The 143,865-nt window shown below is 46.1% G+C and overlaps 2 protein-coding genes and 1 pseudogene across 3 annotated transcripts; 1 reads left to right on the top strand and 2 right to left on the bottom strand.

Annotated features, from left to right (window-relative positions):
- Positions 1 to 9,003, bottom strand: part of LOC134492173 (zinc finger protein 721-like) — a 26,064-nt pseudogene extending 17,061 nt beyond the window's left edge.
- A 41,732-nt stretch (positions 9,004 to 50,735) lies between these two features.
- On the top strand, positions 50,736 to 112,407 carry LOC134492053 (pregnancy zone protein-like). The gene is made up of 36 exons (XM_063296170.1): positions 50,736 to 50,909; positions 53,902 to 54,085; positions 55,630 to 55,795; positions 57,638 to 57,690; positions 58,318 to 58,338; positions 62,232 to 62,400; positions 63,627 to 63,711; positions 65,225 to 65,348; positions 67,331 to 67,445; positions 67,949 to 68,058; positions 68,343 to 68,504; positions 69,583 to 69,807; positions 70,466 to 70,529; positions 72,442 to 72,578; positions 73,412 to 73,561; positions 75,214 to 75,387; positions 76,773 to 76,845; positions 83,897 to 84,044; positions 86,072 to 86,312; positions 86,913 to 87,039; positions 87,890 to 88,011; positions 89,616 to 89,667; positions 91,070 to 91,153; positions 92,261 to 92,437; positions 93,979 to 94,063; positions 96,749 to 96,905; positions 97,519 to 97,593; positions 99,306 to 99,471; positions 101,319 to 101,545; positions 103,446 to 103,664; positions 105,055 to 105,182; positions 107,417 to 107,507; positions 108,200 to 108,268; positions 109,336 to 109,435; positions 109,656 to 109,697; positions 112,085 to 112,407. Exons 1-36 carry the CDS (start codon positions 50,821 to 50,823, stop codon positions 112,102 to 112,104), a joined length of 4,431 nt encoding a protein of 1,476 aa, XP_063152240.1. The 5' UTR covers positions 50,736 to 50,820; the 3' UTR covers positions 112,105 to 112,407.
- Positions 112,408 to 114,777: 2,370 nt separating this feature from the next.
- On the bottom strand, positions 114,778 to 119,864 carry LOC134492114 (zinc finger protein OZF-like). 2 transcript variants are annotated; one of them, XM_063296277.1, is made up of 3 exons: positions 119,815 to 119,864; positions 118,339 to 118,579; positions 114,778 to 117,460 (listed from the first exon to the last, which is right to left on the bottom strand). In XM_063296277.1, exons 2-3 carry the CDS (start codon positions 118,460 to 118,462, stop codon positions 115,992 to 115,994), a joined length of 1,593 nt encoding a protein of 530 aa, XP_063152347.1. In that variant the 5' UTR covers positions 118,463 to 118,579; positions 119,815 to 119,864; the 3' UTR covers positions 114,778 to 115,991. The 2 variants fall into 2 exon arrangements, with proteins under 2 accessions (XP_063152347.1, XP_063152346.1); XM_063296276.1 differs by lacking the exon at positions 119,815 to 119,864 and having other exon boundaries at positions 118,339 to 118,666.
- Positions 119,865 to 143,865: the final 24,001 nt, after the last annotated feature.

Genomic DNA, 143,865 nt, shown 5'->3' with positions numbered 1-143,865 from the left:
GGATCGGGTATTAAATCAACCAGAGGCGGAATCTGTCATGTCATCCAAAAGATCCACACCCGAACCAATCCCCGGGTCAAGACAACCATCTCCGGCGTCGGAGACCAGGAAAACCAGCCGACCTTCGGTGACGTGGGGAGAACCACTGACCGGACATGTAAGTCTTCCCCCTTCCAAGGGTGGGCACCGTGAGCTGCATGTGAAGTTTAATGGGCACCCTCAGCAGCTGTCTTTTTTCATGACTAATGGGGGAACATACATGGAAGAGTTTGGGGACACATTTCCCACGGAATATTCCAAGATGAATTTAGTAGGGGCCAGGCTGAAGGGGCCAGCAGCAGACTGGCTGGTGCAATTGCACGATGCAGTGGCCCCGTAACTCCACAGTTTAGATGACTTCATGAGAGCCTCGAGAGAACACTTTGAAGACCCACTGGCGAAGCTACAGGCCAAAACAGCTCTCCAGCAACTCAGACAAGGGTCCAAAGCTGTGTCTGAATACGCTATGGAATGTAAAGCTTTGGTGGGGAAAGTCACTGGTTGGTCAGAGTCTACCAAGGTGGATTACTTGAAAGGCGGGCTGCAACTAGAGCTACTACGCTGGGCATTGGGACGAGGAGACCCTGGCACGGTGAGAGGATGGATCTGCTTAGCAGGAGAGGTGGAGAACACTCAATTCCAAATCAGACGACAGGTACAAGCTCAAGTGATAGGGAAGAACATCGGAGCTCCAGCCAAGTTGCAGGCAGTGGCAAGAAAGCCAAGCCAACCATGGGAGGAGGAACGGGAGCGCTGAGTTACAAAGGGACTATGTTTTAAATGTGGGAAAGACAGACATCGAGCCTCAGAGTGCCCTCGGGTGGGACCGGCCACCACTGCAAAGCCCAGGACTAAGGCAGTGAGATCCCCACTCGACAAGCACAAGAGCAGTGCAGCTAGTGCCACTGCCCGCAAAGAGGAGTCCACCCTGTTTTGGGAGGATTCCGAGGGACTCTGAAGATGAAAAACCCCAGCTGGTGGGAGACGAGGCACGCCTGCTCTGAAACGCGCTGACAGGCAGGCGTTGGCTGGTGGGCGCGAGGACCCACTGGTAAGCGATGGTTGTCCAACGTTGTTGGTGGGAGCCCAATTAAGGATTTAAGAACCGCAAGGCTGACCTAATGGCCATGTTAGATTTGGGGAGCACAAGATGCTTACTTCACCCCGCTGTAGTAAAGGGACTAGACCTAAGTGTGAGGAAGCTAAAGCAACCCATTGTCTTCACACAATTGGATGGATCAGAAGCCCACGGGGGGCCAGTGGAATATTACACTGTGGATACACATGTGGATAGGCAGCCATACAGAGACTGCAATTTATTGTGGCACCTGTCACTAATTATGCCATGAGTTTAGGGTTGCCATGATTACGGAGCCAAAAACCCCATGTAGATTGGGAAGTGGGGACCTTGAAATTTGAAGGTGGATTTTATCTGGGTTTACCCTGAGACACTCTGGCTACAAAAAGCAAATCCGCAGGCATCATGGTCAACAAGAGAGCCTCTCCTCCCACCAACCCCAATCCATTAATTCCAAATCAATACAAAGAATTTGCAGATGTTTTTGATGAAAGGGAGTCAGACCAATTACCCCCCGCCAGAAAGACGGACTGTGCAATCGAAATTGATCCGAACGCCAAACTCCCAAAACCCAAAAGGTAAGCAATGACTGAAAAGGAAAAGGAATTCCTTAGAGAGTTCATTGATAAAAACCTAGCAAGGGGTTTCATTGAGCCTGCCAATTCGCCAATGGTGGCACCGGTCCTGTTTCGCGCCCAAAGGACGGCTCCTTAAGGTTATGTACAGATTACATAGGGTTAAATGCTATTTCCACTACAAACCAATACCCTCTCCCATTAATGAAGGACATGCTGGCGCACCTTTCTAAGGGAAGGATTTTTACCACCGCCAAACTGCTCCACCACGCCTCCAAGCCACCAGACCACTCAAGGCCCACCATCCAACGCCCCTGGGGGTTGCACTGCCAAGGCTCACCACGCCACTGAGATCCCTGAGTCTGCTGTGCCACTGCTGTGCCGACATGCAGCCAAACACTCGGGACTCACCACGCCACCGGAGTTCGCCCAGGCCCGCCACCCTCTGCTACTCTATCCAGGGGGCTCCATCCAGCACCGGCCCAAAAGGTAGAAGGGCTGGGGACCCCAAAAGTCTTCTTCCAGGGCCCTAGCTAGCAGTGAGACGAGGGAGAGGGTAAAAGAAAACCAGGAGTCTCCCCTTAGAGCAACAGCGGTGTCTGCTCTCGGTTGCCACCTTGGTCTTTTTCTCCTTATTGCTCCTCCTGAAGCCCTTTCCACATTCCATGAATTTATGTGGCTTCCCCCGTGTTGGATCTTTTTATGGCAAGTTGACTACTCTGAATAAAGATCTTTGTCCTGGCCAACTAGACTAGACACAGAAGAGGTGCAATAAAGTTCTTTATTTACAGTTTGTTAAACACACTAACTCAAAGGCAATAAGGAATAGGGTATTTCTCAAGTCAGTAAGGTGGCAGGCAAGGCAAAGCAGGGCTGGACTGGGAAGCTGGAAATCGCACAGCAGCAGGACAAGACAAGCAAGGCTGAACTGGAAGGCTGGAATCAGAGAGCAGCAAGGCAAGGTGAAAACAGGCTGGACTGGAAGGCTAGAATCACCAAGTAGCAAGCCAAGACTTTGAGGCGAGGTTGAGCTCGATAGCAAGGCAAGGATCTGAGGCAAGGCTGAGCTTGGTAATAAGGCAGGGCTCTGAAGAAAGACTGGACTCAGAAGCAAGGCAAGACTGAGGCAGGGTGGACCTCGGTAGCAAGACAAGGCTCTGAGGCAAACAGCGGTGCGGCAGCAGGGCAGGCAGCAGAGGCAGGAGGCTCAGAGTCAGCGGACAAGGTAAGGAGGTTGGCTGAGGAGGTGCATTCCGAGAACAAGGCAGGGAGAAGAGAACGGTTGTCTCCCACAACTGGCTCTTGCTTCTGTTGCTCTTTATATCTCTGGCTTTCCCACCTTTTTCACGCAGGAGCCAACCGCTTCTCTCGCTGCTCAGCCCGCTTTTCCAGCCTCCTTTGTTGCACATCGATAAGGGGCAGAGAATCTGCCTCCTGTCTGTCTTCAATCAGTGGCTCTGGAACTTGCTGCTCAAGGCTTTCTCTTGCTTTTTCTGCAATTAGCTGATCCTCCTCCAACTCAGCCTCCATCCTGACAGTCTTTCCACACTCCATGCATTTATATGGTTTCTCCCGTGTGACTCCTCTTATGCCCCTTAAGGGATACATTGTCACGGAAGCCCTTTCCACACTCCATGCATTTATATGGCTTCTCCCCTGTGTGGATCCTTTTATGGCAAGTATGTTGACTGCTCTGAATAAAGGTCTTTCCACACTCCATGCATTTATACGGCTTCTCCCCTGTATGGATCCTTTTATGGCAAGTAAGTTGACATCTCCGACTAAAGGTCTTTCCACATTCCATGCATTTATATGGCTTCTCCCCTGTGTGGATCCTCTTATGTCCCTTAAGGGATGCATTGTCACGGAAGCTCTTTCCACACTCGATGCATTTATATGGCTTCTCCCCTGTGTGGATCCTCTTATGTCCCTTAAGGGATGCATTGTCACGAAAGCTCTTTCCACACTCGATGCATTTATATGGTTTCTCACCTGTGTGGATCCTATTATGGTAAATTAGTTGACTACTCCGACTAAAGGTCTTTCCACATTCCATGCATTTATATGGCTTCTCCCCTGTGTGGATCCTTTTATGTCCCTTAAGGGATGCATTGCCACAGAAGCCCCTTCCACACTCTATGCATTTATATGGCTTCTCCCCTGTGTGGATCCTTTTATGGTAAGTAAGTTGACTGCTCCGAATAAAGGTCTTTCCACACTCCATGCATTTATATGGCTTCTCCCCTGTGTGGATCCTTTTATGTACAGTAAGTGACCCATTTTCACCAAAGCTCTTTCCACACTCGATGCATTTATATGGCTTCTCCCCAGTGTGGATCCTATTATGGTAAGTAAGTTGACAATTCCAAATAAAGGTCTTTCCACACTCCATGCATTTATGTGGCTTCTCCCCTGTGTGGATCCTTTTATGTTCCTTAAGGGATGTATTGTCACGGAAACCCTTTCCACACTCTGTGCATTTATGTGGCTTCTCCCCTGTGTGGATCCTTTTATGGCGAATAAGTTGACTACTGCCAAAAAAGGTCTTTCCACACTCCATGCATTTATATGGCTTCTCCCCTGTGTGGATCCTTTTATGTCCCTGAAGGGATGCATTGTCATGGAACCCCTTTCCACACTCCATGCATTTATGTGGCTTCTCCCCTGTGTGGATCCTTTTATGGCGAGTAAGTTTACTACTCCGAATAAAGGTCTTTCCACACTCCATGCATTTATAAGGCTTCTCCCCTGTATGGATCCTTTTATGTACAGTAAGTGACCCATTTTCAACAAAGCTCTTTCCACACTGCATGCATTTATATGGCTTCTCCCCTGTGTGGATCCTTTTATGGGAAGTAAGTTTACTACTCTGAGTAAAGGTCTTTCCACACTCCATGCATTTATATGGCTTCTCCCCTGTGTGGATCCTTTTATGAGATGTAAGGGAGCCATTTTCACAAGAAAGAGGGAAAGTCCTATTATGATTTTTTCCTTTCTCTTGACATATATAATCTTCTCCTTGGGCTTGGGTTAGATAGTCTTCATTTACATCCAGGTTGCCTTTGAATGGTTGTACACTTTTCCCAATACATTTTCTCTTCCTTTTTCCTTGTTGGGCAAGAAACTCTTGCATCTGATCATTGATGGTAGATAAGCTTTCCTTATTACAATTATTTGACTGGTTTCTCTCATGCCTTCCTACTTCCATTTGAACTGCAGGCTTCTCCAATCTGTCTCTATGCCTGATCATTTGGGATGGCTCACCTGAGTTTTTATTCTCCTGCCCGTTATTACCTTCAAAGGAAAAGAGATATGAAAATAATAGCAAGGTGAGGGAAAAAGATCAAACTGTAGGCGGTCATTTCCTTCTGAAATTTTGCCAAACTCTACTATAGGTCAGTTTTGCTTGCTCACAGTGGCATGGTATAGAAATCATAATTTCTATATTTGTGAGCCATAAAAGCTTTGCAAACATCTAAAGCATCCTGTTTGTTTATAATTATCCTTATTTATTCAAATCTCATCCAGAGTCAGCTCTGGGTTAAGGAAGAATCAGAGGAAACATCCAAGGAGGAATTAGAGAAAACCTAACATTTATTGGAGGGCCACCAATTACAACAGAGACCTGGGAGAGCTAAATCCATTTTGAAAATCGTCCTTTTCTTCCTACCCAAACTACCTGCATCAATGACAATCCTGCACAGGACTTACAGGGAAGCATCTGGGCCCAAAAACTGAAATCAGTGTGATGGAGTTTAACCTCTCCTCAAGCCAAGGAGTTAGCTTGTCACAGATATATTTAAACAGAAATGGAAAAAATCACCAGATGAGAAATGGCACAGGATGCATCTAAGCAGAGAGCCACTAACCTAGGATGCTACCTAGTTGGAGACAGATATTTTGAGTAAGAAATAGCTGAGGGCATCTAACTACCAAATGTCTTCCCAAACTCTCTGGTTGGAGAGTAGCAAACCCTTACCCAGAGAGGCCACGTTCCTACAATTTTCCAGTGTGACTTCCCAATGCAGCGCTTTTTGGTGAGGATCCAGCTGAGACCACTCCTCCTCGGAGAAACACACAGCCACCTCCTCGAAGGACACAAGACCCTCCTGAAGAAGGAAAAAGAGAACACAAGAGGGCCAGGAAGCTTTGCAAGATCTGTCCTGCTATTGTCCACAAACCCCCAAAGCAAAAATATGCACTACGTTAAATGGCTATGCTTAGTAGCGTTCCAAGGTTTAGGTGAGACAATGGAAGAGCCAAAAGCTTTGGACCAAAGAGGTATTTCAGGCAGGTTTCATCAACTTGATTGATTCTGCAGGACTTTCAGCGCCATTCAGGGAACGCAACTCCAGTTTCCTTCTGGATCGATCCATCAATCGATCCATTCATCCATCATCAAAAGAGTCCCAGCGTCTGGAGAGAATCAACTGGCAGGTGGGCCTTGGAAACCCCACCTGTCAGTGACTCCAATCCTTCCTGTGTTGGCATAAAGAAATTGGGGGGAGGATGACTCTTTTTAGCATTTCAGCAAATGGCTTCCACCAAATCCAGAAAGCCATTTCAGCAAAAGGAGCAATCCTGTCCGTGCTCAACCCCTGCATGAAAGTGCTGGGAGTGTTCAGCCAGGGACTTTTCTGAGCTACCACCAATATAGAGAGAGAGACAGTTTCTGCTTCTCCTCAGATTGCAAGGAAGCTTCTAGAAGTCTGAGCCGTTGGCTGAACGGGAGATAAGAAGGCAGAGGAAATTTCCCGGGAAGGGCATTTCTCAGCCTTTGGCCTCCAAATCCAGGCACAAATCAGAGGATTAGAAACTACTTTGCAAGCCAAACGAGCCACCATTCTGTGCTCTTTCAGAACAATTTTTACTTAGAGACTATTCTATCTGGCCACCTTCACTGGATTTTAGTACTGTGCCTTATCTTTTAATCCAATGAGCTTATTTCTCTTATCACTGGTATCACTGAAAACAAGGGGGAGTAAACTAGCACAAGGAGAGTTAAGTACTGGTCGTTAAAAAGAGATTTCCTAATAAGAATCTCAATTGAATCTTCGGTGTTGCTAAGGAAAACGAAACAAACCCAGCCAAAACAAGAGGGAAAAATGGAAAGACAGGGTGCTACGTATACCAGCTTGACTTCCTGAAGGAAAGAGAGAATACAAATCTAATAAACAAATTTCTTGCTCTTACTTGAGTTGGAGGTTCAACCAGTGTTTTAGCTCCACCATAAGGAGGAGTGACCTTCATTCTGATTTTCTTCCCTGTGAGGGAGACAAAATTTTAAAATGCATAATTAACTAAATAAAAGGAAGTATTCTACAGAAGAGAATACGAAGAGAAGATGAGACAGCTGGGATCTCGCTGGGGAATGGGAGGACCTTCTATTACCTCCTGAGGTGTCCAGATTTGGATCTTCCTGAGAGAAACTCCTGGAAAACAGCTCCTGAGGTGGATTTGATGGATTCCTCCTTCCCTCACCATCTCTCATCTCCACAGCGAAGGACTTGAAATGATAGGCAGGAGAAAAGAAGAAGAATTAATGGACGTCACACAACATGAAGTGGAATCTTGCTCTCTGAAGACAACTTGGAAGCCCCAATGTCCATCGGTGAGGCTAGAAAGTAAGAAAGGAGCGGCTGTCCCAAATCTATCTTCTAGAACGGATAACGGAACAAGGTCCTATAAGAGTGAGTGAAACATCTCCACGTATTATGAACGCCAGAGAACTCTGCTAGGGAGGGGTTAGGAATTCAAACCCATCGTTTATTCCGTTCAAACCCTTCGGGGCTTCCAAGATGAAGGTCTCTCACCTGCAGCTCGACTTGCTCCTTCTGCTCCTCCATCTGGCTCAGGAGGAAGCCTTCCACCAGGGCCACCCCCTGGCAGCTGCTCTCTGCTCCACACTCCCGCACCCAGCTCTCCATCTGCAGGGGCAGCAGGGCCAGGAACTGCTCCAGAACAACCCGGTCCAGCATCTGCGCTTTGGTGTGCTTTTCCGGTCTCAACCATCGACTGCAAAAGGAGTGGAGTCGGCTGCAGAGTCCTCGGGGACCCTCAGCCTCCAGATATCGGAAGCTCCTGAAGTCCCAGGGCCGAACTTCTGAACAGATGGTTTCCTCCTCCAGGATCCCCTGACCGGTTCTGGCCCAGATCTCCCCACAGCTCCCAGGCCGAACAGCAGAAGGGCCTTTTCCACTTCCCTCACTTGCTGAGGCTTGTGTCTCCATTCTTCCTCTCTCCTGTAGCACAACTCCAGGTGGGTCCAAGGAATCCTGTGGATCTCCAAACGCCTCTTCATTCACATTCAGAGGACGGTTCCTGTGGCCGCAGGAATGGCCGCAGCAGGCCATTCAGCACTCTTTGCCCAAGAGATAATTTGGCCTGTAAGCAAGGATGTTCACTTTATCAGAAAGAGAAAAGAAAATAAATGCCAAGAATTAGGAAGTGGTAGATTTAACCACAGAACAACACTCATCCCCAAGAAAGCAATTTTTTTTCCTGAGCTGGTATAGGATCGCAGTGGCATGAGCAGAGAGTTCAGACCCAAACAGGTTAACAAGCCACGAAAGCTCAGTGCACAGAAAATGAAAGGCCAACCAAACGACCTGGCTTAGGATGTTCCAGTTCCCTTTCTCCAGGGCTTGCTTTTGAGGAGCCAAGGCACGCTACTACACCCAGGCAGGTTCACACAACATGCCCTGAGCCCAGACAGCTCCACAAGCCGCAGGAGCTGAGTTCACATAAGACACAGGGCTTGAAAGAAGGTAGCGCAGAACGCCGTCCTGGTCACTCACCCTCCTAAGACATGGTGAATGAACTGCGGAGGATCCCACCCTCTTTTACTCCCATCCACCACATGGTCAGAAGGGAGGCACAATCTTTTGCACCCCCTTCCTTGCAAAGCTTTTCCCCTTTCCTGCTTGCGATTTGCAGTGCAAACTCTCCCCCTCCCCCCACTCACGGGCTTTCCCAGGAAAAGGGGCGTGAAGAGCTCCCCCAGATCCCCTCCTCCTTCCGGGGGATCCTGGATTTGTTCCTGGGGGCAACGCGGCTGGTCTGGAGCTCCGCTTTCCCCCCCCTCCCGCCTGTTACGTGCATGGCAAGGGCGGCAGTGGACCATGGGATCCGGGCTCTCCCACTCCCAGGACTCAGATGATTGAACTCGGATGAGGACTCGGCACGTGTCCCTTCCTTCCCCAGCGCGGGAACCCTCCGCCTCCCTTTGCACGGGAAGAGGCCCCCGACTCACCCAGGGCCACGGCCGAATCTCTTCCCTGCGAGCCCTTCCTGCAGCCTTTTCAACCTCCTGCGGACCTCGAAGGGTTAACGAGGGAGAGCGCAGCGTTCCTAGAGGGGCAAGACTTAGCGATGACACTCCCCTTCCGTCCTCCTCTGGAAAGCCCCCGGTGGCACTCGCCCCCCGGTGGCCCAATGCGGCAGCGCACGGTGCTCCCTTCTCTGTGCAGAGGGAGCCCCCTGGTGGCTGCTGCGTGCAAGGCAGGTGCTGATGCACAGAGGGGAGAAAGCGTGCATTTTCCAGGGCGGGGCCAGGAGGAAGGGGGCTGTCTGCCTGCCGCCCCCGCCGCCCCCCCCACCGCCGAGCAGGAAACCTGCTCAATCCAGTTGCTTTCGTCTCCAGCGTTCCGTTTTTACGAAAGTGTCTGGAGACGGTCGCATCCCTGCACAGAGGGAGCAGAGGCAGTGAAGGCACAGACAGGAAATGGAATTTAGCATTTTTCTAAACCATCCTGTCTGGATTCTACGTCCCATCAAAGACGGGCTTTCCAGATTCTGGTATTATACCCCACAAGAATAGGGTAGCGCTCCAATGGGCTCTGCGGGATCCGATTCCTGAGCTGGCTTGCCTGAAAGGGCTGTTGCGCTGCAACTGCAGTTTATTTTTTTATTACTTTTTAATATATTATTTTTATAAATAACTCAAGGCGGGGAACATAGCTACTACTCCTTCCTCCTCCTATTTTCCCACAACAACAACCCTGCGAGTGGGTTGGGCTGAGAGGGAGTGGCTGGCCCAAGGTCACCCAGCCGGCTTTCGTGCCCAAGGCGGGACGGGAACTCACAGGCTCCTGGTTCCTAGCCCACTGCCTTAACCACTAGACCAAGTGGCTCTATGTTTGTTTTTATAATTTCCCTCCTTGGCAATCCATTCCCGGCCAGCCTGGATACAGTGTGCAAATTACATTGGTTGCGCTTTTGGTGATTGATGGAGAGAGCAGGATTGGGGCAGTGCAACCCTCCTTGATCTCTCAGTGGCTCTCAGTCCCACTGACCGTGGCCGCCTTCTGCAACACCTCTGAGGGAATGCGCTGTATTGCAGTGGCTCTCCTCCTGCTTGAGGTAGTGATGGCGGAAGAGAGATTTGTCCAGAGACGTCTATTCTGTCCGTGCTGGAAGGATCTCCCCACTCACACCTCCTTTTTCAGATCTGTGTGGAGCTGCTGGGGGAGGACATCTGAGGGCCTAGAGTCTGGTATCCTCAATGTGCTGACGAGACCCAGTTATTTTTTCCCATCCCCAGGCCAAACAGGTGATGTGGTGCTGCTGGCCTCGAGGCTGTCAGAGTCTGGATGGGAAGGAACAGAGTGAATCTCTGCAAGATGGAGTTGTTTTGGGTTTGTATCCCTTGCGATTCCAGGGAACTTCCATCTTTGACTTTGAACAGAGATGTACCGATGAATGACCCACAATTCATTGGGTCATGGGAAAATAGGAAATTGGAGGAAAATAGGAAATAGTACATGGGAAAATAAAAAACAGGAGGGGGAAGGATCATTAGGTATGTTCACTGCCTTGAGTTATTTGTAAAAATAATATTATTTTAAAAAAGTTATTTATGAAAATAATAAGACGGGACATAAGGACAACAAAGGTCCGCATAGTTAAAGCAATGGTATTCCCCGTAGTAACATATGGCTGCGAGAGCTGGACCATAAGGAAGGCTGAGCAAAGGAAGATCGATGCTTTGGAACTGTGGTGCTGGAGGAAAATTCTGAGAGTGCCTTGGACTGCAAGAAGATCAAACCAGTCCATCCTCCAGGAAATAAAGCCAGACTGCTCACTTGAGGGAACGATATTCAAGGCAAAACTGAAATACTTTGGCCACATAATGAGAAAACAGGACACCCTGGAGAAGATGCTGATGCTGGGGAGAGTGGAAGGCAAAAGGAAGAGGGGCCGACCAAGGGCAAGGTGGATGGATGATATTCTGGAGGTGATGGACTTGTCCCTGGGGGAGCTGGGGGTGTTGACGACCGACAGGAAGCTCTGGTGGGGCTGATCCATGAAGTCACGAAGAGCCGACTAAACGAATAAACAACAATAAATAAGGCGGGATAGAAAATAAATAAATAAATAAATAGATTTGGGGTTTCTCCTAGTCTCGCTTGGAGGCCCTGCTTATGGTCACTCTTAACGTAATCACAACAATGCAGTTCTCAATATAAGACAGGTTGCGGGAAGGAGGAGGAAGAAGTCCTTCAGAAGTGGCTCCTCTGCCTTTGGAGATGTAAGCTAAAGAAAACTGGGAGCAATATTAAAGGACACAGCAGGGCAAAGAACCATTTTGAAGGCAAGAAAAATGCCAAGCTGCAGAAAGCCTTTGTTCTTTTAAAACTTGGTTGGAGCTGGAGTGAGCTTCTCAACATAATTGCAACCTTCAGCCTCTTATATTTGTTTGGTTATTGTTTAAGGAAATTCTAGCTCCTCCAAGGACTATCTTGTAATCTCCTTGATCCTCTCCATCCACTTTCTCTCTTGCCTTCCCCTTTAGCTCCTTCCTTCATCCAGGCTGGACATAATCCTGTTTTTCTAGTTTATCAGTTATTCCCTTCACTTTCTGCAGAATGTGAATGTGAATGTCACAGAAAACGTTTGTGCGGTGCTTAGGAAAGGACATTTGGGAAAATGTGTGAACTCATCTCTTGCAAGCTTGAAAAATATGGGAATTCCTGTGCTCTTTTAAGTTCGGTGGCTAGTGAGTAAGTGGCTAGGTGCCTGCGGTCTCTCAATCAATCAATCAATCTTTATTTACAGCCAAAAGGCCCAAGTAGCGAGTTACAAATACAATCTAAAATTCGATATTAAGTATAACAATTTAACAAACAAAGTATTTCATAAATAATATATAATTGTCAGGCTCAGCCCAAGAACAGTGACGGGGCAGTCCATTCAAACGCCAGTGCTTTATTTGCTCACACCGTATAGACAGAATCTTGCCAGACTAAAGCTACTCTGCCTCACCTCAGGGGAAATAACCTGGGAGACTCTGGGGCGGGGCGATCCGGAGCCTCTTCCTTTTCCCACCATTGCCTCCCGGACTGTGCTTCCGCTTATCTCCTCCACCTCTTTGGAATGTGCTCCCTCCCTCCTGAGAACCAGCGGCACCGCCAAAATCCACCATATCACACCCCCTTCAGAGACACATTCCATAACAATAATGTACCTAAAACCCCAACTCATTGATTTATTATTAAAAACCTTTTTTTTATTGGGATAGTTAAAACTTTGGCTGTTACCTCTGTAAATTTGGGATTTTCCTCTGCAAGTAAATTTTTAACATACTCATAAGTATTTCTTTCTGGTTTTGATTTTAAAATAGGCCAGATAACTTCCTGTTGAAGAATCTTACAAAATTCACAGTACAATAAAATATGATCCACAATTTCAAGATCAATACCATTACAGTAGCAAAATCATTGAGAGACGGGGATATTTTTAAAAACTACCATAAAGCATATTTGATGGCAACACATTTAATCTAGCTTTTGAAAAGTCTATTCCGTATTTACTTACACACACACAGACGCACGCACACACTTAATCTGTTCAATCGTGCCTTGACAAGTCCCTGCAGTTTTCTTGGCAAGGTTTTTCAGGCGTGGTTTGCCATTGCCTGCTTCCTAGGGCTGAGAGAAAGTGACTGGCCCAAAGTCACCCAGCCAGCTTTTATGCCTAAGGTGGGACTAGAACTCACAATCTTCCAGTTTCTAGCCTGATGCCTTAACCACTAAATCAAACTGGCTCTCTATTTAATTTAATTTAATGTGTTTAATATTAAATATATATATATATATATATATATATATATATATAAATAATATTATAAATTTCATTTATGTATTAAATATTTTAGGTATTTAGATATAAACTATTCAGATATTTAGGGAGCTCAAGAGTATATCCGTAACTGACTCCAAAAGTTACAGATGAACGTGAAAGTTTGGCTTTAGCAGTCATGGGGGCTCAGGCTCGGAGTTACCTCAGAAGTTTACCTCAGAAGTTACCTCAGTAAAGTTTGCAACTGCCTCCCTGGTGTCCTGCATGTGGTTTGGGCTGAGACGGGACATTAGTGTCAGGACGGAGGCTGAGGCAGATCAGCCGATTGCCGAAAAAGCGAGAGAGAGCCTTGAGCAGCAAGATCCGGAGCCACCGATTGAAGACAGACAGGAGGCAGATTCACCGCCACCTATCGGTGTGCGAGAAAGGAGGCTGGAAAGGCGGGCTGAGCAGCGAGAGAGGCGATTGGCTCCTGTGTGAAAAAGGCGGGAAAGCCGGAGGTATAAAGAGCACCAGAAGCCAGAGCCTTCCGCCAGAGGGGATTGAGGCTCGGGGCCTTGCTGCCGCACCAAATCTTCCCTCAGAGCCTTGCTTGCCACCATGCGTTTGTGAGTTATGAACCACTTAACCTTTCCGCTATCTCTTTTGTTGTTGTTTATTCGTTTAGTCACTTCCGACTCTTCATGACTTCATGGACCAGCCCATGCCAGAGCTTCCTGTCGGTCGTCAACACCCCAAGCTCCCCCAGGGACGAGTCTGTCACCTCTAGAATATCATCCATCCATCTTGCCCTTGGTTTCCTGGAGGATGGACTGGTGTGATCTTCTTGCAGTCCAAGGCACTCTCAGAATTTTCCTCCAACACCACAGTTCCAAGGCATCGATCTTCCTTCTCTCAGCCTTCCTTATGGTCCAGCTCTCGCAGCCATATGTTACTACGGGGAACACCATTGCTTTAACTATGCGGGCCTTTGTTGTCAGTGTGATGTCTCTGCTCTTAACTATTTTATCGAGATTGGTCATTGCTCTTCTCCCAAGGATTAAGCGCCTTCTGATTTCCTGAATGCAGTCAGCATCTGCAGTAATCTTCGCACCTAGAAATACAAAGTCTTTCACTGCTTCTACATTTTCTCCCTCTATTTGCCAGTTATCAATCAAGCGGGTTGCCATAATCTTGTTTTTTTTGAGGTTTAGCTGCAAGCCAGCTTTTGCACTTTCTTCTTTCACCTTCATTATAAGGCTCCTCAGTTCCTCTTCACTTTCAGCCATCAAAGTGGTATCATCTGCATATCTGAGATTGTTAATGTTAATATTTCTTCCAGCGATTTTAACTCCAGCCTTGGATTCGAATGAACAACAACAAAATGTTTAATTAATAACAAGAGATTAACTTTTATGTGCTTTTATATCTGTGTTGGAGAAGGCCAGAAGCCAGTTTTATGTTTTTCTATCTATTCTTGCGCTGTTTTAGTTTTTCTTGCTTCTTTTTAGACTTGTATGCTATCTGTTCTATATTCGGTATTTTGTGTTTTAATTATATCTTGAAAATTGATAAAGCTTTACAAAAAAAAACGGAAATAGAAATCTCGGACTAAGGGAGCAGTGAAAGCCTTGGAAATTAACTTCCAAAGGGTTTGGAATCTGTGTGTTGAGAAGCATTTGGCAATAATGTCCAGGAATCTCTCTGTTTTCCATTTCTTGTGCTGTATTAGTATATTATATATTTTCTTCAATTCATAGTATCTTAAAGGGAGCTGTTGTACATTAGGCTCTCTGTATGCTAAATATAAAGCTCTTAATTTTTTCTTAACAGAGGCACATTCTGCATCAAACCAGCTGGAAGTAATACTCAGCTGGGTATTTCTTTGATGTAATGCTCTGGATACTGAAGATTTACTGATTAAATTTGTTAGACTATTAAAAGAAGTTCTTTTTTTCTGTAAAATTTGCATCTTTTATTATTCATGATCTACAATCACCAGGCTCTTAACTGTTAATTTATTTTATCTTAGTGTATGTTTTTATCAGGTTCCTAACTGCATTTATGTTGGTTTAAGTTTAATTTTCTATTCTTACTGTTTTAGTTTCATTTAGTTTAGTGTAGTTTAACTTTTCTATTTTACTGTTGCACGTATCTTGATTATCAGATAGAGAGGTGGGGTATGACTCCAATAATAAATACAATATTTTAAATGTCCAGAAATATAGCAAAAGTTTGTGCCATCATTTGCTGGTTATCAGAATTCAAAGTTTCCCCTTTGGTAAAGATCTGTGTCCCTTTTTAAGTTTTAAGTTCCAGGTTATATGCCAACTGTTTTATTTGATCCATTTATTTGCTTTTTTCAATATTCTTTACAAAGGTCTTTTGACCCAAACTATAAACTGAATTAAACATTGGAGCCTTTTTCATGTGGCAGTGAAAGAGGAAAAGGGTAAGACTATAATTTCAAATACTATCATTTTAATGATATTAATTTAATAATATTAATTTAATAATAATATTAATTTCAAATAATAGTTCAAATAATATAAATTTGCCTAAGTGGTTGTAAATTACAGACAAACAAACAAACAAACACATATACGTACACATAGGTATACATACGCGCTTAAGACGCTCTCTCTGCCTTTTGGTTTCCCTCTTTTATCTTCTATTTTTTGTACTTTCTATTTGTATAATGATTTTATAGCCTTTATCTGTAAGCTGCCCACAGTCACTTTCATAGCGATATGGGAGGTGTATAAATTTAATAAATAATTGTCTTTATTGAGACATACATATATATGCATGCACGTGTATATACTGTATGTACTCCTTGGGAGGGAGATGGGTGGTGATCAGATTTGATCAATCGATCGATCGATCAATCAGTACTGTATGTACGAGTGTATGGTATGAGTATGTGACTGTGGGTTGTGTGTGTGAGTGTGTGTGTGTGTGTGTATGTTCGCCGCCTTGAGTTATTTATAAAAATAATAAAGGTGGGATAGAAAATAAAGAAATTTGTGAACTTTTGCATGCAGACAAGGCTAGGTTGCTGGTCAAGAACCCAAATGATCTGCAGCTCATGTTAGCCAATGTGAATTAGGCCTTATTCACACATTGTACTAAGTTGTAACAGAATCTGTTTGCTTTTGACTGAGCACAGCAGGAACAGTTTGTGAAGCCAAACATGACTTGCACTGTGCATAAACCCTCTTGTGCTGAGACTCTTGCAATTTATGCCCCTTTGGCCAATCACCTGTAGCACAACCACCCCAGGAAAGGGGATTTCCATAACTGGGGACAGACCAGGAAGCATCGTCGGTCTGTATTTCTGTGTTGCAAACCAGGAAAAGGGAACATCAGCCAGATCAGCCTTTCTACACCGCTGACCTTGACCTCTGGGGCAGGAGTGCCAGTTCTGTGTCACATTAATCCTTTGCTGAGGACAACTCCAGACTTAACAGATTTCTGGGCCCCTTGAATCTCTGGGGTCTGTCTGACCTGGAGAATCAAAGAACCAGACCAAAATGGGTAGAGCAGCATTTATTGTCTTAGCACAGAGAAAATGGTATTCCCAGAGGGAAGACAAAGAAAGAAGGAAATACAGTGTAAATATGAAGTACAGTGAACAAAAACCATCAATCAGAAGTTATTGCACCACTTGAGCTGACTCCAGACTTCTAACAATCTCTGCCCGCAAAGAAAACATTTCTCAAGGCCTCTTATCACATCCTTTGGCTTTCTTCTTACCACCTCTCACACCCTTTCCCACAATAGCATCCTCAACCTTCTCCACTTATTTTTCTCTTAAACAACTTACATCTGCCAAATACCAGGGTCAAGCACAGCAGCATCATGGCAGCTGTCTTGCTCTTTTCTTCCGTACTTCCCTTACACCTTCGTTAGTCTTCCCTACCCACGAGCCCTTCGCCTTCCCTAAATCTGAGCCTGCCGCGGCTGAAATTGCCCTGATCAGAACCTTGCTGGATTGCAGTGGCATAGAAACCCTAGAGATAAATAAGCAAATAAATAACATTGTAGATGACAGCACAGGGGAGTAAAAAGCCACCTTGGGAAGCAACATTCAGTATTCTACGGTCACTTATTAGAATGATCGCAATGTCTTTTTTCCCCCCTCTTCTTGCAGTATTCCAGGCTTCAAGCAACATCTCATGGTCTGTATCAATAGCCTTTCATGTATTAAGTGACAGGGTAAGTCCCTGAAAGTGATAAGTTGGTTTTGGCTCTTAGCGATCACATAGATAGATCTTCTCCAAGAAAGTCCCTGAAAGTGGTTTGTCTCTTACTGTTTTCCAGCCACCACTTCGTTCCACTTTATGACTTTTCCAACAATTGATGACAGCTTTTCCCATCACCTCCACCATCTTAAATTATCCTGAAACGTAGTCTCTTCTACTGAGTTTCTTCCATTTATTCTGATGGGTTCTCTTTCTAATCTTTACCTTCATCATTTATTTCTCCCATACCTAGAAGAAAAAGGTCAGGGTACAGTAAATCAAGTCTTAAATGTTGAAGTGATATAACCTTTCTGTCAGCACTAGTTCATTCAAGCATTCACACAATGACAGTCAGGAGACCAAGATCCTTTAACTGTTTAATGAAGCAAAATGAATAGGACAGAAGTAAAGCTGCGAATGGAGAGTTCCCGCTAAAACCTACATTTAAAACTACATTCCCTTGACTGGTTCCCCTTCCCACAAAAGTATGCCACCCCCCTTCCCATCCAGGTGGTGTTTCACCAACTGGCCTTGATGTCTGCCATCATAAATGTGTAGCCATAATAATACAATTCACACTCCAACTTCACACCCCCTCCCACACGGCGACAGGGAGTCTGGTCCATTGATAAGGAAATGATGGAAGATGCTCCGATAAGGAGTTCTGTGAACCCTTTGATCGGAGGGATCTGACACTTTCTAACAACCAAAAATAGACTATAAAAGAAATTAGGACATAAAAATAGTCTTGATGAGATTTCCTAAGTATCTCAACCTTATTTAACTACTTGCTGTTCTCATTCTGTGTATTTTCATTCCCCTTAATCCTTAATCATTATGATCAGTAATCATAGATATTATGGAAATAGAAGTTCTAACAATGATTTGTTGCAAACTCCACAAGGACTGGGTTCCCTGGACACACAAAACCCTAAACTATGGTTTACAAATCACAACATCTGAGTCAAAAACCAAAGTATGACTTAATGGGATGGGGGGACACAGTCCTTGAGACAAGCGGTCCCTTCAGTGTAATTCTAATCATTGAAAGACTTTAAACATTGTGTGTATTGTCTTCTGGGAGTCAGACAATCTCCAAATCTAATAATAAAAAATGAAATGAAATGAAATGAAATGAAATGAAACATCCTTGAAATGTTAGGTAGGTAGGTACAGGTAGTCCTTACTTAATGATCACAATTGGGACCGGAATTTCAGTTGCTAAGTGAAGTGGTCATTAAGCAAATCCTACCTGATTTTACGACCTTTTTTGCAGTGGTCATTAAGTGTATCTCTGCGGGTGTTAAGCAAACCATGTGGTTGTTAAGCGAATCACATGGTTCCTCATTGATTCTGCTTGCCAGAAGCCAGCTGGGAAGGTCAAAAATGGCATTCATATGACCATGGGATGCTGTGACGGTCATAAATGCAAACCAGTTGCCAAGTGCACAAATTGTGGTCATGTGACCGTGGAGATGTTGCAACTGTCATAAGTGTGAGTACCGGTTGTAAGTTGGTTTTTCCAGCACCGCTGTAAGTCTGAACCATCACTAAACGAATGGTTAAGTGAGGACTACCTGTATATTTTTTCCATAGTTGGGAATGCAAAAGCTCAAAGTTCTGAAAAAGTCTTGAAATAGTCTCAAAGTTCAAAAAAAAATCTCAATATCTTCAAGTCCCCCCTATACAACTCCATCTCAAGAGCAACATTCCCAAAAGCAAAAATCTGATTCCCAGCCTATGCTAAGTTCCCTATCCATTGCACTTCCTGCTGGTGACTGCCCACATTCTCAACCACTTTTTAGGAGTGGAAAAACATGGAGAAATTTTTCCCTTCTCTTTCAGGATTTTGTCCCTGGTGGACACAATCACCACCAAAGGCAAGAGTCCCCAGTACAACAATGACATAAGCTTATTGAATCAAAGCTTGAACACAATTATCCCTTTAATACATTTCTTAGTTCCAGCACACATCGTCAGAGGTACAGACTGCTGATCAACATGATCTTCCCAACTAATGAAAGCAGACAGGTTATCTCAATCAGTAATCAGAGAGTTCCCCAAACTGGTTCTGTAGCTCTTTGATCCCAGATAGATCTGCCGTGTGGAAAAGATCATGACAGAAGTAGCAGGCAAAACGCAACAGATCAAATAGCAAACTATAGAATGGAGAAACTTCCCACGCATATTCTTACACTTCTGACACTTCTCAGAGAGCAGCTTTTCAACTCCTATTTCACAAGCTAAAAGCATTGGACTCCAATCAGCTGAATTTCATCAATCTTGCCCGGAATATTGTTACAATTTAAAAGACAATTTGAGGATGGCTCTAACTGTCCTTCGGCAGATCTTAATCATAGAACAGTGTTTCTCAACCATGGCAACTTGAAGATGTGTGGACTTCAACTCCCAGAATTCATCTCTTCATTGCAACTTCTAGTCTTGCGCACATCGTTGCTTTAGTCCACCTTAGCCCACTGCTGTGCATGCTGTTTCCATGCACCTGTGCATTTGGATGGACTGCATGTACTTAATTAGACTAAGTATTCAGCATATAGTTCATTAGCCTCATTATCTATCATGATGATTAGAAAAGGTCATTTGCTGGATAAGTAAAGGTTTCCCTTGACATGAAGTCCAGTCGTGTCCGACTCTAGGGGGCGGTGCTCATCTCCGTTTCAAAGCCAAAGAGCCGGCATTTGTCCGTAGGCACTTCCTCCGTGGTCATGTGGCCGGCATGACTACACGGAACACCGTTACCTGCCTGCCGAAGCGGCACCTCTTAATCTGCTCACATTGTCATGTTTTTGAACTGCTAGGTTGGCAGGAGCTGGGACTAGCAACGGGAGCTCACCCCGTCACACAGATTCGAACCGCCGACCTTCCGATCGGCAAGCTCAGCAGCTCAGCGGTTTAACCCGCAGCGCCACCGCGTCCCTTGCATTTGCTGGATAAGCCTGCAAAAAAAAAAACCAATAATCACATTCCGTTCAAGTGCGAGTTCTCTCCAGTTCAGCTAGTTTATGGTTTCTATATATCCAAAGTACCTTCTAACAAGTTTGTTTGTTTATTTGTTTATTTATCATATTTCTTCCCTGCCTATCTTGTATTATGACGACTCTGGGTGGTTTGCAAACAGTTAAAAAATCAAAGATCAAAATATCATTAGAATAAATACAATACAAATATAAATAATATAAATACATAAATATAAAATACAAGATATTGTGTAAAAATGGCCACAGTGGTTTGTAAATCATAGCTTCTGAACCAAAGCATTGTGCATATGCAGCCAGTTGAGCTTTATTTAACAAACTACAATTTAGCAAGCGGTTGCCTCAAGCAAAAAATGGAATCCACGGGTGAGGAGTATCCGAACATGTGCAAGTTGCTCCATCGGAGAAGAAGCTTTTTTTAGAGAAAGTAGAAATGTTTGTTTAGTTTGGACAATGGTTCGGAAACGGGGGGTAATTGTGGAGGAAGTACTTTGGGCATATTCCTGGGGATAATGGAACAGTTTGTAATTGCTAGTTTGTGAGTCAAGGATCCAGTATGGGACTGCCGCCACTGAGACGCTTGTGTGAAAAAACAGAGTTGGGGTATGGGGGGTGATGGGGGTAATGACAATATTTCAAACTGGGAAAAGGGGTAATTGGGTCAAACAGTTTAAGTACCACTGAATTAGGATCTTTCTAGAGAATAGGTAGTTTTCCCTTTCTGACTTTTTTAAAAATCCAGTTGTACAATTTTATCATTTTTCCAGTCATCTGAGGTATAAGGGCTTCACCCCCAACTCCCCAAAATCCAGACAGACCTATGATTTTATTCCTGGCAACGAGTGGGAAACCATTCATCCCACAGCTCTAACTCTACAACCACTGGATCATAGCAGATCTGGAAATCAGGTGAGCTGCCCAATACAGGGAGTCCTTGTTTAGTGACCAGTAACATTGTTAAGTGAAGTGGTCGCTATGTGAAACCACAACTGGGCTTACAATCTGACTTCAGCTTTCCTTTGCTTTACAGGCCTGTGAAGGTCATAAATATGAGGACTGGCCATAAAGTTACTTTTTCATCACCATTGTAACTGCAAACAGTCGCTAAATGAGGCAGTTGCTAAACGAGGACTACCTGTAGACATGAGACTCATTCATTGCAATAGAGGGTCTGTGTCATGCGCTGCCTGCCTCTGAATAATACTCAGACACTGGTTCGTGGATCAGGCTCTGATTTATTCACAGCGCAGTTACAGCGTCGGAAGAAAAAAGCTGAGAGTGACAGGAGCACGCCGGTGCGGGGTTTAAATACCCCGCGCCGGTCAGCGCCCCCTCACTCGCGGTCACGTCACCCCCCTTTGTCCAATACGTTGCCCTGCCGGTGGGTGAGGGGTTGTGAGGCCCCGCTGGCGTTCCGGGATCGCCCATCATCGGGTTTTCTATTCATCCGGTGATTGCTGTCAGCTGGGCGATCTCCGTTGTATTGGCGCTGATGGCTTGGGTGTGCTCCGTGATCCGTTTAGTTATTGTTTGTTGGCCGTTAGTTGTTGTGGGTTGATGGCTACTTATCTTGAGCCCCTTCACCTCTTTCCTTGCTATTGTCATGTGTGCCATTGCGCTGATGACTTCAGCTCAACGGCACTCATGACATACTGCCCCCTGTCCGAATAGTGCTCCCCCCCGGTTTTCTGGTTTTTTTTTTTTTTTCGGTGGAGCTGTCAAACGGCACTTTTTTTTTTTTTCGAAATTCCCGCCAGAGTAGTTGTCGCCCCTCCCTTTGCTCCTCCCTCTACCACGTGCCTTCCCAGGGTGTATCCATGGTGCGCATGCCCGGGTCCCGTCCTGGCGTGCGCATGCTCCAGCCACACCCTGTTTGTCTGGCTCAGTTCGGCGAGGAGAGAGGCGTGGCTGGTCGGGTGCTTATCAGCTCCAGGTAGGGCCCTTCTTTTTTTCCTTTTAAAGTGCGTCGCCTTTGTTGTATCTCCTGGACGTTGCCCCCAGGTTGCCCTGTTGACTTGCTTGCCACTCCCCCGCGGCCAGGGGGCGGGGGGAGGGTGCTGGCGAACGCTTGTCACCACCTCGTGGGCCCGGGGCGGGGGGAGTGAGTCCCGGGGGGGGGAGGTCCACCCAAGTCGCGGGCTTGGGGGGGCCCTTTCCCTTGGGGCACGGGAGGCGGGGGGGGCCTGCGGGGGGGGGTTTGGCTTGCTGACCTTGGTTTTGGCTTGTCGGGGTATGCCCGGTGAAATGCTCTGGTTAGGTCAGGCGCGTTAACGTTGTGCGCCGCCACCCATTCCGGGTGGGGGAAGTGTTTCCACCTGACCAGATAGTGTAGAGTTCCTCGTTGCTTGCGGGAGTCGAGAATGTCCCTTATCTCGAAGTGGTGTTGCCCGTCGATCATCACCGGTGTGGGCTGTGGCGTGCTTGGGTGCCATCGGGAGGTGGTTGCCGGTTTCAGGAGGCTGGTGTGGAACACCGGGTGGAGTCTCCGTAGGTTGTGTGGCAGGTCCAAGCGTATTGCTACCGGGTTCACTATTTGGGTGACTCGGAACGGCCCGATGTACTTAGGCCCCAGTTTTTTCGAGGGTTGGGTTGACTTTAGGAACTTGGTGGATAGGTAGGCCATATCCCCCGCTTGGAACGTCGGTTGTTGGCGCCGGTGCTTGTCAGCCTGCTCTTTGTAGGCTGCCTGTGCATCCTTCAGCGCCTCCGTGATTACTGGCCATGCTTCCGCGATCTTCCGTCCCCAGTCGCTAGCGTCCACCTGGGGTTCCGGGGGTTGAGGTAGCTCTGGTATGGGGACGAAGTCGCGCCCCGAGACTACTTCAAACGGAGTTTTCCCCGTGCTCGTGTGGACGGCGTTGTTGTATGCGACTTCTGCGAACGGGAGCAGTTCAGCCCAGTCGTCTTGGTGGTAGTTAGTGTATGATCGTATGAATTGCTCTAAGGTGGCATTAAGAACCTCTGTGGCTCCGTCCGTCTGGGGGTGCCAGGCCGTAGATAGGGCCTGTTGGGTCCCCGTCAGCTTTAGGAAGGCCCGCCAGAATTTGGAGGTGAACTGTGTGCCCCTGTCGGTCACCACACGTGCGGGACATCTGTGTAGCCTGTACACGTGGATGAGGAAGAGTTTGGCTAGCTGTTGTGCGGATGGGACCGACGTGCAGGGGATGAAGTGGGCCTGCTTTGAGAAGTAGTCCTTCACCACCCAAATGGCCGTTTTCTTCTGGCTGGGTGGGAGGTCCACTATAAAATCCATAGAGATTTCCTCCCATGGGCGGGAGGGTTCTGCCACCCGTTGTAATAGCCCCGCGGGTTTGCCTGGTGCCCGTTTGGCCCTAGCGCACGTTGGGCAGGACGCTACGTAGGCTTTTACGTCCCGCCTGAGCGCGGGCCACCAGAATTGACGCCGTGTTAGGTGTAGGGTCTTGAGGAACCCAAAGTGTCCCACTTGTTTGGCGTCGTGTGACCTATGCAAGATCGCCTGGCGTTGCGAGTCCGGGACGTAGATTCTGCCTTCCCCCCATGCTAGGTCCTGTGCCATCGTTACCTTGTCGATGTTTGCCAGGAACCAGGGGTCGGTTTTGAGGGCGGCGGCGAGGTCCGCGCGCATTCCCCCTGGTAGTTGCGGTTGGCTTCTTCCGGTCGCCGGGTGTCCCGTCGTCGGCTGCGCCATAGAGTCAAGCTGCCTCCGCGCGCCGCTTCGGGTGGTCACGGCCATCCCCAGTTGCGAGGCGGATAGGACCGTCCCAATGGTGTCTGGGGCGGGCTCTTCGTCTTGGGGCAGTCGGGAGAGGGCGTCGGCCAGGAAGTTCTTTTTGCCCGGCATGAACTTCAGCTGGAAATTAAAGCGGCTGAAGAATTGGGCCCATCGGACCTGTTTTGGGCTAAGGCGTCTGGGCGTTCGTAGGGCCTCGAGGTTCCGGTGGTCGGTCCAGACCTCGAATGGTTGGGTGGCTCCCTCGAGTAGGTGTCGCCATGTCTCTAGCGCTGATTTCACCGCGAAGGCTTCTTTCTCCCAGACGTGCCATCGCCTTTCTGTCTCGGAGAACTTCCTTGACAGGTAGGCGCATGGTTTCAGGAGTCCCGTGGGGTCTTTCTGTAGCAGGATGGCTCCCAGGGAGAAGTCTGAGGCGTCGGCTTGGACCACGAACGGCCGTTCTGGGTCCGGGTGCACGAGGATTGGCTCCGTAGTGAACAGCGCTTTCAGCTTGTTGAATGCGGTCTGGCACGCGGGAGTCCAATTCAGCACTGTGCCTGGGTTCTTGGCGCGTCGGGTGTCCCCCACCCCTTTGGTTTTGAGGAGGTCCGTTAGGGGGAGGGCTATCTCTGCGAACCCCCGGGCGAATGACCTGTAAAAATTCGCGAATCCGAGGAAGCTCTGTAGTTGGCGTCTGTTGCGGGGGCGCTCCCAGTTTAGCACCGCTTCGACTTTTGCGGGGTCCATTTCGATGCCGTCCCTGGAGATTCGGTACCCCAGGTAGTCTAGGCGCTCTTTGTGAAACTCGCACTTTGTAGGCTTGGCATAGAGCTGCGCCCTTCTGAGCTTGTCGAGGACTTGCCTGACTAGGGTCACATGTTCCTCGTGCGTTTTTGTGTAAATAAGGACGTCGTCGATGTAGACCAGGACCCCTTTGAACAGATGTTCATGCAGTACCTCATTGATGAGCTGCATGAACACCCCAGGGGCCCCCGCGAGTCCGAAGGGCAGTACTTTGTACTGGAAGGCGCCTAGGGGGCAGTTGAACGCCGTCTTCCATTCGTCCCCCTCCCTGATTCGGATGCGATAGTACGCCTCGCGAAGGTCCAGTTTGGAAAAGACTTTGCCCATGGACAGGTGGGCGAGCATGTCCTTCACCAGGGGTAAGGGGTATTTGTTGGACAGGGAAGCCGCGTTTAGGCCCCGGTAGTCGGTGCAGAGCCGTAGGGTGCCGTCTTTCTTCTCCCGGAATAAGACGGGGGCTCCGACCGGTGAGCATGCTGGCTCTATGAATCCCCTGTCTAGGTTTTTATCGATGAACTCCCGGAGGGTTGCCATCTCCTTCGGGGTCATCGAGTAGATCTTTGGTCTAGGTAAGGGGACGTCGGGCAGTAGGTCGATCCGGCAATCCGTCTTGCGGTGGGGGGGTAGTTGGTCAGCTTCTGCCTCTCCGAAGACCTCGGAGAAGTCGGCGTATTGTTCCGGTAGGTCTGCTGTGGTAGCGGCGTTGTCTTGTGTAGTCGCCTCCGCTCGTCCTACAGTGGGGTTGGTTCTGCCCGCTGGAACTGGTGCTCGATACTCGCCGTCGCCGAATGTGAAGGTGCGGGTCTCCCAGTTGATCCGCGGGTTGTTTGTCGCGAGCCATGGCATCCCCAGGACTGCAATGGGCCGTCCGATGTGCGTGACGACGAAGGATGTGCGCTCGGTGTGAGTGCCCATTTGCAGGGTGACCGGCTCGGTTTGTAGCGTGGCTGGTTTCCCTCCCGCTGTGGAGCCGTCGAGCTGGTGGAATGCCAGCGGCGTGGGGAGGGGGAAGCAGCGGAGGTCGAGTTTGGCGACTAGGTCGGGGTGGATGAGGTTTTTTGAGCACCCCGAGTCCACTAGTGCTGCGGCCGTGGTGGCTCCGTTGCCGGCAGAGAGTTTGATTGCTGCCATTATTACGGGGCTGTCGTCGTTCTGTCGAGGTGGTCCACGCTGCTGTCCCACCGCCTGCCTTGCCACGCGTTTCAGGGCAGGCGGGGAGCTTTTCCCGCCGGCTGGTCGGGGTCTGCGTTATCCTCTTCCCCCCAGTAAGCGTCCCAGCCTTCCTCTGGTGTCGCTGTGGCCATGGTCATTCGGCGGTGAGGGGGCGGCCCCAGGTTGGGTGGTTTGGGGCTAATTTTCGGGGTGGGTTTGGGCGCACTGGTCGGTGGTTGGTTGGCGAAGCAATCCACCGTCTTGTGCCCTAATTTGCCACACCTCCCGCAGGGCTCCCGATTGAATTTCTTTTTTGGGTATATGGGGCCGGCCATCCCCACGTGTGGTGCGGGTACCTTTTTTCCGGCATAGTTTGTGTCTTCCATGGTTGTCATGAGGAAGGTGCGGTGCGCGTGTTCGGCTTTCCCCGCGAGGTGGATCCACCCGTGTAGCGTTTCCGGGTCGTCGCGGTAGAGGGCCCATTGGAGAACGTCGCGATTGAGCCCCCTTTTGAACATTTCCAGCAGGGTGGTCTCGGACCAGTCGCTGACCTTCCCTGCGAGGGCTTTGAACTCCAGGGCGTAGTCAGGGACCGTGCGTGTGCCCTGTTTAAGTCTTTGGAGTGCGCTTTTCGCCCTTACTTTGGCTAGGGGGTCTTCGAAGTAGTTTTTCATCTCATTGATGAAAGCGAGGTGGCGAGGGCGGGGGAGCTGGACTCGTACAGTTGGACGTACCAGTCCGCCGCCCTGTCTTGGAGTTTGATCGCCACGGCGGCGATCTTGTCGGCCTCGGAGTCGTAGGAGTGTCCGTGCCTCCCCATGAACTCCCTAGCGTTCGTGACGAAGAACGAGAGTTTCGTGGGGGTCCCATCGAAGAAGATGGGGAAGTCCTTTGGGGCCCGGGCGTTGTGCGCGGCCCTGCCTCTCGCTTCCCGGTCCGTGGTGTCGTCCGCCTGTGCCGTCTGCTGACCCTCCGCTGGCCCGTGGGGGTTCGGTGCTTCGCTCGGGGTGTGGGCCTGTGCGGGGACGTCGTTGGGTGGCGCGGGGGGCATAAGCGACTGGAGCATGGTCCGGAGTTCCGTCAGTTGAGCCCGCATGGCCGCGAGTTCAGCTCGTGCCTCCTCGTCCACAGCCCGCGCCGCCGCTGGGGCCGGTTCCGTTGGCACGTCAGCGGGGGTGGGTTGCCGGCGGGGTTCATCCTCCCTCTGCCGCGGGTCCGCTTCCTCCGCCGTCTGCTGGGTGTCTCCATCGTCCTCCTCCGTGTTGACCGCCGTTGGGCTGTCGCTCCACGCCCGTTGCTGGGGTGCGATGTGGGGCGTGGGCTCCTCCGCTGGTTTCGGAAGTCGTGCTGCTCCCTCCCGCGGTCGGGTTGCCTCCGTCGCCATCTCCCCTTGGGGTTGGAGCTGAGGCTCGGGTCGGGTGGGGTGGGCGTCCATGGCTCCGGGAGTCCGCGGTGCCTCTGGCCTTGGTCGGTCCTCCTCTGTCTCTTGCCGCGCGGCTCGCCCTCCTTGCCCGCGCCGCTCCGGCCTCATCTTGCTGGTCTTCTCGCCGTCTACTCCTCCCGCGGCTCGTTGTCGTCCGGTGGGGCTCGGCGAGGCTGAGTTTATGACTCTCAGCTTTATGTCATGCGCTGCCTGCCTCTGAATAATACTCAGACACTGGTTCGTGGATCAGGCTCTGATTTATTCACAGCGCAGTTACAGCGTCGGAAGAAAAAAGCTGAGAGTGACAGGAGCGCGCCGGTGCGGGGTTTAAATACCCCGCGCCGGTCAGCGCCCCCTCACTCGCGGTCACGTCACCCCCCTTTGTCCAATACGTTGCCCTGCCGGTGGGTGAGGGGTTGTGAGGCCCCGCTGGCGTTCCGGGATCGCCCATCATCGGGTTTTCTATTCATCCGGTGATTGCTGTCAGCTGGGCGATCTCCGTTGTATTGGCGCTGATGGCTTGGGTGTGCTCCGTGATCCGTTTAGTTATTGTTTGTTGGCCGTTAGTCGTTGTGGGTTGATGGCTACTTATCTTGAGCCCCTTCACCTCTTTCCTTGCTATTGTCATGTGTGCCATTGCGCTGATGACTTCAGCTCAACGGCACTCATGACAGTCTGGCCCTCATCCAGGGTATGTGGAAGTGCCTTTCTCTCCTTATTTAAACTATCTGGAGTGCGAAAGGAAGCTCAGAAACTCTAGATGATTCCTGTTACTTAGTTTAGCTTTTCAGAAGACTGTACTGATCGGCTCAACTTTCCTCACTTCCTTCTATTTCCTCGGATGAACATCAGCAGCCATGAAATTCCAACCAAGTTGGTGGGGTAACACAACAATGTAAGGAGCCATTTGTAACAGCTACCAGCCATGTCTCCGTTTTAGAGCACTGCTGTCTCCATCTTTGGATTAGTCGATTTTCTTGCTTTATTTACAAAATGGTACTTGTGAAAGAAAAGATTACTGCAGATGCTGACTGCAGTCAGGAAATCAGAAGACGTTTAATGCTTGGGAGAAGAGCAATGACAAATCTCAATAAAATAGTTAAGAACAGAGACATCGCACTGACAACAAAGGTCCGCATAGTTAAAGCAATGGTGTTCCCCGTAGTAACATATGGCTGCGAGAGCTGGACCATAAGGAAGGCTGAGAGAAGGAAGATCGATGCTTTTGAACTGTGGTGTTGGAGGAAAATTCTGAGAGTGCCTTGGACTGCAAGAAGATCAAACCAGTCCATCCTCCAGGAAATCAAGCCAGACTGCTCACTGGAGGGAACGATATTAAAGGCAAAACTGAAATACTTTGGCCACATAATGAGAAGACAGGACACCCTGGAGAAGATGCTGATGCTAGGGAGAGTGGAGGGCAAAAGGAAGAGGGGCCGACCAAGGGCAAGGTGGATGGATGATATTCTAGAGGTGACGGACTCGTCCCTGGGAGAGCTGGGGGTGTTGACGACCGACAGGAAGCTCTGGCGTGGGCTGGTCCATGAAGTCACGAAGAGTCGGAAGCGACTGAATGAATAAACAACAACAAAAACTTGTGAAAGAATGTCATGGCTTTAAATCCCAGCATTCGTAACAATAGTCATGGAGAGTGAGGGATTCTGGGAATCCAGGTCTTGCTCCACAGAAACTTAAAGGTTGGATGCAGTGCAGAGCAGAAGCAGGTTACTGCCCTTCGCACAAGGTTACAGCTTTAAGTGCAGACTCACTCATGAATCTTTCTCGAAAGCCCTTAGGCCTAACTGCATATTACCTAGTTTAATATTTGTTAATGTTTCTTAAGAATAAAAAAAGAAGTCAACAGGCGGTCCTGGGTGGAAGAAAACCATGTCAAGCCCTGGGTAAATAAAAGAACAAGGAACGAGACACTTTTCTCTATGAGTGAGAAAGAAAAATTGATCCAAAGCAAACAAACCATCTGTCATGTTCATCATTTCAATGTGCATTGTACATCGTAACGTTTCGCATGCCAAGGCGCTGACGCACATATCTGGTTGGGAGGGAGCTGCTGAGGGACCTTGTACCAAGCTCTGTATCTGTGCTCATTAAGATGGAATGTGTTTGGGTTATCTTCTCTGCTCAAGGTCTTTTTTCCCGTTGATCAGCAGAACTCGTTAGGAGCACCTGGGATTGTGAATTTGAGACGATTGTAAGGGGGGGTGGGACTTCATTTGAACGGGGGTTATTTAGTTTGAATTTAGGCACGCTTTTCTCATTCTCAGCTTTCTTTGTGTTTGCATTCTATTCTTCAATAAACCAGATTTTATTAAGCCTTGGCTTGTGAGTCTGAGAATCTTTTTAGAATAGGCATTCATTATATAAAGCTGAGAATCAATCAACATACCTTGCTAGTTCCTACCAAGAAAATTCTTGCGAGGGAAGAAGTTAGCGATGGCAGAGTCAAAATCAGAGTCTGCGGGGCTTGAGGGGATGACTAGCCGGTTACCCGAATCGGCAGTCCGGAGCAGAGAGGCGAGCCCCCTCCCCCCCGAAATTTCCTATTACCAAAGGGACTCGGAATCCAGCCCTGAGCTGGGGGGATCTAGCAAGGGGGGAGAGCCAGAACAACCAGCACCGACTGGTTCCCCCCCGGAGATGACCTGGGATACGATGGGGGAACCCCGGCCGGGGATGTCCCAGGCATCCTGGAAGCTCCGTTTCCTGCTGACCCCCGAGGTGGAATCTACAACGGTGGCAACGCGGAGACAACCCAGTGGTCGACGAAGGGAGGACTCTGTCACCCCTGAGAGGATGAGATTAATGGAGGCGAAACTGGAATCGTTGGAGTATATGTTGAAAAACCAGGCGGTGAGCGGCCAGGCGAGATACGACAGGAGCCCAGACTTCAATCAACCCTCCCCCATCCTTCCCCCCAACCAACAGCCAACACGGAGCCGTGGACGACCATGGGATGCGTCTCCACCCCAAAGGGGAACAACTACGTAACCTGGGGTCCCCCCACCCAACCCGCCACCGGATCTGTACCAGCAGGTGGGGTGGCAAAAGACTTTCCCATAAAATTTGATGGAGATCCTGCCAAGCTGTCATTTTTCCTCATGTATGCAAAGAGCTACATGGAGCAATTCGTCACTGCTTCCCTTCCGAAAAGGCTAAGGTAACGGTGGTGGCCACCAAGCTGAAAGGCAGAGCGGCGGACTGGTATGTCCAACTGACAGAGGCTAACGCCCCTGAACTCAACTCTTTTGAGAACTTTCTGCTGGCCTTGAAGCTATTTTTTTAAGATCCCCTAGCCAAGGCAAGGGCAAAAGAGGCACTGAGGGATCTCATCCAGGGTCCCAGGCTGGCTATGCCCTGGAATTTAAAGCCTTAGCGGGCAAAGTACCCGAGTGGTCTCAGTCAAACTTGGTAGACCAATTTAAGGATGGACTCAATCGGGATGTCTTAAAGTGGGTGCTGGGCAGAGACGACCCAGAATCCCTACACAATTGGATCTGTCTGGCCGGAAAGGCAGAGCATGCCCAGCGCACCTACATGCAAGCCAGAAGGCACGAAAGACCACAGCCTGCGATGCGAGGACCCCGACCAGGAGCACCTGCCATCCCATTGGGCTACCAAACTTGGGACGAAGAGAAGCAGCGCCGTTACACGTGTGGCCAATGTATCCGCTGTGGGAAAGGCGGACATCGCGCCACAGACTGCCCGAAGAACAAAGCTGGGGACCAAGCGCCGAAAGTTCCAACCAAATCACCACCCCCCTCGCGACAGATGACGGTGGCAAAAGGGGCTGTGGACGAAGAAGTCGTCTACTTCTCAGGGGAGGCGCAAATCGCCTCTGACCTGCCAGTGGGAAACGCCAGCCACCTGCCTTAAAAAGCGCCTGCAGGCAGGTGGAGGAAGATGGGTGCAAGGATGAGATGGTGAGTGCTGACTGCCCCATTTTAACAGTCAAAGTGAAGTTGGGCTCCCGCACTTGTACTACTGAGGTATGTGCTCTCATTGACTCGGGGTGTTCCTGGTGTCTCATCCATCCTGACCTGGTGGCTGTGCTGGATTTGCCTAGCTTTCCGCTACGGCAGCCCTTGGTTTTCACCCAATTAGACGGGTCAACAGCGGGGGGGGGGGGAGCAACTCACTTCACTGGGATTGTGGCGATGCAAATGGGCAGCCACAAGGAGGCTTTAAAATTCATTGTGGCCCTGGTTGGCAATCCCATGGTGATTTTGGGAATCCCCTGGTTGACTTGGCGCAGCCCGTACATAAACTGGGCGCACCGAACTGTCACTTTTGACAATGGCTTCTACCAGGTGCCCAAACCAGAGAAGCCTGTAAGTGTGGGGATAGGGAGAGCCGCGATCACCATGCCACGCCCTAGCTTGCCACACCTGGAAGGCTTGCCCGACCTGTACCAGGCAACGTGTGTGGGAAGAGGAGAGAGAGCGCCGCTATGCAAAGGGACAATGCCTCCGATGTGGGAAGGAAGGTCACCGAGCGGCGGCGTGCCCGAAAGGAAAGACTGAGGAACGTCCGGGAAAGTCGTCGGGGAAATCTCCCTCTTTACCCAGGAAGATGAAGGCGGCTTTGGCTGAGACCGAGGCAGAGGAAGTCCCTTATTTCAGGGACGAGGGGGAGCCCGATCTGCTCCAGCCGGTGGGAAACGCCAGCCACCAGCTTTAAAGGGAGCCACTGGGCAGGTGGTAGAGGAAGGGCGCGACCACATTTTGGTGAGTGGCAACTATCCCACACTGACAGTGAAAGTGAAGCTAGGCTCCCGCACAAGAACTGTTGAAGTGTGGGCTTTGATCGATTCAGGGTGTTCACGTTGCTTGATGCACCCTGACGTGGTGGCTGCTTTGGAGTTACCCAGGTTTCCATTAAAACGTCCCATGATTTTTACTCAGCTGGATGGTTCTACGGTGGGGGGGAAGCCAGTCACCCATTCCACAGGCTTGGTGGCGTTGCAAATGGGCAGCCACCGTGAGGGGCTGCCGTTTGTAGTGGCACCTGTGGGGGGTCCTTTGGTCATTCTGGGGATTCCTTGGTTGGTCCAGCAAAACCCGTATATAAATTGGGTGCACAGGACTTTGACTTTGGGGGATGGTTTCTATCAAGCCCCTGGAGAGGACGACGCTCCGCAGGCTGCAGTGGGGAGGGCGGCGGCAGCAACCCTGCATTTCGCTGCCACCCCACTGGAAGGCTTGCCAGAGCAATATCAGAGTTTTGCAGATGTGTTTGATGAGAAGGAGGTGGACCAACTCCCACCTCATCGAAAAACTGACTGTGCCATAGATTTGGTCCCAGATGCACAACTACCCAAGCCAAAAATCTATGCCATGACACAAAAGGAACTGGCGGCACTGTGGGAGTTTGTGGACAAAAACTTGGCCAGGGGTTTTATTGAACCAGCGAATTCGCCAGTGGGCGCCCCCGTTTTGTTCCGAGCGAAGAAGGATGGGACATTGAGACTTTGTACAGATTACCGCAGATTAAATGCGGTATCAATATTGAACAAATATCCTTTGCCAATAATAAAGGACATGTTAGCACATCTGGCCAAGGGGAAAATCTTCTCTAAGCTGGATTTGAGGGAAGCATATTTCCATATCCGTATACGGGAGGAGGATGAGTGGAAGACTGCTTTCAATTATCCTCTGGGTTCTTTCCAGTACAAGGTTTTGCCATTTGGTTTGGCGGGGGCACCTGGGGTGTTTATGCAATTGATCAATGAAGTGTTACATGAACATTTGTTCAAAGGGGTACTGGTCTATTTGGATGATGTTCTGATTTATACTGAAACGATGGAGGAACATGAGCGTTTGGTGAAACAGGTGCTTAGCAAACTGAGAAAGGCTGAGCTTTATGCTAAACTATCTAAGTGTGAATTTCATAAGACTCAGCTTGACTATTTGGGGTACAGAATTTCCGACAAGGGTATTGAAATGGACCCTGCAAAAGTTCAAGCCATTTTGGAGTGGGAGTGCCCGCGTACTCGCAGGCAGCTCCAGAGTTTTCTTGGCTTTTCCAATTATTATCGCCAGTTCATCCAGGGGTTCGCAGAAATTGCATTGCCTCTCACTGATTTATTATGAACAAAGGGGCTGGGGGACACACGGAAGGTGAAGAACCCGGGAGCATTGCTCAATTGGACACCTGAGTGCCAGTTGGCTTTCGACAAACTTAAAAGCCTGTTCACTGCTGAACCTATTCTGCAACACCCTGATCCCACTAAGCCTTTTGTGGTTCAAGTGGATGCTTCCGATTTCTCCATTGGAGCACTTTTGTTGCAGGTGGATGCTGTGGGCTGCCTGAAGCCCTGTGCGTATTTGTCCCACAAATTTTCCGAGATGGAAAGGTGATGGCATGTTTGGGAAAAAGAGGCTTTTGCAGTCAAGGCTGCTTTGGACACATGGCGCCACCTCTTAGAGGGGGCCAAATGTCCTTTTGAGGTTTGGACTGACCATAAAAATTTGGAAGCGCTTAGTACGCCCCATAAGCTCAGTCCTAAGCAAATCCGTTGGGCTCAGTTTTTCAGCCGCTTTGATTTTAAGTTGAAGTTCATTCCGGGAAAGAAGAACTTCCTGGCTGATGTGCTTTCCCGCCTGCCCCAGGATTCGGTTCAGGTACCTGACGTTGTGGGTACACTGTGGACAGAACCCCAGTTGGGTATGCAAGCTGTCACATGCAGTCAGACTCGTGCGCAGCTGCCCTCAGCTTCAGTTTCACCGGCTGGGCTCAGTTCTTCATTCGCTGGGCTCAGTTCTTCAGCCCTTTTGACTTCCAACTAAAGTTCATTCCAGGTAGGAAGAACTTTCTGGCTGACGCTTTGTCACGACTACCCCAGGACTCTGGGCAGGTGTCTGACATAGTGGGGACTGTTCTTACTGAACCTCAATTAGGGTTGGTCACTGTCACCTGTAGCAAGACCCGTGCACAGGCATCTTCCCCCTCCTCCCCCCTTGGGAGGTGGCGGATGCAAGTCCCTTGTCAGTTGCACAAGGACTTCCTCAAGGCACTGTAATCTGATCCCTGGGTCCTTGCTGATAAAGACAAGGTTTCGTTTGAGAGTGGTCTGGCCTGGTTGGCTCACCGATTATATGTACCTGAGGCTGTCAGGGCTGATGTTTTACACCGCTCTCATGACGACAAGCTTGCTGGACATTTTGGGTTCGTTCAAACCTTGCATTTGGTTCGGCGCCAATTTTGGTGGCCAACTTTGCGTCGTGATGTAAAAGACTATGTTGCTTCCTGTTCTGTTTGTGCCATGTCAAAACAAAAACCGGGTAAACCACAGGGGCTTCTACAGCCAGTGGCCAACCCTTCCCGTCCCTGGGAAGAAATTTCTATGGGTTTCATTGAGGATCTACTGCCCAGTCAGAGGAAAACTGTCATTTGGGTGGTTAAGGATTTTTTTTCCAAGCAGGCGCATTTCATTCCCTGTGCTTCCATCCCGTCAGCCCAACAGCTGGCCTGTTTGTTTCTCGTCCATGTCTACCATCCCCATGGATGCCCCTCCCATTTGGCGACTGACCGTGGGACACAGTTCACTTCCCAGTTCTGGAGGTCATTTTTAAAATTGATTGGCACCAAACAGGCGTTGTCCACCTCTTCGCATCCCCAGACTGACGGATCTACGGAGGTTTTGAACTCTACACTTGAGCAATTCCTTAGAGCATATGTAAACTACCACCAGGACAACTGGGTTGATTTGCTGCCCTTCGCTGAAGTGGCATACAATAATGCTGTCCATCAGAGCACTGGCCAGACCCCTTTTTGGGTAGTTTCTGGCCACAACTTTGTGCCCATTCCTGAATTGCCGCAACCCCCTCCCCACTCTTCTTCTGCCTCTGACTGGGCTTGGCAGTTGGCTGATTCCTGGCCAGTGATTAAGCAGGCATTGGCTGATGCCCAGGCTTCTTACAAGTCTCAAGCGGATAAGCACCGCTCCCTGCAGCACACTTTTAGAATTGGGGACCAGGTTTACCTATCCACCAAGTTCATTAAGTCACCACAACCTTCCAAGAAGCTTGCTCCCAAGTTCATAGGTCCTTTTCCCATAGTTGAACTAATCAACCCTGTTACTGTTCGACTTGAATTGCCTCATAATTTGAAACGTTTGCACCCTGTTTTTCATTGCAGTTTGCTCAAGCCTGTCCACCAATCACCCACCTGGCATCCCCAACCTCCTCCTCCTGCTCCCATCATGATTGACGGGCAACAACACTTTGAAGTCAAGGAGGTCCTTGATTCTCGCAAGCTTCGGGGCACCCTTCAATATCTCATTCGCTGGAAGCACTTCCCTCACCCTGAGTGGGTCCATGCTCGCCACGTTGCTGCTCCTGATTTAGTGCACCAGTTTCACTTAGCTTACCCTTTGAAGCCTTCTGCTTAGCATTTTGGGGGGGCAGTATGTCATGTTCATCGTTTCAATGTGCATTGTACATCGTAGCATTTCGCATGCCAAGGCGCTGATGCGCATATCTGGTTGGGAGGGAGCTGCTGAGGGACCTTGTACCAAGCTCTGTATCTGTGCTCGTTAAGATGGAATGTGTTTGGGTTATCTTCTCTGCTCAAGGTCTTTTTTCCCGTTGATCAGCAGAACTCGTTAGGAGCACCTGGGATTGTGAATTTGAGACGATTGTAAGGGGGGTGGGACTTCATTTGAATGGGGGTTATTTAGTTTGAATTTAGGCACGCTTTTCTCATTCTCAGCTTTCTTTGTGTTTGCATTCTATTCTTCAATAAACCAGATTTTATTAAGCCTTGGCTTGTGAGTCTGAGAATCTTTTTAGAATAGGCATTCATTACACCATCCAAATCAAAGACACCTCAAAGGCTACCATTTCTTACTCCCTGGAGAACATCTACTCTCTGTTCAAGAAAGCCTTTGGGAACTGCACTGATCGCCAGTGCATAATCTGCAATTATTTCCTTAATCATTAGTATGTATTACTGTATTACTTTTGTATAATGTTCTTTGGGCTGATTCTTGGGATTTAATTTATATTTACCTGGGCAATTTGATTGGCTTGTTGTTGTTGTTTTACTGGGAGTCTAGAAGGATTTGATGGCATTCAAGTGAAATCTACAGCAAAGGATCGTTACCGTGTCGTGGTGCTGGAGCTTGAGCACCTCAATGATGCCATGAGCTAAACCGTGAAGGGCCACCCAAGACGGGAAGGTCATGACAGAGAGGTCAGACTAAATGCGATCCCTGGGGAAGGTAATGGCAACCCACCTCAGTATTCTTGCCGTGAAAACTAAATGGATCAGTACAACCAGAGATATGTCGGTATACCATCGGAAGATGAGACCCCCAGGTCGGAAGATGGTCAAAATGCTACTGGGGAGGAACAGAGGATGAGCTCAACTAGCCCCAGACGTGATGACGCAGCTAGCTCAAAGCCGGAAGGACGGCTAGCGGCCGACGGTGCTGGTGGTGAACGGCGAATCCGATGTTCTAAGGATCAACACACCATCGGAACCTGGAATGTAAGATCTATGAGCCAGGGCAAATTGGATGTGGTTATTGGTGAGATGTCAAGATTAAAGATAGACATTCTGGGCGTCAGTGAACTGAAATGGACTGGAATGGGCCACTTCACATCAAATGACCACCAGATCTACTACTGCGGACAAGAGGACCACAGAAGAAATGGAGTAGCCTTCATAATTAATAGTAAAGTGGCTAAAGCAGTGCTTGGATACAACCCAAAAAATGATAGAATGATCTCAATTCGAATTCAGGGCAAGCCATCTAACATCACAGTGATCCAAATATACGCCCCAACCACAAATGCTGAAGAAGCTGAAGTAGAGCAGTTCTATGAGGATCTGCAGCACCTACTGGACAACACGCCTAAAAGAGATGTTATTTTCATCACGGGAGACTGGAATGCTAAGGTGGGCAGTCAAATGACACCTCGAATTACAGGTAAGTATGGCCTAGGAGAACAAAACGAAGCAGGACACAGGCTGATAGAATTTTGCCAAGACAATTCACTCTGCATAACAAACACTCTCTTCCAACAACCTAAGAGACAGCTTTATACATGGACTTCACCAGATGGACAACACCGAAATCAGATTGATTACATCCTTTGCAGCCAAAGGTGGCGGACATCTGTACAGTCGGTAAAAACAAGGCCTGGAGCTGACTGTAGTTCAGATCACGAACTTCTTCTTGCACAATTTAGGATCAGACTAAAGAGATTAGGGAAGACCCACAGATCAGCTAGATATGAGCTCACTAATATTCCTAAGGAATATGCAGTGGAGGTGAAGAATAGATTTAAGGGACTGGACTTAGTAGATAGGGTCCCGGAAGAACTCTGGACAGAAGTTGGCAGCATTGTTCAGGAGGCGGCAACAAAATACATCCCAAAGAAAGAGAAAACCAAGAAGGCAAAATGGCTGTCTGCTGAGACACTAGAAGTAGCCCAAGAAAGAAGGAAAGCAAAAGGCAACAGTGATAGGGGGAGATATGCCCAATTAAATGCAAAATTCCAGAGGTTAGCCAGAAGAGATAAGGAATTATTTTTAAACAAGCAATGCGCGGAAGTGGAAGAAGACAATAGAATAGGAAGGACAAGAGACCTCTTCCAGAAAATTAGAAACATTGGAGGTAAATTCCAGGCAAAAATGGGTATGATCAAAAACAAAGATGGCAAGGACCTAACAGAAGAAGAAGAGATCAAGAAAAGGTGGCAAGAATATACAGAAAACCTGTATAGGAAGGATAACAATATCGGGGATAGCTTTGACAGTGTGGTCGGTGAGCTAGAGCCAGACATCCTGAAGAGTGAGGTTGAGTGGGCCTTAAGAAGCATTGCTAATAACAAGGCAACAGGAGACGACGGCATCCCAGCTGAACTGTTCAAAATCTTGCAAGATGATGCTGTCAAGGTAATGCATGCTATATGCCAGCAAATTTGGAAAACACAAGAATGGCCATCAGACTGGAAAAAATCAACTTATATCCCCATACCAAAAAAGGGAAACACTAAAGAATGTTCAAACTATCGAACAGTGGCACTCATTTCACATGCCAGTAAGGTAATGCTCAAGATCCTGCAAGGTAGACTTCAGCAGTTCATGGAGCGAGAATTGCCAGACGTACAAGCTGGGTTTAGAAAAGGCAGAGGAACTAGAGACCAAATTGCCAATATCCGCTGGATAATGGAAAAAGCCAGGGAGTTTCAGAAAAACATCTATTTCTGTTTTATGGACTATTCTAAAGCCTTTGACTGTGTGGACCATAACAAATTGTGGCAAGTTCTTAGTGGTATGGGGATACCAAGTCATCTTGTATGCCTCCTGAAGAATCTGTATAACGACCAAGTAGCAACAGTAAGAACAGACCACGGAACAACAGACTGGTTTAAGATTGGGAAAGGAGTACGGCAGGGCTGTATACTCTCACCCTACCTATTCAACTTGTATGCAGAACACATCATGCGACAAGCTGGCCTTGAGGAATCCAAGGCTGGAGTTAAAATCTCTGGAAGAAACATTAACAATCTCAGATATGCAGATGATACCACTTTGATGGCTGAAAGCAAAGAGGAACTGAGGAGCCTTATGATGAAGGTGAAAGAAGAAAGTGCAAAAGCTGGTTTGCAGCTAAACCTCAAAAAAACCAAGATTATGGCAACCAGCTTGATTGATAACTGGCAAATAGAGGGAGAAAATGTAGAAGCAGTGAAAGACTTTGTATTCCTAGGTGCAAAGATTACTGCAAATGCTGACTGCAGTCAGGAAATCAGAAGACGCTTAATCCTTGGAAGAAGAGCAATGACAAATCTCGATAAAATAGTTAAGAGCAGAGACATCACACTGACAACAAAGGCCCGCATAGTTAAAGCAATGGTGTTCCCTGTAGTAACATATGGCTGCGAGAGCTGGACCATAAGGAAGGCTGAGAGAAGGAAGATCGATGCTTTTGAACTGTGGTGTTGGAGGAAAATTCTGAGAGTGCCTTGGACTGCAAGAAGATCCAACCAGTCCATCCTCCAGGAAATAAAGCCAGACTGCTCACTTGAGGGAATGATATTAAAGGCAAAACTGAAATACTTTGGCCACATCATGAGAAGACAGGACACCCTGGAGAAGATGCTGATGCTAGGGAGAGTGGAGGGCAAAAGGAAGAGGGGCCGACCAAGGGCAAGATGGATGGATGATATTCTAGAGGTGACGGACTCGTCCCTGGGGGAGCTGGGGGTGTTGACGACCGACAGGAAGCTCTGGCGTGGGCTGGTCCATGAAGTCACGAAGAGTCGGAAGCGACTAAACGAATAAACAACAACAAGTGAAATAATAAGTAAATCACATCTGCGAAGGTGGGGGGAATGGACAGAGACGTTTTAGGACAGGCACTTGCTGGAGAAAGGCTGTGGGCACTCTAGTCTGTGGCAAGGAAAGAGTGTTTGCTGAAAGTAGCAAAACCGGTTGTATAAAAGAGTATGTTTCTGTTCACTTTGTTATATGGAGCAGCTCATTGCCGAAGCCACTCAAGCACATTATTAATGAGTTGCAGTCCATCTTGGACAATGACACTTCACTTTCTCAGGCATTGGGTAGCAGGCCCGTACTTGTACTTGTAAGTCACCAACCTGAAACAGGTTCTCACAAGCAGCAAGAAACAACAGGATAACATGGGAAGAGATCCTGCCCTGAACCCAGATGTCTACGTTGCCCCCACCTCTGCACCAACAGCACCATCACAGGCCCAACAACTAAAATGCACAAGGTTTGAGGTGCCTTCACATGCTCTTCCTCGACGGTGATATATGCCTTCATCTGCCAGCAATGCAGAAAGAAACTTTTAGGTTGTTGAACTCACATACATCAAAAGGTTTCAGGCCATCTTAAAGGCTCTCGACAAACAGAATGGGTTTTTAATACATTACAGTTATTAGAACAGAGCTATAATCTGTCTCACATATAACCTGTATCTGTATAACCAGCCAGTCTTCCTCTCCCTTCCTCCCGCTGCCCACCTCACCCCAATTTAAATTCTACATCAGTCAACCCACTCCATGCATCTGATAAAGTAAGCCTCAGCTCACAAAAGCTTATGCCTTTTAATACGTTTTTTTAGTTCTTAAAGAGGCTACCAGACTCCTCCTGATTTTGGGCTATCATAGACTAACATGTCTCTCCTCCTACATTAGATATGCCAGGAAAAAAAGAAAAGCAAATTTAAAGCTGTAAGAAAGGGCTCCTGAAGAATTATGTGGGGTCAAACAAGAAGATAGAGCAGTGTTTTCTCAACTGTGGCAGCTTGAAGATGTGTGGACTTCAACTCCCAGGATTCCTCAGCCAGCATATGCTGGCTGGGGGATTCTGGGAGTTGAAGTCCACACATCTTCAAGCTGCCAAGGTTGTAAAACAATGAGATAGAGGATCAAGAATGACTGATGGTTGAAGGAATGGGGACTGAGTACAAAATGAATGACCAGTCTGAAAGAGGTATGAAAAAGGGATTTAGAGAGAATGAAGGAGGACTGAATTACAAAACAAATTTATGAAGGAATGAGTTGGGAGGAAGAGGAACACCAAGAGAGTTCTGGTTGGATGCAGTTGATTAAATCCTTAATCAAGAGACCGGTGAGAACAGAAGGTGCTGAATGCACTGGTGTATGGACATGGCGAAGGAATGATGGTTTGCAAGGCTGGAAATATATAGACAGCAATAGCCTGATAATGTTGGCTATCATTCAGGGGTCAAAAAAGCAAGAAAAAAGTCAAAATGGCAGTTGTGGTACTTTGATTGCACACCTAAAAAGTGGTGGGGATTCAATCACATTGTGGTGACCACCAGTTTGACTTCTCCTGCAGATACTGCAACGTAGACTAGATTTAGTTCTTCCGTCTTCTTATCTCAGGCTTTAATTTCTTTAATTTCTTCCATTTCACAATTTCTTTTGCTTTTTCCGTCCTCTGCATAACTTGGCTTATCCTGAAAGGGTACAACACAATGGGTACATATGTATGTACCGTATGTCTCATATGGCAAGAAAAAATGATCCAGGGTACCTTACAAATTCTTCAGCAAATGATCGCTACCTTGTCATGGTGCTGGAGCTTGAGCACCTCAATGATGCCATGAGCTAAACCGTGAAGGGCCACCCAAGACGGGAAGGTCATGACAGAGAGGTCAGACTAAATGCGATCCCTGGGGAAGGTCATGGCAACCCACCCCAGTATTCTTGCCATGAAAACTAAATGGATCAGTACAACCAGAGATATGTCGGTATACCATCGGAAGATGAGACCCCCAGGTCAGAAGATGGTCAAAATGCTACTGGGGAGGAACAGAGGACGAGTTCAACTAGCCCCAGACGTGATGACGCAGCTAGCTCAAAGCCGAAAGGACAGCTAGCAGCCGACGGTGCTGGTGGTGAACGGTGAATCCGATGTTCTAAGGATCAACACACCACTGGAACCTGGAATGTAAGATCTATGAGCAGGGCAAATTGGATGTGGTTATTGGTGAGATGTCAAGATTAAAGATAGACATTTTGGGCGTCAGTGAACTGAAATGGACTGGAATGGGCCACTTCACATCAAATGACCACCAGATCTACTACTGTGGACAAGAGGACCGCAGAAGAAATGGAGTAGCCTTCATAATTAATAGTCAAGTGGCTAAAGCAGCGCTTGGATACAATCCAAAAAATGACAGAATGATCTCAATTCGAATTCAGGGCAAGCCATCTAACATCACAGTGATCCAAATATACGCCCCAACCACAGATGCTGAAGAAGCTGAAGTAGAGCAGTTCTATGAGGATCTGCAGCACCTACTGGACAACACGCCTAAAAGAGATGTTATTTTCATCACAGGAGACTGGAATGCTAAGGTGGGCAGTCAAATGACACCTGGAGTTACAGGTAAGTATGGCCTGGGAGAACAAAACGAAGCAGGACATAGGCTGATAGAATTTTGCCAAGACAATTCACTCTGCATAACAAACACTCTCTTCCAACAACCTAAGAGACGGCTTTATACATGGACTTCACCAGATGGACAACACCGAAATCAGATTGACTACATCCTTTGCAGCCAAAGGTGGGGGACATCTATACAGTCGGTAAAAACAAGACCCGGAGCTGACTGTAGTTCAGATCACGAACTTCTTCTTGCACTATTTAGGATCAGACTAAAGAGATTAGGGAAGACCCACAGATCAGCTAGATATGAGCTCACTAATATTCCTAAGGAATATGCAGTGGAGGTGAAGAACAGATTTAAGGGACTGGACTTAGTAGATAGGGTCCCGGAAGAACTATGGACAGAAGTTTGCAACATTGTTCAGGAGGTGGCAACAAAATACATCACAAAAAAAGAGAAAACCAAGAAGGCAAAATGGCTGTCTGCTGAGACACTAGAAGTAGCCCAAGAAAGAAGGAAAGCAAAAGGCAAGAGTGATAGGGGAAGGTATGCCCAATTAAATGCAAAATTCCAGAGGTTAGCCAGAAGAGATAAGGAATTATTTTTAAACAAGCAATGTGTGGAAGTGGAAGAAGACAATAGAATAGGAAGGACAAGAGACCTCTTCCAGAAAATTAGAAACATTGGAGGTAAATTCCAGGCCAAAATGGGTATGATCAAAAACAAAGATGGCAAGGACCTAACAGAAGAAGAAGAGATCAAGAAAAGGTGGCAAGAATATACGGAAGACCTGTATAGGAAGGATAACAATATCGGGGATAGCTTTGACGGTGTGGTCAATGAGCTAGAGCCAGACATCCTGAAGAGTGAGGTTGAATGGGCCTTAAGAAGCATTGCTAATAACAAGGCAGCAGGAGACGACGGCATCCCAGCTGAACTGTTCAAGATCTTGCGAGATGATGCTGTCAAGGTAATGCATGCTATATGCCAGCAAATTTGGAAAACACAAGAATGGCCATCAGACTGGAAAAAATCAACTTATATCCCCATACCGAAAAAGGGAAACACGAAAGAATGTTCAAACTATCGAACAGTGGCACTCATTTCACATGCCAGTAAGGTAATGCTCAAGATCCTGCAAGGTAGACTTCAGCAATTCATGGAGCGAGAATTGCCGGATGTACAAGCTGGGTTTAGAAAAGGCAGAGGAACTAGGGACCAAATTGCCAATATCTGCTGGATAATGGAAAAGGCCAGGGAGTTTCAGAAAAACATCTATTTCTGTTTTATTGACTATTCTAAAGCCTTTGACTGTGTGGACCATAACAAATTGTGGCAAGTTCTTAGTGGTATGGGGATACCAAGTCATCTTGTATGCCTCCTGAAGAATCTGTATAACGACCAAGTAGCAACGGTAAGAACAGACCACGGAACAACGGACCGGTTTAAGATTGGGAAAGGACTACGGCAGGGCTGTATACTCTCACCCTACCTATTCAACTTGTATGCAGAACACACCATGCGACAAGCTGGGCTTGAGGAATCCAAAGCTGGGGTTAAAATCTCTGGAAGAAACATTAACAATCTCAGATATGCAGATGATACCACTTTGATGGCTGAAAGCGAAGAGGAACTGAGGAGCCTTATGATGAAGGTGAAAGAAGAACGTGCAAAAGCTGGTTTGCAGCTAAACCTCAAAAAAAACCAAGATTATGGCAACCAGCTTGATTGATAACTGGCAAATAGAGGGAGAAAATGTAAAAGCAGTGAAAGACTTTGTATTTCTAGGTGCGAAGATTACTGCAGATGCTGACTGCAGTCAGGAAATCAGAAGGCGCTTAATCCTTGGGAGAAGAGCAATGACAAATCTCGATAAAATAGTTAAGAGCAGAGACATCACACTGACCACAAAGGCCCGCATAGTTAAAGCAATGGTGTTCCCCGTAGTAACATATGGCTGCGAGAGCTGGACCATAAGGAAGGCTGAGAGAAGGAAGATCGATGCTTTTGAACTGTGGTGTTGGAGGAAAATTCTGAGAGTGCCTTGGACTGCCAGAAGATCACACCAGTCCATCCTCCAGGAAATAAAGCCAGACTGTTCACTTGAGGGAACGATATTAAAGGCAAAACTGAAATACTTTGGCCACATAATGAGAAGACAGGACACTCTGGAGAAGATGCTGATGCTAGGGAGAGTGGAGGGCAAAAGGAAGAGGGGCCGACCAAGGGCAAGGTGGATGGATGATATTCTAGAGGTGACGGACTCGTCCCTGGGGGAGCTGGGGGTGTTGACGACCGACAGGAAGCTCTGGCGTGGGCTGGTCCATGAAGTCACGAAGAGTCGGAAGCGACTAAATGAATAAACAACAAAACCTTACAAATTTGTATGCCAGCTTTGAAAATAAATGAACAAAACCAGCAGCTAACAACTGACACCTGCAGTCAGTTAAAGGGTAATAAAATTGCAGGATTAAAATGTATTCAAAAACACAGCTGCAGAGTTCTTAAAATATTAGAAGGCCTAGGTGATTAAATAAGAATTGAATAATGAATGTCACACTTATGACCTGATTGGGTTGTTATCATTATATACCATTTCAAAAGACTGCAATCAAGAGACAGTGAATAGATCTTTTGAACTCCAGTTTATCTTTCCTTCTTACCTATTGATCTTTCAATTTTTCAGTTCTGTTACTGCTCCGGTTCTGCTTTTACACCCACAGACATACTGTCACCCAGCAAATATATTGCTTCATATTATCAAAGGAACAATAGGTCATGGCCTGATGAGGTTTCCCCAGAAAAGGAACTGAATTGCTCATTCCTGTCCGGAAGTTCCAGAAAAGTTTACTTTTTTTTTAGGTCAGAGGTGTTTTAACACCCCTGCCTCGGTCTCTAAACTACTGTATTTGCAGCATTCTCCCTTTCACCATGGAAGCATTAGGTTGCTGAAAAATAATGCCATTAATTAACGTTTGCAAGGTCACCGTTGCCGTATATTCTGCACAGACCCATTATAAAAGAAGTGTTGTGCAGATCCTGGAAATGCTTTTGTTCATCTTCAACGCCTTCCATTTGGGAGTGGCAGAAAATGGGTGAAGGTGAATGATTTGAAAGTTGGTGTTTTGAAATCTGCTCCCAAATTGCTGTTGGCATGTTGGTTTTGTTTAAAACTCCCCTGCCTTCCATTGGAGAAGCGGGCTTAGCAAAGAAAATTTGCATTAAGGAAAATGTTCCTGAGGTGGCCAAATTTAGCAACAGTTAATCCACTCTCTTGGTCATAACCCACCTAGACTATTATGAGCTGGTCTACATGGGGTGACGCTTAAAAATATGTAGAAAGTATACTTGGTGCAAAATGTGGCAGCTTTGGCTGCTGCCCAGCGCAAGGTTCAACGATCGTACGATGTTTGAATACCTGCTCTGAAAGCTTGCTGTTAGTTAGCTGCTTATTGGGCAGAAATGTAAAGTGTCAGTGTTAACTTTCAAAGTCCTAAATGGCTTAGAACCTGTACATCTGAAGGACCAAATCTCTCATTATGAACCTTTTCAGTAGATGAGGCTTTAAAATCTACAGGAGAAGCCATTCAGAAATCTCTTCTCCAGTCTCAGAGACTTATTAATCTGGCTGCCCAAAGGATTGAACATCTTTCAAATGGTGGAATACGTTTCCATGTTCTCTTTGTCTTTAAAAGAACAGTCAAGGTGCATCTATTTAGATGGGCCTTGAAAAAAGGCAGTGCTTGTATTTATCTTTTAATTTACCCATTATTGCACTGTTGTTAGCTTTGTGCCTTTGGATCAATTTTTCTGGGCAACATTTTTCAGAAGTGGTTGGCCATTGACATCTTCCTACAGCTGAGAGAGAGTGATTAGCCCAAAGTCACCTGGCTGATTTCATGCCTAACGCTGGACTAGAACTCACAGTCTTCTGGTTTCTAGCCCAGTGTCTTTAACCACTACCCCAAGCTGGCTTTTTTTAAAAATTAAAGTAAAGGTAAGGGTTTCCCTTGACATTAAGTCCAGTCGTGTCTGACTCTAGGGGGCGGTGCTCATCTCCTTTTCAAAGCCGAAGAGCCGGCGTTTGTCCGTCGACACTTCCTCCGTGGTCACGTGGCTGGCATGACTACACGGAACGCCGTTACCTGCCTGCCGGAGCAGTACCTATTAATCTACTCACATTTGCATGTTTTTGAACTGCTAGGTTGGCAGGAGCTGGGACTAGCAACGGGAGCTCACCCCGTCACGCGGATTCAAACCACCGACCTTCCGATCGGCAAGCTCAGCAGCTCAGCGGTTTAACCCACAGTGCCACCGCGTCCTTTTTTTTTTTATTACTCTGTATTTAATTTTTATTTTTAATTCACTAAATTAGTGGCTCCCATCACCACATGTTACAGCAGTGAATTCCACCATCTGTATGTTGCATGAAGAAGTTCTTCCAGTTGTTGAACTTGAATTTGACTTCATTTCATCGTCAACTCTAATATTCCTTTCTGCACAATTCTAAGCAGGTTAGAGACTCTGGCAGATTTCCACAGCCTGCCTGGAACTGGTTGCAGAAAAAAATACATCCAATGCAGAACAGATAGGTCAACGTAGAACAAATTATTTTAACTGTGCGAGGTAATTTGGATTGGCCAAACTGGATGTTTTACAGAGATGGTTATTGAATCTAGGAATTCTGTCCTGGGAAATTCCAAGCTAGGACTCAGTGGGAAAAGATGAGTGCTTTCCAATCTCAACACAACTTGTGGTGGAGAGAGAAACAGGGCTCTATGGAACGGAATTTGAGGTGGTGGCAGTATCCTTCCTATTGTTGCTACCAGTACGGTTGGCAGGATCCCATTTCTTTTCTGCCCATCACCTCACAAAGGTTGCTAGGCACAAAACACAAGAGTGCCCTGGAGACTGCGCCCATCTCAGCCCAACACCTGGCTGTTCCCATCTATTCAGACATAGCCAACCAACCCAATGCCCCTTTCCTGGTTGTCTGCCCTTTGAAGGCAAATTCTGATGCCAACCTCCACTCAGGTCCTGTTCCCCCAGCGACTATGACAAACATGACAAAGATCTGAATTGTAACCCGGAGTATGGTAGCCGTGTGAGCTAGCTGACAGTTACTGAGCAAGCAGGAAAGGTTGTTCAGGGTTTATCCCAGGTCTGAGCAAAAACCCTTCGTGCTCCCTTGCTGCCCTCTTGGAAAAAGAGACTTGAATTTCCTCTGATCTCCAGCCCTTGTAGTGTCTGTTGATGATGGCTGCTTGTTTACATTCTCTGCATTCCCGTTCTTCTGTCCTGGTAAGTCCATAAAGTGAGGCTGGAACTGTCCAGCTACCAAGGGAGGAATGGCACCTTCTCTGCCCTATAGACTGAGGGGGAGATAACCAAGTGGTGGGGAGGACAGCACGACAGAGGTAGATCCAGGAGTTAGCCAAGGGAAAAGCCCAGATCTATGGCACTGCTGAGGGGAAAGGATTGGTCACAACCACAGCCAAAAGCCATTATAACCAGAACCACTAGCGCTCAGCCAGAACTATCTTTCCCCGTTGGCTTCCCCATCAGAGCCATTTCGTCTTGTCCAGGTGCCACTGCCTGTTTGTTCTGGAGCAGAAATAGGATCTTAAATGCAGCAAGAATGAAGTCCAGAACAAGGCATCTGGGCCAGATCATAAAAGACGCAATGTTTGACTGTGATGATACCTTCTACCAGGTGATCTTGGAAAATATGCCTCACGGGAGCCCCATCCCGTTTTTCCCCTCAGTATGACTTTCTTCAAAATACCTCGTTTCTTCCCCACTCATTAGCGTTGCTTTGCAAAGCTTCCCTCCTGCTTGCAATTTGGCTGCAATCGAGCAGACCCAATTCCTCCCTCCGGAGAAGATCTGTCCTAGAAATCATGTCTTTTTCCTCTGCAACTTGGCTACAGTTCAGTAACAGGCACGATTCAGCCTGCACATCAGAGGAAGCTGCAAGTCACAAAAGCTTATGCCTTTTAGGAAAATGCCAATTTTCCTAAATTGGTATTTACCCCTTTTATCCCTTTCCTAGACTAACCAGAGACCTCCTGATTTTCAGCGTGAAGTAACTGAGAAATACACTCACACGTCTTGCACCAAAGTTGACTGCTTTTTATCAATAGCTGTCATGTAGCAAAACTGTACATTTTTTAATATTGTGAAGCTGGTCTAAATTTATTCCACACTGAGAACAGGTCCTTGTCATATAATTGTCCTGATTTAGGATATTTTTTACCCTGTAGCCTTGTTAGTTATGTGGCTGGCAGGTTGCATAAAATTAAAATTGAACTTAAGAGGCTGGTCCAGATTTTCCATTAACACATGGTTCTTAAGCTAAACCAATAGCTCTTAGGTGATTTGAACCTCATTTACATGTGAAAAAAACCTTAAAATAAAATTTTAAAATGCCCAATATAAGGAAATAGGTTATTCCAGGATTTGAAGTTTATTATTTCTAACTACTAGTAATTATTTCTAATTACTAACTGCCCAGAATCCCCTGTAGGAGGGAGTGATAAGGTAAAGGTAAAGGTTTCCCTTGACGTAAAGTCCAGTCGTGTCCGACTCCAGGGGGCGGTGCTCATCTCCGTTTCTAAGCCTTAGAGCCGGCGTTGTCCGTAGACACTTCCGGGTCATGTGGCCAGCATGACGACACGGAACGCCGTTACCTTCCCACCGAAGCGGTACCTATTGATCTACTCACATTTGCATGTTTTCGAACTGCTAGGTGAGCAGGAGCTGGGACTAGCAACGGGAGCTCACCCCGCCGCGTGGTTTCGAACCGCCGACCTTCCGATCGACAGCTCAGCGGTTTAACCCGCAGCGCCACCGCATCCCTAGAGGCAGTGATAAAAATATGATAAATAGATAGATAGATAAATAAATAAATATTATTTACTATTAATTGCTCAAAATGGTGTCTGTCTGTCTGTCTGTCTGTCTGTCTGTCTGTCTGTCTGTCTATCTATCTATCTATCTATCTATCTATCTAATCAAATAATGAATGAATGACCTTTATTACAGTCTTTGACCAGAAAATAGTTTAATCCAACAATTCATTGTCAGGAAAAAGGAAAACAATAAAACAATATATCTAATTAAAAGTGTTGCTTAATTATATACCTTTCAAATAATGTATTTGTTTTTAAATAATGAAAACTAGAAAGCAAATAAACATTAGATTTGTCAGAAATCAGAAGTACCTGAAAACCACTGATATCACAAAGACGGTACCTGTGTTTTTCACTGAGCTGTCAATTAAATCCCTTTTAAAGAGAAAAAGCAATCAAAAAGAAATATGCTCAGAGACTACAGTGACCATATGTCCTTTATTATAAAGGACAGTCAGAAAGCCAGCCTTTAGACTGATCTATTTTTCAAAAACTCACTTTTGTCCTTTATTTTGGTCTTTTAATTTTTACTGTACAAATGGTACCACATATTGCATAGATTTTCACATTCATGGGAAAAATATGGGAATCAAATTGTCTGTTTAAAATAAATTTACCTATACGGTTTGATTTTAGATACTTTTATTAGAATATGCGTTTTTGTAAAGTTTTTCCTGGTTTTGCTCTTGAATTTTCCTTTGCAAAGTTATAAACATAAACAATTTTTTTTAAAAAATCCTTATGAACCTCTTGCAGATTTGCCCCATTTTTAGGTTGGTCCTTTATTTTTTCCAAGAAAATAGGGTCACCGTATCATAGACATGCAAAAGCCAGGCTTCTTATCAACAGCCCAGCAGGAGAGAGTATTGATGGTGCCTAACACCAAGAATTACAGAATTCTGTCCATCATGGGGGGGAAAGATTGAGAGCCAGTTTGACCTAGTGGTTAAGGCTCCAGGCTAGAAACCAGGAGGTGGTGAATTCTAGTCCCACCTTAGGCATGAAAGCCAGCTGGGTGACTTTGGGCCAGCCATTCTCTCTCAGCCCAACTCACCTCACAGGGTTGTTGTTGTGGGGAAAATAGGAGGAGGAAGGAGAATTAGGTATGTTTGTTTATTTATTTATTTGATTTCTATAGTTGCCCATCTCAGCGAGTGACTCTGGGTGGCTTACAACAATAAAACTACAAAACCATTAAAACAATTACAATTACAACAGTTAAAATATAAAATAAATACAAAATAAATATACATGGCTGCCAAGTGAGCAATGCATGGATGTATGTTCCTCACCTTCAGTTATTTATAAAAATCATAAAGGTGGGATAAAAGGCAGGATAAAAAAGTCTTTTAAAAAAAAGTCATTTTCACGGAGTACAGATAGCAATTTGGAGGCCTGGCTTCAGCTCCCCTGCCTTGGCCTTACTGTATCCCTTTAGGGCTTGCAAACAAACAAATCTTTATTAGGGTTGAAGTCCAGCATGAGGAGGATGGGGTATACTCAGTTAAAAGCACAGAAAATATGTTAAAATCTAATATAAACAAACAAACAACCCTTACGGCTTGAGAAACAGATGGAACCTGCACTGGGGGGTGGGGTAGAGAGGAACAAAGCCTGTTTGCGCACATTGCTCAAGCCGTGTCCCTATTTCTGACCTTGGCGTGTTGCCTAGTACAACATACAGCCCAGCTCACACAAACATGCATGGACAGGGGGACACGGGCATGCAGGCCTCTTAGCTGTGCAAACAGGCAGCAAGCCAAAGCAATAACCGCTGGGGGTAGAGAGGAGTGTGTGTGTGTGTGTGTGTGTCCTTGTGTTTGCAGGCAGCAGTGTATAAAAGGCTAGCAAAGGACAGCGCAGGAGAGGTGGACAGCTGCCTGTCCTCTCTGACCCACCAGCTGTGACTCCTCCACCAGCTGTCCTCGCCGCACAATGGGGAACAACCGGATACTTGCAGGACCCCACATTCTCCTGGGGCTCTTCCTCCTCCTCGGGGAGGCCTTAACATCGACCACAGAACCGTAAGCAGCTTCCCCGTCTCTTCCTCATTTCCCCCCGAATATTGATTCTGGCTTCCCAGGAGGGAAAATGGGCTTGTCCATTACTTCCTTATTTTTTCTTAGATCGCTACCCCGGCTTTCCTGCTGAAGTTCCAGGCAGCGTGCATAGCCCTTCTTCCTATTTTGGCCTCACAACAACCCTGGGAGGGAGGCCAGGCTAAGGGATAGCGACTGGCTGCCTGGCGTCCTTTGGTGGCCAAGGGGGGTTTTGAACCCGGGCCTCCTTGCTCTTGACACCAATGCTTTCATTGCTACCCTGTCCTGACTTTTTGCAAAACTGACGAAGATGGAATAAATGCATTAGCCAGGGTGGGGTAGGGGTTAAAGGCACCAGGCTGGAAACCAGGAGTCTGTGAGAGCTGGTCAAGAAGAACAGGCTTCATTCAGTGGCTGTCAACTCATTTATTTGATGGATTTCTTTTTCCTCTTTTTCTCCAGGGGCTCAAGAAGGTATATTTACCAATTGCTAAATTGCCTTCCCCCTGTCCACCCCCCCAAGAACAACTCTGTGAGGTAGATTAGACCGTGACGCTGTGGCTACATTTGCATGACCTGCTTAACTAAACTGGGCATGTGCATACCATGCTAGCCTTTATTAGAGTTAATGTTGCTTCATCTTTTTTTTTAATTAGTCAATGCATTGTCCCAGACCTTTGGATTAGCTTATGCTGCTACTCCAGCAAACGGCTTAACTAAGTACAGGTAGTCCTCGTTTAGCCACTGCCTCGTACAGCAACCATTCACAGTCATGACGGCTGTAAAAAAGTAACTTTGTGACCAGGCCTTGCATTTATGACCTTCATAGGTCTTTAAAGCCAAGGAAGGCTGAAGCTGGATCATAAAATTGTGATGTTTCACTTAGCGACCGCTTTGCTTAACAACCAAGTTGCCAGTGCCAATTGTGGTCACTAAACAAGGACTACCTGTAGCTGAATTCCATGTATCGGGTAAGCTCAGCCACTGGCTGTTACACAGTCACCCAGGAGCTGACCTAAACCTGGGATCTGTGATGGTGGCAGGCGTAGAGGAGACTGCACCCTATAGCTAGGATAGGTACTCACTGCCAATGTCCTACTTCTGGGCTTCCTCCCCCCAAAATTTGGTCAGCTATTGTTGAATGCTGTTTAGACAGATCTGTGGTTCAGCACTGTGGAGCTGTTCTGAGGTGTTTCTGTAGCTGGGGATGGTCCCCAAAATCAGTGATGGGTCAGGCCAGTAATCCTGGCTTGGAAGGGAATCTGCAGGCCTGGTGGGGAGGCTAAGCTAAGCTTTTAACTCCTTCATCAAAGGAAATTAGCTGCTTCCCATCTATTCCTTTAGGTCGGTGTTTCTCAATCTCAGCAACATTAAGATGGGTTGGACTTCAACTCCCAGAATTCCCCAGCCAGCAAGCTGGCTGGGGAATTCTGGGAGTTGAAGTCCACACATCTTAAAGTTCCCAAGGTTGAGAAACATTGCTTTAGCTCTTTGATTTTGTTTTCAGTACAAAAACTAATCTTGTCCTGCCCCCTCCCCAAGAATAACTGATTCGGGATCACAGAAGCTTTTAGGAATCATAGTCCACTGATGTTGACTGCATGGAACATAAACCATGAGAAAGGAATATTGGGTGTGCTACATTCTTGTGCTGAGTATCTAGTTTACACACGTAGTGTGCTAGGAAAACTCTCTTGTTTAATCCAGGGGAAAGGGTGAGAAATCTCCAGATTAATTTTAGTTCAACTCTTTCATAAAGAAATCAGGATTTGTAATTCCTGCACATCTTGAGGTCAGCAGCAGAAGGTCCTGCAGAGCTGAAATGTCCCCCCAACTGGTTTTGCGAGTTTCAATTGCTGTTTCCTGTGGGGGCTGGAAAAGAAATTTGTGAGGAAAGATAGAAGGTAGAACCATGAAGAGATGATACGTCAAGTGTTTTCAGACATTTGAAGGGCTGTTACTTGGAGAATGATGCAAATTAACCTTCTCGGCACTAACAGCTAGGACTGACGCAAGTTCAAATGATAGGAAGGGGGATTTTGACTGAGCGCTGAAAATGACTTCACAACCATAAGTCTCGTTGAACACTGCTGGGTACACTAAAGTGTTCCTAGCAGAGCTGTATCACCACTGATCTTAGATTATTTTAGTAAGTTTCCTGCACCAACAGGGTGACGGGTTATGTTCGCTTTTAAACGTTGGCCAATACAATTTGATGAAAAGTGAGATGGGTAGCCATATGCTGAACAAAGTCTCTTCTTTTAATCTGGATAACTTCTTCAGGGGCAAATACATGATTATCTGCCAATTATTTCCCTTCAGCCACTGAAAACTTCCCTCCCTCCTTCCTTCCTTCCTTCCCTCCTTCCCTCCTTCCTTCCCTCCCTTCCCTCCCTCCCTCCTTCCTTCCTTCCTTCCCTCCTTCCCTCCTTCCTTCCTTCCTTCCCTCCTTCCCTCCTTCCCTCCTTCCTTCCTTCCTTCCTTCCTTCCTCTGGAATAACTACCACCCTAATAGAGGATATTAGTCCTTGTTTAGCAACCACAACTGAGACCGGTAACTCGACCAGTAAGTAAAGCAGTCACTGACTGAAACTGCAGCTGTGCTCACAATCTGACTTCAGTTTTCCTTGGCTTTACAGGCCTGTGAAAGTTGTAAATGTGAGGATTGGTGGCAAGGTTACGTTTCTACCACCGTCATAACTGCGAACAGTCGCTAAACAATGCCTACTGACTACCTGGACCTTTTGAAAGCCCTTTTTCAGGAAAAAAAAATAGTGTACCTTATTGTTGCAAAATATAGAACCTTCCCCTAAAAATATTGCACACTGTAGGAAATATAATAACAAATAAAATACAACAAATCTGGGGAAATTACCTTTGATAGTAAACTCTGGGAGTTGCTACTCATGCGGTGGGGGGGGGGGATGCCTGTCTTTATTCTCTGGTCCTCTGACTGGTGCTGTTTTTCCCTTTCCAGGCAATACCTGGTCCTGGTGCCTGTTGTTGTCCCCACGGAAACCTCCCAGAAGATCTGTGTCCAGATGAGTCACCTGACTGAGCCAGTAACGCTGAGCATTACCATGGAATATGGCTTGCAGAACAGGACCCTCCTAAGGGAAGAGGTCTCCAAGAAAGACCTCTTCCAGTGCACCCCATTTCAGGTGACAGCATTTGGGGAGCTCTTGTGTTTCTAACTCTAAGCAAAGGGAGTGGTGGTTTTGTCAGGATCTCCAGGTACAATACAGCAGTTAAATAACAGCCCAATAAAAATTTGCTTGGACGTAATTTTTGGAACAGGAGAAGATGAATGTTTTTCCATTATTGCTGTATGATATTACTATGACTGCATGTTCTGCCAAGTGTCCCAGGTGCTCAGACAACTGGTTCTTTTTGATCCAGAGACAATAAACATGCCAGTGAATAAAGAGATTTTAAGCTTTATTATAAACTGGCCCTAAAACCTCATCACCCTGTTCCTGTGGTGCAGAGGCTGCAGGATCCGACCTTGACTGGAGAGTTCCCAGAGTCTGGAGCACCTGTTCAATCCAGGAGCCTGGGAAGCTATACAGATTAGCTGATGCTTAACAAAATCAATCTTGGGGTTTTCTCTTCTCCCACACCCCCTGCTATTTCAAACAGATATAAAAACCAAGCCAGCTAAACATTAGTATAACTCAAAATAAACTGTAAGCTTCTTCGTGTGAAGGAGAAAAATCAAAGCATGTCACTTAAACTCCTCAAAATAATAGTGGTCTTCTGCATTGCCACTACACTGTTTGTTGTTGTTTATTCGTTTAGTCGCTTCCGACTCTTCGTGACTTCATGGACCAGCCCACGCCAGAGCTTCCTGTCAGTCGTCAACACCCCCAGCTCCCCCAGGGACGAGTCCGTCACCTCTAGAATATCATCCATCCATCTTGCCCTTGGTCGGCCCCTCTTCCTTTTGCCTTCCACTCTCCCTAGCATCAGCATCTTCTCCAGGGTGTCCTGTCTTCTCATTATGTGGCCAAAGTATTTCAGTTTTGCCTTTAATATCATTCCCTCAAGTGAGCAGTCTGGCTTTATTTCCTGGAGGATGGACTGGTTGGATCTTCTTGCAGTCCAAGAAGAAGCCACTACACTGTATTAATAGCAATATCAACAATACTTGGAGCAATCAAACCAACAATAATAGTTTTAATATTCATTTGGAACTTTGGCAGCTGTATTCACTGAGACACACAACTGACAGTCAATAGACAGTCTTCCCGTCCCGTCCCGTCCCGTCCCGTCCCTTCCCTTCCCTTCCCTTCCCTTCCCTTCCCTTCCCTTCCCTTCCCTTCCCTTCCCTTCCCTTCCCCTCCCTTCTCTCTGGGAGGAAAATGCTAGGAAATGTTAGTTGTCCCCTCTCTAGGCACAAGGCCATCCCTGTTGGCCTTCTGGAAGGCTTTTAAAACTGGGCTGTTCCCCCAGGATGTTAGGTGAGCCTGGTTGATATAACTGGCATGTCTTTGGAGGAGGGAGATTGACACACACCTCAGTGTCAGTACTGTACTGATTATTATCATTATTTTACTTATCTTTGCTATTGTTGATATGTTAAATTGCTGTCAGCTGCCCAGAGTCACATGACCTTCCCAGGCTTTGAATCTTTGGCAGGGCCAGTCAGCAGCCACGATGCTCAACTCTAGAAAATCTAAGGTTCCTCTCTTTCTCCCCTCTCCAGCTCCCCAAATGGGAAAGGTCCTTTGGCTCCCACATAGTGCTTGTCACAGTGGAGATAACAGGGTCAACCCTGAAGTACCTGAATCGGAAAAGACTGTATGTCAAAAATCAGGAGAGCCTTGTCTTTGTTCAGACTGACAAACCCATCTACAAACCACAACAGGAAGGTAAGTACATGGCTCTGGAAAGGGAATAATTCTCCATGAAGTCCTTGGTGCCCTCTGAGCTTGGTTGTTCGTTGCAGATGTTTCATTACCCAAGTAGGTAGCATCATCCATGCAGGTATAACCACCATCATCATCTCACACTGATGATGCTACCTAGTTGGGTAATGAAACGTCTGCAAGCCAACAACCAAGCTCAGAGGGCACCAAGGACTCCACAGTTAAGATGTGTGGACTTCAACTCCCAGAATTCCCCAGCCAGCCTTGCCAAGTTGAGAAACACCGATCTGTGGAGTCCTTGGTGCTCTCTGAGCTTGGCTGTTTGCCTGCAGACCTTTCATCACCCAACTCGATCGCATCATCAGTGCGAGGGACTGGGGGGTTTCCTGCCTACTTACATACAGTAGCTTGCCCTGCCAGTGCTGATGGGGGCGTGCCTTGATGGTATTAGCTACTTGGGTAATGAAACGTCTCCAAGGAAACAGCCAAGCTCAGAGAGCACCAAGAACTCCACAGTCCAGCTCTGAGCTAGAGATACTCCCTTCTATTGGAATAATTCTCTGCCAATTGTATATGATCTCAGTTCAACCTTTTGTGCTTTTGTGGTATCTAACAAACGGCCTTGCTTTTAGCTGGGGTCGGGGGTGGGCAAACGCATAAGTCCCCTGGTCCCATTTTCCTGGCCTTGGCGTCTCTTTTGTAGTGCAAATTGTGGCCAGATTTCAGTGTAATGAGCCAAAATGTTCATTTATATATTAAATGAATTAGCCTGTTACAACTGGGTCACAGCTGAAACAGCCTATAAACCTGAGTAAGTAAGTAAATGGATAAATAAATAAGTGTATTTATTAAACTCAACTCTAAAGGGGTTGGGGGGAATTAAAATGTTTTGGGAAGTGACTTTTTTCTTACCGGATCTTATCTTAGTAAGAAAAAAGATGCAAAATTAGCCCTTGGCAGTTCAAAGGTGATCCACATCTTTGCTCTCTTGCATTCCACAAGACCGAAAACCTGTTTGTTTGTTATTTATTGACCCCTTAGATCAATGTTTCTCAACCTTGACAGCTTTCAGATGTGTGGACTCCCAGAATTCCCCAGCTAGCATGCTGGCTGGGGAATTCTGGGAATTTTAGTCCACACATCTGAAAGCTGCCAGAGTTGAGAAATGCTGCCTTACATCAATAGTTGATTTTTTTATTGTGGACCTTTATCAGTAAAATAATTTTGAGTAGGGCCTTCCCATATATATTTTGTTTTTACATTTGCTAGGGACTGATCCTGGCATCTTAGCTGTGCTCTGTTGAGTCATAACATATATGCATGTTACATGGCTGTAGACTTTTTTTTTTTTGGATGGATGGATGGATGGATGGTTAAAACAGCAGTAAATGTGGCAGTGGTGTTTCAGGCCCCCTTTTTCTGGTTATTTTCCCCCTGAGTCTGGAAATAATAATAACAACAACAACAACAATAATTTATTAAACTTGTATTCTGCCTGATGCTCAACGACTCTGGGCAGCTCACAACAATCAAACAAAGAAATTATAATAAAATCAATAGAGCGTAAAATGTAGAACATAAAGATAAAAGATGGCATATGGTGGATTTGGATTTTCTTTATGATACATTTATTTTAGGGTTTTCAAAACAGCTTTGGGGGTCTTCCATCTCAGAATAGGAAGTAATTGTGCCATTGATTTGGAACAATTGTGGTTGGTGGGGTGCAAAAAAGGGGATTTGGGAAGACATCTGTTCTTGTGGAGGAAGAGTGGCATAACAATATAACATGATTCAATGTAATAATCTTTTATCCATATGAAAATGCTTTTCCTCTTGCTTCCGCAGTTCTAATTCGTATTGTCTCTCTGGATAAAGATTTCCTTCCTGTGAATGAGAAGGTATGTTCCATTATGCAGCGACCTTTTTAAGGTAGTTGTTCAGCTAATGCCAATATCTGGGGATTGATACTTCCCTTGAAAGCTTGTTAAATCTCTTTGTTAAAGTTCTGTTTACCCGGATGGAGCCTTGGGAGCAGAGTCCTTCTGAAGTAGTGCTCCTACCATGGATGGTCCTGGTGGAGCAAGTGTAGATGATAATTGGTATTTCTTCAGGTGTGTCCAAATGTGTAGGTGATGAGAATGTGTCACTGCATGAACCCAGTTGGGCTGGGGAGAGAAAGGACCCACAAGTGTCCATTATGGGCCTTGGATCTCTGTCCCCACATCCTGCTTTGGTAGTCCCACTGCACCCATGAACACGTTCTCCTTGGTGGCGTGGGACCGTGTCACACAAAAGCGAGGGAGGGGGTCAACATTTGGCTTCAAGTAAGCTCTAATGCAGCGTTTCCATACCTGGGCAACTTTGAGATGTGTGGATTTCAATTCCCAGAATGCTTAGCAATGGCCATGCTGGCTGGGGAATTTAGGGAGTTGACGTCCACCCATCTTGAAGTTGGCCAGGTTGAGAAATTCTGCTCCAATTCATTCCTGTTTCTGATTTTGTTTTAAATTTGTTTCCTTCCACAGTTTCCTTTGGTCTACCTCGAGGTAAGTCACTAAGTCCCCTTCCCATAGTAATTGTTAACTGATTAACCAATAACAGGATCCTCCAACCGGGGCATTTTTCTGATGACCTGAACTTTGACTCCCTTATCATTCCATCAGGGTCATCTGCAGGAGTGGGCCATAAAGGTCAAGATGACACCCATGCCTGCCTTTGCAACTGAAGCCCCGCCCCCTCTTTCTGTTCTTTATTTGCGTTAAATCAATAAATCTATCTTACTGGGTTGTTATAGGGAAAATAAAATTAAGGTAGTTCTCTCTGGACACTACCATAAAGCTCTAGTAGCATATATGAGCAGCAATTACATTCTGGTCACCAACAAGCAATTACATTCTTGTCTGATTCCTTTGCACCCCAATAAAAATCAAGGCAATTAACTTTTGCAAGTATGCAAAGTTTGCTTGGCTAAATTACTTGGGAAATTCTCCTGTATGAATCCCACCAGGTTGCCCTGTTAATACTAACTGGTGGGAAAGGAGTCTTGTTCACACGTTCCATCTCCAATTGCGTTGAGAGAGAAACGCCTTTGACGGATGCAGATGGATTCTATAGAATTTCTACAGAAAATCAAGGGAGCATTAGTGGCCAAGTCCATTGAAAACCCACCGGTTCTATCAGCTGCTGTTAGGAGACTTTTCATTTTTGAAAGAGATTTCACTTATTCACTTGGGGGAAATTGTGTTCAAAGATCATCTTTGTTTTATTGCAATCTTCAAACCACCAAGGCCTTGAACCACTTGCAACAGACTTCCCAAATTGGATATTGTCCACATGTACTACATTTCAATTTGCATCGACTCTAATCTGCTCAGTATGGATTGTTTGAAGGGTGAAGGAAATTGGAGAAGATTTGCTTCTTTATTTTTTTTTTATCCCAAACATATTGGGTATGTTCGCCACCTTGAGTTATTTATCAAGGCCGCTCAAGGTGGCAAACATGCCCAGTACTCCTTCCTCCTCCTATTTTCCCCACAACAACAACCCTGTATTCTGATGGACCCAAAGTCTAGTGGCTATAGGATTCTATAGGATATGGTGTAGGCATCTATAATTACATGCAAAACTGTCTACACACATAGAAGACAGTAGAAGGGATTGTTCGCTTGATACTTTAATGCCAGTATACCTGATTTGCAGTAATGTGCAGACTGAATTAGTCCTGTACATTGCAATGAAATTACTGTAAGTCAATGTTCACACTTTATTTTGCAGAGTAGTCACAGACAAATCAAACTACTTTATATAGAAGGGCATATCAGAAGAAAATGCATATCCCAAATGCATGCATTAATAAAAATAATGGAGGGAAATAGGTTTGTCAGAGATTGTCTACCAGAAAAGTACATACAGATATATAAAAAAAGAAAATAGATCCCAGGACTATACATGTGAATTGTGATTTGAATTTTAAAATGGCTATGGAAAGAAGGTGAAACAAATCTAAGGTTGTAGAAATTAGAAACCAAGCAAAGCTAAATTGTTTGGTACTAGATCTAATAGCAGAATGTGGGCATTGGCTTACAGAAATGAGATTTCAGGCAGGTGCTGTAACTGCAAAACCTTAGCAGTCAAGTATTCCTCATTGTTTGAAAAGATTTGTGCAATATTTGATCAGCTGCTGTCTGCTGTCTCATGCATGCCCTATTTTATCTGGCTGCTGGCACATCAGATAAGTCATAAAAGTAACTGTGGGTTATCTTGAGCAAAGATTTGATATGATACAGCAGTGAAAACAAACAGAGAAGCAAAATGGCATTAAATATTAACTGTGGCTGCCATTTTATGAGGGGTTACTTGGCAATAAGTTCCATTTAACTCAGCCGCAGGCATCGATGGATGAAAGCCCAGATGTACCATTTGGGGCATGGACAAGATTCACAAGTGATGATGCAGAATAGGCTGAGGATTTTTCCTCCTCCTTTTTTTTTTTTAAGGGAATAGAAGTTTTCCTTTTCTTTCCTTGGAGGTGACAAGGCATCTGGTTGATAAGTGTTGATCATTAATATCCACTTATGGAATGTACTGTATATACCAGCCTTTCTCAACCTTCTGACCCTGGAGGAACCCTTGAAATATTTGTCAGGCCTCGGGGAACCCCTGCACATTCAGGCTCAAACATAGACCAGAAGTAGAGACCCAGTTTGGTCTAGTGGCTAAGGTTTTGGACTAGAAACCAGGAGTCTGTGAGTTCTAGTCCCACCTTGGGCATGAAAGCCAGCTGGGTGGCCTTGGGCCAGTCACCCTCTCTCGGCCCAACTAGGTGCAATGCAGACTAGCCTCCTTGTGGTGCACCCCGGGCAACGTGGCTTGTCACGGCTAAATAGTCTACACATCTGGCTGCTGGACCTCACAAGGATTTCCCAGCAAGAAAAAAAGCAGCATGAACACCGAACTGCTGTGCCATACGATTAAAAAAAAAAAAAAAAAAGGCCAGAAGTTACAAAATTATTCTATTCGTTTCACAGGTAGGCCTGTCTATATGCATTCACAGTGTTCTTGAACTGAAAATAAAGAATGAAACTTACCTGTTTAAGGTGAAGTTGCCCACATTTGAAATAACTTTTAAAATAAATCGTGATGTCCCAGGGAACCTCGAGTGACCTCACTCGGAACCCTAGGGTGCCACGGAACCCTGGTTGAGAAACCCTGGTCTATATTGATCTCACAAGGTCAGTTGCTAGAAGTAACCAGATCACTAGAATTTGGAAATCTGGGCGCTGTTACAGTACTCACAAGAGGGCAAAGTTGACATTTGCTTTGAACTACGATCCACCTAAGTTTGCTGGCAGAACTCCTATCCAACTGTCACCTCTAACCCTTTTTTTAGATCGATGGGTTACAAAACTTTTTATTTCAGAAGGAATAATTCTGTACGTGGTGGATATTAGAGGCTGATTTTAAAGGTGAATGGATAGATGGATTTGACTAATTCATTCATTCTTTAAGGAGCAGATGCATGACCTTTCATCACAAATATTTATTTATTATTTCTTATTCAAATTTTGTCACCGCCCATCTCCCCCAAAAGAGGGACTCTGGGTGGTTTACAATAAAATTCATACTTTAACAATAAACATTAAAATCCCATAAAAAGTAAAAACAAGTTACAAATATAAAAATATAATATAAATAAATATAGAATCCAAGTGGCTATAAAAATTCCAATCTGGTGGGAGGTGGGAGGGGCTCTAAGCCCCTCTATTAAGGGGCTGTCTCACCCGTAGAAGAAGAAAACACAACAAGCAGGCTAAACTGAGAATAAACCAATAATTAAAGCACTTGTAAGAAAGATTTTTAAATACTTTTAAGAATCAGACTAGCATTTGATATGATCTCTTTCAGCCTTTCCGTACCTGCTGCCCTCCAGGTGTCATGGTCTACAATCCGGCCATCCTCAGCTAGCATGACTGTGAGGTGCACTAATTGGGGATGATGGGGGCAATAATCCAGGACATTGGAAGGGCATCAGAGAGGGAAAATCTGAATTTATGTTATTTTGGTTTTGTGTCAGCTGCTCCTGCCATCAGCTTTAAAATACAGGGAGTAATCAACATTAAGTGAATACATGCACACAGAGGTAAGAGTGCAATTCTAGTCAGAAGGAGGACCACAGTCCAACCCTTTGCTGGCGCAGTCTCTTTGAGTTTAACCGAGCTTTACTCCCAGGCTTACAGTAGTCCAAGGCAACGAGTCCTCAGCTTAGAACTAAGCTAAGCTTAGTTCTTGCATAGGCTTGCTTAGCTTAGAACGAATGGGCATAATGTTCTGCAGAAGACAGAGCAGCTATGGTAGATCACCAGATTTCGGACTGTTTAAGATTAGCAACGGCAGCAATGCTTACTCACATCTTGTGACCCTGCTTTCTTGGGATTCGCAGGACCCCAAGAGAAACCGGGTGTTCCAGTGGAGAGATGTGCTACTGAAGGTGGGCCTTGGCCAGCTGAGATTTCCTCTGGCTTCTGAGCCCGCCTTGGGCACCTACAAACTTGTGGCCCAGAAGGTTTCTGGAAGAAAGGTTGAACATTCCTTTGTGGTGGATGAATACGGTGAGACGGATTAGATGCCTCCGGTGCCCGGCGCCCATTTGCCCATCCCCAAATGAAGTGGGGCGGTGGTCGTTGGGTTGTATGTTTTATTGCACTGATTTTGGGGGCAAGACACATTATAAATGTCAGACAAAAACGGCCAAGCCTTCTGTCTCACCCCAACATCCAGGGTGGTCTAGTGGGGAAAGGGCTGGACTAGGAGTGGGGAGACCCAAGTTCTGGTCCCCTCCAGCCATGGAAGCTCCCTGTTGGACTTTGTCTCAGTCCCTCCCTCCCAGGCCAAGAAAGGACCAGTCATTATTGCCTAACCCAACCTACCTCGCAGGGTTGTGGTTATTAGGGAGATAGAATGAGGGTAGACCTCCTTGAGCATCTTGGAGGGGGCCAGGATATGAATCTAATAAATAAATATCCTGCATTTCCACCAAATACTTGCCACTCCTAATGTGAGTACTCCTGAATTGATTTCTCATTATTTCAGGATAATTTTATAATTTCTTGGAAGTTGCATGCTGCAACTGGGCCCAAGCAGAGCCAAGGTAGCGAGGTCCATCCTGCTTTTCGTCTCTTTTTCGCTCTCTTTCTCTGACACCCCACTCCCACATGCGGCCATACATTCCTCCCATTTTCCCTCCTTTCCTCCCATGACCCCGGGAATGTTGTGGAAGAGATCAGTTGCTGTCACCAAAGCTCCACCTGGTCACCCTGCTGCTCTTTCAGAATAAATTAGGATGAGGGCTCGAATTTGACTTAAAAATGGGATATGAAGGATCCCTTTGATTTGGGTTTTTTTTCTTCCTTGCACCTGTTCTTTCAAGATTCCTTTGGAATTCCTTCTGCAGAGAGGAGTCCAGGGGTGTCTGCAGGGAGGGGGGGGGGTCAAAAAAAATCAAGATGCGGCCAGAAGCATTCAATCAAAACCCTGCTCTTTATTCTTTCACCAGCACAAAGTCACTGAGCTGGCTTTTGGGCCGGAAGGAGGACTAAATCTCACATTTTCTGCTTCTTAGTCCAGCACTTCTGAGCACTTGCATCAAACCGGCTGCCTTGCGCAGCTTAATTCTCAGCCATCGACTCCAACTCAGCCAGAAACTGATTGTTTTCGCTGTCTCTTCGCTCTACTGCTGTGGGAATGAGGGCATCATGAAGTGGAGAGCACTCTGTTCTTTTCCTTCCTTCTTTTTTAAAAATTTGACTTTATCCTGGTGCTTCGTTCTTCCTTGTAGTGTTGCCCAAGTTTGATACGGAAGTAAAGGTCCCCAAAGTCATAACGATTCTGGACAAGGAGATGACTGTAACCGCCTGTGGCAAGTAAGTGGCAACAGTTGGAGCTTCTTTTCTTCTTACTCAAAGCCAGGACTATTTTTTTTCTCGTTCTTCACATCGGCACAGACATTCAGATTCTCCCCTTCTGTGCCAACCGTCTTTCAGTTGTAGCTGCACAAGACGCATTCAGCCAGCCCTACTGTCCCATTTTTTAGCAGTGGGGCAGTGATAGATTTGAAAGCACAGGATGCTTTCCTCTTCTCTGGGGTCATAAGAGCTAAACCTTTGGTTAAATATTATAGACACACACACACACACCTTTGAATCAGCGTCGACTCCTGGCAACTGCCTGAATGAATCCCTGCAGTTTTCTTGGCAACATTTTTGGAAGTGGTTTGCTCTTGCATTTGCGTGCATTTATGACGGTTGCAGCGTCCTGCGGTCACGTGATCTCCATTTGCGACCTTCACAGCCGGCTTCCAACTAGCAAAGTCAATGGGGAAGCCGGCAGGAAGTCACAAGTTGCGGTCACGTGCGCTTAATGACCGCAGGTGATGCACTTAATGACCACAACCGGAAGTGATGTTAGTCGGGCACTGTCACGTGATGTTTCACTTAATGACTGTGCCGCTTAGCGACTGAGTTGCCAGTCCCAATTGCAGTCGGTAAGCAGGGACTACCTATATGCAAGCTTAGCCCACAACATGCATTTGAGGGCACTGTCCATGATATTATTTTAAAACTCCAAATGAGCCCCCTCCAAAAAAAGTATTTGTGAATCAGAGGATAAGCAAGCAACTTAAAGAGCAGGAGAAGTTTGTGGCAATCGGCTCTTTAAAAATAGCTTGAAATGCATAAGGACCCATATTTTCAACTTCCTTTTTTTCTTTGGGCCTTCAAGTCAGTCTTCACTCCTGGCAACTACGTGGATGAGTTTCCTGGCAACATTTTCAGAAGTGGTTTGCCCTTGCCTGCTTCCTAGGGCTGAGAGAGAGGAACTGGCCCAAGGTCACCCAGCTGGCTTCGTGCCTAAGGCAGGGCTAGAACTCAGGGTCTCCCAGTTTCTAGCCCAGTGCTTTCCAACCTTGGCAAGTTGTGTTTACTTCAACTCCCAGAATTCCATGCTGGCTGGGGAATTCTGGGAGTTGAAGTCCACACATCTTAAAGCTGCCAAGGTTGGGAAACACCGGTCCAGCCTGGTGCCCTAACCACTACACCAGACTGCCTCTAAAACGCCGTCATAAAGCTCCAAGCTGCAATGCAAAGAACAGTAACACTTTGCAATTAACTTTATGGGGCATGGCGACAACCCTCTGCCAATCTGGAGCAATTCCCATTGTACGCAGCGTGCTCACTATAGTTTTACTCAGGACAATTCTCTTAACAGAACCCCAGCCAGTGAAGTTGGTGGCAACACGCTGTTGTCTCCACACCACTGTGGCATTGAGTAGAGTACTAGTAGTAACTGCATTTCCTTTTCTCCCACCCTTTCCTCCCCACCGGGAGCTGCGGACAGATTGTCTCATTTCTCTAATGTTCTGGCTGCTTCTGGTTGCAGGTACACCTATGGGAAGCCCGTTCCTGGCCTGGTGAACATCAGGGTCTGCCGGAGATATTCCTATTACAGAAGCTCATGTTACGGTACAGAGTCAGAAGCTGTCTGCGAAGAATTCAGTGGAGAGGTGAGTCCCACGACTGAAGCAGAGACACCGTGACCAGGGGCTGGGAAGATTCCTCCTCCACTGGAGTCCAAGTGAAGTCCACACGATCAGGGACAAAATTAATCCACGGGGAGTGAATAGAGCAGTGCTTCCCAACCCCAGCAGCTTGAAGATGTGTGGACTTCAACTCCCAGAATTCCCATTCCCCAGCCAGCCAGCAACTTCAGCAGGGGTTGAAGTCCACACATCTTCAAGCATGCTGGCTAGGGAATTCTGGGAGTTGAAGTCCACACATCTTCAAGCTGCTGGGGTTGGGAAACACTGGCAGAGAGGAATATGGAGGTGGCACTGAAGAAGAGATTCAGCAGCCATTATGCAAAGAGCAGCTTGTTTGCTTATTTATTTACTTAAAAGGTATTGATCGATATAAAGTTTATATGCCCATGTGTGTCACGATTGTGACTCTAGGCTGCAAATGAGGATTAAAACCAGAGCTCAGCCCTGGAAGGGAGGAGAGGGTGAGAAAGAAACTCAAGATTGCCCCACCTTGATTGGTACATATAAGAAGGAAGGAAGGGAAAAGACATTCAGGCTTTCAAGATTCTGTTGTTATACCCTTTAACAACAGAGTTCCAGTAGGTCTTGTGGGATCTCTTCCCTGGACTGGCCTCAAAGGGCTGTCAGTGGGATGGGCAGACCGTGGGACAGTGTAATGGTGATAAATATTGGGCTAGGGACCAGGAGAGGCCCAGATTTGTCTCCCCACTCAACCATAGTGTCACTGCAACTTTGGGCTGGTCACTGACTCAGCCCAGCCTACATTATTGGGTGGCTGTGAAGATAATATTAAGGGAGGCTCTCCTGTGCATCCCCTTGAGTACCTAGTGGAAAAGCGGGATATAAAGGTTATAAATAAATCACAGGGGCAAGGTTTCTAAAGGAGGCTGGTCTTCAAGGCACCCTGAGAAGGTTCAAAAAAGTCAAAATGGCAGCCACCATCACACGGTTGAAGCCCCACCCGCTTTGTACCCACATCATGACACATGTAAAAAAGGGGCGGGGCTTCAATCACACGGTCCCGGCCACCATTTGGACTTTCTTGGCCTCGTGCGGACACTTCTGGTCCAGGATACTGGGTGAGAAAGCCTAACACATTCTACACAGCTTGAGGATATCCTTGGATAATGTTAGATAAAGGGGGAAATTAATGTAATTTAAGATTATTTAAGCTTCTTTCCACTCATGGGCTGGAGTCAAATTGAAGGCAACATCACAGGGAGATGGCAGAAGAATTGCTCCCTGGGCCTGTTTGTGCTATCGTTAGGTGCAAATGTGGACACACCCCAGTTAGCCTGGGTGGTCAAAATGGCTTCTTTGCTATAGTCGGAAAACTTAAGTCGAGGGTGAAGTTATGCCCAAAGTTCTCCATTCTTCAGCAGTCTTTTAGTACAGGTAGTCCTCACTTAACAACCACAATTGAGACTGAAATTTTAGCTGCTAAGCAAAGCGGTCATTAAGCAAATCCAACCCAATTTTATGACCTTTTTGCAGCAGTCTTTAAGTGAATCACTGTGGTCATTAAGCAAACCACATGGTTGTTAAGGGAATCTTGCGGTTCCCCATTGATTTTGCTTGCCAGAAGCCAGCCAGGAAGGTCAAAAATGGCGATCATGTGACCACGGGATGCTGCAACAGCCATAAATGTGAACCTGTTGCAAGCGCCCAAATTGTGATCTCATGACTGTGGGGATGCTGCAACAGTCTTAAGTGTTAGCACCGGTTGTAAGTTGTTTTTTTCAGCGCCATTGTAAGTCTGAACCATCACTAAATGAATGGTCATTAAGTGAGGACTACCGTTAGATCAGCTGGGCCAAGTTGCAGACCACAGGTGGTCCCTGTAGGCTACAGTCTGAGATGGTTTGCCCTAGGAAAGTTTTTGAGGAAAACAGGAAGAGTAAGAGAATTTGCCATGGCAACTTGCTACTCCATGATTTCTTATGCAGGCTGATATACACGGGTGCTTCTCTCACCTGGTGGATCTGAAGATATTCCAGATGAAGAGGGATGGATTTCAGATGGAGATCCATGCGGAGGGCACAATCACCGAAGAAGGGACAGGTATAGTTTGGGGAATGTGAAGGATAGCTTGGCTGGAGGTAGATTAGGTTCAGCACAAGTTGCTTTGCACAGTGAAGGTCTCGGCTTCAGTCTTTAGTATCTTCATCTAAAACGTCATTTTTCAAACTTGGCGACTTTAAGATGTGTGGACTTCAACTCCCAGAATTCCCCAGCCAGCTGGGGAATTCTGGGAGTTGAAGTCTACACATCTTAAAGTCGCCAAGTGTGAAAAACACTGATCTAAAAGGTTGATGAGGATCAGCAGGGATTGGAAAGAACTCAGCCAAAGAGCATTTTCAGCCAGAATATAACTCATAGGGCTGGGCTAAATGATCCAATTGCCTGAATTATTGGCAAGAAAACTTCTAATCTTTCTCTGAGCCCAGGAAATGAAATTTGCCAGATCAGCTGGCTGGGGAGTTTGGTTCTGGGGGTGAAAAAGTCACCAAAAGCTGCTGTTGTGACTCCTAAGCTTTGCCTGTGTTGTTGGTTCCTTTTGGCAGACATTGCGCTGACCGGCAAAGCTACCACACAGATAACTTCGACCATCAGCATCATCACCTTTGAAAATGTGGACGCTTTCTACAAGCCCGGGCTCCCCTTCTCTGGGGAGGTAAGGCAAACCAGTTGATGATCTCCCTGGTTAAATATTTCAGTGGACCCCTCTATTGAGTCAGCGGGTGGGCATGACAGTCCAACAGGCCCTTCCTACTCTTTGGAGCCAACCTACTCCAAGCTTCAGAGATGCTTCTCCTGAAGCTTTGCAGAAACTTGGGTGAGCAGCTCCTCTTCCCCTCCTGCCCAGCTCCTGTTCACACAACTGCCCTGACCAGAAGGTTCCATCTAACACAGCAGCGGGTCTGTTCCTAAGCTTGTGTGTTTGCTTCGTACATGTAGATGAAGCTTGTGGATGGCCTCAAGAGGCCGATGGCCAACAAGACCATTGAGCTTCAAATATCAGAAATAAAGAACGTTTCCCACTACACCACTGACGGCGAGGGACGAGCCCACTTTTCCATAGAGACTTCTAACTTCACGAATGACGCCATTCATCTCACTGTGAGTCTTCTTAGCGACGGAGGTCTAAAGAAGATGGGGTGTTACCGTTAGCCTCCTACTTTGAATATAGAAGTATGAGTGGAACTAGACAATTCTTACTTGGACAGTCTGTCTCCTGCGTCTTTTCCTCCCCTTCGTCTTTTCAATTTCATCTGTTTCTCTTGGGGGTCTGCAAGCCTAATTTTCTAGGAAGTCTGGCATTACCTTGATCAAGGCAAAGTTAGAAGGTGTGTAGATTTATGCAGAAATAGGTTTTTGTCCCTGACTTTTGGCGAGAGGCAAGCCATTGATCCTATTCTAGACCTTACAAAAGAAACCACACATTTTGGAAATAGGAACCAAGCAGGAGTGATTAAAAATGATTTGAATTGGCATTTGAATAGCTGAGGTGCCCCAACTGTGGCATTGGTTCCCTATCCGGTTAAGGTTGGCACCAAGTCAACTAATCATCTACTGTAGCTCCTCAGTTGGGGTTTTGGCTGAATGTAGGACGCTGTTTGATTTAGAGTGCTCTTTGATAGTTTTACGCACTCTAATTTTATACGGTTTTCACTTTTGAAAGCCTAATTGGCTCTATGGATATATTTACTGTACAGTATCCTGCTTTGGGAATGCCTTTTAATGCAAAGTGGGCTCACATTTTTCAGCATCCCTGGCGAGCTAGCATTTTTTGGAAAGAACAGCTTTACAGCGACACCCCGTTCTTAACTGTGATTTGAACTTAAAGTAAGCTCCCGGAATCAAGGCTGAATGAGACTTTTAATTCTTTTTCCATCTAATTGAAGAACAATTCTTGAGCCTGTCAATCAATACTTGACCTTTTCCATGCAGAGCCGTTAGGAAGTTCCTCTTTCCTGTAGTGTTTCCTGATGATTGCAAGTGGCTGGAGGGACATTGTTTGAGTTGTGATTTTGAGCGTGTTGCCCCTAAACCAGTTTATAAATACTTAAATCAATGAAAGACACTGGCTACCTTAATTCCTTTTATCTCATTTCCGGGTCAGAGTCATTGAGAGTTGGGTGGCATACAAGTTTAAGTCATCATCATCACCATCTGTATCCTTTCTCTTTTTCACCAGGCAACTTATCAAAAAGAATCTCCATGCTACGATAGGAACTGGGTCTCCCCTAATCAGCAAAATGGCCATTTCTCAGCGCCACGTTTCTATTCTCCAAGTCAAAGCTACCTCAAAATGGAATTGCATCCCGGGACGCTAAGCTGCGGACAACATACAGTCATCCCAGTCCATTACATTCTCAACCCAGATGTCATAAAGGACGAAGAAGTTGTCTTTCACTACTTAGTAAGTGAGAACCAAGTGGCCTTTATTTCAATCCCAGGAGCTGAAAAAGTGAGGGCGTATCTGAGGAGTAGTTTAGTGTGGTAGTATAGTGCAAGAGGAACACAACTCTAGTATTTTTTCCAAAAAGACGGATGGATCATGTAGGGCTACCAGATCTCGGTTGGAAAACTCCAGATATCTGTATAATGGCAAAAAGAATTAAAATCTGCAACCCACATCTGGCCACTCTACATTAACTAATTGATGGGCCTTCCTTGTTTGGTCAAGTAAATAATGTAATACTTTTGAGTTTTTAGCACAGAACAAGTCCACAAGTAAGATAAATCAGACATGTTCTTCCTACTTCAGCTACCCATTTAAGGGGAACTGCTCCTTTACATTGGTGCTCACATTTCAAGAAAAAAGAAAAAGGATTTTAAATCTTTAGCATCTTCACCTACAACACTGTTTTTCCAACTTGGCGACTTTAAGACGTGTGGACTTCAACTCCCAGAATTCCCCAGCCAGCATGGGAGTTGAATTCTGGGAGTTGAAGTCCACACGTCTTAAAGTCGTCAAGTTTGGAAAACACCGCCTCAGAAAAATCTAGGTAGCTCTTGTTTCTTTGCTCACGGCCAGCTGCATGGGCCTTGACAAGTCCTTTTGTTTTTTCACGAAGGTGGTGGCGAAAGGGAAGACTGTGAACACTGGTACTTACACCCTGAAAGTAAAGGATCATAAAGGTAAAATGTTTTCCTACCTCTTCCCATTTTCCCTCCACCCACTTTCCTTTGGGAATGAATGGATGAAAGGATCAGGCCGTTATTCCTTTTCTGCCCGCTGCTACTAATAAAATCTCATTTCCAAAAAGTTTTTGTCTGCCACAGAAATTGAAGAGCACGTTCAAAAATGTATCGATGACCGTTATGCCAATGGCAGATAAATTTACACAGGCAGATTATGTGAACTTATATTAATCAACAACTCGGTTGCATGAATATTGCACAGATTATTTATTTATTTATTTGATTTCTATAGCCGCCCAGAGTCACTTGTTGAGATAGGCGGCTATAGAAATAAAATAAAATAAAATAATAAAATATCTGTAGAATGCATTTGAAGATATCCTTGTTGTGATTGCAGTGCGGTGTTAGTAATATATGGACATTATCGTCGGATGCACAAAACTCACTGGCAGACCTCGCTGGTGGGCAAAAAAAGGAACAAGCCAAGGATCAGTCTATAAATCAATGTCTTTAAGTCAAACAGGGACCAGGGGCAGGGGTGTCTGCAGGGGGGGCAAAAAAGTCAAGATGGTAGCTGTGACAGCACAATTGAACCCTTGCCTTTTTTAAGTGCATCTCCCATCTAAATGCTACTCAGTTTTGACTCTGCTTAGTTTTTCTGAAATCAGGCAAAGTCATTTGCTGTGGCAAATAAATGGCTCCCCATGGAACATCACATGTGCTGGATGATGTTCATATCTTCTTAGATCCAACTTATAAAGGCAGAATTTTGAATTTAAGGAGCCTGCTGATACGATGCATTGAAAGAGTTCCCTCGTACAAGCTCGGGGGTATCTGCAGGGTGAAGTCAAAAACAGCTTTGCTCACATGGGCATGGCCACCCAATTTTTTTGACCATGCCCTGCATACCCCTCTATACAAAGTTGTGCCAAACCATCTCAGCCACATGATTCTAATAATAAATTTGGCCAGCCGATAGCTGGGTACATCCATCAGTCTTTAAAGAAATATAACCTATGGTGAAATGTTGAAGCCTGACCTCCACTCTTAAAAAAAACCAGTTGGCAATTAGGTGGGAAGGCCAAAACATCTTACACATTTATCCTAAATGGTTCAGAGGTCTTTGCAGGGGATATGTAATGGTATGTGGGAATGACCTTGGAAGACAGGAGGAAATGCTGCAGACTAGACAATGGTCAGATAAGAGGCAGCTGAGCCCTCAGCAGGAATGGGGGCATGGCAAACGTCTCAGAAGGGACCCTCCCTAGTTTCTTGGGCTGTAAAGGCGAGGGGGGAGCTGTCCTTTCAGACTTCCAAGTTTCTGTAAATGTAATCTCACAGTAAAAATAGAGCTAGTACTTCTGGGTGTGCTTCTTGGCTGGACTACCTCGCAAGGCTGACAGGATGTCAAAAAAGCCAAGATGGCAACTTTGATTGCACGATTGTGGCTGCCCCCTTTACTATTTTGACACCCTCTGGGGATGCTCCTGATACAGTTGCCAATTTATTCAGTTTGCTCAGGCTCCACATTTCTACACCATGAAGATGCTGCTCTGTGGTTTTCCCCACAAGCATTTTCAACGCAAGGTGCAACAGTGGACTCCTCTTACTGCTCTTGATTTCAGCCAGTCTGTCCCACCTCTGTCTCCCCAGTCTTCATGCAGTCTTTCCTGCGTGCTCATGTAGAGAACAGGCTGGTTGGTGGTTCATTGTCTTAGTGGACAGGTTAATGCCTGGATTGGCAGGTTGGACATCTGGCCAGCTTCTTCTAAGGTCGTTGCTAGACCTGCTTCAGTGTCATCTTTGGCTGCACCCCATCCTCTGTCAGCTGAACCCTTCCAAATGCATCACCCTGGCCTTAATTCTTTGCAGCTTCTCAGTCTCCCTGAAATGTCTTTTATTTAACCAGGAATATTTACCCTGGACCTCTCTGTGGATGTCATAACTGCTCCTTTGGCCCGCTTCCTTCTGTACTCAATATTGGATAATGGAGAACTTGTGGCAGACTCTGCAGATTTTCCTGTTGACACCTGTTTCTTAAATAAGGTAAGGATGCCAACAGGCTTCACCCACACACCCTCCTTGCTCCAAAGATGCCCCCCCTTGCCACTTGCAGAGGACCCATCTTCACCGAGGAACCTCCATCTCATTGGCAGCCTGCTGCTAAGGCAGGTGGAAGCCTGGTCAAGGTGATTCAATGGGAAGGTGGTGTTTTTCCCAGAAGAGCTGAACAAAACCACCTGCATAGGTGTTCTGCATCATGCGGAGGAGGAGCCTAAGGGAGGTCCAATTGGCTCACCCCTCCCATCTGGCTGGAGGACTCTGCCTCCACTCCAGCCAGGTGTGCTGCAGCTGCCAGAAGGACTGGACACCCTTGTTTATGTGGCATTTGCTTGTGGGAATAACAACCTTCTGGAAGACCGACTGCCCATTTCCCAGAAGAGTGGTAATCCCATCAGTGCACAGACCAAATGCTTATGCAGAACTTGGGAGAAGGAAGGAAGGAAGGAAGGAAGGAAGGAAGGGAGGGAGGGAGGGAGGGAGGGAGGGAGGGAAGGCAGGCCGGCCCAGGTGGAGCAGGAGTTCATCCTACAGTGCCTAGCGAAAGAGGAAGGGCTGGATCCCCTTTAGGAGGGTGATCCCCTTCTTGCGCTTCCCCCCCCTTCCCTCCGTTGGATTAAATGGAGAAGGAAAGGTGTTGAGGGGAAAGATGTTGGCTTGCAGGCAGGACTCCCACTGGGGCAGGAGGTGTCTTCGAGAAGCAACAGGCAAGGTCCTCTTCCTGATCAAACAGACTGGTAAAATATGGGCTGGGGGACAGCCCCAGAAGGGAAGCAGATTCCAGAATGATTTTGTTGGTGTCTTTTTCTGTGGCTCAGGTGAAGCTGAGATTTGCTGAACGGGAAGGCCTGCCCGGCAGCAACATAAACCTCCATCTTGCGGCTGCGGGCGACTCCCTCTGTGCTGTCCACGCAGTTGACGAGAGTGTCTTCCTCCTGAAGCCCGAAGCTGAGCTTTCTTCTAAAACGGTGAGGCCAAGTTGCCTTGGAGGGCCTGGAGGGCTGTGGGTCATCCAGCCCTTCTCCTCTGGCTTCTGGGGATGGCAGGTTTGGTGATAACCAGGCCCCCATGGCAGCCATTTTGTGAATGCAAGTAGTCCTCGCTTACTGACCACTCATCCAGTGACAGTTCAAAGTTACGAGGGTGCTGACAAAGGGGGCTCATGACTGGCCCTTGAAGTTGTTGCTGTCACAGCATTCCCACGGTTACTTGATCGTGGTTCGGGCACTCAGCAACCAGCATGTATTTATGACGGTTGCAGCGTCCCACGGTCACGTGATGTCACGCTTAACAACCGCGGGCGATGCACTTAATGACCGCAACTGGAAGTGATGTAAGTTGGCCACGGTCACGTGATGTTTCACTTAATGACTGTGTCACTTAGTGACAGAGTTGCCAGTCCCAGTTGCATTCGGTAAGCAAGGACTACCAAGGACTACCAAGCCAGCAAGAATTCCCAAGTTGTGGTCATGTGATGTCACCCTTAATTCCTGTGGGTGATGCACTTAATGACTGCAGCTGGAACTGACGTAAGTCAGGCACAGTCATGTGACATTTCACTTAACAACTGCATTGCTTAGCGACAGAGTTGCCAGTCCTAATTGCAGCTGGTAAGCAAAGACTACCTATATGCAAGCTTAGCCCACATCACTCATTTGGGGGCACTATCCATGATATTATTTTAAAACTCCAAATGAGCCCCCCCCCCAAAAAAGTGTTTGTGAATCAGAGGTTAAGCAAGCAACTTAAAGAGCAGGAGAAGTTTGTGGCAATCGGCTCTTTAAAAATAGCTTGAAATGCATAAGGACCCATATTTTCAACTTTCTTTTTTATTTTGAGCCTTCGAGTCAGTCTTCACTCCTGGCAACTATGTGGATGAGTTTCTTGGCAACATTTTCAGAAGTGGTTTGCCCTTGTCTCCTCCTTCCTAGGGCTGAGAGGGATGGACTAGACCCAAATCCCTTTTGCTGGCTTCGTGCCTACGGCAGGACTAGGGACTTAGATTCTTCCTGCTTCTAGTCCAGCACCTCTAACCTTTACACCAAAGTTGGTCTCTTCAACATAACTGGGTCCCTCAGATCCCTAGAAGGGACAAGTGTGAGTCATAAGGGACTGGGCCTTGGTGCCAGTTTTAGATCTCGCCAAACGAGATGCTTCTCCCCCTAGCTGACTTTGCCTGATCTAAAAGAGCAAGAAGGGTTGGGCCTGATTAGTATTTGGATGGGAGACCACCAGGAAACCCCTGTAGGTAGAAGACACATGCTGGAAGAAGGCAGTGGCAAAACACTTCTATATTGTTGCCAAGGACGTGACTGAGAGCCAGTGTGGTGTAGTGGTGAAGGGGTTGGCCTAGAAACCAGGAGACCCTGAGTTCTAGTTCTGGATGACTTTGAGCCAGTCTCTCTCTCTCTCTCTCTCTCTCGGCCTAACTGACCTTACAGGGTTGTTGTTGTGGGGAAAATAGGAGACGGGAGCATTATGTATCTTGAGTTGTCCAAAATAAAGGTCGGCTATAAATCGAATGATAATATGTAGGCCCGTAGTCACCAGGAGGCACACGTGTCTCAGGGGTGGTTTTATTGTTTTGTGACATACTGAACTGGGATTCCATTGTTTTCAGATTTATGATTTGCTGCCTTTAAAAGACCTCAGAGGCTACTACTATGAAAGTGAGAATTTGGAAGACCCAGACACAGACCCCTGCGTGCCTCCCAAAAAGATCATTGTGGACGGCATCCGCTACCAAACGGATATCTATTCTTATGGTGAAGGTGATGCCTATGCAGTTCTCAGGGTAAGCCCCCTTGACTCACCAAATGCTTCACCAAACTTGGAATTTCGCACAGAGAATTGTTAGAAAGGGAAGTTGTTTCAGGCTGAGCCACCCAAGCCCAAGGGCAAGGGATTTGGTAAAAAAAAATGGCACTTAATAAACAAAGATGAAAATGAGTAAAAATAGTTTGTTTAGAAAAATATACTAATTAAACAGGCTGGGGTAATCCCGTCGCTGTTCTCTGATGTGGGATACCGGTTGGCCCTGAGAAGAGTTAAGAGGGTTTTTTTTTCCCCTAGATTTTTAAGATAAAAACCAACAAAAAGTATTAATTAAGATAGAAAGTGGAAAAGAAGAGAAGAATTTAAAAAAGTGAAAAAAACAATTACTAAACTACTGGCTTAACGATGGATGATAAATGTTTAATGTGGAATATAAATGGAGCAAATGCTCCCCAAAAGAGATTTTTTTTCATTATTTAAAAAAATTAAAACAGGATACAATTTGCCAAGAAGAGTTAAGAGCGATGGACGCAGCGGCGACCCTGAAACATGGCTGGTTAACTCCGTTGGGGAAATTATTCTCTGTGGGGGAAATTATTTTCCAGAGAAGCTGGGAAATAGTTGAAAATGCCTGTATTTAGACTACTTTTGATTAAGGATGTGTGGGTCACCATAAATCTGGTTTATTTTAATTTCCACATTAGTATGACAGCATTCAAGTTTGTTTTTCCTGGATTTCTTTTTCTAGAAAAAGAACAATAATCTTTTGCTTTCCCTAACATGCAGGACTTTTGTACATAATTGATATTAACGAGTGGAGGCTGCTGACACGCAGAACCATTTTTCTCTTTGACTTCCTTTATTACAATGATTTTCCCAAAGTCGGCTTTTAAGTACATAAAGTTGTTCTCATTTTTTTGTCACAGCTTCCACATGGAGCTGCAGAAAACCAGAAGGAGCCTGATAGCACCTGTTCAGACTAGCAAACCAGATGTGTTGTGTATGCAGATTTTTTTTGTGTTTTTTACCAAGGATTGAGAGGATGCCTGCTTAGTACGGTTACCTGCACCCTGATGATATGTCTTTGGGTGGATTTTGCAAATCTGCTTCCATAGAAACCAGTGGCAGATTCCCTCTGTATCTATGTTTTTTTTCCTGAAGATGGAGACCAACCCCATGCTGAAGAGGGCTGGATTTTCAATCAGGCTAGCCCAGTCCCAGCCTTGGTGTCACGATTTTCACAACGTAACATTGTTTTTTGACACATCCCCAAAAGGAAAGGGTGCACTCTTCCACCCATTTTTATTTTCTGACCAGGAATGCAGCGTTCCCAATAGACAGACAGACAGATTCCTTTTCATGCCTTCCGTATTGCTCCATAGTGTATTTCTGCTTATTTTACAGGACATTGGTTTCAAAGTTTTTACTAGCACCAAGATGCACAAGCCTAATATTTGCAGAGAAATTCTGGAATACAGTAAGAATCTGAACTGGGTGACAGGGTGGATGGTGCTGGTGGGGGTCCTCTATTTATTTATCTATTGCATTTATATCATATCTTTCCACCAGGAGTTTAAGGTAGCATACTTAGCACTCCAGTTTTTCCCAACCACAATTTTTCCGTGGGGTGGGTGAAACCAAGAGATGGTGACTGGCCCAGAATCTGCCAGGGAGCTTCTATGGCTGGGGGGTAGGGTGGAACCTGAGTCTGCCCATTATTAGTCTAGCATTTGCCCCCACTCCACACTGGCTCTTGGGCTGAGCAACTGTCCCAGAGTCCCGCAGGGAACGTATGTGGCTGAGGAGGGACCAGAACCTGGGTCTTCCCACCTCTAATCTTGCACCTTCACCAACAGACCGTCTGTATCCTACTAAAATTCTCATGTCTGTTTGATACTTTGTAACCTTTAACTGGGCAAAACAGTGCATTGTAGGGCGACAGTTTTTGAATCGAGGTGCCTCAAATGGGCTAACTTAAAGAATGTGTCCGAAATCTGGGAGCCATGACTCCTGTGGAATAGAAATAGAAATTTTATAAAACACTCAAATGTATAAAACACACAAATTTTATAAAACACTTCATAAAATTTTATAAAAGACTCAGGTTCCACCCTACCCCACAGCCATAGAAGCTCCCTGGCAGATTTTATGACATAAAAATTATCATAAAACATTTTATGACGTAATACAAATGTCATAAAACATTTTCTGTGGTCAACTCTTGATGTTTGCCTGGGCTATACAGTCCAACACGGGCTACTTCCAAGGCAGATCCATCTCTCCCTGAATTTTAAGAACTTATCCAGTACATTAGAAGCTCTACCATTGTTGAAGTCATTGAGGAATCTGGTAAGGAAGTATCTCTGAAACGATGATCCAACCACAGGTCACGGGTTATCTAATAGAGAGTTTAAAAAATAGGACATAGTCTTTGCATGCAAAATTGCCAATTTCATACTTCCCCCCATGCAAATTTGTGGTGCCACTACCCTTTGAATACTGTTTCAGTTCTGTCCACTGCACCTCAAAAAGGATATAACGGAGCTGGAAAAGGTGCAGAAACCAAATGTATCAATTGCAGTGGGGCAATTTCTTTATTGTGAGTTAGGGTGAAACAAAATTGTGAGTTAGGGTGAAACATGATGTGCTTGGTATAAATGGGCAGGGGGCAGGTTCTCCCTTACCCCCAAAATACTAGAACTGGAGGTCATCCAAAGAAAGTAAAAGCTGGAGAGGAAGACTTCTTTGCTCAGTGCAAAGTTAAGTCCGTGGGGCGGGGGATTAGGTGATTTTAAAAGGAGATTAGATGCCCAGCGTCATTTCAGGCAGCGCCTAAATTGAACAAACAAGCAAATGGAGGATGAAGCTGTCGATTTACTATTGATTGAGATGGCTATAAATATGCATCCAAGGTCAGAGGCAGCATGTTACTAAATGCCAGTTAGTAGGGAACAAAGCAAAATCCAGAGAGGATCCACTGTGGGGCTTGCTAAGAGACACCTAATTGTGAATTTCTCTATAGGTGCCCTCTACCAAGTCCTTATCACAGCTGCCTCAGTTTAGTAGCCTGCTGCCCTTATTTGAGCCTTAGCTTAAGCCAGTGTTTCTCAACCTCAGCAACTTTAAGGTGTGTGGATTTCAATGCCCAGAATTCCCCAGCCAGCATGAAATTCCCCAGAATTCTAGGCATTGAAGTCCACACACCTTAAAGTTGCCGAGGTTTATTTATTTATTTATTATTCAAATTTAACTACCGCCCGTCTCCCCCAGAAGAGGGACGCTGGGCGGTTTACAATAAAATCAAGCTCCAAACATCAACGTTAAAATCTCATAAAAGCAACAACATCACAATTATTATAAAATACAATAAATAAATATAAAATCCAAGGAGGTATAAAATCCAAGCTGGTGGGAGGGACTCTAGGGTGCGAGCCACCCCCAAGAATGATTGTTCACTTTCCCGCCCCAGGCGAGACAGCAGAACCAGGTCTTCAGGGCCTTCCGGAAGGTCAGGAGTGAAGGGGCCTGCCTCACCTCTGGGGGCAAGATGTTCCAGAGGGCAGGGGCCACTGCAGAGAAGGCCCGTTTCCTGGACCCCGCCAGATGAAATTCTCTTACAGATGGGGTCCGCAACATGCCCTCTCTGGATGATTGGGTGGGGTGGGCTGATGTAATGGGGATGAGACGGTCCCTCAGGTAGCCTGGCCCCATGCCATGTAGGGCTTTAAAGGTCATAACCAACACCTTGAATTGGACCCAGAAGCAAACTGGCACCCAGTGTAGCTCGCGCAGCAACGGTGTTATATGTGCCGACCTACGGGCACTGCAAATGGCCCCTCATGGCTGCATTCTGGACCAGCTGAAGCTTCCGGATACTCTTCAAGGGTAGCCCCATGTAGAGCGCATTGCAGTAGTCTATATGGAAGATGACCAGGGCATGAGTGACTGTTCGGAGGGCTTCTCGTTCCAAGAACGGGCGTAACTGGCGCACAACCCGAAGTTGCGCAAAGGCCCTCCTGGCCACGACTGCCACCTGCTCTTCGAGCATGAGTCGTGAGTCCAGGAGAACCCACAGATTACGCACTGAGTCTGTCTGGGGCAGTGAAACCCCATCCAGAACTAAGGATGACAATTTCCCGGAAGATGAAGCACCATCAATCCACAGCCACTCCATCTTACCAGGGTTCAGTTGAAGCCTGTTGTTCCCCATCCAGACCCCCACAGCCCCCAGGCACTGAGAAAGGGCAGTCACTGCATCACTTACCTCACCCGGGATGGAGATGTATAATTGGGTATCATTGGCATACTGATGATACCTCATCCCATGGTGATGGATGATCTCACCCAGCGGTTTCATGTAGATGTTGAATAGGAGAGGAGAGAGAACCGAACCCTGCGGCACCCCACAATGGAGGGGTTGAGGGTCAGATCTCTCCTCTCCTATCACCACCAACTGGGACCGGCCCTGGATGAAGGAGGTGAACCAGCACAGAACTACGCCGCCCACCCCCAACTCCCTGAGCCATCCCAAAAGGATACCATGGTCGATGGTATCGAAAGCTGCTGAGAGGTCAAGGAGAGCAAGGATGGATGCGCTGCCTCCATCCCGCTCCTGCCAGAGATCATCCATAAGTGTGACCAATGCAGTTTCTGTCCCATATCCTGGCCTGAAACCTGACTGAAAGGGGTCCAGATAATCCGTTTCACCCAGGATCCTCTGGAGTTGCAATGTCACCACCTTCTCAACCACCTTCCCCAAAAAGGGGAGGTGGGAGACTGTACGAAAATTGTCCAGCACAGTTGGGTCCAGCGATGGCTTCTTGAGGAGGGAGCGCGCCAGTGCCTCTTTAAAGGCAACCGGGAACACCCCCTCACTCAAGGATGTATTTACCATCGCTTGGACCCAACCACATGTCACCTCCTGAACTGCATTCACCAGCCAGGAGGGGCATGGATCTAAATGACAGGTGGTGGCATTCAGAATCTGGAGGATCCTGTCCACTTCCTCGGGTCCAACAGGATCAAACTGCTCCCAGATAACAAGGCTAAAACGTTCCCTCGGCATCTCCTCAGACCCTGCTTCATGCATGGAGTCTAACTTGACTGGATCTGAGTGATTTTATCCTGCAGATGCTCAGAAAACTCTTCCGCACGGCCCTGTAGGTGGGTCATTGGGCCCACCTTCCCCAAAAGTGTGCGTGTGATCTTAAACAGGGCCCTCGGACGGCAATCTGCGGATGCAATAAGAGTGGAGAAATACTGCCGTTTCGCCACTCTTACCGCCACAAGGTAGGCCTTAATAGCAGCTCTAGCTTGTGTTGGGTTGGATTCGGTCCTTGTCTTCTTCCAGCGGCACTCTAGGCGTCTCTTAATCCTCTTCAAAACCCTCCGCTCCTCCATGAACCACGGGGAGTGTCGGGTTGGATGAGGCAGGAGAGGCCGTACAGGCACAATCCTGTCCAAGGCCCCGGTCACCTCCCTATTCCAGGTAGCGGCCAGGGCCTCTGCTGGACCGTGCAGCAGATCTTCAGGTATAACCCCCAGCTCCCTCTGAAACCTCACTGGGTCTATCAGTCACCGGGGGTGGACCAACTGAATGGGTCCTGCCTCCCTGTGGAGGGGGGCGTCATAGGAGAATCTCAGGGCCACCAGGGTGTGATCTGACCATCACAATGGGGATAGATGCATCTCTCCCCTCAGATTACATTGCCACTGCTCCAACAAGAAAACCAAGTCCGGAGTGAGACCACTGTCTCGAGTCGGGTCCTGGATAATCTGGGACAGGCCCATGGCCGCCATGGTAGCCATGAACTCCCAAGCTGCCTCTGAGGCACGCCCCAGGGAAGGCAGATTGAAGTCCCCCAGAACCATAAGTCTGGGGAACTCCACCACCAGACCCAACACAACCTCCAGCAGCTCAGGCAGGGAGGTTGCTACACAGCAGGGAGACTGGTACAGTAGCAGCACTCCCAACTGTTCTCGGGAACCCAACTTGAAGAACAGGGTCTCACACCCGGCCACTTGTGGAGCAGGGCCTCTGAAGGCCACCAGAGACTCTCGGATGACAACAGCCACCCCTCCTCCCCTACCCTGGTATCTTGGCTGGTGCCACACCTGAAACCCAGCTGGGCACATTTCCAAAAGGGCTACCCCCCCTTCTGAGCCCAGCCGGGTCTCGGTGATACACGCCAGGTCTGCCCCCTCCTCTGCAATCAAATCGCATATGAGGGGGGCTTTGTTGTTAACTGACCTGGCGTTAAGCAGCAGCAGCCAGAGACCAGGGCCCTCAAGGATCTGCTGTCCAGGGCCTGGGTCTGAACCTGGAGGGCCGGAACACGCCACCAGTAGCAGACACCGGGGGCGTCTTCCCCGAAGATGGCCCACCCTCCAGTTCCCGCCATAACATCCCCGACCCGTCACCACCTTGATGGCACACCCTGCCCTATAGCCCCCAGAATTTCCAGGCCCAGTTGCCTCCACTCCCAGACCTCCAGAAACCCTGGGTGGAAATAAGGGTCTCCTCCTCCACTCACACATCTCCAACACTCGATCAATCCCAGGGCAGTGGCCGCCCCCACAGCGCGCCAGTTCATGCTCTCGGTGCTGCGGGAGCCTAGCCAAAGCTCCTCACACCCTCCCTGTGCCCCCCTCAGCCTCTCTCACTGGTCGATGTTGAGAAACACTGGCTTAGGCTGACAGATCATCTTCCTATCTTGGCCAGGATGAGGGATCCTTGCAACCTCTTTATTGCGTTACTGTGATGCATAGTATGAAGATGGTCTCTAAGCTGCAGCTAGGGCACAATGCAATAGCCAGATGGTAGGCAAATAGGACCACATAATACCAATCCTTAAGTGCTGCAACAGCGGCTTGTGAACTACGGGGCCCAATTCAAGAAGTCAACATTAGTCTATACAACCCTCAATGGCTAATGGCCACCTCCCCTAACACACTCAACCCATGAGGCTTTCAGTTGGAGTGAGCCCACTCATGGTTTCAGCAGAAGGTCTGGCCCACAATGGGGCCTTCTTAGTGGTGATACCCTGATGGTGTAATTCTCTCCCCCAAGAAACATATTGGTGGCTCCACCATGGTTGAATTTTAGATGACAGTTCTGGGCATCCGTGGCCAGCTAGGCACCTGTAGGGCAACAAGCTGCCTTTACGTTATATGATCTGTACATTAAAAAACATTAAAGAAGCTTGAGGAGAGAACTCAGGAGAGGAACTGAATGAGTGTCTGGATTGTGGGAAGAGTTTCAGTCAGAATTCCAGCCTGGTGAAACACCATCTTGGGTCCCTTTAATCCCAATGCTGTGCCTGAGGTTAGTTGTATGTTAAACCATCAAGGTGGAAAAGATCCAAGATGAAAACCACTTTTGATTCCTGGCAAGTCCGAAACCTCGGTTAAAAGGCTGACGTTTTAACGTGTGAGAGTGAAAAATGGCACTGCACGAACACTTGCTAGCTGAATTGTATAGCTGATCAGGTTCAACAGTCTACATATGATGTGGTTGGGAGCAGGGGCGTCCATGGGAGGAGGTCAAAAAAGTCAAGATGGTTGGCCACGACTGCACGATCGAAGCCCTGCCTCTTTTTTATGTCTGTAAGAAGAGGGCCGACCAAGGGCAAGGTGGGTGGATGATATTCTAGAGGTGACGGACTCGTCCCTGGGGGAGCTGAGGGTGTTGACGACCGACAGGAAGCTCTGGCGTGGGCTGGTCCATGAAGTCACGAAGAGTCGGAAGCGACTGAATGAATAAACACACACACAAGAAGAGGCCAGATAGGAAGAGTGTTGACGCTTTTGAACTTTGGGGTTGGAGAAGACTCCTGAGAAGACCGTGGACAGCCAAGAAGACAAACCGACGGATCACAGAACAAATCAACCCAGAGTTCTCACTCGAGGCACAAAGGGCCAGGCTCAGATTATCCTACTTCGGACACACAATGTGAAGACCCCGCTCTCTGGAGGAGGCTCTGATGCTGGGAAAGGTGGAAGGAAAGGGAAGAAGAGGAGGACCAGCAGCAAGGGGGACAAACTCAGTTACAGTGGCCAGGGGGGCACCACTGGAAGACTTGAAGGATCAGTTGAGGGACAGATCATCATGGAGGAAATCTACATGGTCACTAACAGTCGACAACAACTTGATGGCATGTAATCAACCAGTCAAGAAGAGGCAGGACTTCAATCGCATGGTTGCAGCTACCATCTTGACTTTTTAAAACTCCCTGTGGACAGTCTGCTTGTGAGTTATATTTCAATATACTGTATCTGGAAAGCATCCAGTTGGGGAAATGGCTCTTAGCACTTTTTCAATTTCATTTCCTTCTCCTGTTCTTCTCTGGGAGGCCTCTTGAGTGCTTGTGGTTGTAGTAGGTGGCAAGGATGATTATTTTTTATTATGATTATTATTTTATTATTATTTTTTACATGTTGATAAAGGTGGTGGGTACCCCCTTGGGAGAGCTGATTTGGAAAACAGCTGGGAAAGTCAGGAAAGAAATATAAGCTTTTTCTGTCCGCAGGCTCAAGGGTCTATGATAGTGGAAGTGGTATGAGAACACCTGCAATTGCTGAAATGACCAGCAGTTCAGTTCCTGCCCTACAAGAAGTGGAAACAACCATGAGGACCATGTTCCCGGAAACCTGGATATGGATGTTGAAGGATCTTAGGTAATCCAAGGATTTCATGTTTGGCGAAAGGGGTAAATCTTCAGAGAGAAAGATGGCTGTTACTAGATACTGTATAACAGTGTTGCTCAACCTTGGCAACTTGAAGATGTGTGGACTTCAACTCCCAGAATTCCCCAGCCAGCCATGGCTGGCTGGGGAACTCTGGGAGTTGAAGTCCACACATCTTCAAGTTGCCAAGGTTGAGCAACACTGTTGTATATACTTGGATAAGCCCATCCGCAGATAAGCCAACCCTTGAATTTTTAACCAAAATACCAAGAAAAATGTGCCACCCCAACCTGCATTTTCCATGGTATTTTTGGTAAAATTTGAGGGTTGTCTTATCCGCGGATGGTCTTATCTGCAAGTATACCTAAGTATTTTTAAAAAGTATTACTGTATATACTTGCAGATAAGCCCTTCTACAGAAAAGCCAAATCCAATATTTTGGGTGCATTTTGGCACCTAAAATCCTTGGCTTAACTGTGAGACGTATGATAGTTACAATTGTGCAAATGCATATATAGCCATTTTTAATCTTAGTGTAAATAATCATGAAATGGTTACCTTTTTAAAAAAAGATAAAAATGAAGCATAACCACACAGATCAAAACTTTCTGCAATGTAATTGCTAGACGAATCAAAACCACCTCTCTTACAATTCACACTTAAAACTCTCCCAGACAGCAGTTGCAAATTGTGGTTAGCAGCATGAATATTGTCGTCCGACAACAAAATTCAGATTCTCTCCGTGGAGTTGAGAATGCAGAACTCAACAAACACAGACACACTGGAACATCTCATTGGGATCCCCATTTAACAGACAAAGTGCTATCTGGACATCTGGAAATTCCCACCTGACCCCTCCCTGTTGTATCTGAAGTAGTCCAGATGAAGCCCTTAAATTTATGTTGTTGTTTTTTATCTGTTCAATCGTGTCCAATTCTTAGAGACTGCCTGGACAAGTCCCTGCAGTCTCCTTGGAAAGATTTTTTGGAAGTGGTTTGCCATTGCCTCTTTTCTAGGGCTGAGAGAGAGGGACTGGCCCAAGGTCACCCAACTGGCTTCGTTCCTAAGGCGGGACTAGAACTCTCGGTCTCCCGGTTTCTAGCCTGATCCCTTAACTACTACACCAGACTGGCTTTAAATTTATGTCAGCTGTATGTTATTTACATCCATGTATGCAAATGATATAATTTGCCTGATCTGTATAATGCAGACATGTTTGGTAGCCTGCCTCTGAAATACCACAACCTCTATATTAATAAAGAGATTTAAATACCAAAATATTAGGAATCCCTTCACAGCCCTGAAGCTGGATAAGCACTGGATTCCCAGAACTGAGACCTAAGGACACGGCTGACCTTATTCTTGCTTGCCGTTTTCAGAAAACTTTGCATACAGTATACAGGATTACTCCATTGTAATCTCTAACACCAAGCTTTAAAAGGCAAGGTTGAACATCCTCTGTGACTGGAGGCTGCCAGACAGGAGTGTGGATGGGGATGCCAGAGTCTCAGCAGAACGAGCTGAAAATGTTGGGCACTTTTTTCTTAACACATTTTGGTGGGCTGTGACGAATTTAAGGGGAAAACTGGGTGCCTTGCTTTGTAACAGTGAGAGGAAGAACTGAATCTTGTTCCTAAGCAAGAACGACCACCGGGGTGTGTGTGAAAAAGTCAGTATGGTGGCCGTGATTGCACAATTGAAGTCCCGCCCCTTTTTGCAATGCAAGTAAAAAGGGGTGGGGCTTTGACTGCACGGTGATGGACGCCACCGTGACTTTTTTGACCTCTCCTGTGGACCCCTCTACTTCTAATCCCCCGTCTCCCTTTTTACTCTCTTTCTAACACCCTCTCCGAAGCTGTAAGAGTCCTTACCCAAGGTTTGAACTTGAGTTTCGAAATCAAGCCAAGGGGCTGCAGGCATCCCTAAAGTCCAGTATGGTTGTTTTCTCACCTTGCCATGCCAAGAAAATGCTGCTTCGTGAAACACCTCCTCATCTTTTGTTCACATCTGTCCCTCAGCGGTGAAGGAAGCAGAGAGACTGAGGTCACTGTGCCCGTCACCATTCCGGACACCATCACGGACTGGAGAGCAGGGGCCTTCTGCCTGTCCCCAGCGGTGGGCTTTGGCCTGGCCCCAACCACCTTCCTCAGGGCCCTCCAGCCGTTCTTCACTGAAGTCACTCTGCCATACTGTGTAACGCGAGGAGAAACCTTTGTCATGAAGGCCACCATCTTCAACTATCGGCAACACAGTCTCCAGGTGAGGAGCACTTCCATATCTGCAATTTCTGGCCCCTTTCGGTCTGCACCGATCTCTCTGACTGCACGCCCACATATACTTAAGCCACAGTTTGTTTGAAGTACCATTTCCCAAAAGAGACAGGAAAAGCAAAAACAAGTAATCGTGGCTGGCTTATGAGTTTCTGCTCTTTTCTTCTCTTCTTTTAGCTGCTCTTGCGTTTCTCTTTGATGGAGTAGTTAGAGGCTAGGGCAAGGCAGAACAACAAACCAGGATTAAACCAGGAAAACACCAATTATGTGTCCTTTTGCACATTCTGGGAGTTGAAGTCCACACCTCTTAAAGCTGCCAAGGTTGAGAGACACTGGCTTAGGTTGAGGGTAGGGAATGTGTGGGGTTCCAGGCATTGTTGAACTACACTTCCCAGCATCCCTCAGTACTAACGGCTATCCAGTGCTGCTAGGAATTGTAGTTCAGCAAGATTTTGGAAGGGCCCAGATTCCCCACATCTGGCCAGAGGCCCATCTGACATTTCCTACCAGTTGTGTTAATCTCCTCTCCCTCCTTGTTTTGTGAGTCTGTGATGCAGTGGTCATCTAACTCCTTCCTGGTGGTTAACAGGTCTCCATATCGCTGCTGCTTTCACCTGACTACGACGCGTCCCCTGTGGAAAAAGAAGAGGCTTCTTATTGTCTGCCTGTGGATGGGAGGAAGACAGTGTCATGGAAGGTTATTCCGAAATCTCTAGGTAAGCAGTGAAGCTTAACGTCTCAGCCAGCGACAGTCAGTGGAAGGAAAGATTGTCCAACATTCTGTGGGATCACCCGTTCTGTGTATAGAAAGAGGGGAGTTATTACTTGACATCCAGAGTAAGTGCGAGCCAGTTGCCAAATGCCCAAATCTTGATCGCCGCAAGGGTGCTGTGATGGCCGCAACTCCGAGGACCGGTCGTAAGTATCCCTCGCTCAGTGCCATCATAATGTCAAACAGTCACTGAACGAGTAGTCGTTAACCGAGGACTACCTGAAGGTATGTTGCCAAGCAAAGCAGTGGCTTCTGCTATCTTACTTACTTGCAGTAACATCATTGGGCACCACAAAGCTCCCGTGGGGAGGGCATCTGTGGAGCTACGTGCCTTCTGACGAATGGGTGCTTTGCGCCTGCCAACTGGTCTGTGATATACAAGCTCCCCATGGCAGCCATTTTGTCAGGAGGCCCATCATACCTTCTTACAATTCTCAACTTGCCCCTAACTCCAAAGGTTTGCTACCCCTGTGAGATTTGCAGCCCTCTGCTGTTAAATAGCTGTGTGAGATACTGTGGGAAGGCTGGGGAAGGAATGAAAGCAAGAGACAGAAGGGGAGTTTGCTGGCTGCTTACGTCATCAATAACTGAAACCCGGGTGATTCTTACTTCCTTGGGCTTGCCCAGCTGCCCAGGGCTTCACCTTATGCAGCTTAAAAAGCAAGACAGCTTGAAGAAAAAACATGAAGTTGTCCTTTTCCTCCTCTGCAAGCAGTCTGGAACAAGGGAGAGAAAGAGGGAGGTGGTCAAGCCCCTTTGGGATACGCATGACTAAGTGTCCATTTTGGTTCTAGGGGAAGTGAACTTCACCATCACTGCAGAGGCCCTGAAATCCAGCCAGCTCTGTGGGAATGAAATTGTGGAAGTGCCTACCAAAGGCCAAAGGGACATCGTGGTCAAAACCCTCTTAGTTGAGGTACGTACGGGCTGCTTTCGCCTTCGTGTGTGGAGGGCAAGGGTGGGGTGAAATTAGTGATATATTGAAGCAGTGTTTCTCAACCTTGGCAACTTTAAGGCGTGTGGACTTCAACTCCCAGAATTCCCCAGCCAGCATGGAATTCTGGGTGTCGAAGTCCACACATCTTGAAGTGGCCAAGGTTGAGAAACTCTGTATTAAAGTGAGTAATGTTTCCTAGTAAATTCATTCCTAGGGTTTTCTGGATAACAATACAAAATACATTACTTTTTTTTAAATTTTTGCTTTTGCTTTTAGTAAAAAAAAGGTAGGTTAGCCTGTTATAGGGTTAATAAGCCTGTTTTGCTCCTTTGTCTCTATTAACCTACAAAAGCTTTATTACCTGTATATGCACACACACAATCATACAGGCACTCCTTGACTTACAACCACAACTGGAACCGGAATTTCCATCATAAGTTGTTACGGTTGTAAGCCAAGTCACCACGTGACTGGACCCAATTTTATGACCATTTTTATGGCAGTCGTTAAGCAAGTCCAGCTTCCCCAATGGGTGTTTTTTTGCCAGAAAAAGGCAAAAAAAGTTGCAAGACATGATCACGTAATCACGGGACGCTGCAACTGGTCATAAACGTGATCATAACCGCAGGGGTGGGGTGTGATGTTTTGCGATGCTCGGAAGTGCTTTATAGGCCGTAAAGCACCCATTTCAAGGCCGTCGTAACTTCAGACCGTCGTTAAACGAATGGTTGTAAGTCAAGGACTATCTGTACTCACATTCCTGCTATACCCTGGGCAAGGGATGGACAGGGGTTGGGGAAGACAGGTGTGCTCTTGTCCCCGCCCCAAGGTAAACCAGTCTAGGAAATCAAAGTTACACATGCCAACACTACTTTTATTATAAGGTTATAGTAACAGAATCCTCCAAGTCTGACTGCGCTTCCACTCCCTCCCTTTATCTTTGTGATCTTGTCTTTAAAAGGAAGCTCTTCTCTGAGACGATTACTCGGGTTACAGATCTGCCCCCGCTCAGATTTCTTTTATCTGATTTGGTCTCGGTTGCCGCTCTTCCTCCTGTTCCTCAAGGTTATTCTTTCTGCCCGTTTTGTCTCTGCAGATGATAGTTGCGTGCACAAATGGGGGGTCTTCCCACAGAGACCTGTACAGTTGTCTTTTAAGTCCTGCCAGCGACGTCTGTCAGACTTTTTTTCCCCCATGGGGAGTCAGCCTTTCGCGGACCGTTACGTGGCATGATGAGCAGCAGCTCTCATCTTAGGTGGACGTCATTTCAGACCTGGTCTAATCTGGGTGGATTGCTTCCCTGTGACCTCTTAAGCGGCAATGCTTAGTATCTCTGCTGCCTGGTATCCCAACCTGGTTGGGCTGCCTCCTGTCTTTCACCCTCCACACCTGCATTTTTCTGTGGGCTCAAGTTCTGTCCATTTGTTTCTCCCAATATTTTATTCCTTGTAACAACACCAAAGTTTCTCCTTAAAAAATCAGAATAGGGATTTTTTAAAATTCAGGTGATAATTCAGGGATTTTTAAAAATATCTAACATTCATTTTCACTTCTTTCCCCCTTCTTCTTCCCTTATTGTGAAGCCTGAAGGAATCGAGAAGGAAGTGGTCATCAACAATCTACTATGTGGAGCCAGTAAGTATCAGCCAGAAGTCTCCCCTTTCTCCTTCTGCAATGCAGGTAGTCCTCGCTTAACAACCATTCACTTAGTCATGGTTCAGACTTACAATGGTGCTAAAAACTTACAACCGGTCCTCACATTTATGACCATCACAGCATCCCGTGGTCATGTGATCACCATTTTTGACCTTCCCAGCCAGCTTCTGGCAAACAAAATCAGTGTGGAACCGTGTGATTTGTTTAACAACCACATGGTTTGCTTAACACCTACGGTGATTCACTTAATGGCCACCACAAAAAAGGTCGTAGAATTGGGTTGGATTCACTTAATGACCACTTCACTTAGCAACCAAAATTCCAATTGTGGTCATTAAGTGAGGACTATCTGTATTCCTTTCACAATTAATGCACAAAGTCAGCTCCAATGTGAGCTCTCTTCTCTGGCCTCCAGATGTCTTGGAATATAATTCTCATCATCCCTGGCCAGCATGGATTATTGTGGATAAGGGTGATGGGGACTGAGTCCCTACTGATGCTGAATTGGGAATAGCTGGATAAAGTAATGAATACAGAGAGAGTTACATAATTTTCCATAGGAGGTTACTGGTTGTTCTCCAGCTATAATTCCAGATGCTCACTATGGTGTATCAAGCTTTGCTGACTTGAGCTATAATTTCTCCCATATTCTCAAATTTTCCATAAGGCATCTTTTCCAGGCCTCAACATATTAAACAGCTGTTTATTGCACGTCAGGCTTGGACCACAAAACACTATGGTCCAATAATTATTACAAGTAAGGAGGGAGCTTAAAATGTACCTTTTAGCCAGGCCTTTTACTCCAGAGCTTTTTCTGCTGGACATTTCAAGCCAAGATTGAACCTGGGATCACCATGTGTTCTCGAACCGATCACCTCTAGTCCTATTTAGCATGTCACAATTGCCAGAAAAGCCATCCCATCCCTGCCATGAGTTCCCCATTAAACAAAATGGTTTAAATTGGTCTTCTACGTGAGTTTTTCTCAGCCTTGGCAACTTCAAGATGTGTGGACTTCAACTCCCAGGATTCCATGCTGGCTGGGGAATCCTGGGAGTTGAAGTCCCCATGTCTTAAAGTTGCAGAGTGTGAGAAGCAGTGCTCTACATTATGATCCTTGCACTTACAAAACCCCCCACTCAGACTCCTTTCGCTGGAGAAAGCAAACTTCATGAGCCCCTATGGAACAGGGGTGGGCAAACATGCAGGCTTAGACCTACAGCACATGCGGGTCCCGGAGTCAACCGAAAACTGAGGAGAGGCCAGTTCAAAAATGTTCCGGTTCATTGGGCTAACAATGGACAGAGACAGCAGGCCGTGAGAAGGTGAGCATTATAAGAACCCAACAGGCTCAGTCCGGACTTCCAATCTTTTTTCCTGCAGAAGGCACCCAGTCCACAACTATTTCCTTGAAGGTCCCAGAGAGGGTAGTGGAGAAATCTGCAAGGGCTAACTTCTGCGTGTTGGGTGAGTGATGCCATTACTGAAAGCGTCTGTATGCAAACTGCTGTTCCTTCTCCCTGGGAAAGAAGATTGCTCGAAAGGTCCCCAAGTTTTCATTGAAAGGTGTCCTTTAGGATGAAGTTTGCCTAGAAAGCCGCATGTGGTGATGAAATGCAGCCAAAATACAAATGCATACTCTACTTCATGCTTATGTCCATGTAGCTTTTTATTAAAAATGCACAGTAACCCGAAAGAACGGATTTTCCTAGGAGGGTGAGCTGTTTGTCAGTGAAAGAGATGATCTTAGGCAGGCGGAAGTTTCTCCTTTCTGGATAAATTTAAGAGGAGGTTAATAGATAGAGTCACAGACTTCATCGGCGAGTGCTCAGTTTTTTTGATGCACCACAGAAGGGAGATGCTGTTTAGAGCCATTGAGGAACACTTCCATTTACAATAAACAGTCTGTCCAGGACAGCTGCTTAGAAATCAGAAACTCCCTGAGATTCATACAGCCCCCACCCTGATCTTATTGTAAAAAGCCCTTAAAACCTGTGGTTTTTTTTCTGCCAGGCCTTGGGCTAGTGGATGATGGGGTTCTCAGCAGGACTTGTGGCCTGAGATACCCCACATTGTCTGCGCCACTGAGTCGTTTACTGACTGTGGTTGCTGTTTATCTCTTTTTAACCCTGCCCGCCACCCAGAGATGTTTCGACTTGGGCCGCTGTGCCAATGGAATACTTTAAATTAAATGATTAACTGTGAATCTTAAAATGACCCTCCGCTTTGAAAACCGGCATTCTTTTGGCAGAGGAAGGGACTGGTCTTCTTTTCAGATAAATCCCTTAAATGCACAGAGAGGTTGAAAGGGTCGCCCAAAGGCTTTGCAACCTTGGACTTCCCGTGTTTGAAACCTGCTTTCTTTTGCTCTTTGTGGTCCTTTCTGTTCTTGCCCTTCCTTGGGGGTCCTCTCTGCTGGTGCTCTGTCCATCCAGCCCTTCATTTTCTGACCAAATCCATCTCTCCTTCACCTTCTGTCGCTCTATGTTTCACTCGCTTTGACTGGCAACATGTCCCCGCTCACAGAAGTATTCCCGACTCTTGATGCCTCCTGTATCTTCTTGCCCACCACAGGTGATATCTTAGGCTCCACCATCCAGAACCTGCATCAGCTTCTCCGGTTGCCTTTTGGCTGTGGGGAGCAAAACATGGCCCTGTTTGCCCCCAATATTTACATCCTGGACTATCTGAACAAGACTGGGCAGCTGAACGAGGAAACTGCGTCAAAGGCGATCGGATACTTAGTGGCTGGTAAGATTCACAGAAGGAACTCTGTCTTCTTTCCTTGGGTAAAGGGAGAACAAGAGGAATTCCCTCTGATTGGCAAGATTAATAACCAGGGCCTAATAAAAAGGATCAATACATTAATCAAATAACGTATTCATGCCAATTTTACTGGAAATGTGACCTTAGCTGAGCTGATCAGCAGACCTTCAGCCTAAAGATCAATTAAGTTAATTTATAGTGGTCAATTCTGATCATTGTAGCTGCAAGTTCAGGACACATCTGCTTATCTTTTGAACCTATTTTCCATCTGATTTTAAAATGGAGAATGAGAAAGAAAAAAATTGTGGTAGTTTTCCTGTTTATTGAAGAGGGATATTTGCATTTGTTAAATATTATTTTATTTTACCACACAAAAGGCATCTCAGGCTCGGAGAAATCCCTGTTTAATCTTAGCCGATCTTGAATGATCTCAAAAAAAGCTAAATAGGATTGGACCCACAGTAGTTAGTTCTTGGATGGGAAACCACCAAGAAATTCCATAGTCAAAAGAAAATTTTCAGAAGGGGCAGAAGTAAGCATTTCTCTCTTGTTTCTACATGGGTCCATGATGCCAACAAAAATCCCTCATCTCCCAGATGTTAAAATATTTTGCTTCATTCTGTAATTGTAAAGTTTGAGTGTTCCTTCTCCTTTAATTATAATCTTTAGTCCCCTCCAGTGTCCAATTTTTAAAGTCTTATCTTTTTTTTTAAGAATTCCAAACAAAAGCATTTTCTCACAAGAAGGATTCTTTATAATTAATTCCAAAATCATATCTCAAATTTGTCTGGACCCTTAGTCAGTTTGTAACTTTCTAAAACCCAAGTTTTAATCATCCTTTTGCTGTTTATTCAAGAAAAAAATTTTTTTAAGTCCTTAAACTTGTAGTTAAAACTTTCACTAAGAATTGAAGGAAACTCACCCGGTGCTGTAAAACTTGTCGACCCAAAGGTTCCTAATAGCCGAAAAGCAGTTAATAGCAATTTCCAAAAGTGATTAGAAAAGGAAGTATGCAAGCTTCTGTCCTTCCAAATGCGCTGACCATGGTTTGAGCAAGATGGCTATTCCCTCGTCTCCCAGCACTCTAAGTCTGCTGGAGACAGCTGTCTTTCGGTCTCCTCACAAGGACCAACTGTCTGGAGCACTTGTGGGTGATCTCAAGTCCTCTCCTTGTCTAGAGAGGAATGATCAAGGAGCCGGTCTACTCGCTGGCTCTTCAGTCCACTGCGGTCGTCAGCTCTGCTTTTCACAGAGCCCTCTTCGCTCCACCATTTCTTCCCTGGAAGTCCAGGCATGGTCAGCATTTGGATGGGAGATTGCCAAGAAGTCCCAAGCTACTGGGAGGTTGACTGGGAGGTCAGAAACATATTCCAGAAGAAAGCAGTGGCAAACCATTTCTGGAATGCCAAAAAGCAAACATGGATGTGTCTGTGAAATCACCAGGCCCTGAGCTTGAGTCAAGGGGTTGGCTCAAGGGGTTACCATTTACTGAACCAGTACAAACTAACATTCATCCTCCACTGCAGGCTACCAGAGGCAGTTGAACTACAAGCATGCTGACGGTTCCTACAGTACCTTTGGCCAACATAACAATGAGCCTGGAAATAACTGGTGAGGTTCACAGTGGCAGCCTCTGAGGTTCTCTGCAGATTGACATGTGTGCATGCAGCAAATATATTTTCCATCTTTGCCAGTACATGTAGTCCTCGACTTATGACCATTCATTTAGCGACCATTCAAAGTTATGATGGCACTGAAAGAAGTGACTTGCGACTGGTCCTCGCACTTATGGCCATCACTGTGTCCCTGCAGTCACGTGATCAAAATCTGGGTGCTTGGCAACCAGCATATATTTATGTCACGTGAGGTTACGTGACATAATCCTGGGGTCACGTGATCGCAATTTCCAACCTTCCCAGACAGCTTCTGACAAGCAAAATCAATGGGGAGCTGCATGATTCACTTAACCATGGTGATTCGCTTAATGACCACCTCAAAAAATGTGAAATCGGGTGCGGTCACATGATGCCTTGCTTAACAACCGTGCCACTTAACAACAAATTTTCCAGTTCCTATCGTGCTTGTAATTCAAGGACTACCTGTACCATAAATCCCAAGGCAAGGATGTTCCTGCTTATAGAGGAAGCTGCTGTGGGTGGGAATTGTGAGCTCTGTCTCCTGGTCCTTTGTGCCCAGCAGGGACATCCACAAGGGGAATCAAAACAGTCGGGATGGTGGCTGCAAGGATGCAGTCAAAGCCCTGCCCTTTGTGCATGCGTTGCACATGCAATGCGTATAACAAACTGGCAAGGTTTTGATCACAGTCCCTTGACTTTATTTATCACCCCCCCCATGGATGCCCCTGCTTGGTCCCAGCTACATATACATGTGACTCATTCAGGTCCTGACTGCATTGCCCCACCCACTGGAGTCCACGCCCCTCTAAAAACAGTTGCCCGCTCTGCCACCTAGATCACCAACGTTTCAGTTCAAAGATCTGGAAGGGCTCTGGAAGGGCGTACAGCGGGATATACTCACAGAGTTCTCAAGAGCAGGAATCCTAAGAGGGCAGGGACCGTGATCATGGGAAAGCTGTAAGCCTATTCAGCCAAACATCCTTTTTGCAGAGCTTTGCAATGAACTTCTGAAGATCTACAAGGCAGCCAAGGCAACCATGCTGGCTGGGGAATTCTGGGAGATGAAGTCCACATATCTTTAAGTTGCCAAGTTTGAAAAACACTGGCTTAAATTATACAGCTGGCCTGGAGAAGAGGGAGGTTGGGAGCAACCAAGAGGGAATTTGTGGGTGGAAGGATCTTGGGTGCTGGAAAATGCTCAGGATTTTTTTTTTCATTTTGTCTGTTTTTTTCACACCATGCCTCAGCTGGTAGATTGGAGGGTTCTAGGAAAAGCTAAGAGACCCACACAAACGAGAAGTCAGCTCTTGTATATCTCTAGATCAGGGTTTCTCAACCTTGGCAACTTTAAGATATGCAGACTTCAACTCCCAGATTTCCCCAGCCAGCCAGGTTGAGAAACCCTGATCTAGATATATAGCCATGTTTCCGCTGCTCAATCTCACCCTGGAGCAGAGGATTACCGTGGAAGTAGATAGTCTCTGTTTTGCACAGCCCGCCATGATGATCCTTTGCTCTACTGAGAGGTGTCCTTAAAGGGGTCAAAAAAGTCAAGATGGCAGCCACAAAATGCAATCAAAACCTGCCCATTTTTTGTACATATCATGATGCATGCAAAAAAGGGATGGGGATTCAATTGCATGGTTGGGGCTGCCCTTTTGACATTTTTGCCTCCCTCCTTGTAGACACACCTAGTAGGGAAGCAGGGTATGAAGACAGGCATGCGGTGAATTCTCAGTTGCTGGTGGCCATCAGAGGTAGGGCGCAGGCCTGGAGATCTTGTGAGGTTCAACCATCTTCTACAACCAAGGTTGCCCCATTCTAGCTATGAGAATTGTGCTGCTAATCAGTGAAAAGGCAACAGAACTGTTGGTTTGTTGGTGTTCTCCAAGCATTATTGTTTCCCTGCTGATGTCTCATTACCAAGCTGAATAACATCATCAGTGCTCAGATGAGGATCACAACCAAGCTCAGGGAACATCAAGAACCCAACCTTTCAATGCTGAACCACCAATATTCTTTACTATTAAGTTAAGACAGAGCATAACTCCTTCTTCATTGTAGAAGGAACTGGCTGAAGGGACTAGAGAACAGATCACCTATTCGGCTGTTGGCAGTGTGGCACCTCCTTTAATAAAACTAAAACTTAAATGGATGGAGCCCTTGGTGCTCTCTGAGCTTGGGTGTTGGCTTGCAGACGTTTCGTTTCCCGACTAGGTAACATCAGTGATGAGCACTGAAGATGTTACCTAGTCAGGTAATGAAACGTCTGCAAGCCAACACCCAAGCTCAGAGAGCACCAAGGACTCCACAGTTGAACCCTGAGCTACAGATGTTCTCTTCTATTAAATAGATGGCTTCAGAATCAACCCCAAAAGGCCTCCAGAGAAACCAGCTCTTTGCAGCTGTCCAGATGGCCAGAAGAGCAGCCTTGGAGGTTCAGCAGTCCCATAGGAGGGGACCCCCTAGGGCAGGCTGGCAGCTGTAATCATCAGGTCACTTAGCACAACTAACATAATGAGATCACAAATTACCCTGCCATTTAATGGCTTACTGTTGCTCATTGCAAACTGCCCAGGGAAGACTGTTCTTAGAGGGTGTCCAGAGGCTGTAAATGGATGATGGTGATGATGGAGCTGTGCTCTGGGCTACCTTGCAGGCTGACGGCTTTTGTGTTGAAGTCCTTGTCGGCGGCGAAGAGCTACATCCCTGTGGACGAAAAACACCTGAGTGATGCTCGGATCTTTTTGTCCTTAAAGCAGAAGGAAAATGGCTGCTTCCAGAGCACCGGGGCACTCCTGAACAATGCCCTAAAGGTACGGAGAAGCAAGCAAGGGAGAGGCAACGTAGCCTCAGCCCCCACAGGACAGAACAAGGGCTAGGACTGGCTGACCTGTGTGCCTGAGGGTTGGGCCATTTCTCTGAAGAACAGGACCAGCAGTGGCCTCAGACAGCAGAGCGACAGCTAACTGTCTTGCCTTTTGGGACAAAGGGCCCTGTTGACCTGCTGGGGTATGATCAGGTTGGAAGATAAGGATAAAAGGCAGTTGTTACCTGAGGACGATGGCAGTTGTGGTCAGATCCATCAGGAGGAAACTAGGCACAGATTACTAGAGCAGAGGTGGAGAACGGTACATAGGGGAAGGAGTGTAGAATTTAGCTAGGCAACCATTTGCATGGAAATAACCTGAGTAACACCTCTCCCAATTTTATGCATTTTGTGAACGGTGATTGAACCTTCCCCAACACGGGCACCCTCCCAATATGTAGACTAGAGTTCCCAGAATTCCCAGGCAACATGTACACCAGTGAGAATTCTGGGAATTGAAGTCCACATATCTGGAGGTTGGGGACAATGACTCGGAGATGGGAAATGCCCTTCCTGTCATTTGTGGAGCTTATAGCTGTGTCCCATTTTCTTTCTTACAGGGTGGAGTTGACAATGAGGCCACTCTCTCAGCCTACATCGCCATTGCTTTGATGGAATCCTCCTTGTCTGACACGGTAGGAAGCCATCTTCACCTCCCACAGACTCCGTTTCACACCCCACCACTCAAGAAAGCTTCCCATGAAGCCGTTTGCCCCTGGGCATAACAAAAAAGCCAAGATGCTCTCAGTTGAGTTTAACTGATGCATCCACGTATGAGCTATACAGCGGCCATCTTTACCTCGGGTTCACTTTGTTTTTCCATCTGTATCTAAAACATTTATAGCAATTTATCTAATTACTATAGCATTTACCTACTATATCTACTATACTATATATATTATACTATACCTACTCTGTCTACTCTACTTACTTTATCTACTATACTATAGTATAGTAGGGTTCAAATGCCACGGGACAGGGTGAGCTTCCACACTCGCCCCAGCTCTTGCCAATGTAGCAATTCGAAAGCATGCAAAGGCGAGTAGATAAATAGGTACCGCTTTGGTGGGAAGGTAACAGTGTTTCCGTGATTGTCAGGCTGGCCACATGACCACGGAAGCATCCTTAGACAACGCTGGCCCTTCAGCCATGGAAACCGAGATGAGCACCGCCCCCTAGTGTGTCGTTAGACATGACTAAATGGGAACCTTTACCTTTTTTATATATTATAGTATTTATCTGCCATAGTACCTATCTGCCTATGTACCTATCTATGTAGTCACTAGGAGTCGAAAATGAGTTGCTAGCACATAATCAATCAATCAATCAATCAATCTAAAAAGAAATGTATTTATTTGTTTGTTATTCAAATTTAATTACCGCCCATCTCCCCCAAAAGAGGGACTCTGGGCAGTTTACAATGAAATCAAACTCCGATCAGAAATGTTAAAATCTCATAAAACCGGACCCATTACAATTATTATAAAATGCAATAAATAAATGTAAAATACAAGATGGTGTAAAATTCCAAGCTGATGGGAGGGCCTCCAGGGTGCAAGAATGGCTACCCACCATCCCGCCCCAGGCGAGACGGCAGAACCAAGTCTTCAGGGCCTCCCGGAAGGTCAGGAGTGAAGGGGCCTGCCTCACCTCCGGGGGCAAGATGTTTTCAGGCAAGTATGCCTGAAACTCCGCCATACTTGTCCACAAATACATTGCCCATTTCAGGAGCCATAGATGTGAGCAGTTTGGGGCCTTATAGGATGTGGAAGTCACCTACAGTTTTGATGGGACTAATCCATACCGATGAATAAATGTTATGAATATGAATGTTATAAGTAAAGGTAAAGGTTTCCCTTGACGTTAAGTCCAGTCGTGTCCGACTCTAGGGGGCAGCGCTCATCTCCATTTCAAAGCCGAAGAGCTGGCGTTTGTCCGTAGACACTTCCATGGTCATGTGGCCGGCATGACTACATGGAACGCCATTACCTGCCCACCGAAGCGGTACCTATTAATCTACTCACATTGGCATGTTTTCGAACTGCTAGGTTGGCAGGAGCTGAGACTAGCAACGGGAGCTCACCCCGTCATGCGGATTCGAACCGCCGACCTTCCGATCGGCAAGCTCAGCAGCTCAGCGGTTTAACCCGCAGCGCCACCGCGTCCCTCTATGAATGTTATAAAGCCATTCCCTATTTCCATCTTCAATTCTGTCCTGGCTGTGGGAGGTGGGCTGTGTGGCATATTTGTCCCGCCTCTTGGAGAGCATTGCTATCCAAATCTTGCCAAACCTACACAGACGGCCTGGATGGCTCTGGACGAGCACCTTCCTTCTTTCTCCCTGCAGTCTTCCGTACTGCGAAATGCGTTGTTTTGCCTGGAGACGGCATCTCAGCAGAAAGAGAACGATGTTTACACCCAGGCCTTGTTGGCGTATGCCTTTGCTCTGGCACATAAAAAGGACAAGCTGGCAGAAATGTTGCACAGCCTTCAAGAAAAGGCTGTGAAAGGAGGTAAGAAAAACATTCATCGGGGGAGGGGGGAATAGATCTACTGCTAGGACCGGCCCAGAAGATGGGCAGACAGGACATTTGTCCAATCAATTAGATACAGGTGATTTTGTTTTATTACATTCTTACACATCTTGACACATTGTGTTGTTTCAATACAGCGATGTTTAAATAATATGATTAGAGATTATTGCCATTCTATTATTTAGAAGGCTTAAAATATTGAAAACCAGGAAAGAAAAGTAAAAATTCTGTCTATCAATTACATGTAGGATGTCAAGATTACTAGCATAGAATTATCTGGCTTTTCATCCAAAGTATAATATTAAAAAGAGAACCACTGCACATCCAAGTGTTGGTTATGTGATATGAAGCAAACGTCCTGGTGTTCAATCACCTGGCCTAGTTTTTGGACTTCCTTGTTCCTTCCCCATCCTCTGCTTTAGAGAACGTCTTACCGGATAAAGAGTTCTGTATGTTCTTTTATGCCATTTTAGATGGTTGTAACACAGCCATTGCTCAGCAATGGACATTGGATTTTTTCCCCAGCACAACTACAGGTAGTTCTTGACTAATGACCACAGTTGGGACTGGAACTTCCATTACTAAGTGAGGTGGTCGTCCATTTTATGACCTTTTTGCCATGGTCGTTAAGCAAATCACCATGATTATTAAGTGAATCATGTGGTTGTTAAGCGAATCTGGCTTCCCCCATTGACGTTGCTTGTCAGAAGCCAGCTGGGAAGGTCGCAAATGGCGATCATGTGACTCGGGGATGCTGCAACCATCATAAATACGTGTGGTTGCTAAGCACCTGAATTTTGATCACATGACCACAGGGACAGCGTGATGGTTGTAAGTGCAAGGACTGGTTGTAAGTCACTATTTTCAGTGCTGTCGTAACTTCTAACGATCGCTAAAGGAACAGTCGTAAGTCAAGGACTACCTGTATCACTGAATCCAATCCTACAATGAAATTACTCTGACTCTGTTGTGCCAATCACAGCTGGTCTTTAACAAACCAGCAGTAATTTCTAACAAACTGCTGAAAACTCTGACTGCAGGAAAGGCAGAGTTACATTCCCTCCTGCACTGTAAAGCCAGGAGGAATACGCTGTCGTGGATATTTCTCCCAGAGTTACAGATGCTGGATTCTTTTTCACGGGGGAGCCTGCCTGTCTGCCTGCCCGGCCTTCCCCTCCTTCCAGCTGGTGTTTCTTAGCCTAGCCCAAGGAGAAGGAGTTAATGAGTCATCCTTCCTTCACAGCACCAGCATCAAAATAGCCTTTCCCCCTTACGCCAATCTTATGCAATGAAAACCCCTGAAGTACAGGTAGTCCTCACGGTCATAAATGTGAGGACCGGTCATAATTTTTTCAGCACCATCGTAAGTCCAAACCATCACTAAACAAATGGTTTTTAAGCGAGGACTACCTGTAACTGCTCAGAGTCCCTCTGTGGGGGGAGATGGGCGGTAGTACAAATTTGAGAAATAAATAAAAATATCGAATTCATTCAACTTTGTTGCCCATTCCGGCGGGAGGTCCGGAGACTGCAACATCTAGGAAGAGGGGCAAACAAGGCAGGAGAGGGGTCAGCAAGGGGGGCAACCAAGTTCATGCTGGTCTAGCTTCACACCAGCTTAAGGATGGGCAGAGAGCAGTTCAACTCAGCAGAGGGGGAAGATCCAAAGTAAGTGCAGTTTTCTGTCAAGGAAGTGACGTGACCCCCACCCCAACAAGATAGAAAGAAACAATGTTCAGAGAGAAAAGGAATTCAGACTCGGTGGGCAGAGATGCTTTGAACAGTGCTTGGATGTGCTGAACCTTTATTTCTTTCTGGCCCTGAAGAAGATGGCTCCATTCACTGGGAGAGGCCTGTGAAGCGAGAGGAGAAACCCCACCTTCCATACTACCAGCCTCGCGCTCCCTCGGCAGAGGTGGAAATGACCGGCTACGTGCTCCTTGCTTCCATGAAGAAGTCTCCAGAATCGTTCCGGGAAGATCCGGCCATACCCAAGATGGTGAGATGGCTGGCCAAGCAACAGAATCCCAATGGAGGATTTTCTTCAACACAGGTTGGTGGCCCCCTTCTTTGGGCTCAATATGTTGGAAGCGGTGGGTGGTCCTGTGGGTTGGGAGAAGAGGTCTTTTGTCAGACTGGTGGTCTGTAAGCATGGCCGCAAAATCACACCAATACAAGAGCCATTGCAGAGCAGGGCTGGGTCAGCAACTGGCATCCTTGGACAGAATGGCTCTCCCTTGGCCCACTGCTGATAACGCCATTGCAAATGTTTTTCAAGCCAGCGATCAAGCTGTGTGAATCTGATGGACTTAGGTAGCCTTTCCATTTCCCATTCGGCATGGGCCAAGCTGGATTGGAGCAATACCACCACAGCTGGTTAGACCTAAAAAGCCTGTGATGCTGAAGGAGGCTCCACAGAGGACACGTTTCTCAAGGCCCAGTCAAACCCAAGCCTGGCTTTAGGAACTGGAAAGTCAGGAATCGGGGTGATACTGCCAATTATCCAATTATCTTGGATAAGCAGAAAGTTCTGTGCCAGGAAAACACTACGCACAGTTTATTCAGGTAACTGGGAGGTATCATGGTTAAAGTGTTAGACTGGACTGAGGTCCCCACATAACCCAGAGTTCATTGGGTGACTTTGGGTCGGCCACTGTCTTTCAGTCCAACCAATCCTGCAGGGTCATTTTTGTTGCCTTCCAGAAGAAAAGGCAGGAAAAAAGTGTACAGATAAGGAAGTAAATAAAAGTGAAAACTTGCTATTGTAAAATAGTCCAGCTCTGCCACTTCCAGAGATTGTTTGCCAACAACAACAGTGGCCAAGCACTTTGCAAGTGCTGTCCATCTTCATGGGCAGCCCAGTTGAAGACAGGTAGTCTTCAACTTATGACCACAATTGGGACTGGAACTTCCATCACTAAGCAATGCAGTCATTAAGTGTTTTTATTTTATGACCTTTTTGCTGTGGTCATTAAGCAAATCACATCATTAAGTAAATCTGGCTTCCTCCATTCACTTTGCTTGTCGGAAGCCCCCTGGGAAGGTCACAAATGGTGATCATGTGTGTCGGCACCTGCTCATTCAAGCGTTCACACACACACAGTCAAGGAACTGGATTTCTTTCAACTGTTTTGATGAAGTGTAATGAACGGTACAGGAGGCAAGCTGCGAATAAAGACTTCCTGCCAAAACCTACTTTAAACGACATTCCCTTAGCTAGTCCCCTTTCCCACGAAGCATGTCACTCCCCCTCCCATCCAGATGGTATTCCTGTCGTATCTCAGCCTTGCGTCCTTGATGCGCTCCATAGCCATAATAAACCACTTTACACTCCCACTTCACACACCCTGCAACCTTTGAGAATGACATGATGGGAGATGCCCTGATAAGGGTTTCTGTGAAACCTTTGATCAGGGGATCTGACAATGTGACCCTAGGACACTGAAACCATCATAAATGCATGCCAGTTGCCAAGTGTTCATCACATGACTGTGGGGAACGCTGTGATGGTCATAAGTGCAAGGACTGGTCGTAAGTCACTTTTTTCAGCACCGTAGTAACTTCAAACGGTTGTTAAATGAATGGTCGTAAGTTGAGGACTACCTGTAGTAACTTCAAACGGTTGTTAAATGAATGGTTGTAAGTCGAGGACTACCTGTAGAAGTAAATATGCAGATTTTCTCAAGCTTCATGTTTCCATCAAACTTCGCTATTTGTATGAGTTCTCTACTCTGTAACAACCAACCACTTTTCCACAGCTGTTCCTCAGAAAGTTTAACCTGGCATCAACACCTGCACTGTGCCATTCCTTTCTCATCCTCTCATGGATTCATGATGTGAAGTAAACATTGAGACTCTCTTCTGGCTTCCTACATAAGAGTGACTTGGGGACCAGGGTGTGAAGTTTGCGTTCTTGGGGAAGAAATCATCCTCACCCCAATCTCTTCTTGCAGGACACCGTGGTGGCCCTCCAGGCCCTCTCCTTGTATGCGGCTGAGATTTTCTCCAAGGACAAAGCAGGCGCCATAGTGACCTTGAAGTCTGGTGGGAACGATTTGAAGCAATTCCATGTAGACAACACCAACAGCCTTCTGCTTCAGTGCCATGCCCTGCCCAGTGTGCCTGGGGAGTACACTGCCGACCTGACTGGGGAAAGTTGCATCTACCTGCAGGTGAGGCTCCTAGGGACCCTTGGGGGAGAAAAGAGCAATTACAGGGGTGCAGGGTGATCGCTTCTGTGGGTTAATTAAACTATTTTCTTTCTTCACACTGCCTGTGAGCGTGACTCCCAGGTTTCTCCACAAAAACAAAATGGAACGCACAATGTTTATTTTATTTATTTATTTATATTTCAAATTTCTATCACCGCCCATCTCTCCTGAAAAGGGGCGGTTCACAGTCAGAATTAAAACACATAAATTACAATATAAAATAACTCTATAAAAATAAAATAGATATAAAATATAAAATCCAGCAGCGTAGATCTTGTTTGTTGGGGAGAGATCTATAAGTTCATTCATAAATCAAAGGACATTGAAAATATTGGGGATTTTTTTAAAGCTTCACCTGTCTGCAAAAAGATAACAAGGTTGGCACCAGGTGGGCCTCTCCGAGGAGCGAATTACACACATGCTGCCCTACAGAGAAGGCTCAGCCGTCTCTGCTAGACGCCTGACTTAGAGCAGATGGTGGAGGAACTTGGACGAGAGCCTCCAAAGATGATCCCAGTTTGTAGCCAGCAAGTAGCTCTCCCCTTCTGAGAAGATAATGGGTGTTACATCAGTCCCTTCAAACTGTAGGAAGCCATCTCTGCTACTTTAGGAGGCTCTCCTAACCATTTGAGTGAGCAGGACGTGGACTCTTTCTCTGCACTTCAGAGTCTGAAGTGGGAAGAGAGTTCCTCTCTCTGGCCAGCGGACACAGCCCCCTCTTCCCACTTCAGACTCTGAAGTGCAGAGAAAGAGGAGCCATAGAGAAACATGGTCCAGTAAGGAGAAAGTCTTGGAACAGCTTAGACCAGGAGAAGGGTGGTGAGCAAAGGAGATGGAGAGGAGAAACATCTAGCCCTTGCTTTGGTGAGAAGGCCCAAGATTTCGTCCTTGCATTTCTAAACTGACAGGGTAACCCTGAAGAGCTGCTGCTAATCAGGAGATAGTACTGAGTTCAGGGTCATGCTCTCAGGTTGTTTTCCTGTGTTCTTCTACTCTGGACACGCATCTGCTCCTCTGGTTGGTTTGCAAGACGAAAGCATCTTTCAATAGAGAGAAAGAACTATGGCAGTTTTCTCCCATCTGGTGCGCTCCAGAAGTGTTGAAATTCAGCTCCTATTGACAAACTTGGCTGGAAATATTGGAAGCTGAAGCCCAACACATCTACAGGACATCAGACTGGAGAAGGCTGAGCAGTGTGGAACTAGGACATGATGGCACAATTAATCCAGGTGGTATGGTCTGGTCCCAGCTTTCCCTGAGAGCAGTGGAAAATCTGCATTGCCTGGACTGGCTAACTCCCCAACAGAGGCATCAGCAAAGATGACTCATCCACGAAACTTTTCCTCCTCAGACCACCTTGCGGTACAATGTGCACCCAGCCCCAGAGGATGAACCATTCTCATTGAGCGTCAGCACAATTCCCGAAACATGCGTTGGACCCAAGACCCACAAAGAATACGACATTGCAATAAACGTCAGGTACTTCTCTCTTCATTATGTCACAGCTGAAGGGGTTCTGGCTCCCCTCCCGGGGTGCCATGAAGGAGGAGATGATGACCTTAGGGACTGAAGAACCATGTCCTGCTCTCAGCGGGTCTTGGTTGGATTCACACCTCTTGCTAGGCTAACCTAAAATAAGTTTGATTAGTTTGTGATTCCGGGTATCGCGGGAACTTAGTTAGCACGCAGTGTGAACCATCAAGCTATGATATGGCTTACTTATTTGGAATAGCATGCCATATGAACAAAACAAGTGCGTTTTCTGAATGAGGGTTTAGGGAAGTTGTGTGAATCCAGCCGCTGTTTGCATGATATGCTTAACTGGGTGAAGGAAGGGCCTAGTGTGCTGCGCAAACACCTTAACTCATTCAATCACCCTGACAATTACTGAAATTCAGAGGGAGGGAGTTGTAGATTGAAACATCTTCAGCACTGCTTGGGGCTAGCCGCATCGAGTCAACTGCGTCACGTGAACTGCTTACTGGTTAACCGTCCATTCTTCTTTCTGAGATAAGGATGCAGTCCTAGGTGGCCCATGAAAACAGGGCTTCATGAGGCGCCCTGCCTTATGCCTTACCTCCCGTAGCTTGCAGTAGGGGCGGCAGTCCGGAAGTCCCACCACATTGTCTGTAGTTGCAGCAATCACATTGTGCCACTGCAGATATTTCTGGTGCTTCAGAAAATGACACCCTCCCAGCTGTCTTCGTGGAGATGGGGAGGATTCAGAGAGCAACCCATGACTCTGTGTGGCCAGCACCCAAGGCTAAGTCAAGTGTCTGGGGAGCAGAGGACAGTGACGTCATTTGAACACTGCCACTGCAACCTCATCTGGATAGACCTGGACTCTGAGCCCCAATCAACCTATAATGCAGGGAGGACAACCTTTTGGTGGCCAAAATAGAGGCTAAGTGGTGGAGTCACATCAGACCCATTGGCCTTCAAACAAATCAACCATCAATACAGTTAGTCCTCACTTAACAACTGTTCATTTAACGACAGTCCAAAGTTATGACAGCCTCAGAAAAAGTGGCTTGCCACCAGTACTCACACTCACAACTGTCGCAAAATGTCGCACCACCCCTGCAGTCACATGATCGCAACTTGGGCACTTGGCAGCTGGGTCACATTTATGACCAGTTGCAGTGTCCTGTGGTCACATGATCATGACTTACAACCTTTTTTGCCAGTTTCCGGCAAAAAACATCCACTGGGGAAGCTAATCACTTAACGACCATTGTAAAAATGGTCGTAAAATCGGGTCCGGTCATGTGACTCACTTAACACTTAATGACCACACCGCTTAACAACCTGTTTTCCGGTCCCTATTGTGGTTGTTAAGTGAGGACTACCCGTAGACACATAGAGAAAAATCCTATGGAAGGATTTACAAATACCTTCAGTGGAAGACTGGATTATTAAACCGATGGACTTGGCCCAAATGGCTAAGTTAACAGCACTTGGCAACCATTTTTAGATTACTTGCTTGTGTCAGAAAAAAATGAAGTTTTGATTTGGGGTTTTACTGATTGGTTTGTTTTGATAGAAATAATGTTACTAAGGTTTAATTAATGGTGAGAGATTTTATCTGTAAACTTATCTATATCTGTATTGGAGAAAGTCGGAAGTCACTTTCTGTTTCTGTTTTCTGTCTATTTGCACTTTCATGGTTTTTTTCTTTTTCCTTTAATTCTATATTCTAACTTTTCCATATTTTTATTTTATATTTTATCTTTACTTTGAAAATCAATAAAGCTTTATAAAAAATAAAAAATAAGACATAGAGACAAATCCAATTTACATACCATTTAAAAGATACAATCGAAAGCCTAGGAAGCAAGCAGCAAGAATACTCACCCTCCAGCAGCTAACACCTAGATAAGCAGGAAACAGTAAAATAAAGGAACCATCAGAGAGGTAGCCACCATCCCACCGAGACTGGTGGCAGGGCAAGCCACCACATAGAGACCACCAGCGAACTCACCTCCCCTCTGCACCGATGATGTTACTTAGCTTGGTAATGAGACGTCCACAGGAAAACACCAAGTTCAGAGAACACCAAGAACCCAGCTGAACAAACTTTGTGTTCCACTCAGAGAGTAGAAGTGGGTCTTCTACGCAGCAATCAAATGGGTGGTTGTGGGATCGGGAGTTAAAAACCCCACTCCTACCCCAACCGGGGCTCACCTTGTTTCCTTTCCCTCTCATTTGTCCAGTTACACTGGCAAGCGCCTGGTCTCCAACATGGTGATTATTAACGTTAAGATGATCTCTGGATTTGCACCAAATAAGCTGTCTGTAAAAAAGGTAATGGCCCAGTTTTTATATGGGGCCTGTTCCCCAAATAACCATTCATTTCTCCTGACGATGGAACCATGGGCTGCCCAGCTGAATTTTGCCGTAATAACTGACCCTCCAAGATTTCTGTCCGAGATGTTGAAACAGAGGCTTTCTGGGTGGGAGAAGAAGTGGAAATAAGCCCCAGTTGGAGTGTTTCACGATGGGCCAGGCCCACCATGGCAGCCATTTTGTGAGGACGACCACGGCATACTTTCCTAAATTGCAAATGTGTAATGGCTTGTGGGAATGACCTTGAGGGACGAGGGGAAGAGATGCTGCTGTGGGAACAATCAGATAAAAGAGGGAGGAGGCCACAGTTGCATAACGGGAAGAGAAAGAAACTTAAAAAGGATCTGCCTTGATTACCCTGGTGGTAGAAAGGGATGGTAGGAGATTTGTACTTTCAGACTTGCAAGGTCTGTCTTACAATAAAGTAGAATTAGCTCATCTGGTCGTGTTTCCTGTCTGGTCCACCTGGGAAGGCTGATGAAACGTGCTCATGATCCAGGGAGGTCCACTCCTGGTCAAGGGCGTTTCACCTCTCCGGTGTGCCCTTCAGGATCACAGCCAGGTTCTCCTCCCAAGGTTTCGGGTGGCAACTGGCTGATGGGTGCCACTGACCCACAATAATGAAGAAATCTCTATTTTGTCTTCTCCAGCTGGAAAAGCAGGATCTAATTAAACGAACAGATATAGCTGCCAGTAGCGTTGTGCTGTATTTGGAGAAGGTGAGTGCAGAAGCCAAAATGAGGGAGTGGGGGAGCTATCGAAAGGCCAGCAAAGAGAGGAAGGGAGCTGGGGGTTTGCCCTCCTGATTTTCCTGTGGATCGTGAAAACACTGGTATGTCAAGAAGGCAGACAGTCATAGACAAAGGGAAGGGGAAGCACTCCGCTCAAGTATTTGGGAAAAGGTGGAATATGGCAAGCCACCTGGTGCCGTCCAGATGTATCATCCCCCTTGGTCAGGCTTTGTGGGACTAGTCCAACATATCTGGAGGATCCTGACATAGGCCCTGCCTCTCACCGGATGCCTAGTGGGATTCAACATTTCGACCTTTTTCAACCTATTTCAGTGAGCCTTTTTTTTCTGGTAGCTACACATGGAAGACTTGGAGCTAGAACAGAGGGAAATGAGGAGCCAGGAAAAGGAAACAATCATTTTGTAAATCTTGGGGCATGCCTATGAACGCCATCACATTTCTTCACTTGCTACAAACAGCCCTTCATCTTTCTGTAGCTTATGGACATAAAATACCTTATCTAAGTCACACACACACAGAGCTTATATCCACAACTGGGACCAGCGCTTCCATTGCTAAGTGAGGCAGTTGTTAAGTGAGTCACGCCTGATTGTATGACCTTTTTGCCACAGTCGTTAAGCAAATCACCTCACCATTAAGTGAATCACATGGTTGTTAAGCAAATCTGGCTTCCCCCATTGACTTTGCTTGTTGGAAGCTGGCTAGGAAGGTTTCAAATAACATCATGTGACCCTGGGATGCTGCGACCATTGTAAATACATACCGGTTGCCAAGCACCCAAATTTTGATCATGTAGCTGCAGGGACACTGCAACGGTCGTAAATGTGAGGACTGGTTATAAGTCCCTTCGTTCAGCGGTGTTGTAATTTTGAACGGTTGCTAAACGAAAGGTCATAAGTCGAGGACTACCTGTATGTATGTGTGTGTGTGTGCATTGTGTGCGTATTGCAAAGGGACAAGGGGCAATTACCTGGGAATGTGCAGACTGATCTTACCTAAACAAACCTCAAATAATGTGGACTGCTTGTCTGCAGCTGACCAATGTCACCCAGCATCTCTCTTTCTCGGTGGAACGGAGCATCAATATCCAGAATCTGAAGCCTGCATTTGTGGAGGTGTATGACTATTACGAAGGTAAGAAGGAGCTCTGGGCCAGCTCAGAATATGCAGCTGTTGGTTCTTAATTCTGTCGCACATCACAGCCAACACCCCACCCCCCCAAGGAAAGACCTTCTTTCTTCATAAGTACTCCAAAGCCAAATCCTGAAGAAGTGGTAAAAGAACCAGTAGTCTCCCTTCAGGATGTTGGGGAAAGCAGAGTTGGCATTAACCATTGTTTCCTTTGCATTTCCAGATGAATCAGCGGTGGTTGAATATAGCGCCCCCTGCAGTACAGGTAGAGTATGACTCCTTTTGTCTTCCTTACGCTCGCTTTTCACTATGAGTAGGGAAGTTCTATACAGGTCCAATTTCCATTTTTCCCCCTACTGAATAGAACATTATTCCAAAAAGCTGTCTTTGGCTTTACACTCCTGTTTGATGAATGCGTTTAATACGCCACATTTCCAAACCATTCATTATGCCTTTAATAGGATTTATCTCCATGAGTGATTGATAAATATGTATCTATATATCTTTAGATCCATCTCTACATGCAAGACATGATGATGGTTATTAATGGCTTTAAAAGGGGATTGGATAGATTCATTACATTCCCGGAGGGTTGGTCTGTTAAGGGCTATCCGTCTTGAAGATTCTGTGTGGGTGTCTTAACAATTTATTTTACAATATTTATAGCCCACCCCAATCCTTGCAAACTCTGGGCAAGGTACAGCCAAGTACAGAAACAAAAAGCAGTTTAAACATATATAAATAATGGAAATCAATGACTAAAAAGCCTGCAGGCTTTTAGAAGGGCAGTTGATACAATATATTTTAGTCCTGATCACCATTTAATTATTAAGTTTAGTGGTATGTGTTATTTCTGTTTAAAGTTTTTGTACACTACCCAGAATCACATGGTTTGACTTGGGTGGATGTATAAATGTTATAGACAGAGATTGATGATAGATGATCAGAGTGCCATTCATCGAATCTAAAGCCCACTGGAACGTATTTGTAGAGTAGGGGCCATCCTTACTTGGGCGGAGAGTGTCCTATCAAATGGGAACCAATACTGAGAAGGCCCATTACCCTATGAACCTCACAAGAAGGGGGGACACCCGGTAGGCCCTCTCAAAATGACTGGATCAGGAGGGGCCCAGGTACCCTCAAATATCAGCATATAGCCAAAGAGCGGGGTCTCCATCTCCTCACAGATATTTGGTTGGTTGTCAAGGCTGGACTAAGATTTGGCCTGATTTGGTTCTTACCCCACTTTTCTATTCTGGCAAGTAATCAAGGCAGCTGACAAAATTTGGAACACAGAAATGAAGCAACCAAGTTTTAAAAGCTATGCATTAAAATTGACTCTGAAATTGAAACTAAGATAATTACAAGGCTAGGGAAAGAGAAACATCTTCTCTGATGAGAGTGGAGGCCGAACCCAACTGAAGGAATGGATTCCCTGGCAGCAACGCAAGAGAGGGCCCTAACCTCTGTCACCAGGGAAATCTTCAAAAGGACTTCTTCTGCAGATGGGAGAGTTTCCACTGGCGAAGTTTATAACCTGAAGAGCCGATTCCTTAGATCAGTATTTGTCAACCTCAGCAACTTTAAGATGGGTGGACTTCAACTCCCAGAATTCCCCAGCCAGTATTGTTGGCTGGGGAATTCTGGGAGTTGAAGTCCACCCGTCTTAAAGTTGTCACGGTTGAGAAACACTGCCTTAAGGATCGTTTGCCTCTTTGAAATCCATTACTTCAAAAGGAGTTTTTAAATAGTTTTTATTAAAAGATTTTACATAGATAATACATTCAAAAAAAGAAAAAAACACAGTAAAGGAAATGTGAAAAAGAGAAAGACAAAAGACAGAGAGAAAAGTAGAAAAAAGAACAGAAAACATGAAAATAAACAAACATAAAGTAGCAGCTTCTGATCTTCCTCTCGGCAGTTATATACACAATTCTAATCAAACCTCTCTAAGATTTCCTCATAATTCCCTTCTTTCTATAACTTATTCTTCCTCGTCAAAACCAAAACTCACCAAATCATTTTCTTTCTTATGCAAAAAGTCCATAAAGGGTTTCCAGTCCTTGATGACTGTGCTTCAAAAGGAGTTCAGAAAAGTATGTAGGTTAGGTTGACTTCACGTAATGCTCTAAGCCAGTGTAGTTTCTTTGAATATGGCTTAGTGCGTTGGGTTTATAAATTATTGTTCCTAATTGACATTAATAGGTGAGGCTAGGCTCTGTAATTTATTCAAGAGCTACAGTTAAAACAAATCAGGTCCTAGTGCAATGTATAATCTCAAATATTGGAACCGGAAAGGGCTAATTCATCTCCTTTCTGCAATTGCAACAACCTGCTGGCGCCCAAACGTGTTGGACTTCAACTCCCCTAATATGCAAAGCTAGCTGAGGATGAAGTTTTTGTCCAACACATCTGGAGAGGACATGTTTGGGGAAGGCTTAACTATAGCCACTGCCATCCAATCTGTTTAAATGGCACAGCAAGAAGTAGTTCAACAGCTCCCTCTTACACAGGATGTGAAATTCACCTTAAATTATAAATCACCCTAAAAGGAGAAGCAAGTGGGGAAGAGGCCCAACACCCCTGTTTCTTTGTCCACCTTTGGTTGAATGCTTGGCTTATGGATCTTCGACGGCCTTCTCTCTCCCGCAGCTAAGCATGGGAACGTGTGAAGAACAAAATCCTCCTCCGCCATCCCGAGTCAGTCCCACTGCTGCTTTCTTGCCTATCCTGACGAGAAAGCACAGCCAGAAGACAGCGACCCAAAAACCCCGGGAAGAAAATCTGGTGCACTTTGCCACTTAAGAACCCTCTGAGTGCCTTGTCTACAGCTTTATGAGCCCTAAGGAATGTGAGTCACACCACTGGCTTCACCTCCTCTCTTTTTGGGTCTGGAAAAAGAAACATCTGGCATTTGCTATTGTCTCCTCTGGGGGTTGAAACGAACAAATAAATAAATACATTTTTGGATTCCATCAGCTGTAGTTCATCTCTAACTTGGGTTTCCCCAGTGGAAGCATGCTTGCTGCGGATATTAAGAGTGAAAATGTAACACCTCCAGAGGTTCCAAGACTGGGGGAGATTGCTCAAACCGAGTCTGATTCCAGCAGGAGGTGATTTGACTGGTCTTTAAAATCCGGTTTGTTCCAGGTGGTCCTTACCTAGTCAAAAGCCCAAGACTGCAGGTCCTGATTGAGCAAAAGCACAGGAAGTGGGAGACCAAGCTGAGTCACAGAAAGTAGATCACCTGGATAGTTTCCCAGTGCTCTCCTTACAGATTACCCAAGAACTTGTAAGCAAGCCGTTCTGATTACTTAGCAGCAATCTAAACCAATTTTTCTCAGCGTTGGCAGCTTTGAGATGTGGGGATTTCAACTCCCAGCCAGCCTTCCCCACCCAGCAACTTCATCAGGGGTTGAAGTCCACTCATCTTAAAGCATGCTGCTGGGGAAGTCGGGGAGTTGAAGCCCCCACATCTCAAAATTGCCAAGGTTGAGAAACCCTGGTCTAAGTGGAGGAAAACCCAAGGTTGGTTGGGTCCAGCTTAGCATGCTGTCCTACTAGGTTCTGTGGGAGAGAAAAAAGCATGGCATCTCTATTTCAACAGATCGGCAACCTGGTGTCTTGCTTACATTTTGGGCTCCTTAATTCCTGTCCACCAATCACAGTGTGTACATTGGGGGTGTGGCATGGGGGTATAAGAACTGTCGACCAAAGCCTCTGGAGGGCAATAAGTTCATTATCCCGCTCTTACCGGTAATCACTTTTTAACTTCCTCCACGGTTAAGAACCGTTTGCACAGAAAAGGCAAATCAAATTTTGCAGGTTAACTTCAAAGACTGTATTGGCCCACTGCAGTTTCTGGATCCTATGGCAAGATCCAGGTTCAAATCCAGCCTCAATCATTGAATCTCACTGGGTGACTTTGGGACAAGCAACCTTTCCCCCAGCCCAGCCTCGCATCTCGAACTCTGTACCACACCGGCTCCTTGAAGGTACCTTAAACACCTCTAATGGCAGACTTAGAGAAGATTAGCGTTAACCCCAGAGGTCCAGGTTTGCTTGGGGTCAAAGGACACACACACTCCCAATCCTCTCTTCTTGCTGGCACAGGCAGAAACCCTAGAGCAGCCCAACGAAATGGAGCCTGTCTAGGAATGCCTTCGCTTTCTTCAGCTTCACTTGATTGGCAGCCTTTTCTCACAGGCCCAGGGGAGATCAAAGAGGGGCAAGAAGGTGGTGGGTAGGTAAGCCTGCCCCAGCTCTGAGTGGCTCCAACCCCAACTGGGCCACTTAGAAATGGGGCAGGCTTACCTATGCCAGAAAATTTGGGGTGTGGTGGAGGGAAGTAAATGCATGAGTTAATATTTTCACAGAGGTACCCACCATCTCTTTAGCAAGGATTTTGGCGGGATAAGTTTGTGCAAAATTGAGGCATGTTAAGGTAACAGAGTTTCATGTAGCTGGTTTTGGATTAGCACTAATCCCAGAAATCCCACTCTTCTTTTGCACTGTGGGATTGCACATATTTCTTCCATGTAATCAAAAGTGAGTCCATGCACCATCACTATCTTAAACAGGAAATTCGGAGTTGGAACTGCACATCTCAACCAGTCCTCAGCGTGTTTTGATCTAGTCCCATCTTCCACAAGCAACCAAATAACTCTCTTCTGATCTGATTGTTGCCTTCTCAAGTTTAAAGATATTTATGGAAAAACTGGTATCCTACCACACATGGAAATTGGGAAATGTCTGAACTCAGGGGCGAAAGCCTATTTTACATGATGACATAAAACACATTGACCCAGAGCACAAATGACCAGCCTCAATTTATCCTACTTCAGACACATTATGTACAAACCCCGCTCCCTTAAGAAGTCCATAATGGTGGTAAAGGTGGAAAGAATGTGAAGTAGAGGTCAGTCAGCAGCAAGTGATGGACTTAGTATCATATTGATGGGTGCACCGTTGGACGATCTGAGGGGCCAGGTTCTCCAGGGACATGAAAAAAATCTTAGCTATGTAGTCACTAAGAGTCACACTGACTTGATGACATATAGTCAGTCAATCCCAGGTCCGATCTATAATAAGATCAAAGTATATTGTGAAAAGGATCTTGTCCAACCCCACTGTGGCTTTTCAACCTGGTCTAAGGCAGGGTTTCTCAACCTTGTCAACTTTAAGATGTGTGAGCTTCAACACCCAGAATTCCCCAGCCAGCATGTTGAAGTTGAAGTTGAGTTGAAGTCCACACATCTTAAAGTTGACAAGGTTGAGAAACACTGGTCTAAAGTATTCTTATATTCACTTTTGACAGCCTCCTGGATTACCCAGAGGCCATACCAATGATTTAATGCAATCTTTATTTAAGTTTAATACGCACTCTGGATAAAACACACACACAGAATTGGGCACATGCACATACGGAGAAGCATATGCATGCTCACCCCCACACATTAAGAAGCATGCACAAAGGATGACCACACAGAAGCATGTAAACACAGACCTCCAAAAGCTTGTGCATACCACACAAACAAGCCAACTGAGAAAGACTACTCAAAGACACCACAATAATTAAGACATTGTCCAGCCCCCGAAAAAGCTGCCCTAAGTCAGAAGGCGCCACACTACCCTAAATATCTTCAACTTAATGCAGCTTCTTTGATTTAAAGAGCTGTTCTGTTTCATTCATCGTGCTGGACCCTCTGAATGAACTGTAGGTCAGTCTTCCCCAATCTTGGCACCTTCCAGACGTGTGGACTCCCAGCGCCCACAATTCTCAGCCATGGTCGGGCCATCAGGAGGCGCTCCAAGGTTGGGGGGAACTGTCATCCCTCACTGGAATGATCAAATACAGATTTAGAACGGTAGTTTGGTTTCCTTCATAGATTTTCCGAATACAGCTAAAAAACCCAGACCCACAAGCGTATCAGTGAAGACAATTAAAGAAACAAGGCTTGAAAGAAAAACTAACGCATGTGCGACCCGAAACAGTTGTGCTGATGCATGTTGTCCTTTACTCCTTTTTATCTTCTCTCTGTGCTCAATTCTCTATACCGGCGTTTCTCAACCTGGGCAACTTGAAGATGTGTGGACTTCAACTCCCAGAATTCCCCAGCCTTCTCCAATAGTCACCAAGCATGCTTAGTTCTCTATTTCGGGGGTGGGATTTTCCCACTTCTGGATATCCCTCCCCCTCCAAGGAGATTTCTGTCCTTCTTCAAACAGTGATCTTCTCCCAAGCTCAACTTCCTCCTTCTTCCACATGGGTGGTGCTACCACAGCTGCATGTTCAAGAGTACTGTTGAGCCTGAATGCTGGAAAGAGGGGACTTGGTATGGTATCTTCTTCAAAGATCAAGGTTTCTCCTGGTTGTCCGTATCTAACCACTGCGATGAAGAACATGTGGAGGGTCCTCCTGGATCTGACAAAACATCTGCCTAGTCCGGTCCTCTGGCCCGTGTGAAAGACTGTCTTCCAATTCAGACCTATTACGGTCGTAGTTCTGACTTCTGCATGGGTTTTCACACACGCACTGGATGCAAAGCCAAAGCCCTATCTATTTTTTCCCTTCTCTGTGGATCCCCTGATGTCTAATAAGGGTGGATTTGTGACTAAACCCCTTTCCACACTTTGAGCATATGTAAGGTTTCTCTTCGGTGTGATTCCTCTGGTGTCTAACGAGGTGATGGCTGTAAACAAAGCCTTTCCCGCATTCTGAACACTTAAACGGTTTCTCTCCGGTGTGGATCCTCTCGTGCGTTTTCAGCTGCGATGGCCTGTTGAAGCTTTTCCCACATTCTAAACATTTATAAGGTTCCTCACCCTTATGGGTTCTCTCGTGATTGTGAAGACTTGAAGTCTGGTTGAAGCTCTTTCCGCACTCAGAGCATCTGTACGGCTTCTCCCCTGTGTGGATTCTCACGTGGACAACAAGGTTCGATTTGAGGCAGAAGCTTTTCCCACAATCTGAGCATTTAAATGGCTTCTCTCCTGTGTGAATCCTTTCATGTCTACCAAGGCTTGCTTTCTCTCCAAAGCCTTTCCCACAATCAGAGCATTTGTACGGTTTCTCCTCCATCGGCATTTTCCCCTCTGGCAGATGAGTCTGGTGGTGCTTCATAAAGTAAGAAATTTGCCTGAAGCTTTTCCCACAGTCCGGGCACTTGTACGGCTTCTCTCCGGTGTGAGTCCTCTCATGTTCTTTCAGGTTTCCAGCCTGGCTGAACCTTTTCCCGCAGTCGGAGCACTTGTACGGCTTCTCCCCAGTGTGAGTCCTCTGATGAGCAATAAGGTTAGAGCTGGTACTGAAGGATTTCTCGCAGCCTGAACATTTATACGGCTTCTCTCCCGTGTGAAACCTGTAATGCGTGGCAAGCTCAGAGTTCTTCCTGAAACTTCGCCCGCAGTCCAAGCAAGCGTACGGTCTCTCGCCGGTGTGGGTTTTCTCGTGTTCTTTCAGAGACCCAGACCTGCTGAACCTTTTCCCGCAGTCTAGGCATTTGTACGGCTTCTCTCCCGTGTGGGTCCTCACATGCAAAATAAGGCTCCCTTTGTGGCTAAAGTTTTTCCCACAGTCGGGGCACACAAACGGTTTTTCCCCTGTGTGGATCCTTGCGTGCGCAATGAGGTTGCCTTTTTGGTCAAAGCTCTTGCCGCAATCCAAACACTTGTATGGTTTCTCTCCAGTGTGGATTCTGTGATGCCTAATTAATTTAAAGTGGGCATTGAAGGATTTCTTACAGTATAAGCATTGGTATATTGCCTCCTCAGCCTGAACTTTGCTGCATACCGAACTCTTCTGTTCCTGTCCACAGAGTCCCTCCTGGCCTGTGATTTCACTTCCCCGGGAAGAAATGGATTCAGCTGCAGTCTTTTCCAGAGAGTTATCCTGATGCCTGCACAGTTCTTGGGAGCCTTTCACAGATTCTCTCTGCCCAACATTGTTGCATACATTCCCTTCAGCTGTTCCTTCCTCAGGTTTCCATTGGTGGTCCTCATCTTTCACCTCAGACACATAACTCTTGCCTGAAGGAATAAGAAGAGATTTAAAAGAACAATACAGGTAGTCCTCGACTTATGACCGCAACTGGGACTGGAAATTCTGTTGCTAAGCGATGTGGTCATAAAGCAATTCCTGCAGTCCCGGTTGCTGTTGTTAAGTGAATCTCATGGCCATTAGGGGAGAGGCAACTTCCTGCTGGCTTCCCACAACCAAATGTCAGTGGGGAAGCTGGCAGGAAGTTGCAAGTCCCAGGCCAGCAGGCAAGAAAGTGACAGCTGTGGCTGGGGGATGGAGCGAGGGGGGTGCAGCAGTGCAGGAGAGGGTGCACAAAACTGCGAGGGAGGGTTGGGGAGGGTGCATGAGGGTGCCAGGGAGGGTTGGGGAGGGTGCACGAGGTGAGGGGGTGCATGAGAGGTGTGGCATTGGTTGGGGAATGTGTGCGAGGATGTGAGGGGGTGCGCAAGAGGTGGCGTGAGGCTTAGGGAAGGTGTGCGAGGATGTGAGAGAGGCACAGCAAGGATTGGGGAGGTACACAGGGATACGTGAATGACTGGCGCAAGCGCAGAGGGGTGGGGGGCGGTGTGCAGGTGGGGGAGACTTACCCCAGTGACTTGTGACGTTCCTTGCCAGCTTCCCCACTACTTTCTGAGGAAGCCAGCAGGGAAGGTTGAAAATGGCAATCGCATGACCACGGGTCGCTGCAACTGGTCAGTCATAAGTACAAATCGGTTGCCAAGTGCCCAGATCATGATCACATGACCGCGGGGGTGCTGGGACAGTCAGGATTCTGAGGACTGTTCATAACCACCATTCATTCAGTGCCGTAGCAAGTTCAACCATTCGTTCACACATTGAAAAACCACTGCTTGCTTCTCTAAGACCATCTACGGATTTTTCTCACCTCCATTATCTTCTGTCTGGCCAAAAGTCATGGCTTCATCTTCCTTCTTAACTCTATCTGGGTCAAAAAGAACTGTGCTGGCCTGCATCTTCTGCAGCTCTTCCTTTTGACTCATCCTGGACATCTGAACATCCTCATGGAGAATTCTTTGGAAACAGGTCGTGGGTTTTTCACCTAGCCTGTTCACATCTTCTTCGGGACATCGTGATCTCCTCTACGATCCCATTCAAAATATGGCTACCTAATCAACAACAGGCAAAACAGAAATATTGTTATGAAGGTTGTGTAAAACACTTGCCACACAAATCCGTTTGGTGCGTTGTTGGGGAGTCTGGCCATCATTAATTCTGGTGTAATGCAATTAGAGAAGTATTCCTCCATGCTGGACCACAATGCCCATCAACCTCACCAGAAGGCAACACCATGTTGCTAAGAGTAATGGGAGTTATAATCCAACAAATCGCAAAAGGGATGGCTAGCTGAGATTTATGGGACCACAGCCTCGTCTCATCCGCCATATTGTCTGGGAATTCCTGAAGTTGCGGTCTCCCAAATATCTGGAGGCAGCAGATTGAGGGAGGCTACATAAGACTCTTCCAGTTGGGCTTCCATTATTTTTTCCTCTTGGGTTCAGTGTTCCTGAAATGGGCAATCGTGGGATTATTTATTTACTTAATCAAATTTTATCAGCGCCCATCTCCCCCCAAGGAGGGACTCTGGGCAGTTTACTGTAAGACAAAGTTTAAAATCCAATACAATTATAAATAATACATATAAATAAATAATAAATATATGAAATGTGGTAAAATCCAGATGGCTGAAGATTCATAGATAATTAATAGAGGTTATTGAGTTTATGAAGACAGGGCCTTGGTTCACCCTCTTAAGAGCCAGGGTAATCTAGTGCGGATGGTGCTGGATTAGGAGTGAGGAGCCCCAGGTTCTGGTCCCCGCTCAGCCATGGAAGCCTCCTGGGTGACTTTGGGCCTGCCATTTTTTCTCAGACCATCATACCTCACAGGGTTGTCACCCTGGGAAGAAAAAAACAGGAGGAGGGAGTACCGTATACCTCACCTTAAGCTGAATATAAATCTATCAAATGAAATGAATAAATTGTGCTAAACCATGGCTCCCTTCAACATGCTCACTGAATATACCCCAGTTGGTGAAGTCCATTCCCCTGAAGCATGGCTAACCAAACACAATTGCAGGATTCACACAACACATTATGCCAAAACCAAATAACTCATCCTTTGCCATAGCGTAACTCAGGCCAATGCCTGTGTAGAAATGGCATCACAAGTTCCCTTAATTCCCCTGTTTTTACTGTATTTTAATCTGTCTTTATTTTTAGTTTTATTGTAAAACACCAGAGTCGCTCTCTGGGTAAGATGGGCAGTGATGAAATTCAAAACAAACAAATAAATAAATGCATGCATGCATGCAAAAGTTGGGAGGAAAAAAATTAAATCTCACTTAGGGAAGCTGATCTTTACCTAAAGAGGCTGTTACCACTCAGGTCCACTCTCCAGACACTTAGAACCAAGGGATAAAATCCCACCAGACTGCCGACAGAAACATACAGGAAATTCTTCCAGAGAGAAAAAAAGATGGTTACAGTTAGGTTTAAACTCAAGACTTAAGGATCTTATGCCCCCAGCAACATCTACTTGCTGGTAGACACATCCATGTACTTTTCTTGCCGATAAGATGGAAAATGGTAATATACGTCAGTATATGCCTCAAAATGGGGTCTCCGGCTCCCTTGCATATAGCTGGTCTCGTACAACCTTTGCTGAGGTAGAACCTGGAGATTAATAGAATGACTGGAAAGGAAGATATATGAAGCTAATAAGAGCCAGCATAACATGGTGGTTCATGTTGGACTAAGCCTAGGAGAGCCAGTGCGGCAATTCTGCTTGATCACAGGTAACCAGGACCAATTAGTGCCTCTCAGTCAAGTCTACCTCACAGGCTTATTATTTTAAGGAAAAAATGTAGGCGGGGAGGGATTGGAGGAAAAACAGGATAGAAATCTCAATGTTATGATCTAAATTCAAGCCTGAGTCATTCCTTAGCTATGGTTTATCTCCTGCATTTCAGTGCAAACCTAGAAGGAATCTGCCAAAATCTTATTACCAATCCATGTTGCAGACACCCCAGTGACCTGCTTCAAAAGCAGTTACCAGTAAACCATTAGGCGTGAAAGCCGGCTGGCTGATTTTGGGCCAGTCCCTCTCTCTCAGCCCAACCCACCTCACAGGGTTGTTGTTGCATGGAAGAAAGAAGACAGGAGGATTAGGTATGTTCGCCTCCTTGAGCTGACAAAACCATATACATAAATAAGTATATTAAAAGGGGGGGATAAAATATAATAATAATGATAATAGGTGGTTCACACATGCTAAGCCATAGACTGATGGGGTTCACACATGCTAAGCCATAGACTGATGGGGTTCACACATGCTAAGCCATAGACTGTCATGGCCTGTGGAAATGGCCCACAGTCTAGGCTGGTAAGAGGCAGCTCAGTCCACAGGTGGGGGAAAAGCACAGGAAGCATTTCGGTTTCCCTCAGATTAGAAAGACAGGAGGGGAGAAAGATTTTCAGTCTTGCAAGATTCTGCTAATGTAACCTTACAGTGAAGTAGGATTAGTACATCTGGGTGTGCTCCTTGTCTGGACTACCTCGCAAGGCTGACATTTAAAAACCACAAACACAGAATATGTTACGGCAAAACAAACAAAGGATATTGTGGTTAGGTACAACGAGTGAGCCCAGCCACTTTCAGCTGTCCCAAGTTCCTAACCCTTTGGGAAAAGAGTGTAGCTGAGAGGCAACGTCACATTTTGCAAGGAGGTCTGGGGTTCAAACTCCAGCATCTCAAGGACGCGTCCGAACTACCATTCCCCCCGATCCTGGTTGCCTGGGTCCTAAGCAGGTCGCCTCCCGCAAGGTGTGTGAGCAACCCTATTCCTCACGCCGCTGTGCACACCCGTGCGCTTGCCAGCTGCAATTCATTCGGAAAAGCGGTTCAGGGCTAATCTGTGCGAAAGGGTCGGGGAGCCTTCAAAGGCGGGGGACTACAACTCCCATCACCCCCATGGCCAATGGGGGTTGATCCCGTTCTCTCTCACTCTCCCTGACACGCGCACTCTCCCCGCCGGTTGATTTCCCTCGCGTCCCACGGGCTCCATTTTCCCTTTGTGCAAAGGCGAAGACTCCGCTCACCTTCCTCCCGGCCAGCGCGCGCCGGGCGGCTTGGCCACGCCCCCGGGCGAAGCAGGAAGAGGCCGGAGCCGCGTCCTTTCCATTCCGCCGCTCTCGCATGCCTGCGGCTCTCTAGGAACCAGCGTTCGGTGACTTTAACCCTTCAGGGTCTGGAGGAAAACTGTCTTCTGCAATCCACCCGGACCGACGTGGATGGTTAAGAGATCCCCAAACCAGTTAAAATCGGACAGCAGCCAGGATGGAGGGGGTCTGGAAAGACAACGCCGAGAGCCAGGGTGGTGTTTCGTTGGATTAGGAGTGGGGAGACCCCAAGTTCTGGTCCATCCAAAGCACTGGATGACTTTGGGCAACCCATTCTCTCTCAGGCCAGCCTACCTCGCAGGGTTGTTGTGGAGAACAACGGGAGGAGGGAATGCTATGTACCATGAGCACCTGGAAGAAAGAGGAGTCTGCATCCAACAAATAAATAAATGAAAGTGTGGCGTGAAAAGCTTTCCCCAGGTGCCTGTGGGACCAACAGTCTGTCCCATAGAGGTTGGTGCAAAGGATGGGTGAATTACACGATTATTTTTATTTATTTATTTAGCACCAGTTATCCCACCAAGCTGGGATGGGCATGTTCTACAGCAGTGTTTTCCAAACGTGTCTATTTTAAGATGCGTGGACTTCAACTCCCAGCATGCTGGCTGGGGAATTCTGGGAGTTGAAGTCCACCCATCTTAAAGTGGCAGCTAAGGTTGAGAGACATTGGCCTAATCCATACAGCCTTAGACTACGGTAGGTTCTGACAACAGATTGGAAACCACCAGCTCCCCAACTCCATTTCCATCTGGTCCAGCCACTTGCGTGAACTCAGCCAATAAGCACTGGGTGCCTAACTCTTCTGAGCACAGTGGAGACACCATCCTCATTCTTGATTTTCTGATCAAGCAAGGAGCTTGCCAGTGGAAGAGAGCTGTCACTCAGACAATCTCTAACTGTTAGTCAACATGGCTGCCCCGAGTGTCTGCAGTCTGCAGTGGACAGAGCAAGCGATGTATTATGACCTCACTGCATTTCATTTTATTTATTTATTTCTCAAATTTCATCACCACCCACCTCCCCCCCAAAAGAGGGACTCTGGGCGGTTTGCAATAAAGCTAAAAAAGATCAAAATAGAATAAAAACAAGATATATTATATAAAATATAAGTATAAAGTATAAAATATAAAATATAAATACATACACATTGTCCTGTTCCCATTGCTTTTTATTAGAATCTCGGTTTGCTTGGACTATCCAATCCATTCAACAGGGCTTGGCTTGAGTTCTCATGGAGCTTCCTGGTGGGAAGATCTGGACTGGGAGAACAAATCTTTAAAGCAGGGTTTCTCAGCATCTGCCACTTTAAGATGGGTGGACTTCAACTCCCAGAATTCCTCATGCTGGCTAGGGAAGTCTGGGAGTTGAAGTCTATCCACCTTAAAGTTGTCAGGCTTGAGAAACACTGCTTTAAACATTGGAGTAGAACAAGACGAGGACATGTGTTCCTGCAAGGTTGTCCTCATTGTGTCAGGCTGAATGTGGGGTCACAGCAGAACTTATGGCGTAGTGTAGTGTGGTATGATGGCAGTGAAAGACCTTGTATTTCTACGTGCGAAGATTACTGCAGATGCTGACTGCAGTCAGGAAATCAGAAGACGCTTAATCCTTGGGAGAAGAGCAATGACAAATCTCGATAAAATAGTTAAGAGCAGAGACATCACACTGACAACAAAGGTCCACATAGTTAAAGCAATGGTGTTCCCCGTAGTAACATATGGCTGCGAGAGCTGGACCATAAGGAGGGCTGAGAGAAGGAAGATCGATGCTTTTGAACTGTGGTGTTGGAGGAAAATTCTGAGAGTGCCTTGGACTGCAAGAAGATCAAACCAGTCCATCCTCCAGGAAATAAAGCCAGACTGCTCACTGGAGGGAATGGTATTAAAGGCAAACCTGAAACACTTTGGCCACATAATGAGAAGACAGGACAGCCCGGAGAAGATGCTGATGCTGGGGAGAGTGGAGGGCAAAAGGAAGAGGGGCCGACCAAGGGCAAGGTGGATGGATGATATTCTAGAGGTGACAGACTCGTCCCTGGGGGAGCTGGGGGTGTTGACGACCGACAGGAAGCTCTGGCGTGGGCTGGTCCATGAAGTCACGAAGAGTCGGAAGCGACTGAACGAATAAACAACAAGTGTGGTATGATGGTTAAGCCTGAGAGAGCTAGTCCCTGAAATTCACTGGGTGACTTCTCAGCCCAGCCTAATTCACAGGGTTGTTGCTGTGAGGATAAAAGAAAGTGAGCTTTGCTCCTAGAGAAAAGGTCAGATATAAATCTAACAAATAAAACAAAACAAAACTAAAGGCAGAATAGCCATTATTATTATTATCATCAACATCACCATCATCATCTTCCATTCTAAAGGCTTCTAGAGATGTGGAGGTGGGAGTAAAATTGTGAAGGTGTTCTGCACTCAAGCAGGCTTGAATGTCTTGTCTTAACCTACCTCATAGGGTTGTTATGAGGATATTTTACTGCAGTTTGGAGCTTCCTGAAAAAAGGGTCTCACAGAAATGCAACCAGGACATGCTGGCATAACAAGAAAGGATTCCACAGGATGGGGCACTGGCAAGCAAAGACTTTCCTTGATCAGGAGACAGAGAGATGATGGACAGCCCATACCTCTCCCCTGGTGCTGCAATTTAGCAGCCCCTCCCTCCTCAACAGTCTTTTATTCTCATGGAAATCTGGTTGGAAGATCCTGGGAGACAGGGCCTTAGTTCCTCTTTTAGATAAATAGAGAGATTCCTAATCTGGGCCAAGGGAGGGGCAAGGCTGCAATGGCCCATTGAAATGTTGAAGGGCCCTTTTGGGGTTTCCATTAGTTCCCTCCCAAGGCCAAACCCACGCTTCTCCCTTTTGCAAACTGCGAATGACCCAGAGTGCGTGTGTGTACACATACACACACATACTCCTGGAGGAGGTGGGGGGGAGGTCTTGGCCCCCTTGTCAGATTTTCAGCCAAAGCCTCTTTCTCTTGACCCTGAGCTGATTGCCAGGAGAGAGAGATAGAAGCAGGGGCGTTCTTTGCTCCCCACTTTTTGGAGAGAAAAGGAACTAGTTCCAGCTTGGGCTAAACGCCCTCTGGGGCCACACTGCATTTTTGAGCCAGGGGCCCAAATGGAGGCCCTGGTTGCTGCACTTTGGGCAGGAAGACCAGCTTCTGGAGGCCACCTTGAGCCACCGAGGACCTCAGTCCCACCAGAGGGGCCCGAACAAAGCTGGGTGACCCGGTGCCAGGACTTGCTAAAGGAGGTGGACTCCGCTTTCTCAGACGGGGGGGAGCCACCACAGACGGAGCTCGAGGACAACCCCAAGGCCTTCTTGGCCTCCTTCGAGCAAGTAGCCAAAGCCTGCCGGTGGCCTCGAGAAGAGTGGGCAGCCCGGCTCCTGCCAGCCCTTTGCGGAGAAGCTCAGGAGGTCCTGTGCGGCCTGGAAGCTGGAGACCGAGAAGACTATGGGAAGGTCAAGGCTGCCCTCCTGCAAGGGGAACCCCGCCGGGTGGAAGCCCAGCGCCAGCACTTCCGTCAGTTCCGCTACCAGGGGACTGAAGACCCCCGGAGGGTTTACAGCCGCCTCCGGGAGCTTTGCCACCGGTGGCTGAAGCCGGAGAGACGCACCAAGGAGCAGATCCTGGAGCTGCTGGTCCTGGAGCAGTTCCTGGCCGTCCTTCCAGCAGAGGTCAAAGCCAGGGTGGCAGCGGGGGACCTCGAGGGGGGCGTTCGGAGAGTGGCCTTGACCGAAGAGTTCCTGAGAAGCTACCAAGAGGCCTCGGCAGGAGAAAAGCAGGTGAGTGTCAGCCTTAGTGGGACGCCCACCTTTGGAGATGAGAGGAGACCAGTGTCCAGCAGGAGCGATCTCCTAAACTAGGATCCCAGGGTCAGAAGAATGGAGCACTGAAGCCACCAAGCTCAGTTCAGGATCCAGATTTGAGAGCTGGAAACCCCTTACTGACTTCTTGCATGAAACAGAAAAAAAATGAAATTATGATATGTGGTTATGATCATTAGAAAAAAAGAGATTATAGAAAAAAATTGTAACTAATCATAGAATAAGAGGTTAATTGACATTTGTACTCACAACTGCTGTAAAAGAAAATCAGAAGTACTTATTTATATTTTCTCTCTCTTTTTTTCTGCACTTTTGGCTGTTTTGTTCTTACCTCTTTTCTTTTTTTCCTCTCTATTCTACTAAATATTCTAAATACTAGTTCTTTGCAGCTTCTGTCTTTCTTCTTTAAAACTTTAATAATATGTGTGTGTGTGCATACATATACATATACATTTATAAAAGGAATCCAGATTTAAGCATTCTTGACAGATGGTTGCCTAGCCTTAGATAAATACGTATAGAATTTTAATCGTTTGTTGTTGCAATGACATATTATATTTCATATATTTCTTTTATTTCTTTCTGTTATATTTTTCTTATTTTTAAGCACCTGTTATTTTTTTATAACATATGTATCTTTGTGTATTTTTTTTGGTTTTCTTTCCTTTTTCTGTCATTATTTTAAAAAGAGATAAATAGACAGACAGACAGACAGATGCCTAGCCTTGGTTCCAAGCTATCCCGCAAAGGGAAGTCCACCATGTCCTCTTTGGATAATGGTGCAGCAGATCCCCAGCCGGTCTGCGAGCACTGCCAACAGAATCCATATCGCTTGGCAGGCCCAGCACAGACTTATCAAGACCAGGCCATGCTGTTTGAATGGTTTTTACGGTTAGGAAAGTCTTCCTGGCGTTCAACCCAGATCTGCCTTCCTGTCATTTCAACCCATTCTTCCACGTCCTGCAGCCTGGATGTACAGAAGGCAGGTCTTAGTCTTCTATCAACCCCCCACCTTTCAAATACTTGGGGAATGCTAACAAATCTCCCCTCTGCTTAAACTAAAAAAGACCAGTTAGAGATGTTGGCGACAAACTGTAATGAAGCATACAGGATCTAATGTATGCTGTGACGTTACAGTGTAAACTCAGCCCTAACACGCTTGAGGGCAATGCCAGGATGGGGCAGAGACTGCATTGCGAAGTTGCAACGCTCGCTTGATCATTTGTCCAGCCTCTCTTAAAAGGCCTCATTCAGTTCTCCCCATCTCTCTTTATAGCAGTGTCTTTCAACCTTGGCGACTTTAAGATGGTGGGCTTCAACTCCCAGAATTCAACCCCATGCTGGCTGGGGAATTCTGGGAGTTGAAGTCCACCCATCTTAAAGTCGCCAAGGTTGAGAAATACTATTCTAAAGTGTGCTCAGATCACAGTTTTCTGCTTCAGATGCTTGAATATTGGGGTTTAATAAGGTAAGATTTCTGCAGCTTAGTACATGAGAGAGAGAAGGCTGTTGCTCTCAAGGGCAGGTAAACTTCAGTTCTGGAGGATATCTTGGTTTATTTAAGAGTCCCCAAAATCCACCAACTACAGCCTGATTCAGAAGTGATGGCCTGGCAAAGGAGAAATTGTGCCATTAGAATTACAGAAGGCATATCCACACAACCTGGGAATTTATTTTTCAGGACCAGTAGGAGAGCCCTGTTAGTCTATGGCAGCCAAAAACCAGGAGGGGCACATCACCCCTTTTCCAACTAGCAGATTTTATTGAAAGACAGAAGCTTTCACAAGCTGCAGGCCACTTCAGCAGGACCAGAAAAGAGACCACAATTCTGTCACACCTAAATCCATTTCTAGTTTGGATTCACCCCCAAGTTTTCTTCCCTTTCTGGTTTCTAATTTAGAAGTGGAGTGGGAGGAGGGGAAAAGAAAGCTTTTTTTGTTCCTGCTGTTGTTACACAAATTGAGAGTTGATTTAGCAATCCCAGAGCTGTAGACTAGATCCTGAAGGGGGAGGAGGGATAGAAAAACATCTTGAAAGAACGCTAAAGCAAATCTTTCCCTATTGTGGCCAGATAACAACAAGGAAGTGTCCAGGAATTGACAAAAGATATTCCCCCGCTATCTCTGCCTTCTTTGTTAAACAAATACAGAAGAGAGGGTTTTCTGATAAAACCTGCACCACCCTTAATCAAAATGTAAGCCCCCATAGCAGAAGTATTTTTATCAGCCTTGCTGTTCGATACCAGATTATGCCAACACTCAGCTGCAGGCCAGTTTGACTTACACATTTTAATTTATTTCCATTTCCTTCTTTTTTGATCAATGCAATTTATCCACTGCCTCAATCGTTACGGATTCCAGGCAGTTCCCAGATACTAAAATATTAAAATAAGCACAAAAATAAATTTTAAAAGTTTAGTGACAGAAGTGTAAGCAGTCATCATCATCATCATTTTACACGCGCGCACACACGCACCAACAGTGCCTGTATATTGTGTGGCTATTACTTTGTATGTTTTACTGTATTTTAAACTGGATTTAAGAGAGGCACTTTGGCGTAGTGGTTAAAGGCATCGGCCTAGAACAGCGATTCTCAACCTTGGGAACTTTAAGCTGGGTGGACTTCAACTCCCAGAATTCCCCAGCCAGCTGGCTGGAGAATTCTGGGAGTTGAAGTCCACCCAGCTTAAAGTTCCCAAGGTTGAGAAACACTGGCCTAAAGCTGTCAGACCATGAGTCTTGCCTTGGGCATGAAGCTGGCTGGGTGACTTTGGGCCAGTCGCTCTCTCTCAGCCCTAGGAAAGAGGAGCAAGGGTAAATAAAACACTTCCGAAAATCTTGCCAGGAAAACTATGTAGAAGTTGTCAGGACAGACTTGGGGGGAAAAAAAAACCTGAATAAAAAGCATTTTGTTGCAGTTTTATTCATCTGAGCTTCATGACATGGCAGGCAGGTATACAACATTTTAAAACTAAATATTGAGTTAGTTAGTTAGTTAGTTAGTTAGTTATCTAATTTATATAGCCACCCATCCCACTTTTGCAAGCGACTCTGGGCGGCTTACCAGTTAAAACAACAATAAACACCTAAAAACACTATAATTATGCACAATTAAAAACAGCAAAGCTATAAATAAAACCAAGCTAATTAAAACCAAGAGCCAGTTGGTGCAGTGGTGAAGGCACCAGGCTAGAAACTGGGAGACCCTGAGTTCTAGTCCCACCTTGGACACAAAGCCAGCTGGGTGACCTTGGGCCAGTCGCTTTCTCTCAGCCCTAGGAAGGAGGCAATGGCAAACCACTTCTGAAAAACCTTGCCAAGGAAACTGTAGGGACTTGTCCAGGCAGCCTCCGAGAATCGGACATGATTGAACAGAACTTAGGGTAAAATTAACTTCTTTTGATGAGTACCAAGAGCGTGTAAATGACTCTTTGAAACTCTTCCGGTTCCTGACGTTCTCCATGGGTCCTGAGTGAGTCTATATTGTGTTTCAGATGCCATGTCATGCAGCAGCCACAGAAGCTGAGGAAGCCCCATCGGATATTTCTTGGAAAGAAAATCCCCCAGAGGCTCTGTGCAAGGACGAAGGAAATCCAATTTTGATCAGTAAGGATTAATTCACTCCCTTATTAATAATAATATTGTTTGTGAACAGGGTGCTAAAGCTTTCAAAGTATTTCACTGGTATTGTTTTAGTATGCCTTGCACCCTCTCTGTAAGATTCATCAATTTTATTATCATTTTAACTTTTCCCCAATCATCATCCAAAGAAGAGGGGGAAATGGTTAAATGCATGACTAGAGAGTGATCTATCAACTATATATAGCTGCCCAGAGTCACTTTTATAGTGGGATGGGTGGAGTATAAATTTAATAATAATAAATAAGTATTTAATCTGAGTGAAGACTGATGTTAAAAAATGGGAGAGGACAGAATCTGTCATGAGCACTGATGGTGAGCAGGAGGGGGCCCCGATCCAGGGGGGAAAACGCATGCGTAGTACTGAGGAATTAAGCAGCCATTCAGAGAGACACAGATCAGACCCGCCTTGACTTTTGGGGTTTATCTGTCTGGGTTTTTCCCACGCTTCTTCAGTCTGTTAGGATTTTCTGTCTAATGTAGCAGTAATAAACACTAGAGACCTACTCCTCGTCTCGGCGTGGTTCCTGACTGTTAGGACAGAATCACAGAGTTGGAAAATCATTTCAGGGGTTGTCAAGTCCAACCCGCTGCACACTGCAGGATTCACTACCCGATTCCCAACAGATGACTATCCAGCGTGTTTGAAAACCTCCAGTAAAGGGAAGAAACCACTTCATGCAGTAACCTGTTCCTCTAATTTATAGCTCTTCCTGTCCAGATGTTTTTCCTACTGTCTAATCTGTATCTGTACCCTTGAAGTTTCATCATCCAGTCCAACTTCCTGCTCAGAGCTGTCACACTGCAGCATGTGACAGAAGGGCATCCAGCCTTTGTCTGAAGATCCGCAGTGAAGGAGAATTTGATCCTTCATCCAGCGGCCGTTCCACTGACTAACAGCTGATACAGTCAAGAAGTTCCTCCAGGTGTCTAGCCTGACCCTTCATTGCTTCTGGTCCTATCTTCTGGGGCAATGGAGAATGAATCAACTCCATCTTCTGTCTGCCCTGTTGTTTATTCGTTCAATTGCTTCCGGCTCTTCGTGACTTCATGGACCAGCCCACGCCAGAGCCTCCTGTCGGTCGTCAACACCCCCAGCTCCCCCAGGGATGAGTCCATCACCTCTAGAATATCATCCATCCACCTTGCCCTTGGTTGGCCCCTCTTCCTTTTGCCCTCCACTCTCCCTAGCATCATCGTCTTCTCTCTGTCTGCCCTACCTTCATATATTTGAAGACTGATATCATCTTTCCCCTTAGTCTTCTCTTACCCAGATCTTTTAACTAGGGCTTGATTTCTAGACCCTTCGCCACTTTGGTTTTTAAGCCCTTCACCATCTTGGGAACCCTTCGTAGATTAAATGCCCTACACCCAGATTGGTCAAGAGGTTGTCAGAGCACTTTTTGGTGACTGGGAGGACCAAGGGCCATCAGAGGCTGGATAAGGCAAAGTGGGTGGGGCAGAGTTGATGGCTGGAGTTCCTTTTGGGCTGAAAACCTGCTGTTTCCTGGCTCAAAACCCACTGAAATTCAGCCATGCTATCAGAGAGGTCTTTGGGGAGGAAGAGGGGGTGGAGGTAACTGGTTATTCATCCCAGTGCCCAAATTTCCAGGGGTGTCTTGCTCTTTATTTTACTGCCGTGGTAGTCAAGAGCATGAAAAACAGCCAAATTGGCAAAGCAAACCCCCATGGGATTTCCCCCCCAAATCTTGACACTTGGATCCAGTATTAGAAATACACTTAAATTTTGTTGGGTAAAGCATCCTGATGTTTCTCAATTGCTCACTCCTTTTCTGCTCTTCACAGCCATTGACGAAAGGACCAGTCCTTCCGGTGTGGAGTTTTCCCTTCCTGAGGGAGAGGAAGGGTCTGTTGCTGAATTTCCTGAGGTAGGTGGGGTTCCCGAGAAATGGTTGTAGAATTCAGAGGTGTCCACAGGGGAGTAAAAGAAGTCAAAATGGCAGGCGCAGTGTTGATCCTTTTTGAGTAGGTGTTACTTTGATCGCAACTACCATCTAGAACAGTGGTTCTCAACCTTGGCCACTTTAAGATGCGTGGACTTCAACTCCCAGAATTCCCCAGCCAGTATTGGCTGCCAGTCTGCTTCTGGGTCCAGTTCAAGATGCTGGTTGTGACCTTCAAAGCCCTCTTATGACCACAATAGGGACCGGAAAATTAATTGTGAAGCGGTGTGGTCATTAAGTGAGACATCACGTGACTACACCCAATTTTACAACTGTTTTGCAGCAGTTGTTAAGAGAATCATGCGGTTCCCCATTGATTTTGCTTGTCAGAAGCCAGCTGGGAAGGTTGCAAATGGTGATCATGTTGACCCCAGGACGTTGGTTGCCAAGCACCCAAATTTTGACCACATGACTGCGGGGACATAGTCATGCATGTCACGATCACCGTAACATCACAACGGCTCACATAACAATACAAAGAAATGAGCACCGGGTGGATTAAGGGATAAGGCAACCAACTAACAAAAGCAAGCAACAGGTGCTGGCAACAAAGTATCGATCCTAGCCGGAGGTGGAAGGAAGAGATACAATGTTGCAAGAGAAGTGATTGACAACACCCAACCACGAGGCACGCCGGAGCTGTCAGAAAGCTTACGAACCGGATCACCCGGCAATGACCCATCACCGGCCGGAGAAAAACAATTAAGGAGACACCCGAGGCACAGGAGGGGCTGCTCGACCCCTCACCTACCGGCAACGGGGCTCGGGGTACACTCGGAGAAGGAGGGGTGGAGCGCTGACCGGCGCGGGCTATTTAAATCCCGTTCCGGCGCACTCCACTCTCTCAGCTTTTCCTGAGGCATGCATTCTATACTCAAATAAAACCAGAACCTAAAGCCTACTCTAGTGTCTGTGTTTTACTGGGTAGCAGGCAGAGCCTGACGTGCGGCCGTAAGTGCGAGGACCAATCACGAGTCCCTTTTTTCAGCTCTCTCATAACTTCGAATGGTCGCTAAACAAATGGTCATAAGTCGAGGACTGCCTGTACACGCTAAGACCCATAAAAAGCAGTAACCTTCCTACCAGATATTCAAAATGTCACTACCGACAGCTGACATCAACCTCACCAAACCCACTATGGAAGAAGGCTGCTTTGACCACTCTCCTAACATGTAACAAGGTGTGAACTAATCAGATTTGGGGGGCAAGAGTTTCCTTAGGGAGGGGCCTGCCACAGCAAAGCTCATCCGCTGAGCTCCCCCACTTTCCCGGGAAGTGGGAACCCGGAGCATGTCCTCCTGGCTAGACTGCCTAAGGCAGCAGAATCTAGCAAGAGGAGAAGGCCCTGAAGAACGTGAGGGCCCAAGACATGTGTATATCGATGTTTAAACAGCTGCATGTCAAAAGCTAGCAAATCGGGAGGGGGGGGGGAATTGTGGCTTTCCAAATGCCTACATGATCCATAGATCAGATGGGTGCAATAATCAAAAGGCTGTTCTCATCAGATTCGGGCAGGTGGAAAGGAGGGGCACCTAAGCTTACCGAACGTGCATAAGAAATGTGATATGGCTTTAAAATATTTTCTAGAACAACACGGTCTTTGTGAGCAATCCTTTCCTGTTTAGGGCTCCATGAAATCTCCGGCTTTGCTTTTGGAAAAGGTTGAATGGACTACACGGATTCCTGCTAAAACAACCGTGTATTGGGAAGTTAAGGAAGGAACTGATCAGCCCCCCAGTGCTGGAGGTAAGTAGCTGACGTCATGATGGCTTTCGGTAACTGGAGCTCAACCGCAAATCATCAAAATGGATGACTGAGCCCCAGGTCCTCCACAATAGTGTTGGGCCTCAAGCCTGTCATATATTTTTCACCCGTTCCTCCAGGTAATTCCAGCAGTTTACACACATCGGTCCTCAGTTTTATCTCCGCAACAACCCCATCCAACTGTGAATAGATTAGAGCGAACATTATGGACAGGACTGAGTTCTTCCAGATCCAAGAATGTACTCAGTTACCATTACTGTATAATGCTCTTGCTGAAAGTCTTCAAGAGTAGACTCATGAGGAATGTATGACAGTAGCCTAGCACCACAGAAATATCTGCCAAGGGCGCAGAAGATCTCTAGATTATAATTAGCTAACAAGTGAAATCCATGCATATGTTCTTATTGTGTGTGTTTGTGTGTGTGTGTGTGTGTGTGTGTGTGTGCAGGGCTGCAACTGGGGGGGGCAAGCGGGGCATGTGCCCCGGGCGCTGCGCGGGGGGGTGCCAAAATGAGCGCTGGGGGGGGCACCAAAATGGGGCAGAATCCATGTTTGCCCCGGATGACACAGACCCTAGTTGCGGCCCTGTGTGTGTGTATGGGTGTGTGTACACACACACCATAATTCTGTCAAAATCAATGTTCAAAGTGAGTTATATTTTGGACTTAATTTTCTAATTATGTCCAAAATATTGCTTCCAAGCTGTATTAAAACAGCAAGCGAAGCAAGTATTTGTAGCTCAGGGTTGAACTGTGGAGTCCTTGGTGCTCTCTGGGCCTTGTTTTCTTGCAGACGTTTCATTGCCAGACTAGGCAACATCTTCAGTGCAAAGAGGGAGTGGGCCTTGCTCTCCGTTTATATACCGTGGCTTATAATATACCTTAATCAAGGAACTATTAACTCAGGCGATCAACCAAGCAGCAGACAACAGCCCAATCAAGGAACTCCCAAGGAGAGAGCAACACCCCCACCAACACAGGCAGGGCAAGCCACGGTGTATAAACGGAGAGCAAGGCCCACTCCCTCTTCGCACTGAAGATGTTGCCTGGTCTGGCCATGAAACGTCCGCAAGAAAACAGCAAGGCTCGGAGAGCACCAAGGACTCCATAAAACAGCAGAGTTGAAGACCAAAAGATAAATAGAAATCTAGAGTCAGGATGAAAACCCGTCTAAAGTGTTATTAGTAAAACAGATTTTTTTCCCCTGGTACCTATAAGATCATTTAGTTTGTCCAAGACAACACAGACATGTGGGCACACACAAAGACACTTGTACTTATTTTAGGGCATTACTATGTTGTCAAAAGGCTTCCAGAACACTTTACTTAAAATGAATAGAATGAGACAGTCACTGTCCAGTTGTTTTCACTCTAAAAGGCATGGCATAAAGCAGTGGTTCTTAAACTGGGGGTAATTTGAGTGTATCAGTGGAACAATTTGTAACTGTTTGTGAGTTGAGGATCCAATTTGGGACTGCCACTGCTGAAACGCTTGTGTAGAACAACTGTCTGATTTTTATTTTTATGGTTTTGGGCAGGGGGTAATGACATTATTTGAGACTGGGAAAAAAGGGGTAATTGGGCCAGACAGTTTTAAGAACCACTGGCATAAAGGAAGGGAGAGAAGCACCCCAGGTAACAATTTTTAAAATGAAATCTTAGTCCTATTGATCAGCTAAAGGGAAAGCGGGAAAGACTTCAGAAAGAGCAAGAAATTCCCCAAGGAGAACAAGAAACATAATTCCCTTTTTTCTTTTCCTATGTTTCCAAAATGGGCTTCTCCTTCCTAAACCAGCCATCACCGCCACCCAGGAGCTGCAGCAAGAAGAAAAGCTGTTCATCCGGAGCAGTGAGGTCAAAGAAGCATTTCCAGTTATCTGCCCAGGTTAGAGGTCTGAAGTTCTCTGCAGGCACCCTTCCCATTGAACAGAGACTGCTACTCAGGTGCTGAACGCCCGAATTTTTTGCAAGGAGCACCATCGGATGCTTTCAGCTCAGTAATCTTGTCGCAAGTAAAATCATCAATCAATCCAGCTCACTGTAGTCATGATCTTCTGCACCTGGCTGTGGCTTTTCAGGGTGGAAAAAAAAATGAGGACAGGGATGTATAAAATTGTCGTGTGGAGAAAGTGGACCCAGAGGACTTTCCACTGTCTTTTTAACAAAATTAAAATAAGACTTACTTATTATCTGTCCGATTTAGATGGCTGCCCATCTCAACAAGTGACTCTGGGCGGCGAACGGAATTAAAATGAAATAAAAAGAATTACAAATATTATCAAAGTTAAAATACAAAGTGGTCGAGAACCCTCAAATCCAAATCACAAATACAGCCAAGAAGCGGGTCCCTGCACACACTCAGGTCCGCAGCCCTGGTTATGTATGTGTTTTGATTTGTAGATCAAATCAGAGGGTCTGCTTGTTCATTTACTAGGCTTCAGTGGCACTGCCATTGCAAAGCCTTCCAAAAACCCTGGTAATTATTTATTTGTTTGTTTATTTAATTTTATCGCATTTCTTCACTGCCCATCTGGACAAAGTAATGAATCGCTTTGCAGATTTACCTGGGACAGCAAAGTAACGGAGGCTAGATCTCTACAGGATCAGGAAGAACAGGTGTGATCTGCAGAAAGCCCTAGGCATTCTACTGTAGTTCATAATGGATGGGGTGGAGAAAAGTTTGTGATTTGGTCACACCCCTGTTCCTCGCAGTTTGAGTAGGCTTGCGTCTAAATTGAAGGACCTTGTCTTGCCTTGTCTTGTAGGTAATGAGATGATGAAGAGCCCAGCATGGTCAAGGAAGAACAACCTTGGAATGAAAAGAGCGAGAGAGAAGAGGCAGCCACAATTATCCCAGATCAATGCGTTTATCCGGGATTATGGGCAGAAGCAAGAATATGCTCCCCCTGCCTTAAAGATGGTGGAAACTCCCCCACCCCATAAAAAAGCCACAAGTCCTGCCGAGCCCCCAGATGTCTCCTCTTCCAGCCCGGGAAGGTGGCATCATTTCAAATCCCACTCTAGCACAGATCAAACAGTCTCTCCTGGGGTAGCTCCTAATGAGTGTCGAGAATGTGGGAAAATCTTCCAGTACAAATTTCATCTCTTGAGACACCAGAAAATCCACACTGGGGAGAAGCCATTCCGTTGCCTTCAGTGTGGGAGGGCCTTTGGTCGGAAAGATAAGTTTGTAGAACATCAACATATTCATGCTGGGAAGAAACCCTTCCCCTGCTCTGAATGCGGTCAAGGTTTTTCCATCGGGAGTTCCTTGTTGAAACATCATCGGACATGGCACAGTGAGGTGAGACTGAACGAGTGCTCTGAATGCGGGAAGAGCTTTGCGTTAAGTAGCATGCTTAGGAAACATCAGAAGATTCACAGGGGGAAGGAACTCTACAAATGCCCGACGTGTGGGAAGAGGTTCCATTGGAGAAGTGCCATGAAAAGACACCAGAAAATTCATGGAAGGCTATTACAATGCCTTGAAAGTCCTTCCGGCCAAGAAGGACCCTCAACCAACTTCAAAGGATCCATACAGAAGGATGCAGCAGATGCTCCCAGTGTGTGGAAGACATAAATGAGAACTTTCTCAAATTTGGCAACTTAAAGACGTGGGGACTTCAACTCCCAGAATTCCCCAGCCAGCCAAATTCATTCTCGCTGCTGTGAGCGCGATGTTTCTTGTTCATTTTTTCTGAGATTATTCCTAATTTTAAAAATTGTGGTTTCATTTTGAATGTAAACTCCAAAATTTTCTGCGTTGTACTATGTATGCCTTTCTAGTATTTTGGGGCTTTTTTTTTTTTACATGTCCACCACATGTGATAGATGTTCCTTCTTTTTCATGGCGTTTCTAACATCTATTAATATGTGATTTATCTATCTTAGATCTATCTTAGATCTTATGGATGTTGTATACCATCTGTAAAATAGTTTGTACCAATTGTCCTTTAGGTTATGACTTGGTGTGAATCTTACAGACTTAGTCCATAATTCTCCCCTTTGTTGTGTTGTGACTGTTTCTTTAAAATTTTGCATCCATTTTATCATACAGTTTTTTTGTTTGTTCTGTCTCTGTGTCATAACTAAGTAAAAAATTATATACACATCATAACAGATGGTGTTGGTTTTTTATTTACATTTCAAATTCTGTTTTTTTCCTTTAGGTCCCTCCTTCCTTAAGATCTTCTTTTTAAAAGCTTTATTTATTTTTATCAGAGTATAGTTAAAATACAAAACAGTAAATACAGAAAAGATGGCAGATAGCATTAAAAGAAAAAGACACAAACTATAAATGTGAAACTAGAAGTTAAGAACAAAGAAATGACTTCTGGCTATCCCAATTACAGATATACATACAATTGAAATAAATTAATCTCTTACCACTAATTTATCCATATTAACATTATTTCTATCCAAACAAACCCACTATTCAGTAAAACCCGTAATCAGCCCGACCTACCTCACAGGGTTGTTGTTGTGGGGAAAATAGGAGGAAGGAGTATTAGGTATGTTCGCCGCCTTGAGTTATTTATAAAAAAAAATAATAAAGGCGGGATAGAAAATCAATTAATCAATTAATTAATTTAATTAATCATAACTTCATTTTTCTCCGTCACAAGCGGATAGTCTAAAAATGGTTGCCATAAATCTATAAATCTGGAAACAGTATTATCTCTTATTAGAGCAGTTTGTGCCAACCCCATTAATTTAATTATCCATTCTTCTGTTGTTGGTATTTGTGGCTCCTTCCACCGTTGACCGCAGAGTATTCTTGCAGCAGTGGTCATATGCAGAAGCAAATTTCCATGCTGCTTCTCCAGTTCTTCCTCCATCGAACCTAATCAGAACAGTTCTGGCTTTTTTTATATACTTACACTAAGAATTTTTTGAATAACCATACGTATCTGGTCCCAAAATTTCTCTGCTTTCTCACATGTCCACCAAAAGTGGTGAAAAGTTCCTTCTCCCTGTGAACATTTCCAGCAAACATGCGTTACATTCTTAAACATTTTCGATAATTTGTCAGGTGTTAGGTACCAGCAGTACATCATTTTACAAAAATGTCCTTTAAATTACAATTTAATGTAAATTTTAAACCTTTTGTCCACATTTTCCCCATTATTCCATTATAATATTATACCCAAAGTTTCTAGGCCATTTAACCATACACCCCTTGACTCGTTCATCCTCCAAATTCATTTGTAATAACATCTTGTACGACTTGGTAATAATATTTTCATCATTCATACAAAGTTGAGTCTCGAGGCAAGTTATTTCATTTACAAATCTGTAATTCTTCTTATCCAACTTAAAACGCTCAGATAATTGCATGTAAGTAAACCAGTGACATGAAAGACCTTCTATCTCTAATTTTTCTCTTGTCTTAAACGTAGGGTTGCCTTCTTCAAAATTTAATAAATCTTTATATTTTAACCACTTTGTTTCTCCCACATTTTCTCTTCTAGCAAATGGTTCCTGGGGTGATAACCACAGAGGTACATTAGGTGACAGTCTAGCTTCGTATTTATCCCAAGTCCGTAATAAAGCCTTCCTGATGTAATGATTTTTAAACTGCTTATTAACCTTGGCTTTGTCATACCACAGCCTCCTTCCTTAAGATCTGATTTTATCCTTCTGGCTCTTTGTAAATGTATCAACCATGATACATTGCAGCCTTTATTAAGTAGTTCTTGCTGTGTTTTTAATCCCTTTGTAGAATTGAAGTGGACCATATCTGCATATGTAATTACCTTTCTTTTACTGCGATTGTTTCCAGCCTGAAGAGCATTTGAGAGAGAAGTAGAGGTGCAACTGTTGAGCTTATTATCCCCTTTGTACTATCTTGAGGACTGTTTTTTTGATGCACCTAACAAAAGGACAGGAAGTTGCGTTACCCCTTTGTGGTTTAGCCTCTTGTGTGACCAGTTATGGAATCTTCTTTGAAAATGGGGCCGATTGGAAGGGCAGTTGAAACTGCAGTACAACTCAGTCCTTGGGGTAGGTTAGGGCATCATGTGGCATCCTTTTCAATTTAAAAATTTATTTTATTTTATTTTATTTTTACAATATTTATAGCCCACCTCATCCTTGTAACAGTCTACCATCTTGGGTTTTAATTTTATATTTATATTTTTAGTGTTTTTATTATATTGTATATTTGTATTTTATTATGTATTTTCTATGAGTAATTAATTGTTTTATTTGTAATTGGTTTTTTTTGTAATTGTTTTAACTGTTTTATGGTTTTTATTGTTGTAAGCCGCCCAGAGTCACTTGCTGAGATGGGTGGCTATAGAAATCAAACAAACAAACAAACTCTGGGTAGATACAACAACAGTCCAAAAAATACATGAAAACAGATATAAATAATAAAAATCCAAAAAATACATGAAAACAGATATAAATAATAACAGTCACCAATGATTTTAAAACGGTACATAAAAGGCACCATTTCCTTAACCAAATGCCTCCGGGAACAGTGTTGCTTTGGCCTGTTTTCAAATAGCTGTAAAATGTGGTCATCGTTACTTCCAGGGACAGTGTGTTCCATAAAATGGGGGCCACCACTGAGAAGTCCTTGCCTTTGAAGAACTGGCAACTTTATTTTCATCCATTTCAACCACTGGGATCCGCTTAGCCAGTCACCACCTGATTGAATAGGTAAAAACTTCGCCATTCAAAAAACGGCCCCAATGTTTCCTGGCTCAAGGGCTTAAAAAGGGGGGAATGGTGGGAGGCGTACCTCAAGTGGAGCTATTACCATGTTAATAGGCAGGACTATCCAAATCAGGGAGGTGGAGTCAAAAACATTAAGATGATGGCCACAACTGTCGAAACAAAGCCCAGCCCCTTTTTTGACACACAGGCTTCAACGGTGCACTCCCAGACGCCATCTTGACTTTTTGACACCCCCTTGCAGATGCCCTTAATCAAATCCAACGGACTCCTGCATTCCTTATATTGCATTTATAGGATGAACCCATTGAAAGCCTGGTACAATTGCAGCCAAGGTGGGGAGAAACCAGGAAGTTGAATTTCTGCTCCAGCAAATGAACCTGAGTTTAGGGAATACAACTGAGTCATTCCAGAGACCGAGGTCTTTATGTTTCACCAAATCAGGGGAAAGGGGGTCTTTTTTTTCCTGCCAAAGACCTGTAACATGGTATAGAGGAAGATGACTTTGACAGAAATCTGCAAGAACCATTACCTAAGCAAAAGGGGCTGAAACATTTTTTAAGTGCAGAATGTCCAGATAATATTCAGAAATGGCTCAGGCAGACACCTCCCTAATTCACTGGGGTATGAGAAGGGGTGGGGAAGTACAGCACTACCAGACTCATTACAGCCGATCGCAATAAAGTGTAGTTTTAGTCTTCCTCTGGAGTTGATTTTCTGGTTGGATGTGCCTGGTGGGGCTGACATCTATCAATGTGAGAACCGCCTCACGCTCATTGGCGATCAGGACTCTACAAAGGCTTATGGAGCAGCCCAAATTATGCATCGAACTGGCCTTTATTAAGATTCAGTAATCCAGGAGAAGAATATCTACTGGATTACTGAATCTTAATAAGGGCCAGTGGTTGGTAAGCGAGGACTACCTTTAACTATTTTATTTTATCTATTTATTTCTCAAATTTGTACTACCGCCCATCTCCCCGCCGAAGAAGGACTCAGTGGTTTACAATAAGTTAATCAATTAAAACATTAAAAACAATAATCATAATAAAACATAAAATATAATACAATATAAAATTTAAAAAAGAAAAGAAAAATCCAAATGGCTACAAAAGATCATAAATATGCCCTCTGAGCTTGGTTATTTGCTTGCAAATGTTTCATTATCCAAATAGTTAAAGGTAGTCCTTGCTTACCAACCACTCATTCAGCGACTGAAGTTGTGATGGTGCTGAACGAGTGGTATTTACGGCCAGTCCTTGAAGTTGCGGCCGTCGCACCAACCCTGCAGTCGTGTGATCACAATTCAGGCGTTTGCAACTGGCTCACACTTACGACAGTCGCAGCACCCCATGGTCACGTGATTGCCATTTGAGACCTTCCCTGCCAATGGGGAAGCCGGCAGGGAAGGTGGCAAGTTGTCCCGGTGAGTCCCCCTGGCCTGCCTGTCCTTGCGTGGTGCCATAGCATCCCTCCTCCCCAGGTCTCTCGTACAGCCTGTTCCAGGCCTCCCCCAGCCTTCAGCACCACCCCGCAACGTCCCTGCGCTCTGTACCTGGGAGTCCTGCCACTTCCCACTTAAAGACCTGCACATCTTGGGGTTACGACGGCAACTGGGACTGCCAGGATTGTCATCGCCTTGATGGTGTTACCTAGTTAGGTAAAGAAACGTCTGCAAGCAAATAACCAAGCTCAGAGAGCACTGTGGACTTCACAATTCAGTAATCTAGAGACTAAGGAAGAGCAAATGGACCAATCTTCCTATCTGAGGCCATGGGGGCAAGGACTGGAATTAATCGTGTGAAGAGGGAAGCATTAAGAGATGAACCATGCTCCACAGGCGGTAGCTGAAATCTTTCAGTAAAGGAGTGTGGAGGTAACCGACGAAGGAATGGCTGAACCCTTAAGGAAGGAAAAACAGCAATGAAATTCAGGGAAGATAGAAGGCGGGAGAAAGGAACTCCAAATAATACTGCATTGATTCTGTTGGTATAAGAGGGGGCAGAAAAAACTCTCCCACGCTTTCAAGGTTTTGTTATTATATCCAACCCTGGCCTACCTCGAAGGGGTGATACACACACACACACACACACTGTATATATATATGTGCGTGTGTGTGTGTATATAAAAGATTTTTAAAAAGGAAGATAACAACTATTACAAACTAACATAAAATGAGAAAAAGAAAGAAATCAAAGAAAAAGCTGGTAAGTTTTATAAAACATGTTATGACATAAAAATGATCATAAAACATTTTAGGACATAATACAGAATGTCATAAACCATTTCCTGCAGTCAGCTCCTGACGTTTGACTGGGCTGTACAGTTCAACATGGGCTACTTTCAAGGCAGGGACATCTCTGAATATCTCCCTGAATTTTTAAGAACTTTTCAAGTGAAGGCAGTCCATTAGAAGCTCTGCCATTGTTGAAGGCATTGGGGAATCTGGTAAGGAAATATCTCTGAAAGGTGACCCAACAGATCACAGGTTGCCTAGTTCCATTTCAGACTTGAAGGGGGTTGTCAGATATTTTCTGACAAATACAATTGTGGGCTGGATGACAGCGGATTTTAAGGACCCAAGTGAGGGCCATACCATCTCCACTTTTCCTGGACTGTGGATCTGGGCTCCACGGCCACCACCTCTTTAGTTATGGGGCAGAGCCAATGGATAGCCAGTGTAGAGGAATTTAACTCTGGGGTTGAGAAACAGGCAGGAGAGGGGAAACAGTTGCTCAGCCCTGGGAAAGGAGGAAGTGTGAGAAGGAGTTTCAGAACAGCTCTGTCTGGACCTTGTTGTACGTAAAAAGGAGCAGAGACGTTTGGGACAGGCTTCCAAGATTCTGTTCTTCTATTTTACTATCATAAAGAGATAACTTGCCTGCCTTGAAGGGCTATCTGGCAAGTTTCTTTACTCAGTGGGAACCTCCCAAGATGCGAAGGATCAACACAGCATCCCCCTGCAACAAAGCTGGTGGGAATGATGACTGGAATGACGCTCGGAGTACCCCAATTAGTGGTTATTTTTCATGCTGGCAGGTGATGCTCAGTAGGATGGGAAACGAAACCAGGGAAATGTCCCAATCGTTTCCTTAACTTCTCTGGCTTTAAAACTGTAAGAGTTAAGGGGCATATGCATGTCTCCACATGCAGAAAAAGCAGACAGCACTTTAGTCACTTGGTTTCAGCCACCATCTTGATTTTTTTGACCCTCCTGGACACCCCTGGTAAGGGTAACATTCATTGGCTGTGTAACCAAAGCAGAAGAGAGTTCAACACTCCGTGTAGGGCAGCTAAGGCTGGCATCCATTTCTCCTGACTGGAAGACTGCACATTAATGCGGCCATGAGGACAAGTCCTCAGCCCAGCCAACTTCATGGGGTTGTTGATCTGGAGAAACTTACAGGGAGAGTATTCTGTTCACCCCTTTGATCATGTGGAGGAAAAGCAGTCTAGCAGTGAAGAGATAAAACCAAATATTAAATACCTACAAAGATCAGTATTGTGCAAGCCATGGCATTCCCTGTGACACTCTAGGGATGAAAAAGTTGGACTTTGAAGAAGTTGGATAGGAATAGTATTGACTCTTTTGAACTTGGGTGTTGGAGCAGACTCTGGAGAATACTGTGGACAGCTAAGAAAAACTGATGGATCGTTGAACAAATCAACCCAGAGTTCTCACTCAAGGCACAAAGGACCAGGCTCAGATTATCCTACTTCAGCTCTGTTGCTGGGAAAGGTGGAAAGAAAGGGAAGAAGAGGAGGACCAGCAGCAAGCGGGATGGTTACAGTGGCCAGGGGGGCACCGTTGGAAGAGCTGAAGGACCAGATTAGGACAGTTTGTCATGGAGAAGAACTATAGTATCTGTGTGGTCGCTAAGAGTCAACGCTGGTTTAATGGCACATCATCCATCCATCCATCCATTTGGCCATGAATGCAGCATTTGAAGACTTGAAGGACCAGATTAGGACAGTTCATCATGGAGAAGATCTATCTGTGTGGTCGCTAAGAGTCAACATCGGCCTAATGGCACTGTCCTGGGTTTAGGCTGAAGAAGGAGCACAACACTGAGGAGAAGAACCATGTTTATGGGAAGGATTGGGGATTGCTTTACAAGGTCAGTGGGAAAACAAAGATTTTTATAGAAGCTCAGGCAGGAAATCTTAGGGTTGATTGGCCAGTTTGGGGAAGCAAGGCCGGTCCTGGTCAATGTTCCTGGGGGGGCAGGGGCAGGGAGTCCATCCTTAGGCAAAAGGGGCCTTTCAGGAGGGCCACAGAGACAGGAGGTCCATTGTGAAGGAGATGGAATGTTGGGACAATGGGGGCGTGTCCTGGA

The sequence above is a fragment of the Candoia aspera genome, chromosome 2 (genome assembly GCF_035149785.1).
Source record: "Candoia aspera isolate rCanAsp1 chromosome 2, rCanAsp1.hap2, whole genome shotgun sequence".
In the NCBI taxonomy this organism is placed as follows: Eukaryota; Metazoa; Chordata; class Lepidosauria; order Squamata; family Boidae; genus Candoia; species Candoia aspera.
The sequence above is the reverse complement of the archived record's forward strand: the minus strand, read 5'-3'. Positions and strand labels throughout refer to the sequence as shown.

Bases quoted from the DNA above. Each gene is read 5' to 3' on its own strand.
- LOC134492053 (XM_063296170.1), top strand. From the start codon at position 50,821: ATGGGGAACAACCGGATACTTGCAGGACCCCACATTCTCCTGGGGCTC. The intron at 62,401-63,626 runs GTGAGACGGATT...TCTTCCTTGTAG, and splicing joins CTTTGTGGTGGATGAATACG to TGTTGCCCAAGTTTGATACG. The intron at 72,579-73,411 runs GTAAGGATGCCA...TCTGTGGCTCAG, and splicing joins ACACCTGTTTCTTAAATAAG to GTGAAGCTGAGATTTGCTGA.
- LOC134492114 (XM_063296277.1), bottom strand. From the start codon at position 118,462: ATGTCCAGGATGAGTCAAAAGGAAGAGCTGCAGAAGATGCAGGCCAGC. The intron at 117,461-118,338 runs GTGAGAAAAATC...TTATTCCTTCAG, and splicing joins CCAGACAGAAGATAATGGAG to GCAAGAGTTATGTGTCTGAG.